At 40.8% G+C, this 121,896-nt stretch overlaps 1 protein-coding gene and 2 long non-coding RNA genes across 5 annotated transcripts; 1 reads left to right on the forward strand and 2 right to left on the reverse strand.

Moving 5' to 3' along the window:
* Window positions 1-28,720: 28,720 nt before the first annotated feature.
* On the reverse strand, window positions 28,721-78,788 carry CA8 (carbonic anhydrase 8). 2 transcript variants are annotated; one of them, XM_075085089.1, is made up of 9 exons: window positions 78,467-78,788; window positions 77,916-78,107; window positions 73,863-73,987; window positions 54,848-54,943; window positions 52,334-52,396; window positions 50,905-50,953; window positions 48,134-48,246; window positions 41,538-41,710; window positions 28,721-29,376 (listed from the first exon to the last, which is right to left on the reverse strand). In XM_075085089.1, exons 1-8 carry the CDS (start codon window positions 78,543-78,545, stop codon window positions 41,576-41,578), a joined length of 852 nt encoding a protein of 283 aa, XP_074941190.1. In that variant the 5' UTR covers window positions 78,546-78,788; the 3' UTR covers window positions 28,721-29,376; window positions 41,538-41,575. The 2 variants fall into 2 exon arrangements, with proteins under 2 accessions (XP_074941190.1, XP_074941188.1); XM_075085087.1 differs by lacking the exon at window positions 28,721-29,376 and adding an exon at window positions 40,832-40,850 and having other exon boundaries at window positions 78,467-78,632.
* An 8,992-nt stretch (window positions 78,789-87,780) lies between these two features.
* On the forward strand, window positions 87,781-98,991 carry LOC142053436 (uncharacterized). Of its 2 annotated transcripts, none has more exons than XR_012659218.1 (3): window positions 87,781-87,932; window positions 94,766-95,296; window positions 97,149-98,991. It is a non-coding gene; the product is annotated as an uncharacterized LOC142053436 (long non-coding RNA). The 2 variants fall into 2 exon arrangements; XR_012659219.1 differs by having other exon boundaries at window positions 94,766-94,810.
* A 2,488-nt stretch (window positions 98,992-101,479) lies between these two features.
* LOC142053439 (uncharacterized) lies at window positions 101,480-108,030 on the reverse strand. The gene is made up of 3 exons (XR_012659221.1): window positions 107,970-108,030; window positions 101,878-101,964; window positions 101,480-101,773 (listed from the first exon to the last, which is right to left on the reverse strand). It is a non-coding gene; the product is annotated as an uncharacterized LOC142053439 (long non-coding RNA).
* Window positions 108,031-121,896: the final 13,866 nt, after the last annotated feature.

Here is a 121,896-nt window from a genome sequence, read left to right on the forward strand (position 1 = left end):
GAAGCAAGCTATCCTATACACTGGAGTTATGCTATTACAGGAATTAGATTATATCCAAGGATCATTGTTCAGTACTTATTTTTCAAGAAATATCACTTTCCAGATGCTAAGCTTGCACAGGCGTTTACTACTGTTAGGAAACCTTCCGTTACAAAACCGCCCTGCCCTTCAAACTATCCTTTAAAATACCTCCAACTTTTCTTTTCCTGTTTTGGACCATAGAAAATCCTTCGCACTGGATCCTTAGCTCCTATGAACAGAAATAAAATGTTATTTCAGGTCTCTTTCACTGAGCAGAGAATCTAGTCTTCAGAACTGCTGTAGGACTAATTCAAAGTAACTGAGATTTTCATTTAGTATAAGCCATCTGAACACGCCGTCCTAGCATAAAATGGTTCTGTGAATCACTATAGCCAATCTGTCTGAGGTTTGTTCTCATTCGTAAATACTTTGTCACTGATGTAATGCATGCTGTTGTCAAATTCCCTTATGTATAAAGTACAAATATTGGTAGTTGTTCAGTATGAATGGATATCTAATAGATAGTAAAGAAAGCAGCTCTGGTGAGAAAGTGGGCTTTTTCAAAGCCCGCTATAACTTTGCAATAAGGGGCTTTTTTACTTTTTTCCTTTATTTTCTGAGATTAAAAAAGAATCTGTTCTATTTACTGCATTGCCATTTACATGCTGGCTTTGGATTTTCAAGAATACAAAAAGTCTGTTTCCATTAGCACTAAAACCAAAGAGAGGCTTTCACCCTAGAAATGTCAGGCACCATTACTTTCTGTAGAGTCTGAAAGCACTGCATCTGTTGATGTCAGAAATGGGCAATATGTCTATCCATAGAAAAGCAATGAGGCCTGTGAAAAGAATTTGTAAAAAGCCAGGCAAAATTGTTTTCATAGATGGCATGTATCAGTACTGGTAAGAAAAATACCAAATTTCCCTTCCTAAGGAAGAAATACATGACCAAAAGAAGCACTTGAGCTGAGTTATTTATTTTGGGGGAAGGAAAAGTAAATGCTTTGTATGATCGAAGTGATGTGATTTCCGAAGTCTGTAAGACACTTCAGATGCAATAGATGAACACAGTATTGGCATGTGATATTCCAGTTCAAGCAGAACTTCAAATAACTAGTGTTGACTTGAGCTAAATACAGCTAAATACTAAATACAGAGCTAAATACAGTTGTTGTATACTCCAAAATACATTTTGTCAGAAAGATATTATGCTTGAGACAGATATTAAATGTTTATGAGAAAGTACCAAATGAATAAAATACCTGAATTGTTAGCATGTGAAATTAACAATTTTTTTACTATTTAGGCGATTCTCATTCACGTAATGGACTCACCTAAACTTGGATAGAGGTATTAATGTATCTAACCCTTTGCAAAAGTATTCCACATGCATTTTCAACCTGTAGTCGACCAAAGAACTATGGATGCATCCTTGTGTTCTCTTTCATCTGACCTGGACACTCAGGAGTAGCTGTTATGTACTTCAATTTTTAACTGAGACCATGTTACTCTCAATACTAAGATGTCTTAAATTCATGAGTTTTTATAGACTCTGTGTCTGAAAATAGGCCAGTGTTGACTAATCAGGTCAAAATTTATGTGGTCCAACAACATATACCCTCAGATCTGCCCCGCTATTTAAACATCTTTTAAAACATAGGATATATCAACATAATAGCATTTTCATGTATTTGGGTTTGTGCTGATTTTGGCAGGGATAGAGGTAATTTTCTTCCAAGTAGCTAGCATGGGGCTATGATTAGGATTTCTGCTGGAAACAATGTTGATAACATAGGGACATTTTCGTTATTGCTGAGCAGCGCTTACACAGAGTCAAGGCCTTTCTGCTTCTCACCCCACCCCACCAGTGAGTGGGCTGGGGGTGCACAAAATGTGGGGAGTGACACAGCCGGGGCAGCTGACCCCAGCTGACCCAAGGGATATTCCATACCATATGACATCATGCTCAACATATAAAGCTGGTGGAAGAAGATAGGACTTCCAGAGTGATAGCGTTTGTCTTCCCAAGTAACCGTTAAGCATGACGGAGCCCTGCTTTCCTGGAGGTGGTTGAACACCCATGGGGAGTAGTGAATGAATTCCTTGTTTTGCTTTGCATGTGTGTGTGGCTTTTGTTTTATCTATTAAACTGTCTTTATCTCAGCCCACAGGTTTTCTGACTTTTACCCTTCCTATTCTCTCCCCCATCCCACCATGGGGGAGTGAGCGAGCGACTGTGTGGTGGTTAGTTGCCAGCTGGGGTTAAACTATGACAGGGTTAAAAACATTAAAAACCCACAGATGTAGACGGGAAGGCTGGTATTTTTCACAGCTATTGATTATTATTATCAATTTTGTTTATTCAGCAAGCTAAACTGACAGTGATTTTAGGTATATACCCATATTTGTTGCAAGTACATCTGATGACTGTAATTGCCATCATGGACATGAGTCATATCAAAAAGGGATTTTTTTCAAACGTGTGAAATTCATTCTCTTCAACTGAATAATAGATACTTCATTTTAAACATAGGCTTTGCTTGGAATATTCTTGTAACACAGCTCTGACCACCCACTCAATAGTTTTTATTAGTTTTGATCTTAAAATAAACACAGTAAGATGAAATTCAGAAATTAGTAAAATGAAAGGGGAATGCTGAAAGACAAGATTCCCATGAGAGTTGAAATAAAGACCTAACCTAATCATTTTTTTGCAGTCATTAAAGATAGTGTGATATAGGACACAAGACCACAGCCCTCCTAATCCGGTTGTTGAGACAAAGAATTAAAATACCATTATCAAGTGTGCAAAGGACTCTGGATTGTGCCAGGAACATTCCTTGATTGTCCCAGATGTCTTAGCATCTCTCTTTATAGTCTACTGAGGAAAGAGAATCAGATTATGTAGATATTGGACCCACTACCTATATAGTAAAAGTTGCATTTACTTTACAAGGCCTGGATTTCACTCACTGTGTCTAAAACCACTAGTAAAAGCTACTCAGGGCCTTGGGTAAAGATTGCTTAAAATTATGGAACCTCTTTGTAGGGTCATTTAAAAAAAACATGTCACGAATTCACAAGTGCACTCTGTGTTGAAAGTATTATGGTAATTGAACTGTCATCACAGTGTTGTCAGTGTGCATCTGTGTCTAATTGAAAATACATTTCATTGCAGTTTTAGCCATAAACAACATATGAAAAGCCTTTCTTGGAGGACTGGGGGAGGGGTTCTGCAGCTTTTGGTACTTTTTTTGGTTTTGGTGTGAACTGTAACCAGGAATACCAGAAATGAGAAAGCAGAAAAATTAAATTAGTAAAATTAGCCAGATACTTATGAATTTCAAGAAACTTTGGATTTAGCTGAATCTTAAACTGATTTTTCTGTCACTGATACTAGGATTGACCTGAGCAGGAAAAATTTATTAACAGTTTTCCATTGTAGATCATTTTAAAAGAGTTATGTACTTTAGGCCTGAATACCACGTGCAATAATTCATAACAGAGCAATCCATATGCTACACATCTCTGTTAATCTGTCAGGTGAAAATGCTAAACCAGGAGCAGATGAGAAGAATAGATTTATTGTGACAATATATTTTAGATTCCTTCTTTGCTTTCCTCACCTAAAAACTTCTACATGCTAGATATTATTCTTAGGCAAATACTTATTCATGACTTTATGGCCTTTCCTGGAGAGAATTTGTCTGCTCTCACCAAGACTCTCAGCAGAGACTGCCCAAATCACCACTCAGCATTCATTAAGGTCATCCTGTAAGTAATGCAATTTTTATGGCTAACCCTAAAGAAACAGAAATTAATTGAGTAGGTGGTAAATACAAACATAAGTCTGCAGGGGAATAGAACAGAAAGTGTTGTGGGTATTGCTTTAAACTCTTGTTACAAAGTAACTTACAGAAAGCTGACAAAACACTATAAGAAATTTTTGGCTTAGTCATACCGCCAAAATTACTTAACTTTTAAATCTGAATAAAATCATAAGTATTGAAGGATTTGCATCAGTGGCTGTGTCTGGCAGAAGTCAGAAAGGCACACATGCAGGTGGGTCTCAGCCTGGGGGCCTAACCAGAGCATGGGCTGCTGGTAGTCCATGTGCCCTTGCCTCCATCTTTGCTGACTTAGCTGAATTTAGGACACAGCCTAGGTCCACACACTTGTCCACGAGTCTGCAAACAGTCCTGGTTTCCCCAGCTTAGGCCCAGATCGTGTGAATGTCAAACACCTAGTCATGATCACAAGACAGCCAGTGTGGTCAAAATTCCTGTTTTATGAAGCCCATTCGTGGTTATAATATTAAAAAAAAAAAAACCAAAACAACCCCAAACCAAAAATGCTATTATTTTATCATCAGGCAGCTTCCTGTTCTCAGGAAAGTTAATCTTGCTACAGCCAATGTGAAACAAGAAGGGTGTGTGCCCTCCTTGCAGCAGTTAGCCAAGAAGTCTGCTCTTGCCTATCAGAAACCTGTGGAATCCTGTGCTTCTTTCTCTCATGTTACCAACGTATGGCTTACCCATTTCTGTTAAAAAAAAGTTTTGCTTATCATTTTCAGATTAGTCTCTAGTTAAGGAGATAGGAACATTCTAACTGAAGAGATGAACAGGGTCTTCAATGACAGTCTTTCTCAATTTCATGTAACCAAGCAATGAAATGCACAAGGCATATGTTGACCGTTTTGATTCATCACTCAGCATTTCACTAAGCCACTCACTTATCATGTACTGATATGCCTGATTAAGACCAATTGCTGTTGCTGCAATGACTTTCAGACATACCTTCACTCTTCCATCCATCCAGAGAGCGAAACTGTACTTCTGCGATCACCACTTAGTTCCTTATCAGTCAGTCATGACTGTGGGCTTTATTAATGCAAAATAATTCTCTCATCCTCTTGTCTCCTGACATCACTTTTCCCTCTAGTTTAATGGTAGAAACCAATGAAGAAGTAGTATAGATACAGCATGTGTCAGATAATCGTGGTAGCTACCAGGCAGCCAGATCATCAGACCTTTCAGAGAAGGAAATAGAATTACTGATACAAGAAGGCTGATATGAGATGAAGATTCTTTGTCTGGGAGTATCAAAATGAGCTTTTACAGGTTAAGAAGAAAGATAGCTGATGAAAATATACACAAGAGAGCATCCATACGCCTACTGAGGAATATAAATAAACAACAAACAAATAATGAAACCAGATGTCAAGATTTATACATAAATTGTTAGCAGCTCTGTGAAGCCTACATGTGTGGTGATATTGGAATATTGCTGTATTTCTACCCCACCATCTATTTCTTTGACTTTTTTTTTTTTTTGATAGATAAAAACTTTTTTCTAACTCTTAGCATCAAAAGCATACTTAAATATTGGCCGTTATTGGAGAGAGAGATTTCTGGGTAAACATAAGACAATGGAATACTAAGTTCCTTATTTAGGGGCTCAGAAAATTCTGAAATGAAGATTACGACTTAGGTAGTGGTCCTAAGTCCATTAATTACAATTAACTACTTAAGTACATAATATTCAGTTTAAAAGCATTGGGTTTAGTGTGCATGATGTAGACACGAATTATAAGCAAAATACCTCTTCTGCTATTCAACCATATTTTAAGTTTCTGAATGAGTTTGGTGTAGAGAATAACCATATTTTTGTGACTATTACAACTTTGATATTTTCATGGATATTTCAAAATCAAGGTCCCTTAGTAAGCATGTTATATCTTGCACTACTTTATTCATCCCTCATTTTTATGACATGCAGCTTTAAGTACTATAATGGTTTACAGTACACGGTGCAAAGTGGAGCAGAATTATTTTAGTATGGCCAAGATTTTACTTAGCATAAAAAATGTAATAAGATCTAAGAGGCAGGTTTTTCTCCATAAGTTCTTTGGAAATGTATTATTGAAGAGGCTAATAAATGATCTAATAGTTGCTAAAGTTTCTTAAGAAAAGGTTGTCCCACTGCAGCACATGGAAGACCACAGTGGAGCGAATATCTTCCCCTGCAGCCTGTGGTGAAGACCATAGTGACCCCCATGGAGAACCCCACACTGGAGCAGATGGATGTGCCCTAAAGGAAGATGGAGCCCACGGAGATCCCGTGACAGAGCAGGCTTCTGGCAGAAGACACAGCCTGTGAAGACAAGCCCACACAGGAGCAGGTTTTCTGGCAGGACCTGTTACTCCATGGGGGACCCACACTGGAGCAAGTCTGTTCCTGAAGGACTGTACCCTGTGGAAAGGACTCATGCTGGAGCAGTTCTTGAATGACAGTAGCCCGTGGGATGAACCCACATTGGAGCAGTTGGTGAAGGACTGTATCCCATTGGTGAAGGACTGTATCCCATGGGAGGAACCCCACAATGGAGCAGGGAAAGAGTGTGAGGAGGAAGGAGCAGCAGAGAAGATTTATGAACTGACTGCAACTCCCATTCTCCATCCTCCTGTGCCACTTGGCAGGGAAGAGATAGAAGAGTTGGGAGTAAAGCTGAGCCTGGGAAGATGGTGAGGGAAGGAGGAGGGCATGGTCAGAAGGTGGGCTTAGGGTTTTTTTTTTAATTTTCCACTATCCTACTCTGTTGTTAATTGGCAATAAATCAAATTCTTTCCCCAAGTCAAGTATGTTTTGCCTAAGACAGTAAATGTGGAGTGGTCTCCCTGTCCTTATCTCAACCCTTGGGTTTTTTCATCATATTTTCTCCCCCTGTTCTGCTGAGGAGGGGGAAGTGATTGAGCAGCTTGGCTGGCACCTGGCGGCCAGCCAAGGTCAGCCCAAAAGTATATACAAAACATCAATTAACTCTCACTCTGAGAGGCCATTTTTGTTATACTCTAGAGAAATATGGATATGAATTGAGGCTAAGGCGATTCTGAAAAACTAGCTCAGCTTCAGACGTCTTCAGAGGAAAATGTGAGGTGGCGTTAGTGAAGTATCTATCCCACTAAATGTTACTGTGAAATGAAACTTGATGAGCTGCTTGTGGTTGCTCAATAAACCAAACTAGGAGACTACTATTTAAGTGAAAAGGGAACACATAAGAAGAAGAATGTATTAACTTATTGTATAAACCTATAGGTCCAATGAATAAACAAATCATCTGTTGTGACACCAGTTAGACACTGTTAATGTAATTAAGGCAAAACTGGAAATCACCACTGTTCTGGAAATCACCACTGTTTCCAGCAAAACTCCAAAACATAGCCCCATACTAGCTACTATGAATAAATTTAATTCTATCCCAGCTGAAACCAGGACAACATCTTAGAATCCATTCACTTAGAGGGAATTATTAATTAGTTTGTGCTTAGGAATTGTTTGATTTAATTTGTTGGGAAGAAATTTTAATCAAACTTATTTACTTTTTGCAAGAAACTTTTCCGCCAACAAAAAAAAAAACCCAAGAAAGCCCACAAGTCTATTTTCTTTTTCACACTAGCTCTCACGTATGTAAGAACATAATAAATAGGTTAAAAACTGGTCAGGTTATACACCCGAGCACAAATAGGCAACTCTGAAAGAATGACACATTGTCTATAAATTAACTTGATAGAAGTAACAAATCTGAAATCTTCTGTAAAGATCCTACAAATTACACAAGTAAGCTTCACTAAGTAAAAAGACTACCTCCTACATTCAGATTGGATCTATTCCTCCTTCTGAGGAGGACAATAAACATCCACTGCTTTCAGAGCCCAAGGAAAACTATCTCCTCTAACAAAGAAGCAGAACTCTCCTCTCACACGTGTGTACAAGCAGGCATCCACACGTTTCAGTAACCCAAAGGCATAAGAAGCTTTGGTTGGTTGTGATCTCACAGAATCACTCAGTCCCTGGGACGCAAGCTCCACAGATACCAAATGCAGACAATGACACTCGTCCTTGCAATCTCACTACTATGAGGGCAGATGCATAAGTAACTATAAGGCTTTTAGTTACTGCTGTGAATCAGGCCAAAAATACCAGGCTGTTATTCCCAGTTCCTGCTTTCTTAGTCTATTTCTCACTTGACAGATAGCAAAATATCAAATCCCCGCCTTCACAGAAACACTAAGGTGCATTGGGTGCCCTGGGCTCATCTGCAGGGAACACCTGCCGGTGATCTATCTGCCAAGGGTGACAAGCAGAAGTAGTGCACAAGTGTCATCAGCTCCATATGCCCCATTGCTGTACACAAACTCGTGCCAGCTCCTCAGAGAGCCACAAGCCCAGGGATCAGTAGATTGTTGCCCAGAATAAAAGGGCAACAGATTGTTGCAAACGGGTCAATAGATCTAACTAGCCTTGATAATCTTCTTTCTAATTTGGTGAGTTTCAGTAACAGATTTCATAGAATTCATAGATTTCATTGAGTCCAACTCCTCTCCCTGCACAGGACAACCCCAAAATTCACACCATGTGTCTGAGGGCATTGTCCAAGCACTTCTCGGCTACGCCAGGATTTGCACCTTGACTGCCTCCCTGGGGAGCCTGTTCCAGCGCTCCACCACCCTCTGGGTGAGGAACCTGCTCCTAATATCCAGCCTAAACCTCCCCTGCAACATCTTCCTGACATTTCCTCGGTTCTTATCATTGGTAACCAGAGAGAAGAGATCGGCACCTGGCCCTCCTCCTCCCCTTGTGAGGAAGCTGCAGACCACGATGAGGTCTCCCCTCAGACTCCTTTTCTCCAGGCTGAACAAACCGAGTGACTTTAGCCACTCCTCATAGAGCTCCCCCTCTAAACCCTTCACCAGCTTTGTGGCCCTCCTCTGGACACTCGCCAGTAGCTTTATATCCTTGATGTACTGTGGTGCCCAAACCTGCACACAGCACTCGAGGTGAGGCTGCACCAGAGCAGAGCGGGACAATCCTCTCCCTTGACCAGCGGCAATGCAGGGCTTGATGCACCCCAGGGCACGGTTGGCCTCTTGGCTGCCAGGGCACACTGTTGGCTCATGCTCAGCTTGCTGTGGACCAGAACCCCCAGGTCCCTTTCTGCAGAGCTGCTCTGCAGCCTCTCGTTCCCCAGTCTGTATGTACAGATTCCCCAGCCTATATGTACAGATTCCCCAGCCTGTATGTAGAGATTTCTTTTATCTATTTTTTGCCTGCTGACATCAGACACACAAAAACATATTTATGTTTCTACACTTGAACTAATGAGATCACCTAAAAAGATTACCTCCATGGCCAGCTTGGAGGGATCAGCTGAAGAGATCTGTGTCAGGTCACAGGGTCTTGGGCTACAACATGAGACAAATGATATCAGGCTGGGTAAACATCCCTTAGGAATGGTTTAGGTATAGTTGATCCTGCTGAGGAGGTGGGCAGATGAACTCTGGAGGTTATTTTTAGCAGTGTTTTCTAAGATTTTGGGAAATCTAGTGATAACATCCATTTCTCACTAATAATGGATATTTGGGTTGTAGAAGGGAAGTGAACAGCCTAAAAGTGAAGGTATTATCACTGGTGAATGATACGCCTACTGAAAATCCAAACTGTAGACAGTCTCTAACATTTTTATTTAATTTTAGTGACATTTTATTTTTAAAACTCAACTCACTCACAGTTAAGAAGCTCGTATTCTAGGTTTGTAAATAGTTCGTCTGGTAAATGCAGGAGCGATGCTGGCAGCAAGCACTCACCTTCAATGTTTTGATTAGTTCTGCTTGGCTTCTATCGTGGGTTGACTGAATGTATGATTGTGCACATTAAATAGAGTAATGTCTTTATGGTGACTTGGCAATTATTTAACCACTATGTTGTACCCCAAACTCCATCTTTCCCAGATAAATAAAACAAATCCATCATTATCCATCCAAAGTAAGATGGAATTATTTTCACATACATATAATTCATAGAAAGACATAATAACACACTTTTAATATGCTTCCAGTTGAACTTGAAAATGCACATCCTGCTGTGGAAAGAACTCCACACAGACTTTTTATGCTGGTTTTCAGGAGGTATTGCTGTTCAAAAGCACTGAAAGTCTGTTGGAACTGTAGATATTCTGAGGCTCCAAATCAGGCCCCATTTACTGTGATATCACACAGAGGAGAGGAGAGGAGAGGAGAGGAGAGGAGAGGAGAGGAGAGGAGAGGAGAGGAGAGGAGAGGAGAGGAGAGGAGAGGAGAGGAGAGGAGAGGAGAGGAGAGGAGAGGAGAGGAGAGGAGAGGAGAGGAGAGGAGAGGAGAGGAGAGGAGAGGAGAGGAGAGGAGAGGAGGGGAGGGGATATGCAAAAGACAAGGCAAGGAAAATGAAAGGGAAAGGCAAGGCAAGGCAAGACAAGGCAAGGCAAAAGTAAAGAAGGAAAGAAGGAAAGAAGGAAAGGAAAGGATGAATTCTCTAAGTTTCACTGCAAAGGGTGCAGGGGTATTCAGTTATTGGTAAAATGTTGGGGTTTTTTTCAAGTGGTGGACAGACTAGTTCCTCAGGATGGCAGGGCAGAGGGAGACGGACCATGACTTGTGGTATGTCGCAGCAATCAGAACATGACTTTTAGTGTTTCTCTGTGCTGAAATAATGTACAAAAAATAAAACATGGGTAAAATACGATATCTTAATGACACTTACCAATCTGTGGCAGGGGGGTTGGACTAGATGATCTTTAAAGGTCCCTTCCAACACAAACCATTCTGTGATTCTATGATTTCTGAAGTATCTTTACAATTTTTCTGAACTCCTTTGCAGATAAACCCTCAGCTTGAGCCTTGTAGGTGTGCTGGTTCTAGGAAACCGGGCATGCAGGAATAGTGACACTGTGTCACTGAGCCACCTGATCTGTACCTGAGCTGCAGTGCTCATCTCTAAGCTCTCTGATCACTAAATTAAGAGAGGGAGGAAGCCTCTCCAAAACCAGATTAATTTGGTGTCTGGGGACACTGGCATCTTAAATTCAATGAATAAGTAAGGTAGTGTGTTTGGTCCTGTCTCTCTTTTGCTTTCCTTCATCTTTGCTTGCATTCTCAGGCCATAATTAAAGCATTGGTTGAAATAACTTGGGGTTTCATAGAGTGTTGGTCCAAATGTAGAAAGTGTTTCCATGAGCTATGTTGACTGTTAATTCAAAAGAACTGAGTGCTGAAAGGACTATTCATTTTCTACATCAGGCTAAACTTATCTGGTTCATCTTTCATCTGCCTACTGAGTGTATTAGGATTTCATAATAACTGAAAAAGAGTTTATTAAATTAATTTTATTAGAATTGTCAACAAAAGTGTTTAAAACTTTCTTACACATCCTTTTGAACCATCTGTCAAAATAAAAAAGATCAGTACTACAAAAATGTATCCGCAATTTTTTAATAATCTGTTAAATGATAGTGTGCTTTAGAAAATCTTTGAAGTAGGTACAGTACCTACTGTTACGCAATTACTTTGTGTAGGTGGGCTCCCAGGCCATGCACAGGCTTGCTGAAGACAAGCAGATGGTACCTGTGCTTTACAATTCTGCTTGTGTGTATTTGCCTGCAGGATTGGCGCTCTGTCTCATGTCTTTGAGAAATGTGACTGTTCCAGGAAAGGTATATTTCCAGTTTATCACTGTTGCTTTAAAACTTCAGAATCTGACAGCAATATGAAAAAAATATTTCACTCTTTGTCAGTGTTCATTTCAATGCTTTTTTGGAGATGTGGCAGCAATTTGCAATCAGACAGCTCACTGCAGTTGGAAATATTTAATTTCCAGAAAGTGGAAGTTCTGGGCTCCTGTGGAGTCCTAAAGCCTGAAGCTAATATATAGGCCCCAACCTTGCTCTCATTTAAGTCATTGGCAAAACTCCCATTGACTTCAAGTGAAGCAGGATTGGCCCAGTTTCAAAGAAAGAGTCTTATTAAGTTTAACATTTGAAACCCACAAACATAAGGAGCAGACTTAACATTATTGTGATTGAGCATTTTATTTTCAAATGCATTTGACAGTATATTCAAACAAAGAAATGTGGCCTATCTTTTAAACTTTCAAATTGCTGGGTTGAGCAAAATGGGAGCTGCTTTCAATTAAATAATGCAATGAAAAGTATTGAGACAGAATTGCATTTGGCAGAAGAAAATACTGTATTTATCTCATTGTAATCCAGTCATTGGTTTATGGCTGCAGAGTCCTCAAGCAAATATCATAAATCCACATGATGTCCTTGCAGGTTCTAGAAAATTTTGCATTTGGGTACCAGAGTTAGCTGAAAGATGTGTTAAAAGTCATGTAACCAGGCAGCTGCCTGTCAGCCACCCATCTGAGAAGCCTCAGAAGTGCTAGTGATTACAGTTATGTTTTGGATGAAGCTATGCACCAGAAATTGGCTCCAGATATGTCCAGTACAGAGACGACCACGTGACGTACAACTGAAATTTCCCACAACAAGCTAAGCTAACCAAAAGCACTTTGGAGATTTCTGACATCACAGTTGTGAAAGAAATTCTGTTTTGGGGGCATGTATGTAAACCCTGGAGCTAAAAGTGTTACAAAAATGAAAGGCTGCACTAACCAGCTCTGACTGGCACTGTTGACATGAGTGATGGAGATTCTTAGGCATTGTCCTACCTATTGTGTCCTGTGGCGGGGTTGCCTAAACTTCGGCTGCACAAGTGACACCACCTCCTTGCGACAACGTGCTAATGAAATGGCAAAGAAAGAGGTGTGCCAGGTGCTCCTTAGGACAATGAATTGGATCCTGGTTTGGGCATAGATATGGTTCAGCAGGAGAGAGGCGGGGGCTGCAGGCTTCCTGAGCCCTGCTTGAAGGCTCCTGTGGAGGTTGTGCTCCTCTGAGGGTTAGGTGGAGACTCAAGAGGCACGGAAGTGTGGGCTGGGTCCATGGTGGCAGCAAACACCAACAACTTTATTGCAAGGAATGGCTGGACTAGACCAGACGTGCCTGGCTCCCAACAGAAAAATACTAATATTTGAACTGTGTTCTTCCTCTATGCTTTAGATGTTGATTCAGTTTTGCTTGCTCAGTTGTGTATACATATGTATAAGACTCCTATGATGTGTTTGATTTCCTTTTGCATTATTCAAATAAAGGAAACAGGGAAGATTCAAAGACAGACAAGAGTAGGGAAGTTAAATCCTAACTTCTCAGAGCTAAAGGATTTCCAAGAACATACCGTGAGAAGCCTGTGAACTGCATGGGCCAAAGTGTGAGCAGGGACTTGTGCTTCCAAGGGCTCCAAGTTCCCTCTCTATCCGGTTTCACAGGGACAGAGGGTGAAGAGTGACTTCCTACTTTCAGAGGAAGCTATCAAGGCATGTGGTGTGTTACACATCTGCCAGGGGCTCCAGCAGTCATGGACAGAAGCTTAACACTGGCCATGAGAAGACAAGAGTATCAAAAATTACTCAGGATTTGCTTGTTTGCCATTAGGAAGAAGCAACAAAAATACTCATTTTATAATTGGCTGCTCAATAAACAAATTTACTGCAACATTCAAGCTTCCTGCCACTTGCATGCTGAGATCAATCTGACAGGATTAAGTGGCTAGTGATAGTACCAATAACTGAAAAAGTGTATGATTGGTTAAAAAATGAACCCTAGTACGCTGCCAGCTGTAAGAACCTGACTGTATTTACAATACAGAAGATGAATCTGTTCATCCACTGCTTTCTACTACAGCAATTGCAGATGTTGCGAGCCCTGTAACTAAAGGGAAAATATTCTGCTAATTTTTATACTGACAAGCCCATTCAAATAAATAATAACTGCAATTTACTATAGATCCAGAACCACTCTTCTCTGCAGACTTCAACATAGACCAGTAAGTCTTTCCTTAATCCATCTGATTTCATGTTTGTTTATCATAATACAGAGAGGACATGTACTGAGTAAACAGGTTGGTTTAGAAAGCTAATAACTCCTGAGTTATTAGATGAGACTTTGTGCTTAAGCAAACACAGAGACATAAATGAGTTAACTAGTCATAGTCAGTTCTAGGAAGGAATCACAAGAGCATAATGCAGTTTATCCATGGAAGATAAAACTCCTGTAAAGAGTAATTTTCATTTCAGGGTGTGATGACAAATAATTCATTTAAAAATGTATTTTTAAAGGCTTGATCCTGTTTGACCGATTGGGGTGGTTTGCCACTGAACCAGACACTGAATCGTCAGAGTCAGACCATTAATGCAGTCTGAAAATACTTAGTGCAGAATGTGTATTCCTGAATATTTCGCTATATTAAACACTTTCAGAATGTACATTTTTAAGTATACCTGTGAATTCCTAGAAATATTCAGTGCCTTTAATAAGGGGAAAAAATGCTGGGAGAAAATTGATTAGTTTTTTCAGTTAAAAATGTTTTCTTTCTTGTTGATACAGGATGTAACCGCTTAAGTAATCTTTGACATTTTCTTTGAGATTACAGATCTTTCCCTAAAACACCAATTTTAAATGCTGTCATGTTATCTACAGTTGATGGCCCTACCATTCTTTTTATAGCAACCATTTTTCAATTGGCTTTTGAGTCAGTGCCTCAGTTTAGTAGCCATTGTCTCTTTGAACACTCTTTATTCTGCCCAGTGCCTAAATTGTTGACTACCCCAGATTTAGAGGATAAATTACTGCAATGAAAAATATTCAACCATCAAAATGGCTGCTGCCTTTGCAAGAAACTACATTAAAGACTGGAAGTGGCCTAGCCTAGATTTTCCCAGTATTACCAATGTATTAAAGAAATCAGAAATGCATTTACCGTTAATATGTTAAAGATTCAAGAGCTGCTAGGATAGACGCATCAGAAAATACAGTGAGTAACTTTCTTGCCTCTCTCTATGTATTCTCTTTTTCATGAACTGTTGTTTACACTGAAATTTCCTGTCTCTATACAGAAGTTATGCTACCTCTGCTGGTAAATCTGGCTGTTATAATCTGTTTATGTGTTGATCCAGCAAAAATGTGCTTGGTACCTCCTCTGGTGGCAACATTTGGAAACATCAGTTGGGTGCGCAAAGAACAGACTCTCCAGTTTCTGTCTTCATGTATTAGAGCTGCCTTTTCCCTGCTTAGGCAGAGACCTGGTGGGCAAGAGTGTCCAGAAGGAGCCATCGGGGAGCAGAAGACCACCTCCGTCCCAGGCTGGGATGCCGCGGGACATGCTGCCATCCACAGGGTTGTCCACTGCACAAGTTCAGAGGACTGATGGCACAATCACACCACAGCTTTCTGTTTGCGCCATCCTCCCACCTCAAACTATTACATTTTTATGGAACAGAGCAAAGTTGTGTAAGTCTTAGTTGTGGTTCATTTTCCCTGGAGTGCCCCTCAGGCCCAAGGAAACCACAGCAGCCCTTTGTGAAGCACTGGCACTTGGGGCAGGCATAGGTGGCAAAACCTTACGACAGGGAGGGAGATAATACAGGTGAGAACATACTCCTGGCTCTCTGTATTTAATGCAAACAGGACAAAGTAAGGATTATTGAAGCAGGTTTCCACTAGGATGGACAAGCCTGACTGAGCAGAAGGTGACAGCCTGGCCATTGAGAAGCAGCACTGTGAGGTCACCTCACCTCTCCCTGCTTCTTATTCCCAGGTAGCCCAGGCACTGCTCCTCTTCATCGCTGCCAGCCAGAGAGCAGGGTGGTGTCACTTACAGATTAATAATGTGCACAAGGAATAAAGAAATATGTGTGAAATTATATTAATTTAAAATTGGCTAGCATGCAATGGTCTGCACAGCATGTGTAAACAGCTCCTTTTCTGATCAGGAGATCTTCTGTTTTACCCAAAACATAGTTATTTGCTTTTCTTCTTTTACATCCCCTTAACTTCAGGAGATGGCCAACATACAAAATGGTTTACTATACTACTTTTCACTCTAACAGTGAAGGGGGAGTAGTTACTACTTAATCAGCTGCTTTCTTCCCAATACACATTGACGAGGCCCATGAAATTAAGCCATGCAGGTTTCTCTGTCCCAGGAAGTGAATTGTGCTGAAGGCAAATTTCTGTCCTCAGGGATGAGCCCTGGGAGGGAGACAGAGAGGACAGGAAAGTGAGAAATCAGGAACCACGAGGGGGTGGTACCAGCTGGCATGGGTAGCATCTGGTCATCACTTGCACCACAGTCTTCAGGTGAGGCGGTGGCTTCTCTGTACCACATTGATCACAGACTAAACAAAATGAAGAAAAGTGCCCAGTGTAGAAAATAGCAGAGGTGGGCATCAGGCTTTCTTCGGAGGAGAGGACTGTTGGCAGATGAGATCACAGCTCTGAGGTGGGTAACAGGCTGCCAGGAACAGGACAAATTTCTGGGTCTCTGCCTGAGGGCATTGCCAGGCCTGTCCCTGGGGGGTGCCTGATGCTGGGACAGGGGCTACCCCCATGCCCCTGGCTGCTCCTGCCTGAGGTGGTGGGACAGGATGGGCTGCCAGGCCCTGCCACCCTGGGGATCCACCAGTCCTCATGGTACGCTGCTGCACTACCTTGTCCATACCCTGAAGGACCCAAAGGAGATGGGGGCAAGGTAGTGGGACATGGTTACTAAAGCTGAGTGTAGTTAGCCCAGAGGAAAAGCTTTCTAAGGAGCCAGGGAAGGCTCACATGGGAAGGCAAATACCCATCAGTTACTCTTTCTTCAGTGCTGGGATAGCACTAGACAGTGCAGCTCATCGTCCCTCTGTTTTTACAGCAGCAACAGGGTCACGTACAGCAAGGGGAAACCTCCTCTGGGAGAAAATGCTCCTGTCAAGCCTGCTTGAGGGTGCCCCACTGAACTTCACCCAAGTAGGGCACATAAGAGCAAGGATGAAACATTATTTTGGCTACCCCTTTACAAGCCTCCTTCAGTGATCCCGGAAGGATCAAGGACTTCCATTACATCCTTCCAGAAGTGAAACTTCAGACCTCCAAAATGCCCCCAGGGCCACTGGGGCAGTTCTGCCCTTCTCTCCCAAAGCAAAGGTGATCTCACTGCAGGTACCACGGAGCCCATCATTTCCAGCCATACCACCAAAACCTTTTTCAAGAGGCAGAACCAATGCCATTTGGTAGTAATTTGCTGTGAACAATCAATAAGTAGTGCCTGCAACCCTAATATTTAATTATTTGAGCATTTAAGTATTTGAACAAATATTTATTCAAACTGCACTATGAGAAGGACGAACTATTAGATCCTCTGGGTACTAGAATGTCTTACTACAGTTCTGGCAAAAGGAAAACTTGTGCAAGTCTATAGCAAACATGATAAGCAGACAATAGCTTCCAGGCCACCTGCTATTGCTCAGAGATAGTTTGCCTGAGGTACTATGTAAGAGACAGGTACTGAACAGAGCTTTGAAGAAGTGAAGGTTTTGGACCATCCCTACTGATTCTCCAGTACCTGGAAAACAGGAAATAAAGAGATATTTCTTGTTTAAAACCACATATTCTGGAGATCTGTGAGTCAGAAAAAGAGAACAGACCCATTCATCCGGCAGCCAGAGCTGAAGGACTAACAGGAGTGAGATAGAGTGGAAACTTATTCCTATCAGGGGATGCCTGAATGTGCACAGAGGTAGACTATTTACTAGATTACAAAGGTGACTTAGTCACTTTTGGAGAAAAGTGTTACACTTTGGCCAAACCTAATCGTTACACTACCAGATCAAGGGGTCTTATGCACTGAAGTGGGTAGAAAGGGATAAAAACTTTTCCTAAGAAGTGCATAAACTCTTTTATATGTCATTAATCACCCACTTATCATTTTATTGAAAACTTTTAAGAGTAAAAAGGTTTTGTCACTCCTGGTACATCCACAGAAAGATTCCTGTGTCCCTGTCAGAAGTCGTCAGCACCCTTTTTTGGCTCTTTGCTTAAGACCCATCACCTGATTGCAGTGACGGGAAAGATTCTGGATTTGCTTTGATTGATTTATGTCCTGTGTCTTTTCCTTTAACTGTCCCCTTAATTGTACACCTAATCTGCAGTTATACAAGTGAGCAGAGACCATTTTTATCTCATAAAGTTCAGAGTTCAGCATCAGTTCTGGCTTTCCCCTGGCAGGGCTGGAGGGGCTATTCCTTAGTTTGCTCTCCTTTGAAGTCTCCAGGGCCAGCAGTGCTCTCTTAGACTGCATCTCCATCTTGTGTCTGGCTGAAGCACAAGCCCTGGATGTGCCAAGCCTGCTCACCCCTTGCAAGAGTGGTCTGCCTCCAATGGCCAAATGCAGATCTCAGCTGGCAAGCAGCAGGCAATGGCGTTACCCAGTGTGGCAACCATCAGCCACAGCTGCTTCTTGTCCAGAGCCGGTACCTTACCCTAAGCTACAGACACCAGCCAGATGTGGGAGGCAGCACTGGCAGCCCGTCTCCCAGCCAGGCTGACGGTGGCAGCCACACCGCTCAGCTTGTAACAGCAATGGCATAGGAGTGCTTTCGCAGATGGGCTGAGCGTGGGCAGCCACTGATGCCTGCCTCTTCCTGATAAGACCAGTGCTTGCCTAAGTTCCTCTTTCTATTCTGCTGATGGCTATTTGGCTGCCAGCATCAGGGGAGCAGAGGGCTGCTGAGACAAGCCAAGCAGCACACTCGCTCTCTGCCCCATCTCTGCTGGTAGAAGGGAACAGGCAGTACTGTCTCCTGATGAGGTCCAGATGAGCGACTTCTCCTCCTCAGTCCATAGGAATGTGCTCACACCCCTGTCTCCTAGAAAGCAGTTTCCCAGAAGGAAAAGAGCCGCAGAGTCTCTCATACCATGCTCCAGGGATGAGTTGCAAGTAGCAACTGAAAGGCAGCTGGGAGAAATGTCCTAGGGCAAATGTGTCTCACCAGCCTCTCCCTATAGCACAGTATAGATCAGCATGCTGGGGTAAATATCCTCTGTAAGGAGGGGGCTCAGGGAGTGCCAAGACGTAGGTTGAGGATGGCTGTTTCTAAGCAAAGAGGTTTGCCAAGGTGCAGAGTGAGAGAGTAACTTGAGGTACAAATCCCAGACACGTGCTGCCTAAATGATATGTTGACTGTATTGGCCAAACAACATTGTATTACTGGATGCTTCATGTATTTTCTATCATGTGGCCTTGATATTAAAAAACAACAGGAGGTTACTGAACATGATGTGGATTAATGAAGAAAATTCTACTCTTTGGGTCATTCAGGGATCAGGTGAAATTACCCGAAGGATTCTTACTGGTCTTAATATCAGGAAGTTGATTACTTTGCTGACATTGGTGTTACTGAGGCTGTAGTTAGACAAGATGGTAAACCTGTTTTAAGATGCTTATTACAAGTTCAAAAACCCTGTGGCCATATGACACAAAATACTAAAACAACTTCAGTCTGTCAGTTCAAATTTGTTCCAAATATTTTGAATTCTTAGTACAACTTCAATCTGTCTTGACAGATCAGTTTTTAGCTCATCCTGCCCACTCTAATTTTATGCTGAATACACATCATCTGTTTACCCATAGTTGGGATAAAGCCTGGCATATAACCATACCCTGTACTCTGGCTAATTTATCAGAAATATGCCCGTGCCTCATTCAGATCAGATTTGTACCATGGGATGATGCAGGAGCACACAGATCTTATGCTGTGGAAGCACACCCCGTGTGCGCCCTGTTGACAGAAATGGTATGTGACAGAAAGAATCTAGGAAGAAAGTAAAAAGTATAAAAGCTGGAGGAAAGTTGATGAGCAAAGAAGAATGAGATCTGACTTAAAAAGAAAAAAAAAAGGCATGAGAAACAAAAGATGTGAAAACTATGCACAAAACTCTATGTAATTCAAATATGGTTACACATAGTACCAGATGTAATGCATTGAGAATATGGATTAAAGGTAATTCAAGACTAGGCTGAAGGTCAATGCAAGCTTCTCAAGTTGATGAAGGAATTACTCGGTGAAAATCTGTAGTCTATTTTATGAAGACCAGGCCAAATAAAGTGAAGCTTTCTGCTTTAATGTTGGTAGATCGTGAGTAACTGCAAGTCACTTTGGTGAAGCAGTCTGGATTGCACATATGGACTTGAATATATTTTTACTGCAGCTCTGAATGTAAGGCTGTACATCTGGAAACAAATAGGAAGAATGCACCAATAAAATGGGAGGACTTTATCTGGAGGAGATGAAGAAAATCTCATTAAAATCTAATGAAAGACAATTTAAGAGACTAAGGAGATAAAAATACCACATGATCTCATTAAATTAGTAATTGAAAAACTCTTGAGAGCAGATTTAGGCTTGGCAGATTTCTATCTCCTTTCCTTCCTCTAGCCAAATATCCTCCTCTTACAGGTGCAACTGCTTTGTTTTGGGTGACAACAGCTCTACCCCTGCATGTAGATGCCTATCACAGATAAAACGTCAGCTGGAATCCATTGCTGGGAAGGAGACCATGTTTTGATTTTTTTCTCCCTCTTCTGGCTGCTAGGGAAAGGGACAGACATAAGGAAAGTGAGGGAACAGGAGTATCTCATCACCTGGTCTCTTGTTGCCTAATGAGCTTACCAAAATTCAAGATATTTGGGTTCTTCCTTCTTAGAAATTGGTGGGAAAGCAACATTATTAAAAAGCTGTAAAAGCAATCTCATCTATGTGTAGCCAGATGTCTTTCTATATTAAAAGATTACCAAAGTAATACCAGACTGCTGTTTCCTAACTGGCTAATCAGTAAGAGGAGGGGTGTATTTAAGATCACAATGTCTCTTCTGTTTAGACACAGTAATGTAACCACACATGATCACTCTCTTCATTTACAGGACAACGGCCAGATACTTTCTCAAGAAGCATTCTTTTTTTTCTCTCTCTTTCACTTTGAGAAATAAAACCAATTACTTAACAAAACAAAGGTAGAATGAAGGTTGGTCTAGAAAGGAGCTGGAGGCTAAATGAAAAGAGGAATTTAGCTGATATGACAAAAGCCCTATAGAGTAGGACTAAAAATGGTTGAAATTTGACATCTCAATAATTTAGGGTATTCTGACATAATTAAAATTTCATTCTGGTTCAGAAAAATACTAGAAATGTTTCCTTGCAGTTAAAACAAAGACCCATATTCCAAGGGGTTCACTGGCTCCTTACTTTTGAGACCCCAAGATTACGCACACTGTAGGCTCTTCTCTCAAAACAAATCATCCAGCCAAAGTAATTTCAGGGTTTTTTTGCGAATTATAGAAAAAGGTGTTACTGTGCAGAAATACAATGAATGACACAGTTTAGCACTCACATAAATGGACAAGGGTTTCTGCTCTAATTCAGAAAAGAAGTGGCAACAGCAGCCTACTGGTTGCATGTCCACTTCTTAAAGACGGAAAAATGCCCTCATCACTTTGTCCCTCAGCTTCACAAATTCGACACTCACTGTTATGGACAGTGAAAGAAAGTTTCTGCAGCTCATAACTGCAAGACACCAATAGTATCTTCCTCCTCTGCGTTTACCAAATGAAAAGGGTGTGAAATGAGCTTGTTAGCCTTTTAGTGATTAAAAACAAAGTAAATTGTGATGGAACACTAACCACAATTATGGTAATCAACCCTAAAATGAGAATGAATCCTTAATATTTGATTCAATTTTGTTAATGAGAAACTGGATTTAAGAACTGTTACTTGATTAACTAACCAAGAGATGTAAAGAAGCAGGGAAATCCTGAACATAATACACCACTCAAATCCTTTTGGGAAAGGGTAAATACTATAATACCAAGCAGCGCATAAAAAACAGCTGTGCTCTGCAGCCACCCACTACTAAATGCATTTGGGAAAGAACCCACATGGCAAGGGAAGGAGTCTGATCAGAAGCAAGAGGAGGTTGTGTCTTGGAGCAAGCAAACAAAAGCAACACGATACAGGTGTCATGATACCTTGTAGGGAGGAGGCAGAGTTCAAATTTAAGGTTACAGGACATGGTAAATGATCCATTAATCTACCTCTGCAGTGATGCTCATTTAAGGTACTGCAGCTACTGCCTTTGCATAAACCAGTAATTTTCACAAATCCTCACAAACTTCGTTTATTCCCAAACTGTGAACACAAATAATAGGGACCTCGGAATCTGGGTGTCTGAACTCAAGCGATTCTCACTTTCCAGGTGGTGGCAAAATCCTTGAAAACAGAGGATTTTTCTTCCCTATCCCATTCTCAGCGCTTCAGCACAGCAAGCACCTAAGGAAGGGCTGCCCATCATTGTGCCTTGGGGAAGTCCTGTGAGAAAAGTGTTTATGCCAAACAGGTATGTCAACATCTGCTCATGCAGCGCACGCTTAGGCTGGGCTGTCCAATTGTTCGGGAAAGATGTGTGCATTGCTTTAACGTAATAAATTATTACCTTACCTTTATTATTATGGAGGAAGCCCTTGGAGACTATACTTGGGCTCACGGTGCTCGCAGCTCTCAGCTTTGCGTTTCCTAACAGCACCGACTGCATTAAAATCAAAAAGATGAGCTCCATTTTGCAAGTAAGAAGCAGAAAAAAACAGTGGGACTTCCTGAAGAGTTGGAGGCAAACCAGCACCAGAACTCACAGTGCTCCTCAAAGCCACTGGTGACTCCACTGCTGCCAGCCCCAACACCGTGAAGATCTCCCATGCAACTGCAGCGCTGCCAGGAGAGCTGTGCCCTGAGCCACAGATGAACCGAGCACCCGTGGGGGCCGCAGGACTGACTTCAGAGCCACCCGTGCTCCCGGGAACATCGCTACCACAGCCTGACTTGCAGCTCTCTTTGTTGAGGGTCACTGTTGCTTTGTGGCCCACATAACCCGCTTAACTGGAATTTGTGATGACTTACAGAGTGGCGATTTGGATTTGATTTCCAGCCTTTATTTGTGAATTTTATCTGAGTAGATGTGATCTCAACAAATGGCTTCATCTAGTTTTCTTTCCATTTCTAATAGAAACCAGCCTCAATTTTCATACATGTAATTTTTCTTGCAGAGTACCTTTTTGCCCACAGATCCTTCCTTGAAAAAAGGGCATAGGTCAGAAAAAAACAGCTGCCAAATTATGATGCAGAGAGATACACATACATACACAGATACGAATTTTCTTTGTTTGCCTTTTATGCTGGAGAACAAACCCTGCCTGAAGCTCTATGGTATGCAGACATCTAGTGGCTGGATAATATAGTGCAATTAAACCTCTTTACAGGACATCTTTAAAAATTTTGCAGTCACATCACCATCTGAAGGCCAGCTACCTTGGGTCCCGTTGAAAACAGATTCTTTGCCTCTGCAAGTCCTTTTTTCGTTCATTATGGCCATAGCCACGGTATTTTGAGATGCTCTGGCCTTTTGTGTTTGTAGGATTTCATTTTAAATTGTGTGGAACTGGGGTGGTCAAAACATAAATGCCAAGAAATCAGGAAGGTTCAAAATGCTGCAGCACATCTGCTAAATCGCAGCCTATAATTTCACACTGAGACTCATGCACTTGATAATCATTACTGGCTTTCCTGCCAAGAGCACACAGCTCTCAGGGTTTTTTGTGTTTGTTTTTGATTTGTCTCTTGAGTAAACATCTCCTTATCTATGTGAATTACTACATGTTTCTAAGCCATGAATAAATCTTTCCGCTACCTTTGGTTTGTATTTTTTTCTTCTTGCTCAGCCACACATACGATTATCCAACTAAAGAGACCAAGATTTTTCCTAATTATGATTCAAGATAATGAAATTCACTTCCAACTGACCTATAGTGCATAAAAAAAGACCTGGTATCTTCACAACATGAGGTTAAACACACATGTTCCAGAATTGCATTATACCTCCTATTTAAAATACTGCTGACATAGTGTATCACATGCAGTTGTGTGTGTTTCACGGACTTGTCATAGCTTTCATCTCTTTCATGCTCACCACAGTCAGATATTTACATGGAAGGCACTTGAGAAAGCACTGTTTGCAGTGTATATTTGATTTAAAGCCTAAGGGATGCATGGAGTTTATGTCTATGTAAGATCAAGATGTTTTTATCTCCATCTCAGACACAGACATCACCCTAAATAATAAGCATGAGAGTTGCTTATGCGCTTGAAGCTCCAGTCTTCTCAAGTGCTTCACTTTTAAAAAGAATGGCGTTTGTTTTATGACCTTATTTCTTTAATTACTTCCAGGGATGGAGGGGTAACCCAACACAGGGAACATAGTGAACAGTCAGGGACTAGGATAAGGATTGGTGTGTGCTGCCCAAGGAGGAGCAGCCAACTCCCTCGCACTGGTGGGAGAGGGGCAGGAGAGCAGCAGACTCAGGAACAAGGCTTGCCAGACATGATTTTCTGATCTCTGATTTGGGAGCTGGCTGTGAGTTAGTCAGCTGGTTTTACCCAACCCAGAAAGGACCACTTCCAACATAACCAAGTTGAGATGCAAATAGAGGAGGAACATTTCCAACCACATTCCTGCTAGAGAAAAAAAAAAAACCTTTTCTTCATCCTGTTTTTGCTTCATGCTATCTTTATGCTTTCTTTTTTCTTTGTTATTTAAAACTTAAACAGCTCATTGTGTACTTCATAGGGCAAGTTATTTTCAGGTTTATCTAATATTCTCAGCCCCATCTTCAGTTGTTTGCCTAGTATCTGGGGAGGAGAAGGGCATCTTTGGATCAGCATGGGGTCAGGCTTTGGGGAAGACCAAGCAGTAATGAAGAGCTGCCACCACCTCTGTCCACAGCATGGTAAGAACACCGGTGAGAAGGATGTGAAGATACTGGACAGAAGGGTCACAAAAAATGACCCAGCAAGGAAAAACAAACCTTGCAATAGAACAAATAATCTTATCAATTTTATCAGGGAGAAGACTTGAACCGGTGACCTGACTACTGAGTCAATGCTGGGTTTTTAACTTTGCAGATAAAGTCATAACAAGTTCTCCTGGACAAGGACCACATGCGTTGCCGTGCAATATGAAGAGTCTCTCTCTAAAATGTCTGACTGGTGAATCTTTTTCTTATTCCTGGCATCATACAGATAGTCAGTCTATGATCAGATGGAAATATCCCTCAGGTGATACAGGGGAGAAGGCAATTGAAAAGCAAGAGTAAAGATAAGTTCATTAATACATCTGAAGCATTCAAATGAGTACTGTAAGAGAGAAAGCCCCATGAGAAAATGAATTATTATGTCTTCAGAGCAAATCTTGAACAGCATTCAGAATAAAGGACCTGGGTCTGAATAATGAATAATGGGGGAAAAGAGAAGGGAACAGGACTTTAACACATGTTCACTAAGCAAAGGGAAAAATATCCAATCATACACATACCAACAGTATATGTATAGTGCTGGTGAACTGATGCTAGGCACACAGACTTCATACTGGAATTTCCTAGCTTTAATTAGAAGTTCTAAAATTAATTTTAAATTGCCCTTCTTTTAAAAATAGTTTTTCTATGTATAGCATTCTAAAGATACAAATATACACACAGAATTGTGCTTACAATGACAGCTACAATTTAATAAATAAATGTGCACACAAACATTCCCAAACACGTCCTGCGTGGTCCAGCCTCAGGAGGTGTGGTGGGCAGTTCTCCAGCTGCCTGATATTTCAGCAGGCAGCACTGATGTATAAAGGTAGAACACATCTCAAAGTTTGACTCCATGGCTGATGATGCCACTGTGAAACCCAGCCAAGGAGGAAAAGCTCTTTCAGAGTCCTCAACCCTAAAAGAGTTTTTCCCTCTTCCTCTGCAGCCATCATTCACCATGGGGTCCCCCATTTCTACAGGGAAGGAAGCTTCTCCTCATTCTCACTGGACTTGATGGGACACCATGAGAGGATTAACTTGCACAAGGCCATTACTGCACCAGTGCTGTGCCCACCAGTCAAACTCAACGGAGGCAAGTCTGAGCGTAAGGCAGCTGCACCCTGGCAGGTTCTGGAGAACACTGATTTGCATGACTTCTTATGAAGCTGCCTGTGCATGGATCTCCCCCTCATTGCTTCTGCAGTCTCAGCAAAATTCAACTGGAATGTCTCAGTAAATTTTTTTCTTTATGTTGCCTTGTTTTTAAGCACTTTTAACTCGTGAGCAAAGGTAGCCTTCAGTTACCCTCTGGGATTCAGGAAAACCAATGAATCAACCTTTAAGAGACAGACAGGGATGCTGGCCAGGGACCACCCTTACTTCCTCTTAGTGTCCTAGTTCACACCTGTGTCTATACTCAGCTACCATACCATGCTTGGCACTGTAATGTCTGGGATCAAGCTGATCCTTCAGTCCACACCAATATATGCCTGGTCACCTCACAGGTGTATTTTAGGAACAGACCTAGTGTTCATTATTGCTCCACCTAAGCCTTGATGTTCATGCAAAGGACCTGTGAGAGCTAGGGCAGAAGGCAGCCGTTAGGGAGGCATGGTGCTAAGAGGCTCCTCTGATCTGAACAGGCAGGAGCCCAGGATCACAGCCCCGGGTGCAAAGTACATCGCACCATAGTCTGAAGTCAAGCTAAGAGCTTAAAGCCTCTGAGCTTTCCAGGGAGATCCAGAAAACTCCAGAGGAACCCAAAGAATGTGTCACCTGCAGCAGGGAGGTCATCAACTGCAGACATCCTGCCCCAACTCACCTGCCTTCTCCTAAGGGCTGGATTTCTTCTCATTCCCAATATCTTCCTAAAGTTTACTAGAGGGCTGCAGAGCCAGTTTTTACCTCATGAGACACATAGCTGCTTTTAACTATTATGTCATAAATTTCTTGATCAACAAGTGTGTAACTGCTCAACACCTCTTGGAAACTTCTAATTCACATTTCAAATAAACCTTTAAAATAATGTGGAGCATCACACACATTAATACTTACCTTTAAATATACTTCCAGTGCAGACAGCAATCTGATTCAGAAGAATTTTAGTGGCTGTAGGCTTGAAGAGGAAATTATTAATTTAGGGTCTTACACTACCCACCTTTATCAGTTTTTATGATTTCTTAAAAATGTTAATTCAAAGGCAGGCATACAGAATTCCAACTGGAGAGTAGCAGAGCCTCGCCACACTCAATAAAACCTCTCATGAGTGCAGCATAACTGAAGTAATACACAGAGAGCCCTTCCTGCAAATTCCTCCCTGCAGATTCCTACCGAAACCAGAAAGACTAATTTAACTTTTTCCAACATACCACGAATGTGGGTTGACCAATCTGTAATTAGCATGGGTGTGTTTTATGAATGAATTTGTTGTTATGATTAGATCTGCTTCTAAAGACAAAATACAGTTATAAATATTTTTAATAGTGGGTTGTTTTTTTTTCTTTCAAAGCCAAGCCTAGAAAAAAGTCTGACAAATGTTGAGACAAATTTTCTAACCTCAATTCCTCAGTAGCAGTATTTATACGACTAGAAGTTCACTGCACAAGGCAATGCAAGAAAGAACAGCAAACACAGGAAGGGAGCACAGGAAAGGGAAATAATGGACTTCAATTTTTTGGTGGAGACATTACATCATTTGCTTTGCAAATGTATCTGTATTTCACAGCCAGAATAATATCAACCAGCTAAAAGGAACACATTTATTTAGAGAATAAATCTAGTTCAGATTTCATCATAATGTCAATATTTGCCGTATTAATACTAGAGTTCCTCTCAGTTAACACTCAGTAGTTAATAATATGTTGTGTGCAAAGGGAAAAGATCTTCCAAATGAACTGTGCATATAACCTGGGAATTGCCAGCTTCAGAATATAGTTAACTCCACTTTTGGAGGGTTCATTCATTGCTGGGTGCAAGGAAATAGAAATAGGTCTTCAACTGGTGGAAACCAGTTGAATTCCACCTCACAGGGCTTTGTTTTGCGTTTGGGTTTTTTCCCCCCCCCAGGATTTTAGTACCAAACCTGACAACTAGGACAAATTATCCAGCTCCTGTCAAACACTGGAGAGCCCAGCCTAGCCGTTGCCAGCCATTGCAGCAGACTTTATGAAGACTCCTCCCTGCCCATGGCAAGATGTGGACCCGTGGGAGGCCAGGCTCTGGTGACCAGCGTGTTGGGGTTGGGCTGTGGCTGAAGCTGCCTGGGGAATCATTGCTGAAGGTAGAGGGACAGCAGCTGGTGAAGCTGCTGCATGGATATTATGGAAGTGCTGGGGACATTGCAGATGGAATGTGTGGTTTTGGCCAGCACTGAGATCTTGAACTCCTTGACTAGATAATGGGGTTATGCTTCATTAGATTTGTGTAGAAGGTGGAGAGGGTCTTCCTTAAACATCATCCTAAGAAATAAAAGTTTCTAAAGGCCCAAGGAGGCATTTGCCAATTGCTACTCTGCTTAGCCCAAAATAAACAGATGACTTCATGGTGGGCTGCTTGCTGTATATTTTCTATGCATATACTGCAATATGTGCTGTCAAGGGCAGCTGTGTGGCTCTCGAAACGAAGCACATTTCTGCAGTACACACACTTATGAACACATGAAGCAATCAGCAGTATCTGCATAAAACTGCCCTCCTCATGCTAGTAAACTGGACCTCATCAATAGCTATGGGAATCAAAGCTACTTCCCACCACATTATTGACTCTGTCCTTCAGATCTTGGTGTTTTGCAGGAATCAGAAGCTATGACTAGCTGGCTTCGACTACTGTTCTATCATCTGTTCAGTCAGATGTGTCATGTGTGGCCCAGCGTGGCAATCCCCATGCTGTGCGGTGAGCTCAGGACACGCAGAGCAGGTCCCCAAACCACCAACCTCAGTAATGTACAGAAGCAAACAGAACTGCCATAACTCACAGGAGAACAAAGAATGATCATTTTCTGCCTGAATCGAACATTTCTTTGCAAAGTTCCATGACTGACCAAGTAGAAAATAATCCAGATGATTCTGTTTATTGTTACATAGGTTAATTTTCCTTATTTCAAAATGGTCCTTTATTTCATTAAGTTTCCTAGTAACGCAAAGTCATTCAGCTTTATTCAGATTAACCATGGTAAGTGCATAGGTTTAGCAGAGGAGCATTCCTTTCTGCCCAAAAAATAATTCTGAATCTGTATAGTACTTTCTCTGAACAAGCAATGTTTTTCTTAGCTTTATAGAATGCACCACCCCTCTACAGAAAAGATGGTTACTGATGGCACAAGAGATGATACAGAATAAAATTAAATCTAACTTTCAAAACAATAATAAGATTTTCTGCATATTAACATTAATATCAAGCTTAAAACTAGTACTATTTGGACCACAGACCACTATTGAATGCTATGGCAAGGAAATTATCTAAGCAATGATAATTACCATTTAAAAATAGTTAACAGTGTGAACTGGAAGATTTAATGTGTTTTCTTCTTTTAATGTACAGCCCCATTCCCAGAATCTCACTGGACTCTGCGGACAGACCAACTGTCAAAGCTGTCTATCAAGGCTGAATTAGATGAAGACAAACAATACAGGCTTTGTGGTTCAACTGAAGCGCTTCAGAAGTTTCCATTTGTCATCCGAGGGCACTGTGGGAGCATTGTCTTCCCCCCTCTGAAAAGAGAATGGAACAATTATGTTACTGAAATTCCTCCGTAGTGGGTCTGAAAGACTTTATGTCCAGCCAGGGAGACAGGGAAAACTAAAAACAGGGATTTCATGACAGCAGGTGGGGGCAGTTTCAGGGTATATACTTCAGTGACATAATGGTCCTGATTCTTCTCTTTCAGGGTAAAGCCAGTGCTGGAAGATTTACTAGCAATGGAGGAAATGGCAATAAAAACGCAAAGTTAAATGCAGCAGTAAAATTATTAACTTAAAACAAGGCTTTCCAATTGGCTTTCTGAAATAATCAGGTAACTGATTTTAATGTGGAGAGCATGGCAGTAAACTAGAAAGGAAAACATACTAGTCACAGAGAATTTTTTACTGTTTGCCATTTTAGGGACCCTACCAAGTGAAGTGCTGAGTATGCAACTCTCATGGGAGTCAGGTGGGCTCAGGAGATAGAAAGCAATCACCCAAATTGTCCCTCCTAATAGCAGTAATACTCTTATTCATTAGCAGCAGAGAAAAATCAATACTTAGTTTCCTGCAAACACACATTCATGTGCTTCAGCACAACCTTAGGAAATCAGCTGCTCAGGTTGCCCCAGTGCTCTCAGTTCAGAAGCAGTAGGTATGAGAATGCCAAATCATTTCATTCTGTTGTACTAATAATCTCACTTTTTCCTGAGGTTATTTTAGTGCCAACTATAGCTCAGTACATACACACAAAAAATCAGCAGGTGCTTGGGTGCAAATGGTCACCCAGGCCTACAACTGCTTGCAGGGTCAACACACCTCTAGAGAGTTCCCACTCTTTTTCTTAAAAAGGAAGGGAGTTTAGAGGCTGTCAGTCACGAGCAGCACTGCTAAGAAGTCAGTGTCTACCCACGAGACAATCTGTGCCATGATTTCCATGTGCTCCCTGGTTATCATCCAATACCCCCCAAAATTAAGGTGTCTGGCAGCAGGACCATTTGATGGTCAACTTGAAGAACTTTCTACCAGCTGTCTTCTAAGGGAGGGTGTAAGCTCTTCACAAAGCAGCACGTCTTAGTTACAGTGCAGCTGGTTTCAGCCACAGTTACACTTTGTAATAGGACAGAGCATTCTCAGTTCTACCTGGGGTTTGGTATGAAGGTATAACACAAAAAAACCCACCATGTAATAATAATAATTTATTCTCTGTCTCTGGAAAAAACTCTTGGCACGTTTTTCAGTGGGTTATGGGTATGAGGATGCAAGCGCCTCCCTGAAGTGAACAGAAAGGTTCCTCGTGTGGACGGAAGATACTGGATCTGGGAATTAGACTGAAAAATCTGACTGAGTAAGATCAAAAGAGACCCAAAACTTTGTGATCTTAAGTTTCCAAATAAGCAAACTAACATTGTGACACAGTGACACTTTCTCAATCTCAATTAGTGCTAAACTAATTAACAAAACTGTTTTATACACTGCAGTGAGTAGTATCTCTCTTCTTTCTTGGATAATCCCTAGTGTGATGTAAGGGTGATTGAGTATCTAATTACACCTTAATTGAATGCACATTTTGTACATTTTTCACTAGTTCAAGCTCAATGCTTTTGGTCCAAAAATCAAAGTCAGTGAAATTAAGTTGAACTGGGATTTGGCAGCTATTGTATAAATGGATTACTTTTGGAAAGGAGCCTAATTATGAGCCAGTCTGAAGATTTCAGTTGTGTTTGTTATAGAAATACTTAACATATTGTCTGACAAAAGACTGATTATATATATTGGTAGTGTTGGTACCCATGTTCACCCTTTATTCCTGTTTAAGAGTAATTTTTCTACCATGCTAAATTAATAGCACTGTTCCATAATATATGTGGTCAAGCAACACACTGCAGGCTAAAGGTTTATGTAGATACCTGCTTCTCTTACTCTTCTGGAAAGTTTTTGGAAATGTAATAATTGAGCTAAAATTGTACAAATGGGCATGTGTATTTTAATCAGAAAATTGCCTAGATGCCTTGCTTGTCTATACATTATATTTCTGCCTCTGAAATTTCCTTTGCTTGGGTTGAGTCCTATATATACACACAGAGTCCAACAGCTTCTGGTGGCGTCCTCTACAGATCAGGCAACCATTCCCAAAGAAAAGCTTTCAGGATCAATGCCATAAAGTGTAAATACCTGGGAAAGATGAGACCTACTATCACAACACCCATGGTTTAAAAAAAAAGAAATATTAACAGGGTCATTCAAAATTCAGAAATCATTCTCATAATGTAAAAAAATCATTATGTTTCCAAGAATACTTATTTTTAATTCTTTCATATAACAACTTTGTGTACTTTGATTCCTCAGGGAGAATAAATTTTTTTGTACAAAACTGGGATAAATGCAAGTCTGTAACTTTATCTCAGAAACAAGGAGCAGCAGCATGAGCAAAGATAGGGCCAAGCTGGTATATTTTTAAGAACCAAAGGTCCAAATGTTCCCATAGTAATAGACAGAACATATTTAAAAGAGAAGATATAAGAAAACTTCAGTGAAAAGGATTATTTTTCAAAGCCTTCCAAAAGTGTTGAGAAAGTGCAAATAAATAGACTATGGAGATATGAAATAGGATGGCCACGATAATATGACTTTCCATCTGATAGGGAGGAAATAAGATACTCCACGGCAGCAGCCTTAAGTCAAGACCACTACACAAGATCAAAAGCTTTCTTTGGCTACTTAAAAGTAGTCAATCTGCTTTCTGAAGAGCTTTTCCACCTCTTTTCTCTTACCATATTCCTTACCATTATTGTCTCACACAACATCTCGATTTTTTTCTTTTCAGAAGCATCTTGCCTTCTCCTCCTTAACACTAGGTTAAACCAAAAAGTTTAAGAGTTTAAAAAATATCAAAGGCAAAAACCACTTTAACACTAACTACACATTACCATTATCCTATACCTTCCTAAAAACAGCACCTGAAAGTATGGTCAGGCATGGATTCAGAGTGTCTCAGAAAAAAGAACTACCTTATGAATCCTTATCTTTCCTGAAACACTTTGCATTCCTTCCATGAAAAGGTCACAATTTATTGAGTCTACATTTAGTTCTGTGGGCATTTAACAATGTCTAGCTAACTAAAGCGCACCTTTGTTTCCCTTGAGCTCTGGGGATGCATAAAAATCTTTTAAAAATTACAGTAAGTTTTGCTTTGTAGCACTGCTCTGTCATAAACTGTGGTGTTAGTCATAAAACGTTGCTAACAACAATCACTGCTGGCATTCTCTTCCTTGAGTGAAAATTACCAGTTGCAAAAACATTTTCAGTAACCCAAATAACTTGGTCGGTTTTGTTTGCTATTTGTTTTCAAAACATTGCTGTCTGCTTAGGAAGAGTTTGTTTGCATACTTTGATTACATTGTTTTCATCTAGATGAAATAATTAGAATTACAAATTCCAATAAGAGTAAGGACCTGTGACTACCTGGATCTTCAGTTTCAATGGAGTAATGATGTTCTGCTTAAAACTCCCCGTGTGATTTCATCTGGGTAAAACGGAGTGCACTCCTACTGCCTAACATGTATAACGTTGCTGAAGGAGGAATGCATATTGTAGGCTTTCTTCTCTGTCTGTGGTCCAACACATGTACCTGTATGCCTTTCTAATATCCTTGACATTTGAGAGCTGTTACATTACTGTATTTCACATGTACTAATCTGGAGTCTATATTTTAAAAAACAGGTGTAATTTTATCGAAGTTGATTTAAGCTTCCTACCATTTTGCCTCACCACAAATTTGCAGCATTTTCCCAGTAAATGAAAATAACATGGCAGAGTTTCAGTGTGTATTCAGACTCTAGCTTTTGTGTTGAAATTGCCAATATACATGCTGTGAGCATGTTTTTTATGACAGGCACTCCTGGCTACATTATCACTTCCCAAGTAGCAGCATACAAACCATACATGGTTTATGGTAAGGCAGCTGGAAATTATACCCTCAAAATGCTTTTCACAAAAAAGCTGATGACAAAAGTGCATTGTAGCTAGCAAAGAATGTGTGATGCTGATAGAGAGTCACAGATCAAGAAATTCAGGAGCCCTTGTCAGCGTGACGTACCTTATTTGAAGCATAAGAAGGGGTCTGATTCCTAGGCTACCTTATGATTTTTTAGCTTTGAAAAGAAAGCACAGTATTTTGTTTCTTCTTTGCTGCTCCTTTACACGCTAAGGGATTTCAGCTGTCTTCCATTCCTCCACCAATATTTGTGTATTTCTAAGAGCTCAGTAAAGGATTGAATAAGGACAATTCCAATATGGTACTCATTTTAGAAACAGAACTCAAAATGGTTTTCTTCCTCATTTAGGGCTTGACCACTCCCTATAGTGATGCTCTGGCCTGGACACAACAAACTCCTACTACAGCAGTGCCCAGCCTATGACTCTTGGGCTGCCTGTGGCTACCAAATCCCTAAACGGTGGCAGTCAGTGACAGTGGTATGTCACACGAGCAACAAAAGTGGTTTGCTACTCACTAATTTGAATCATCAGCCATGGGAAAACAGTCAGGCTGACATTACAGGGTTCATTTCCAATCTCAGTGCATACCCCATTCCCTGCTATTACAACGGAGCATTGAGAAGCAACCTGAAAAGGCACCATCTTTCAGCCATTCCTGAAGCTCTTGGTCCTCTGAACACTCCAAAAGTTTTGGTATGTTTCCAGTAGGTCTCCGATTATGGTGTGTGGCTCACAAGCCAAAGGTCTTTGTCCCTCTGTTCTACAGTCACGCACTCAAATGTAAGCACATTCTCAAGTACTCTGAAGTGGCAGCAGAGCGTTAAGCACTATACATAAGCTCTTAAAAACAGGAGAACAACAGTTGGTTTTGTTGACAACATAAAGCTGAGTTTCTTTCAAAGACAGAAACTTAACAATTAAACCAACCACATTTTAAGCACAAAACCTAAATTCATGGAGACACACAATGACTGATGAAAAATCACTTGCTGAGAAGCAGCATAAAGACTCGTATTTCATCAAATCTAGGAAGTTGGTGTTTGTATTTCTAAAGAACTAGCGTTGATAATCTTTGTGTTCTTTTTTTTTTAAACCAGGAAAAAGAGAAGAATGGTCAGAGTAGTCTAATGATGCATGGCTGCTGAAAGATCACTCCAGCTCTGGGTCTACACAACTGGAAAGCGTAAAATCCCCAAGTGTTGGAACTTCCGCGGAACAACTTGTTTGTGAACTTCAGGAACTACAAAGGCTACTAGTAAACTGAGAGTAAAGACAAATATTGATTGGTAATTTAAACCTCCATTCAAATGCAAAGTTCACTGAGATCTGCTTAGGCAAAGAAATACAGACCATAGCACCATGCCACTCTTACCTCCATTTCTCAAAGGCAAGGCGCAGCTCCACAGCTCACTCTGTATTTGAATGCCCTTTCATATTCTGTAATCTACTGTTACCATACAATGTGCAGTGCCACGAAGAGGCGAGTGCACCACTACCTGTTTAGCACTAGCTCAGTCCCACTGGCAACACTGATCCCCTGTTTAATGCTCTTGTGACAGCAGAACTATGCCGCTCAGCAGCTTCGAAAGCAAGTAATTTGCACTACCCACTCACTAAACACACAGGATACAGTCACCACATTGCTCTCTCTCCTTACTGTGAAACTAATGCTGTGCCAACTTCTGCTTGTCTGCTCAGACCTCTCAATATCATGCAGACAGTCTCTGCAGAATCAGGTATGCAGTCGCTGTTCCTCCCACCCTAAATTATTCCTTCCTGTTCCTCAGGCCTAGCACAACCTTGATATTTTAATGATGTCATTTATTTTTTTACCTCTAATCTTGAATGTACAGCTAGGAAAATGGTAATTATAATAAGGATGGAGTTTAATCTAAATTAATTTCTGTTATCATAATTTACAGGACAATGGACAAACTTATAGCTACTGACAATCTGAGGTCTACCAAAGATGTATGTGTATGTCTGAATGTATACATGCATTTGTGTATATAAAAATAGATGATTTTTCAGGAATTTCTGAATCAGTCACAAAAGAAATTCTTAGGAGAACTGGAGTAATGTAGATAGGTAGATAGAGTGTATATATATAGATTAAACATATTATTATTAACGTGTAACTATTATAGTAAATAGATTAAGTTGTGTCTGGGATGCACACTTTTGAGACAACACATTGAAGACCGAATTCTTTAGTTTGTTGGTTATGCTCAGTGGAAAGTAAATGTAAGCTTATCACTTTCAAAAGAAAATACTCCTTCAATATAACTTCAGCAAGTTATTTTTTAGAACAAGGTCTTACTATCCTATATTAAAAGCATCTCATTGATTTCAATGACTTCTGTACCAGGCACTTATTTAACCTCTGTCATGGTTTTAGCTGGGATAGAGTTAATTTTCTTCACTGCAGCTGGCATAGTGCTGTGCTTTGGACTTAATATGAAAACAATGTTGATAACACACCGATGTTTTAGTTGTTGCTGGGTAGGGCTGATACTAGTCAAGGACTTTTCCAGCTTCCCGTGCTCTGCTGGGTGCACAAGAAGCCGGGAGGGGAGGGGGCACAGCTAAGAGAGCGGATTCAAACTGGCCAAAGGGATATTCCATATCATGTAACATCATGCCCAGTATGTTAACTGGGAGGAGCTGGCGGGAGAAGGGAGGCAGCAATCACAGCTCGGGGACAGGCAGCATCAGTCAGCAGGTGGTGAGCAGTTGTATCGTTTCTGTTTCTGGTTTTTTTTTTCCTTTTTTCCTTTTCCTTTTTATTATAATTATTGTTATTGCTATAATAATCATCATTATTAACACTATTATTTTATTGTAATTATTAAACCGTTTTTATCTCAACCCACAAGTTTTTTTTCCTTTTGCTTTTGCTCTTCCGATTCTCTCCCCCAACCCACAGGTTTTTTTTCCTTTTGCTTTTGCTCTTCCGATTCTCTCCCCCAACCCACAGGGGTGAGGGGAGTGAGCGAGCAGCTGCGTGGTGTTTAGTTGCCGACTGGGGCTGAACCACTACAACCTCTTCCTAGTAAATGAGAGCAATGCCATTTAACTATCCTATGCATGGAATCATGCTTCTACACTCTGATTTATAAAGGGATGAAGACATGTAGGCATGCTATACTAATTCAGTATTATTACCAATTCAAGTTGATATTCTAGTGTTTGAAATCAGACATCTTGCTCATTCACAGATAAAGCTGTTCCACTGATGTAATAGAGGAGAAAGGCGTGTCTATCAAATCAATTACATGTAAAGCAACAAGGATTAAAGAGAGGGTAATAAATCCATTAGAAACCACAAATGATCCTGTCTTCAGTGAAGAATACACTACTGAAAAAGAACTTATCCATTAGGCAAGGCGGCAAGCCCCATAATAAAATAGCCTGCTGGTATAATCACAATTCACATGTTTAAAAATAGTGAGTCAGGACTGAAATTACCAAAAAACTAGCCTTTAATAAAATGGAAGATTTAAGGTTTTTCTTATTTGATTTCTAAGAGTGGTAGCATTTGATGTCCCCATTGTTAAGCTTTGCTGTATAACAATAAGAATTACAAATCTTTTTCCAAGATCACCCGAGACTATCAAGAAAAACCCTGGTGCCCATAGGAAGGGCTCTGAGTCAAGTATGAAGTATCAAAAAAACTAGTGGTTAACACTAAGGAAGTCACAATGTCATTCTTTTTCTCTTTTCTTTCAGAAAAGGATCTGGACATCCTGGTAAACAAGCTGAACATCAGCTAATAATGCACCTATGCAACAAAGTATGCCAAGGGCCTCCTGGGCTGGGAAAAGGATTGCCAGAAGGTGGAGGGAGAAGATCCTTCACTCCTACTCAGCACTGATGAAACATCTGGAGCACTGGGTCCAGTTCTGGGTTTCCCAGTTCAAAACAAACATGGACATACTAGTGTGAGTCCAGCAACAGGTCACAAAGACAAGGGATTGGAGCACCTGTCATAGAAGGATAGGCTGAGAGCAGGGACTGTTCAGCCTCAAGAAGAGATGTTTCAAGAGGTATCTTATCAATATGTATGAATACTTTACAGGAACAAGTACAGAAGATGGTACCAGACTCTTCAGTGGTATCCAGTGGAAGGACAAGAGGCAATGGTACAAATTTAAATGCATGAAATTTCATTTATAATTAAGAAAAATCTTTTCCCCTGCAAAGGTGGTCAAACACAGGTACAGGTTGCTCAAAGAGGTTGTGGAGTCTTCATCCTTATGATATTCAAAACCCAGCTGGACATGGCCCTGAGCAACCCGCTGTAGTTAATGCTACTTTGAGAAGAGGATTGGACTAGTAGATCTCCAGAGGTACCTTCCAACAACAACTATTCTGTGATTCTATTGTTCTTCACTGTCCAAAACTGAACTCAATTTTTTCACCATCCATGTCTGAAAGCGAATCTGTACTGAGCTTTCCCTCCAAATTCCTTAACACCTGACCAGTTCTATCACTACTGGATATGACCTCATGAGGTTAGAAATAAGAAAAAATATAGCTTTTTCAAAAGAAACGTGAAAACTTTGGCAACTGCAGGAGAAAGGATGTAAAGGCTGTTCTCTGAGGGATGTATTTAAAAAACACACACATAACAGAGTCCAAAGACTCATTAACCCCAGGTTATAGGAGAGAGATGCATCTTTAGGAGAAAAGCAGAGTCAAAAGAGGCCAACTAGATAGAAAATTTATTCTAAGTTACAGAAAGCAGCAAAGCTACAAAGTTGTACATGTTTTGTCCTCCCAAAGGCTCCCTTTAGAGACTAGCCAAACTTTGTTCTAGAACTGAAGGCAGGTATTTAGAGATCTGGGCTTTCCCATGATGGAGGAACATTTTAAAAAAAAAAAGTTTTTTACCTGAGATTACACACCATGATGTATCATGTCACCTCTGCCTTCAGTTTGACAAACTACCACAAATTGCATCAAAGATCAACATATGCCATTTGATCAAAAGCCACAAAGGGCTCAGTTCTGTCAAGGTTTCAATCAAGGCTGAAGAGCAGACATCCTGAAGATTTGTCAGCATTGCATGCATAGAGCTTGCATTCTCATGCAGTTAAAACTGATGAGACCTTTCAAGCAACCTCTTTCTACTCCTGTGTATGCAACACTTACGGAAACATTTGTCTCTTCCTTTCCCTGACAGAGGGGTGAGGTCATGGAAAACTAATGTTCCTCAAGGTTCTTCAAGTGGCTGCACGACACTGGCTTGGAATAAAAGAAAATATTGAAAACTCCACTGACAGGTGTTCCAGCAGCCTTGACAGAGGGGCATCACGTCAGAAAAGAAGTCCACCAGTGTGCTTGTAATCGTAATATTGAAGACATACCAGAGCTTTAAAACAAAAGATAATCTCCTCTTTGAAAGGAATAAATGCTCCCCTTAGATCACTATGTAGATGCCACCCTGCAAACTCTTATACCCCAATCTACTACTGAGTCTTCATAGCAATATTCAGCTGATGTCAGCAGACCCAGCTTAAGGACCATTACGTCTTTCCTATGAACGAGGGAAGGTGTCTTTTCTGAGGATGTCAAGGTCTGTGTGAGGAACTACTGTTCCTCAACACTTTCCTACTGGAGAGAACTGTGCGACGACATCACTACAAAGTAGGTATGATTGTTTTCTTCCCTTTCTCCCTTTCTGCATAGAAGAAAGGTGATCAAAGCCACATGATTTCTTTTTACGCTTCATCTATCTAGTTTCCAGCTCCCTAGAGACAAACTCAATAGCAAGAATATATTGGTTCAGTGCTATTTGGACTGATGCATCCAAGACTAAAAATGAATTTCTGATAAATAATTCAATCAGGTGTAAAGAGCCAAGTGTCATTTCTTCCGTAGGCTACACAATGCCAGGAGTCACAGTTCTTTCTCAGTGCTTGAGAGTCCATAATTAGCATAGCCCTACAGTGAGGACTATAATTTTACATTAAAAATTCCATCATTTGGGAATTAAAACTGCAGATCATTTTGTGAGGCATGGCCAAGATAAATTTTATTATTTAAAACAAATCTTTATAAGTATTGACAAATGTAATAAAATTTCAAACATGAAAGCGAAAGGGAAATTTTTACTTTTCAATTCCAGCATTGTAAAGGAAACTCTTTCATGCTTAAAATTCAAACTCAGCGTGTCAAGTAATTTCACTGTTACAGACTTGAATTACCTGCACTGCCCTCAGGGCCTTATTCACCCTCTGAGAAAAATTGTACTTTAATATTGCTATGATTTTCCCAAGTAATTTTTATGCAGAAGACAGGATGAATTTGAAACATCTATTTCAAGATTAAAGTGACAACATTTGGTGGCTGCAGAGAACCATGTAATTGAGAATTGGGCTTAGGGATGTGCCCAAAATTAAATATGGGAACGAGAAAACAATACTAATACAAGCACCAACGTTTTGCTTTCTTTGTTTAATTTCTGAGATGTGGATATAAAATAGGGTTATAAAATACAAATAAACCCTTACTTCAAAAATGTTTAGATGTATACACTGTATTGAATGCTTATGCTATATGGAAGGACCATAAAATTGCTGGCCACTGTCCCAGCCCATTTAATAATTTCTGTCACATGCAGGAGGAAAGATAATCTCCTCACTCAGTTTTAATGGATCCATTTTTGGAAGCACTGAATTATTAATCTCTTTTAGGCTGCCTGATCATTTGTTAACTTCCTATGAAGTTGGGGGCTGGACCCAGAGCATGCTCTGAAGAGGCTTAATTCCACAACAGGGCCTGAAGTGAACTAAGTTGTTCCATCATTGACCTAGATAGGGCAAGAATTTAATGTACAAATAAATGTCCTTACCCAAAAGTGTGTATCAAACACCTTTCAGCAGCATGCTTTGAAAGAACAAACATATGGCTTTGAAGAAACGTGCAGACAGAAAAAAGAGATGCTTTTATATAATGGATTCTACCAGTAAAATAGAGTAATGCAGAGTACCCACTGTTGTTGTTATTTAAATAAAGTTTACCATAGGATAGTAGATGAAAAACTTTACTATGTTAAAAGTAGTAGGACTTATTAAAGGAAGCAAGTGAACAGATTCATTATTTGCTTGAAGACTTCCCAGATTAGCTGTCTTACTATTTGTATCAAGGTAGGGCCACTTCATTACAAAATCAACCACAAATGTTGGTGTCTTGACTCGCTACTTCCAAGGTAACTAGTTGTCTTGATAGCGAATTTTCTTCAACTCTCTAAGAAACTCATTACAAGGTTTTTCATTACAGTAAAACATTGATTAACTAAGTATAAAGAGGTATAGGAGTAACTGTTGAGCATTGAGGAAATTTATCTTGTAACTGATAGAGACTAGGGGAACATGACATGGGAGGTTTTAACAACTGAAGCAGGGATAATTCAGGTTCACATGTGTATCAGCTCTTACGCATCGAATCCAATGTCATCCTTGAATTCTTATTCTGTGAGCCAACAAAGGTTGAAAAGATCACTGAGGACAAGGAGAAACAACTACTTTGATGAATGAAATACGAAAAATTAGCCATGATGTAAGTTAATTAGTTTCATCTTGTGCCTGCACTGATTTTGCCCAAGATTCAGTCTTGTAGGGAAAGAATAGCACTGTAAAGCAGGGAAAAAGGATCAAAAAAAATAAAAAAAAGGTCGTCTTTGAGAATTAAAGGACTCCTTCCAGAACTACTACCCTGGTTTTTAAAAGATAACACTAGGAAGATTCACCAATGACTGGTCTTCAAAAAACACGGTAAGAAATCAGCCAGTGAACCTCAGTAAGTGGGGAAATCTACCACATAACCTAGGCATACTGTGTTGTTGCTCACTGCAGTGGGAGAAATTTAAAGCTACAAGTAAGTGGGATCTAACTCTGCGTGATCCACTGCCTACTGAAGTTAATAAAATATTTCAATTCACTAAATCACATATTAAGATTCCAGCCACTAAAGAACCTCATAATACCCAAACTATTCCAGACACTAAAGAATTTATAGTAACCAGCCTATTATACCACAGGAGAAAATAAAACAGTACAGTGCCAAAATTTACAATTATGACAATATAACATTAGCTGAAATTAACTCGGTGCGTTTTCTCCTTTAGCCAAATCTCCCCTATGAAAATTATTCCAATGTTTTGATTTTTCTGCTAAGCTTTTACTTACCTGAATAAAGATTTATTTTTGTTGTTCTCCCTCTTCTGCTACTGAAATGCAGCCCTGATGACTCTATCACTAAGTGGCTGAGTTGGTCTGAAGTTATCTCCTAGGATTCCATCACAGCCCTCTAAAAGTTCTGCACCTTTAACGTGTGTCCTCAGTCTACGAAATTCCTCTATCTGAAAGGCAGAAAAACAGACATGAAGAAGCTGAGATAAGTTCTTCACTGTGGGACTAATGACCAAAATCAGCCTTGTCTGGCCACTTCTGCAGCTTTGAAACTTGGGAGTGTTCAGGTACCAAGGTACCAAGGTACTAAGGCCAATATACACCATTAATAACATTTTAAAATAGTTGTCAGCACTCTCAAAATATTTAACATATAGAGAAAAATAAGAACTTTTATGCACATGGTTTGGCAGACTTATCCTTTGCTTTTTCGTAACTTCTTTTGGGATCTATAACCTTGTTAACCATTATAGATTACACCCTATCAATCCACCTCACAGACGTGACATGAGAGTGATCATTCTGGTCTTCTTCAAAGTGCACTTCAGGAATAACTTCATTGACTATAAGTTGTTCTGAATTTTTTCCAGTGATTTATTTATTGCCTGAAATTGTTCTTCATTTAAATAAAAATTATTTTCTAAACCAGGAAAATTCTGAACAGACCCTCCGCTTTAGAGGAAGTCTGTTGTCATTCTATATGGAAAAACATGTTTTTTCACATCAAAACCAAACACCACTTCAAAATTTCTGTAGAAGTGCTAAGTGTACTTAGAAAATCAAATACAGTCAAAAAATGTAAAGCATTTCAATTGGTCCAAAATAAATATGTTTCCAGCTTATAGACTCTCTTCAGATTTTTCTAAATCTAATCCGGTGTAGGGAGGAATGTGAGCAGCTTCCATCTCCATCCCTGGTATCATCACCAAGCTCTGTGTAATGAAAAACTGAGAAAATCAATGCATCTCAGCAACATTATACCTTATTGTTCAACAGTGCTGTTTTTAAGAGTCCGGTATTTATTTTAAATACGTAGTGACAACTACTAAAAAAGAACACGTTTGGTTTTGGTATTGACATATTGACAAGCTATCTTAGCTGGATACAGCAAACCTACTCAAAGGCTGACTCCCCTAGTCTGAGCCTTTGTACTTGTACTGACCCTGTGATGCCTTACTATCCAGCTCAGCTCTAACTTGAAACTGGAGCTGCACAGAAAGCAAAATGCAGCTTGAAGTATTTAATCACTTTATCTTCTAAGAAATAATAAAAAGTGAATTTCTCCATGAAAAACACCCTATGAGCGATTACATGGCAAATGCAAGTGTGATTCCAGAATTAAAATAAATGAGGTACTAAACAGCAGGTAATTGCATTTTTATTCTTACACTGCCTGCAGAGAATACTTTCTTACTGCAACCTTGAAGACAACTGCCTTCATTGTTGTTTTCCACTCCACAGCAGAATTGACACAGACTTATTTACTTGATTTAGAGGCTAGCTCTGCTCTGCTGTATTTTCCTCAAAAAACAGTGTGCTTAGAAATCAACACTCAGTCACCTTAGCTGAGATATAAGGCAACAGCTTAGACTGAAAAGATGAAAAGCAGAACAAACTGTAAAGCTCCTTGAAGGTGCTTTTAGAGGCAGAACTCTTTTTTTGGAAGATTTATTTATTTATTTATTTAAAGGAACCTGAAAACAAACCCACTACAGGCTTGGGACTGAAAAAGTCTTCAGGATTGAAGTGCTGGTAAATCACTGAATGGGTTTTGTAAAGGTATCCTCTTTCATGACCTGAATCAACTCTGGAAAGTCTGAAATAATTGTAGTTTAGGAAGGAGCGTTTTACAAGAATGTGGCTTTTGTTTGATCTTTTGAGAATGAGAATCTTCAAACAAACAGATGAAGGAGAGGGAAGAACAGACTCTCTGCAAAGCTGGCATTTGTGAGCTGTCTCCTACAATAACTACAAATGCTCTGCCCCAATCCCTACAGTGAAATTTTTCTCCAGGAAGTACTCCTCACAAAGCAGCTTCCAGTTTCTTCAGTCAGGAAAGTAGGACTGACTTGACCCCTGTGCCTGCTCTTTAGCCTTCAGGGATGTCAAGAATTACAGCCCTACCCTGAAGAGGAATTGCTTCAGAGATCACCAGCCTCCTTGTTCAGTTTTTCATATCATGGTTCAGACCCCCGTGACAGAGTCCCTCTATATACATGGTGGTCTGCCTCACTCTTGAGTAGCTGTCAGAAAAGGACACTAGCTGTGCTGATGCTACTTTTCATATTAAATTTCCATGTGATAAGGCAACAGTACGTGTGCCCCACTTAATCTGCCTCCTCTAATAGAGAACCATTCACTATCTCCTCCCAACTCCTCCTCCCAGGTCACTGCTGTGAAGTACACCCTGTAGGTCTGTCGAGGAAATACATATTCTAGAGGCATACAGCTAAGCACCCTAGGATATTCACACACTTTCAACACAAATAGTCATTTATAAAAGATTTTCTCATGCCCAGAAGATACTAAGGATGACCCAGGCCTGTTCACACCAGAATTTGGGATCCAGTTCTAACCAGTGAAAGGGTAAATACGTAATGTTAGCATATCTTCCGAGTAAAAACAAAGTTAGTTTATATTTTGCATAATTTTGCAAGAATGTTTTCCCCACTTCTCTGTATCCAGATCCTGATTATTGCTTTCTTCTGTTTCTCTTACAAATTTGCTGAAGAACAGAACACACAAAACATGTTTTCTCTACAAGTATTTCTTCTATACGAGGAACAGAAGTATTATCCTTATATTTGAAAATTTCACATGCCTCCATGACACCTTCCAAGAACACAGACCTGTTTCCCAGTGAAGAGAATACCGCGAACCTCTCAGAGTGCTTTATTTGACAAACTACATAAATTTTGCACAGTTCCCCCTCCAGCTCCATATGCTCATTACTGTTCCTGTCCTTTAGGAGGTCTTGATTTTGAATGAGGTAGACAAAAGGACTAGAGACCTCACTGCTCAATACAAAACCAGTTAACTCCGACAATGAGTACAGAAGAATGACAGCTCTTTGCTGCATCATTGTTTAAAATCCCTACTCTGAGTGGCTTAGACAATGTCCTTATTCTGGGCTTCAGTGAACCACAAAGCACATTATTCACAAATGTCCAATTTTTAAAAAATATAGTGGAGAGAAGCATGAGCAAGTCTTTTTCAATTATTTCCTGCTCTTTACAGGCCTAATAGGAGGGATTTTTCTATTTTCTCCCATTGCATTTCAGCAGCATACAGGCATGGGCAAGGTGTCTCACAAAAGCTGTCAACACAGTTCTTTCTGGGCTGTATATTTCAACGTAACACAAGCTAGGATGATAAAAACCACAAAAGGAGGGCAGGAATATGCAAAAAGAGCACTGTGCGGTGCAGCCTTCCAGACAAGCTCCTTTCCACTGAGGTCAGTAATAAAACTCCCAAGAATCAGATTTGCAAAGCCCAGGGGAGAAGAGTCGCCTGCCCACTTTATCCAGACCTCACCAAATCACCCATGAAGGAAATGGCTCTCTGACGGAAGTGAGGCCTCATGTCAGAGAAAATTATTTCCAGTGAGGAAACAGCATTGGACTCCAGTAAAACACATCCTGATGCTGCAGTCCTGGCTCGCTCTTTTGCTATTCATATAATCAACATGCTCAGATCAAAGCTGCTGAAGTAAGGTGCATATGGAGATGGATCTCCTTTCACTTAGCGTTGACTTAGATCAGTAGCAAATCAACTCATCAGTTGAACTTTATTATCTATAAATGTCTTTGAGAGAAACAGAAAAAAGTTCTCTGCTTTGCAGTGGCCAGCCTATTATGCCTATGCCAGAATAGTTATTTCTCTTTTTGTTGTTCCAAATAAGTAAATGTGAAAGCATATAGATGTGACCATGAACTAGAATTGCAACTTTATTCTTTTTTACCCTTATGACCCACAGTTTGTTAAGCTAATCAATATTGCTGTGTTAATTACAGAAAATGAGAATGTGATTTAGTATCTTGTCTCCAATACATTAACTAGCTTCATCAGAGGAACGCAATAAAACCTATTCCACATCAGACAGTGTCGTTCTTTATTGTTACTTCTTATTGACACTCAGAAGTTGATAATTTTATGGCCTGAAAAATGAAAATAGAAAGTCTTGAATCTGTTTCTTACTGGCTATAACCACAGATGCTACTAGTATTTATATAAATCACTTGAAGTTTCATAAGCTGTGTTCATTAGTATCCCACAGAAGAAAGTTCTACAAGTTAATGACACATGTAAAAATAATGTATTTAAATCCATTAGAAATGCATTTTCACTGATATCTATGCTTTAATACTACAAGCAGGCTTAATAAAATTAAATGCCTTTACCAGCCTTCCATGGATGATTCAGAATGGTATATGCCATATTACATCCTCTTATTTTCCACAGACAAAAGCCCTTGCTTGCATTTCTAATCTCTCCTTAAATGGAATCTCTCATAGCCACTCATGACCACATGCGCAAAAGAGGCCAGATACTTAATTGCAGCCAAAATGCTAACTGCAAGTTAAAATCTTGGATGTTGAGGCTACAGCAAAATATTCTGGCACCCCAAAATCTTATTTTGGGCATCCTGGAGAACTCTCCATCTCTTTTGACTTTAGAATCCCAGAATCACCGTCTCTCACTTACTTGTCCCCGTATTTATTTTCAACTGACATCTAAAAGCAGTATCTGATGCAAGTAAAATTTTTATCCCACCTTGGCAAAAGTCATTCATGTTCTTAATTAGTCTTTTCTGCACAACCTTGACTTTAATGCTGCTGCTTTCATAACTAGCAGTGAGGATATTTTTCTGATCAATGTTGATCTACAATGAGTACAAAGTTTTGTAGTTCATCTTGGCATAAGCCTGCTCCAATCTCTCACTCTGCTCTAGTGCCACGTCTCACCTGCACACCATGTCAGTGGCAAGGAAAAAGCCCCTCCATGACTTGTATGCCCTTCATCACTGCAATGGTCTTGTTGGATCGGGTTTACACCAATCAAAAGAATGCAGCAACACAAACCAGCCAACCCTCACCTAAGGAAGGCCGTGGTTTTGAATCACACTCTTTTCCCCAGGCTCTATGGGGCACTCTTTTCCCCAGGCGCAATATTCTCTTCTGGAGATTCATCCCCTTCACACCACATTCCAACATCTTGTTTTCTTGTAGTAAATAAGCACATAATAACAATAACTGAAGTTGCATTTCTCTGCTTAATTCCTCTTTCATTCAACCCCTTGCCATCTCCCACAGGTGGATGGCTTGCGCTCTGCCCTCCTCTGTGCATTGACTGAATTAAAAGGGAATACAGGCTACAAAATCTGCAACTAGCATGGAATAGCATATCAGATGATGTCTCAGTGTAATAGCTAGGTTCTTTATACTTCCGATTAAGTCCTCTTATTTATCCATACCATATCTGGACAACTGGCTGCCAAGTTACAAAAAGCACTCTGTCTTTAAAAGTTATTCTGAATCTAATAATGCCAACAGAGTTCTCTTTCCATTTACTCAGTAGTAAGCAGCCATAAGACTTATCCTTTCATAAGCACATAAACACCAGATTCATGATGGGATACATTTAAGTTGCAGCTACCATACAAATAAGCTTATTGGGAGCTATTGCCTTTATTCTATGATTAGAACTAGAATTCAGTTTTCATATAGAAAGAAACACTGCCAATTTCAATTTGTTAAAAAATGTTAAAATATTGTGCTGGGATTCCTCGTAAAATTGTAATTATTAAAGCTGAAATAATTTAAATGTGAATTTATCACCTTTTATTCTTTTTTCTCTTCTGTTTGCACACACTTCAGAGCAGGCAATGAAAATTAATGCATTCAGCTTCAGGGATTCTAGATACTTTCACTTAAGTTAAACCCACATTCCTCCAGTTAGGATTCACAGACTGTGGGAGAATATTCATCATGAGTTTTCATTGTTTTTACTGGGATTATTTGTAGACAGACTTTAAATTATTTCTACAGAAAGGCTCACATGACTGTTAGATATCATTTTTAAAAAAAACTTTTAAATGCATATGTGTGAAATCAAATTTAAATAGGTAGTTTCTATTTGACATTTATTATAAAAGAGAATTAAGAAAGAGCAAGATAAGTTAAATATAGTTCAATGCAATATAGCTAGCCTGTACTAGGTTAACATTTTTCATTTTCCAGGACATAGTGTCTCCCTATGCTTTTTTGTTCCGTTAACATCAAAAAGCGGTGATATTTGAAAGCTTACAATTACAAAGAATTGAATTGCTTTTGCTCATTGATTTCTTTCTTTCTTTTTTCTTCCACTTAAAGAATTATTTTAAATGCAGATGACAAATGATAACAAGGTTTTCCATCTCTGACCTTTGCATTGCTTTCAGTGACTCAGAAGGCTTAACCTTTACTTGAAAAGCCATGTACTGATCTAATGGGATCTTCAAGGAGAACAGATATAATGCCCTGATACATATATTTGCACGCTATAACCTTTAGCTCATAACCATATTCCAAGGTCACTTTAAGCACAGCTGTTACCTGCACTTGGGACACAGTCAAAGGATAGCGAAATAATATCCAGGTGACGCCTTCACTGCAGGGTGGAACAGTTAGAGAGCCCTCATACACCCAGTAGTCACGCAGTAGAGGATCTGAAATTAAAGGAAACATGGAATTTTAATGACCTTAAGGAAGATAATTGTGTCTTTCCAGTTATGAAAGCTTATGATAGCCATGAGCTTGCTCATATGATGAAGTTAGTACGCAGTAAGTTAAGGTGTGAATTTATAACCTGTCAAGCATTGTCCACTACTTCCTCAGGAGAACGTACATGAGCTTGTGGTCATTGTATTACAGTAACTTCCCCTTGCAGGTGAGCATTTTAAAGACGAAAATGCCACTTTATAGATGTGAAAAATAGTGTGTGCGTAACTCCTTAAAGTTATGCAGCAATTAAATAACATGGTGGGAAATAACTCCTGTTGGCATCAAAAGCTAGAAGAGACATCCCATTTTGCAGGCAGAGGGGCTGTGGTGACGAAATTTTAACTGACTTCTACATTGAGGATAAGTCTCAAGGATTAGTTTATTTCATTTTTTAGAAAAATTCAGTGAAATCAGCTCAAGCCAAACTTTTCAGTTCACAATTCTGGTGACATATTTTTTGAGATGCACTGGTGTCTCCCAGCTTTGGGAAAGCCAGTTGAACTTCACAGGCAAAAAAATCAAAGGCTTATTTAAGAGTAAACTTATTTCAGTAAGTTTATGGATTTATTAATAGGCTTAAAAATAACTGTTAGAATAAACAGTTGTCTCTCAAGAAAACATACAATGGTTTGTCCAGAGCTTAAAGTCTACATACATGTTTGATGTTAATTATTTTCATTTTAATTCCCCAAGATTCCAGTCACACGGCGCTTCATATGTGAGACTACACAGGGCTGCCCTTTGCTGCTGTAGGCCATACTCACAAATGACTCCCTGGCACAGCTTAAGAAGTACGTATAGGAAACTGCCTCACTGTAAAAGAGGGGACAAGAAACAAACCTTGAGAGGAACTGGAGCCAAAGGTGGATGAATCATGCCATGGAGAGCTAGGGGGAAGGTTGTGACTAGTTTGACAAGGACAGGATGGGAGGTTGGAAACTGGAATAAACTTGGTTGGTTGATCTAATTTTGTTACTGCCATTTCACTCCTAGCTCAGAGGAGTATCAGTAGAATTAAATCTTGCTAATGAAGCCTGTGATTGTCAGTGAACGGATTGTGTTTTGTTGGTGTAATTTTCTTTCTCAGTTAGGGAATTACATAGCGAATCCATTGAAAGTAAGTTGCATTGTCAAACACTCAAAAGTTAAGAACTGCAAGAATTAATTCAGCCCATCCTGTGCATGCATTGTGACACCGACTTGTTACATGATCACATATGTCTTTTCTAGAGAATCTTTCATCATTTACTTGCGAAGATGGATGATTTTCTTTTGAAAAGCATCATCTAATAACGTTTCAATTTCTCAGTACAATATGTGGTCCTTGATCTTCTTTTTTCCCATGCTATTCAAATCCTGCTTGTTAGAAGGACCACATTTTCTCATTTTTCGTATTTCTAATGCACTCATTTTTTCAGTGTCTGAGTGCTTCACAAACATGAATTAATTTATCCTTCCAACACCCCAATGTGGTGAGGAAAGACAGATTACACCCAACACTTAAAAGCTGGGGAACTAAGGCACAGAGAAATTAAGGTTAAATGCATCTATTCATTTGAGGTGTTCAATACGAGGTGCTTAGAACCTGATTTCTCAGAGTAGTTAACTTTCTATAGCACTTAATGCAGTCAGAGCACTGCTCCCATTGACTTCAGTTGGAGGTGTAAACACTCAGCACTTCTGCAAACCAGACCCCATGATCTCAAGTCGGGCACCTAGAAAATGAGGAACACATAGTTAGAGATGATTTATGAAAATTTTGGTTTATGTGACTTGATCAGCATCAAACAGGAACTGTGAGGCACGGGTCCTGTAAAAATAACTTATGGTCACGCAATTAAAAGATGTTTCGTAATGCATCTGCATGAAGGGGCACAGGCAGCCTTAATTCCTGCAATTCCTAATTGCTGAGCACATGACTTTGCAACCTAAACGATATTCTTTTGATATAATTAATATAGTTTAATGTAGACCTGGATTACTTTGGAAAATTAAAGATCTTGCCACTATGGCATGGAATTTAGCTCAGGAGGATTCCTTGCAGAAACATTCATCTTGTAGAAATGCATTCTTTTAAAAGTCACTTTTTTTTTTTCAGCACAAGGTAGAGGAAGTGTTTCTTTCTTAACTGTTACTCTTTAATTCTAGCTATATGACTTTGAATTTGCCTCCCATTGCCACTACTCCTTGCATGCTATACAACTGTCACTGCATTATGGCATGGTCTTTTGATGCTGCTGAAAAGCTACCCTGGTAAGCAGGTAAACTTACACTTCCTATTTTATGCTGAAATAGAGAAAGGAGTACACACATCTACCCCTCTAGGTGGGATGATAAATCATCAAGAAAGCTAGCCACAGTGTTGCCAGCAATGCATGGACTACAGAATCACATCCCACTCACACAACAAAGGTGCGCATTTATTATAGGTTCCAAAGGGACTTCATCCCTATCCCTGTTAGCACCACTAGGTGCAAAATGCATTACCACCTTATGGGACACACTCTTAGGCTTGCAGTTAGGCTATGCTTTAGATCAAGATTGTCTCAGCCTCTGCAATTAGCTAGTAATCCACCCACACAAAAGTAAGCAAAGGCACCTACCTGGCAATAAAGAGTTGGGATTAAAACAGGGTATTGTTTTGGACTTTCCCTGAAAAAATGAATACAAATCAATCTCATCTCTAGTTTCTTATTAAAATGATGATGAATGGAGAGGTAAAACACACTGTGTGTTCTTATAACATTAAGTCTTGAATTCCTGTGCAAAGCAACCTCATTAATAGCCCCATTTAATCCTCATTGCATCTGTCCTTGCAGCTACACAAACACATTTTTTTATTCTATTTTATATTCTAAGGTTCTCTTCTAAGGTAATCTCAGCAATATGTTACCTTTCTGCCTTTAGTACCTGGGCTCTTTCCAGGTCCTAGCCTTAAAATTCTCTGCATCAAATTCAGGGGTTCTATACAATATGAGTTTGAAAAACAGGGGCCTAAGTGAGCTTCTCTTTGACTGACATGGATAACACTTAATAAAATAAAGCTGGTTCCACATATTTAATGTAATAAAATTTTACATATGCCAAAAGTATGTTTGATGCTGACCCTCTGAAAGTCATTAGTATAACATGTTCACAATGAAAAGGCCTTTCATGACCTTCCTCTACTTGGCTGTCCTTTCAGTAATGAAACTACAGAGTTCCATACACTACTGTTTTCTCTGACACCTTCATAAACAGTGAGTTTGCACTATTAAACATCATGACTGAAGTTTACCATATATTATTTGACTAAAAGAAGATTTCCAACTCCCACCTAATAATAGCTTCTGATTTTTCTATTCACTGAAGTGAATGGCTAATCTCTCCAGACCAATACAGAACATCTTATTAATGCATCTCAAAATCCTTTAAAATCAAAGGTAAGTATGTCTATTTCTATGTTACAGAGACCATGAAGCAGAGAGATGGAAGTAACTTGCCCAAGGTCATTTAAGATAGCATCAACATTCTGGAGAGCAATCCTATCTCCTCAGCCCTGCTAGGTTTCTTACCTGTCCTTCAGGATCCCCACACATAATCCACCTGACAAGACAGCATTGTGTTTTTGCTGATCTCCCACTGCAAGTTAATATGGGTGCTCAGCTCATCTATTCTTTTCCTCTACAAATTAAAATCAGATAAGTTTGGAGATGATGCTGCTGGTGGTGGTGTTCACTAAGCATGTTGCAGTGCTTACGCTGACTTCACAACAATCACTGAGAAGGGAGTACTTACAATCAGTTACTGGTATAGAAGATCAAACCTTGTTGCCATCAGAAGAGGATGTAACTATAAAGACTCTGTATTATCTGAAAATACTGTAAAATCCTGAGCTTCTGATGGAGGACACCAAACTATGGCTTTCACACATGCTTTTACTACAGATGCATCTGAAAGTCTTCACTTGGCTTCAGTGTTTCATATATACCCTTCAGTCTCTCACTCTCCCTCTGGTCAGTAAAAGAAGCATTTCTTCAGGCAATGCCTTACCTTGTACTGGATGTCCTGGAGAATTTCAGTTACAGCCTTTAGGCCTACATGCTCTTTTCCTATCTGAAATACAGCAAGCAAAGATGAGTTTCGGTATTTTGCTGTTTCTGAAACTGAGAGGCAAGACAGAGGTCAACCAGAACACTAAGTTCTGCAGTTGTTTTCAGTTAAGCTACGCAACTTTGTGTTAACCAAATACGGTGATACATGTCAACTCCAAACAATTAAATCAGGATAAAGTCACCAGCCAAAAGTAAACAAGGTGTAAATAACTTTAGAGCAGAGACAGAAACTCATAGAACAAGAGAAGGAGTCACAGTTAAGACTGGTAAGTTTTGACTAACCCTGTTTCACAGCATATACTGCATGTGGTGTCAAAATCGTGCAGCATTATGGCATATAAATGCCAAGGATGCAGTTTGTCCTTACCAATTTTTGTCAGAAAAGTACACAGAAAGGAACAGAGAGAACACCACAATACACACTTTTTGAATTTGTTCCCACAGCACTGCAAATTTGGCCCAAGGTATCTCTGAAGCTTCGGGGAGTTTTTTCCTGCCTGCAGAGAACAGAATGGCAGATCCCCTCCCTCACAGCATCTCTGGGATCCTGCTCCCAGCACCCTACAGCACTGCCTTTACTAAACGTCTTTAAGGCACAGAAGATGGGACTCTAAAAAGAAACCCATTCTTGAAATAAGATATTCTTATTTTGTATGAACATTGTTCAACCTGTATGCTGATTTCAGCTGCTTCTGATCTAAATCACCCATCCTAGGACCCTAGCTTTAACCTTCAGAACAACATTGGCAAAATAGGAAGACTCAGAATGTCCTTCCATTTGATTTCTTTGCCAATGTGTGCACATATGAGGTGAGGAATGAAGCAGGCATGAGTGAGAACAGGACAGCTGGACCCTGAAAAATTTGTTTGCTTTTTTGTTTCTCTTGCAATAGAGTGCCACAGTAGTCACTGGAAGGAAACCACTGAATGTCAGCAATAGGTAGTTTGTCATTTCTAGGAATTTAAGAGGATTTTCTTTTGTTTCAGAACGCGATTTCCATTTAAAATCTTCGAAGTGGGTAAAAGATATTGAAATCACTTCAAAGATGCTGTTTCTAAATTAATAATCACCAAGGGCTGTCAACTTATATGGTGAAAATATTTTCATTGACCTTAAAGCAATGTGTTTGAAAACGGTGGTGCAAAACTATTATATTTCCATGCCTTTAACAGGAAAAATGGTCACCAAACTTCCTGTCTGTGTTCCTTTAATAAACAGCATAAAAACTATTTTTCCTCGGTCAACTGTAATTATATGATGCCTTTCTTGGCTAATGAAAAAGCCCTTTGGAATGCTTAAGAACTATGATGAGGGTGAGAGACCAGAAATGGAAAATGTATCATTGCAGTTTCAGATTTATTTAAGAACTTATATATAACTTTCTAACTAACTTGAAGGTTACCTCTGCTGGAATTAGAAGGTGACTTACATAAGCAATTATCATACAGCCCTGTAGGATACAAAACTCAAGACTTTCTGAGTTCCATTTTTAGCAGTTCTATCTGACTGTTGGAGATGTAACCAACGTACCTTTAAATTCAAACAGAGGCAAAGCTCAAAGGCATTCATAAACTCATTGTGGAATACGAAAAATTAATAATACCACTGTGAAAGAAAATCCATTTGATCTAAGCACGAACTCTAAACCTCTTCCTCCAAGCCCATTTAAATAAAACAGTTTGCCGTTTCTCATGAGGAGGATGAGAATCTAGTGCTTGAGGACTAAAACTGAAAATCTTTTTTATAGAGTGCAACCCTTGAAAAACCTTCAACAGCTGTTAGATTATGGGGCTAACTTCCCAGCTTGGATCACACCTTCTCCCCAGCAAGCTTTAGGCCTCCTCATTGCAGGTTTTCTGAGGGTCTGTAGTTTTCTGAGGGTCTGTAGCAAGACTCTTTACACTTTCAGTCTGGTATCTCTGAAGAAGTAATATGACTCCACCTCATATTTGTCCTGTGTGAAGAAACACACTTGCCACTGTGTTCAGAAAACACAATGCTACTACCAGTTTTCGGCTATGCTCGTTAGTAGTGTTTTTTCCCTCTTTCCTCCTCTCCTCTGTGTATTTCCTCAATCCCCGAACAGCAGGCCTGGCCAGGAATGGAGAAAAACACATTACAGAGGTAGTGAAGCACCTGTACCTCCTGACAGCCCTCATTCTGCCCTCAGATGAATGGCGTGTGGATGTCTGCTTATAGCCAGAGTCACAGAAAGACATGGCCAACTAGGTATTACCCATTCTTTAACTAACATACTTTCATTATCCTGTTGAAACAATTACTTATTTAGCACATACACAGAAGATATGAATGAGAAGTATCTTTTGAATAGACACCGGCAGTCATACATTGTTTTATTTTATGAAATCATTAAAAATGAAAGAAAATGGAAAGGAACTATGGAAAGGAAAATGATAGTGCATGATAACAAATGCAACACAGGAAACTTACCTGCACAAACAAAGCAATAATAGCTATGCCATGCTTCTTCCCTACTGCCTCATCAATGCTGCTGTACAGTGTGGAGTTCCAGTGCATCAGATGAAGCTAAAACAAAGCGGTGCAAATAGACAAATAGAGAAATATGTTTTGTAATAAAAACCCACCAGTAGTTAATGTCAATTAACAAAGCCTCAGCATGTGTGTGTGCATGCGGGAATATCCATATGTGCATGCCTATGGCTGTGCATGTAGGTGTAAGTGGATTCCTATTATAAACATCAGGAATACCCACCACCACCCCCTCCGAAAAGGAGGTAAGCTGCAGAGAAAGTGATAGCCAGTTACCAAATATCTACAACAAAGGTGTAAATAACTATGCTACTGATGCTAATGATGATTTACCAACTCCCTCACTCTGAATACTGAAGTAATGTCAGCTATAAAACCCAACAGAGTTGCTTCTCAGCCAGCCAGCTCTTTTCCAAGGCAGAAGCAGGATTATGGACATAGGCTGTCCAGACACACATTTGACTGGCTGACTGTACTATCTTAATGTCACTTGTCTCACATATCACCTCCCAAGACGAGTCACTCAAATGTCAGTAGTAAAAGTAGGAGAAGTGATTTCAGGAAATGTTAAACAGAGAGAAAGTCAAGCAGAGAAAAATGGCTGGAGGACCACCTTAGGGACAGAAGTGAAAGGGATGCTAAAGAGTAAAACAAGCCCCCAGCTGCCACCTTCTACAAGGTAACGGGGCCTGTAGGAGGTAATGCATGAATACATGTCAGGCAGCAGGCACCAGATGGTAAACACAAGGTCTGTTCTGGTGAGCTGTCACAGCAGGACTTGGGAAGTGGTGTTTGAGAAAAGTGCTGGAAGACAGACTAGCAGATGGTTGGAAAGGGAGGAAGGAAGGGAGGGAGGAGGACGGGAAGGGAGATGGGGAGAAGAGGGAACAGAGAAAAATTCTGGAAAACAGACTGACAGCTGGAAAGGGAGGGAGGGAGGGAGGGAGGGAGGGAGGAAGGAAGGAAGGAAGGAAGGAAGGAAGGAAGGAAGGAAGGAAGGAAGGAAGGAAGGAAGGAAGGAAGGAAGGAAGGAAGGAAGGAAGGAAGGAAGGAAGGAAGGAAGGAAGGAAGGAAGGGAGGAAGGGAGGAAGGGAGGAAGGGAGGAAGGGAGGAAGGGAGGAAGGGAGGGAGGGAGGAAGGGAGGAAGGGAGGGAGGGAGGGAGGGAGGAAGGGAGGAAGGGAGGGAGGGAGGGAGGGAGGGAGGGAGGGAGGAATCTACTGAAAGGTAATATGCATTTCAAACACAAGTTTTTCCAGCACTAATGCTAAAATGTAATCTCTGTGGCTGGGTCTGATAACATTGCAGAGCTTCAACATCCTAAGCACAGCTGCTTTGAAGTTTATCTCCCAACAGCTTTTGCAGACTCCACATAGATAAAACAGCTAAAAAAATACACTCTTAGATTTAATCCCTGTTGTAAAATTGTGATCAATGTTTTGCTCAGCCATGTGTCTAAGAAGTTAAAATGTCACCCTGTTATCTAACATTGTTTCTACCTTCAGAAAAATTAGTTTTTAAAACAGATAGTGTGTCTTCCTGTTTTGTGCTTCATTTCTGCCCAGTAACAGCCTCTGTGAAATGCTTACTGCCCCTTACACAGCAGGAGTTCACTCAGGCATCTCAGCATTTCAGAAGACCATTTCCTCAAGTGATTGCTTTCCCTTTATTTAATCTCCGATGAGAATTTTCGGTGCTACCCTTGCTGATTTTCATTTCAAAAGTCAATACAAAATTTTAAATGAACAAATTGTATATCAAATTAAATTCCAAACTATCGTACAAATAATTCTATGCATGCTGATCAAAGGCATCTGGTGTGGTAAAAACATGAAACCTTTTTCTTAAAAAATTTAATAACTCATTTGCACATGAGAACACTAATAAAACGTACTTGCCCACAGCTACAGAACTTCTAGACATATAAATGCTCCCTGTTAGAACTAAGCTATCTCACTGTCACCAACGGTGCCACGTATTTTATCATCCACAAAAAGCTTTGTTACACATTTGGTTTGCCTTTGGCTTTTAAAGTAACAAATCCACAGAATCAAATAATGATATTTCAGTCTCCAACGCTCAGTTTAGCAGACACGGAACTACCACCACCCAAGAAGATAAAGCATTGCATTTTCTGAGACGAGACCGGAGTTTGCATCAGCTACCCACTAGAGGGGGCTCACGGAGTCCCACGGTCCTCACCAACATCCTTACGTTAAGGAGGAAACGCGAAAGAACGAGGTTAGGGTGACTGCAGTAAGGAAGGCAATGTCCTTGGTGCAGCAAGAACAGTGCTGCATGGCACCGCGACTCAGCTGGTTGGAAATGTCAAAGCAAGCTTGTCCTTTGGTGGCTGGAACAATAGCGCTGAGGGCAATCACCAAACGTAGAGACCATGACTTTGGCTGTGTCAACAGGCGTGTCTTGGCTAAAGCTGCGTGGCATTCAGCGTGTTACACTCCTTTGGAGGTGAAGTCTAATCTGACGTTTGTCTGCATTCTGACAACAGTGGGGCTTTTCTGAAGACCTGGAAGGAAAATGCTGAGCTCCAGCAAGAGGAAAATGAACAGGCGCTTCAAACCATACCAGCAATGATCCCAGTTTATCCAGAAACAGACTGTTGTCCTGTCTTAGGCAGCAAGCTCATCAGGGCAGAGACTTTCCTATGGTAAGGCTATATGTCAGCTAGAAAAATTACACCAAAACCTCTGTGTAATAATATAAATCATTAAGACATATAGAATTAATCTGTGCAGCAGCAGCATAAGCAGCATGACAGGAAGACGTGCTGCAAAATACACTTCGCTGCTGCATGAAAGGGGGACCACAGTGCAGAAAGCTCTGCAGCTGGAACTGCTTTGCAAGGAGCATACCTACTGGCCAGCACCTCTTCCCACATCTCCAGGGAACATAGGGAGAGTAAGCTAAGTTTTAGCTATGCATTTTAAGAGTATCTTTAGGCCTCTGCATCCCCTCCAGGCTTCCTTCCTTTCCACCAGCTCAGTAGAGGTCTACTAAAAAAAAAAAACAAATATAACACAGAGACCAAAAAGGGATGTATTTAAGGCTAATGTAGACACTCCTAGCTGGGTTCAGGTTTAGTAATCAACATTACTAAAGGTACTGAAAATGGTACTGAAAAGGTACTGGGTGGACCACTGCCCGAGCCAGCAGTGTATTTATTATGTTCCCATGTTCTGAATCAAGGTGATATTCAGAACAGCTATTAACAAAAAAGTTCTGTCATTAGGGATTTACAAACTGAAATTAGACAAGGAACCTAATGGAAAATAATAATAAATACCGTAATATTTCCTAACAACAGGCCAACAGGCCTCACATCTTTTGCTCTAACTCTGATAAGCCCATGAATGCATATTTAAATAAATAAATGGATGTCTACATGCACTTAAACAAATGAAAGTCAAATCTAATGGATTCTTCTACAGAGCAGCAAAAACATAGCTCAGATTGGAGTTGGGTAAGTAAATGAAAACGTGATTCAGAAAGGGAAATATTAGCAAGGAAGTAGTAAGGCCTGAGTGTTCATAGCAAGGTGTTCCTTTCAAATCATGGTTTATCCTGTGTGTTCATGTGGTTCTCTGAAGCTGTTCTGCCTGTTGTTTGCTCTTTTTATTTGTAATATGACATCAGATGAAAACATAAAATAACAGTTAAAAAAAAACGATGGCAAAAAGTCTACAAACATTACAAAATTTGAACTCTAGAGAGTACAGTCCACAAATCTTGAAATTGTCGATATAATATAATGCCCATGCACACTGACAACTTCATACCCGTGCATCTGTATCTTACAAGTAGCAATAGCCAGAGAGGCTTATTTATTAACAGTCTGTACTCTGGTAACCTTCAGTTTTACATCAATTTGAGACAGCTAAACAAAAAGTGCATTCTCACAAGGGGTGCCAGTCTCCAATATGTACATAATCACGTGGGGTTTTTTTAAAATAATCAGCTGCAGTGTATTGGCAGCTTACCATTGTGTGGTTTTCATTTGGAGTACAAACAAGCTGCACATGCCATTATGGCAGGAGAGGGTCTGCTCAACTTGCTAGCTAATGTTTTGATAATCAGTAGTTATGATTGTTCTATACAAGCAAAATGAGCCAGCCATGCTGTTACCGATTATCAGTGTGCCAGACAGTATATTTTCACAAAATAATCAGAAAGCTCTGAGAAACTCCTTAGCACTCAAAAATTACATTTTTCTCTTAGAAAAAACATAATTTGAAGCCTTTTAACATTCCAGCTGTAAATCAAAGAATGGTAGCAGTGACTTCCTTAAAATCAGATAAACTTAAAACTCATGAAGGCAAACGATAATAAAGGCAAATAATAATAAAGTGCTGATAAAGTTGATTTGTTCTGTGGACAGCTGGAGAGATTCTCTTTCACAGGAAAGATTAAGAAATTATTCCAGGTTGCAGAGCAAAGCAAACCCCACAAAAGGATTATTCTGTATGGAACAAATTCTGAGAATCTTCTCAATTTTCGTCCAGTCCCTACTCAACCAAAAGACTACCAATCCCAGTCCTAATGTCCTTGCTTAGGAAAAGCTGACACTGACAGGAACAAGGGGCCTGTCTCAAATCAAGACTTTCTCAAAACTGAGTAAGGACCTGAGATTCTGGCTTTAAAATCAACAAACAAATGAAAACCCTACACTTAAATCCATTCTGCCCTCTACTACAGAAGTATTTTATGTCAATATGAAAAGAAAAAGCCTGGGATAGTAGATTCTTACACAGAGCCACTGGGATAACAGATTCTGGCAGGAATCAGAGTCACTGTATATGACCTAGCACATTTATCAGTTCTGGAAGCCAGTTTCCCCCAATAAAAAAAACACAGTTACAAAAACACGTACATTTTCCCCATCTGGGGCACTGGCTGCTCTGTGGAAGTCTGCAGGGTCCTAAGCTCACTGAGAACAAAAATGATCTAAAAGCTGTTGCTGACCTTACTTTATTCCCAGCTCACACATAAAAACATAGAATGACAGGATAATTTATGTTGGAAGTGGCCTCAGAAGTTCAACCGCCTCCTTCCCCCATTCATAGCAGCACCAACTTCAAAGCTAGCTACTAATTCAAAGTCAGATCAGGTTGCTTAGGGCCTTGTCCAGCTAAGTTTTGCATATCTCCAGCAATGGAGATCCCACAACCTCTCTGGGTAACCTGTTCTGTGTTTGACCTCCTCCATAGTGAAGAATTTTTTCTCCTTGTATCTAACCAGAATCTCTCTTGCTGCAACCTGTGTCCCTTGCCTCTCACCCTTTCACACTCCCCAGGAGTCCCTGTTCAGGAGCCCAGGCACGAATTGCCCATGACTGCCAGAGCTGACACCTCTTGACTGACTCCTGAATGGCGCCTCTTTCTCGAGCCCTCTCAGCCATCCACCAATGTGAATGACCATGTTTCACCTAAGCTTGCTTTCACCTAAGCTTACCCAACTCTTGCAATGTCAGGAAAGTTCCTCCTAGCTCTGTCCCTCATCGCGGCATGCTGGTGTGCATCTGTCACCCAAGTGCCAGACCAAACATGAGGCAGGCTCATTCCTTATAGGAAAATACACCCTGAAATAAATCACAGCTCATCTTTTGCTATGAAATACCTGGTTAATGGTAAGGAGAGAAGAAGGACTCGAAGGACTCTCTACAATGTTTCTGCCCTCTTAACGTTACAAATCTCCATGTTCTTCATGATCATGATCTGCATGATCTTAATGTTACAAATTTGCTATAAACATGCAAAATCTGGAATGACTTGCTACCATGAAAAGGAGTCCATGTACTATAACTGCTTTCTTTATGAGTACTTACTGCTAAACTACTGAAACCCTAATCTGTTGTTGGGATGCCTATAAAACACTGTTCAATGTGCAGTGTTTCAACTGATTAAGCCAGGCAGTTTGGAACAAAGCACCAAGCCCACACCCTACTGGAGTCAACAGGAAATATGTCAACAGCAAAACTCCTTCTGACCTCTCTGGCACCAGAACCAGGCCCTACAGAGGACTTATGCCTGATAAAACCACCAGCAGATGAGGCAGCAGGAGGCAACATGAAACACCTGCCCAGCCTGGGTGTAGGTCTTGCCTCAACCTAATCGGCAACCATAGCCCATACTGCAAGAGACTGTGACATGGGGGATCCTTCTGTTTAACAGGCTCCTGTCTGTGCTCTACACACACTAGGAGACCATAATTTTTAAATAATTCCTCTTCAGATCTGCACGTTAAACTATTAGAATATCAGATTGTGACACTATCATCACTACACTTGCTTGAATCCATGCTGCTGTTGCAATCAACCATTGTACTTTTTCCACTCTCTACACTCTTACTCTTTACTAAGGAGCTAATTATTACAAAAGCTTCTTCAAGACATGCTGCATCATGTGTTTTGGAAAGCTTTGTTCCTTGGTCAGAACCAGGTTACACTGCTACTTCTTGTTAGCTGTGCAACTAGCAATTACAAGCTCCAGAAAAGTCTGCTTAGTCTAGTAATATTACAGGACAAGAAGTCATCTAAGGATGAGAGATATGTTATTGCTCTCATATCTTCCCAAATCTTATTTCAATTCATATAGGCTGTACCGCAAAAGACTAATAGGTTAATACTGCATCACCACATCTTAACCAGAGTTGCATCTAAAACATCTTAGTCTAGAAATTTTGAGCATATTGCTTTTTGTCATATTCCTGTCACTGCTGAGAAAACTCTGTTTTGATTCCACATAATACATCTCAGGGATGAATCTATATCCCTAAGGTAAATCAAGGCAGCTTTAGAGCTGCTCTGCTAAACACTGTAGAGCTAAGAACTGTTCTCCTGGTCTCACCCAAGTTTGCCAGAGATCAGTATATTCCAGTTTCATTCACAGCATGCCATAAAAGCTGAGGAGGGAGCAGTACAAATGTGAAACTCTGGCTACATAACTAGGGCCAGCATAAAGTCTTTTTCCTGGTTTAAGAGGGATGAAATGGAGCTGAGGATTTCAGCTAGTAATAACAGAAGGCAACACAGCCCAGTCTTACAACAATGATATGCAATTTCAACAACACAAATATTGCATAAACAACATCATAGGAGGAGAAAATGTGGAAAAATTGTGTCTTGCTATTATACATGTGCACAAGAATTTATGAGTTGATACTTGACTTGGCACTGAACTGTTTCAGGAAGCAATTGACTAAGCTGCTGGCAGTGACCATAACATACAGTAATTAAGTTCCAACTCCTCACAAGGGGACCGAACTAAGGATATGACCAGGGCACACAGCTTCAAGAAAAGCGATTAAAAAAGTAGAAAGTTAGTTATTAACAGCCTGAAGGAGAGGTTTAGGAAATTAAAGTTAATGTAATCGATACAGAAACTGTTTGAAAATGTCTTAGGAGAAGCAGGAGTATGTGTACATACTCCACGCCACAGAAAAAGAAACAAAACCCATAAAGTAACTAAGCCTGCACGGTTAAACATTATAGTTTAACCTATAGTTTAAATTATAGTCGAGGTAAATATGCTTCCTTTGAAAATGCAAATGCGGGTAAAAGCAAATGACCAGATCATGAACTCCGGCCAAAATAAAGAAGAAGAGGAGGACACGGAAGTAGCCAAGGGAGTTAGGTTATTAATCAGTGTAGCTGGTTTATGCTTTTAGACTTGAATTTTTTAGTGTTTCCATTGTGGATAGATGCCAAAATGCCACTGAATTTCAGTAGAAATCAGATCGTCTTTAAAATTTCATACATAGATCACTGTCATAAAAAAAGGACACAAAGGGAACTCTGTGCCTATCTTTGAAAGCAATGCTAATTTGAGAACTAAGAGAGACAAGCTGAAAGCAGTGCCAAGAAACACAGATGACAACACTGTTAGTTTTTAAAACCTCCTGATTAATACAATGTGGGCGAAGGGAAAGCACAGCTTCTGCTGAACTTCTGCTTGTGTTCAAGATCTGGCAGGTCTAGTCTGTGGATTAACCGTCAGGCTCCAGGTATGTACAGAACAATATGACATTCCCTGAACAAAGAAGTCTGTAATCTAAAATCAGAGAAATTAGGTGCAAACAAATCAAGTTGGAGCAGAGTACAAGGTATCCTGGAGGTACTGTTTAAACAACTTTGCAGTCACAGTGTGAGATACTGTATGGCTCAGGTCGAAAGCTAAATTCATAGCTAAAACTTGCAGAATAAATGCTTGACTGGGACATGGGTAGTCCAGAACCCTTGCTGACTGGTTCTTTCCTCTCCATGAACATCTTTGAATGACAGCGGAACTGTAACATGGCTGTAGATAAACTTACTTTAGTTAGATCATAAAAGGGTGGGCTGCGAAGACACCTTCCAAAATCTATCTCCAAAAAACCAGCTAAGCAACAGCAAAAGTGGTCTAGGCAATTATGTGGCATACCTTCAGGTGTGTGTGCCACTGAAACGGTAAGGAACACTGGGACTACTGAAATATTTGAAGCATCTCAGGCAACACTCTCACAGTTGCTGTAGGTAATCACTTACGCTAAAGAAGTATCTACATTGGTAAGCCACAGTGAAAAATAACAACGAAACGTTGCACCATCTAACATTAACCACGGTCCCGTGTTCCCTTTGAACAGTATAATCATATGCAGTAGCCTCATTTCAGACAAAGAACTGTTGGTCCATTGAAGAAATTAAATTAACAGCAGGAAGTACTGATGTATATGGAGGGATTCAAAAGACTACAGTTACGAACAGTAAGCTAAAAAGAAAAGTAATGGGAACCGTAAAATATCCAACCAAGTGCTCTTCTTTCTGTTCTGGCAAAAGAAGCTAAAAGGCTAAAAAAAGAAAATTAATTTATACTTAACTATAAAGGGAAAAATGGATCTTGTGTCCCTCTTTTAAACACAGATGGACTAACTCTTCAGAGAAGGGCTTCATTTCCACTGTATACAAGGTTAGGAAACAGGAAGGGCATGCAATGAGGCTGACACACAGCCTAATGACACTGCAGTTCTCTTAGCGGTCCAAGGGAGGCAAGGCATAGGGCATGAACAACCATAACACCAACGTCTCTACCTGTCTTAGTTTTTGTGAAGGACATCAGTCCACACAAAGCTCTGCAAACCCTACCTAGACTTCTTTTGTCCAGGCCTTGAACTGAAGATCAAATTACCTCATTCGCTCACAGAGGCTGCTGACGTGACATTAGCTATCTGTTCCTTAGGAAAACCATTGGCAAAACATCGAAGGGTCTAGGGGAAACAGAGGATGCTGTAACTTGTAATTTCTGTGTATTTAGTTTTTCTTCCCATGTGAAAGCACAAGCACTGCTTATTTCTACTGGCACACACAGGAGATGAAAATAAAACAGGAATTAATCAAGAATGAACGTTTTTCCAACTGTTATAAAATTAAACAGTCTAAGGAATGAAAAAGACAAAACACCCTTGATTCCAGATTGCTGACTTTCAGTATCAATACTACCAGTCAGAAAATTAAAAGCTACGAAGTTATATTACTGTCAGATTCATAGGTCAGGCTCTTTCTTCACTGTGCCAGGTTTCTGCTCAGTATGTGAAGCAAGGAGAACCATGCAGCAGGTTGTTGTTCCCTGATACCATGTCTAGCCCCAACAAAAATGTAGGCTGAGATGCCCTGGGTCTGCCCCCACCTGTGTAACAGGAACAAATACACATTCAAGCCTTTATTCTTCCTTCCCTTGAACTATGAAGGCCAGGAAGGAAAATGCAAGGATTTTAGTGCATCCTGCTTTTACTTTGGATTCTTGCCAACCTGAGTGGGTGTATGTGTGTGTCTGCATGTGTTTTATAGCTCCACAGTTAGAAAGACTGAAGCTTGGGAAAAGGACTGGCTCTCAATAAACAGTTGATTATATTACAGGCTGGCAATGCCATCAAGAAGACAGAAAACACAAAGTGCTATGGGTTAAGCATTTAGTTCTGGAAGTGTTATTTATATGACTAAGCATTTAATATAACCATGTCCAATTCCACAGTGTTGGCTGCAATCTGTTGCCCTGGATTTAAAACCAGACTGCTTGTATGTAGAAGGATTTAAATCACTGATTTACTTTTTAACAATATGAAGGCAGAATAAAATATACTTATTCACCACTAATTTATTAAGTCTTATTAATAACTGATTTGAATTCCACAGACCTCTGTGTTTCAAAGCTAAGGGTCTCTCTAAATAGGTGAGAATCAGCAGCTGCACATTATCTTCTTAAGTCATAATCTTGACTGTTCTCCAGTGAGCAGTTGCTCTTCTACTACACTCCTCTAGGAAACTCATGTCAGGGTTTTTTTTCTGTAATGTTGGCTAAGCTTCCATTGAAATAATAAAGTACATTATGCATCTCCAACAGTTTTCTCTTGAACTGCAAGTTTGCAGATTGCATAATGCATGATTTTCTGCTCTCCTGAAGTTCCATAAACTTCCCAAATTTTGTTAAACTTTAACTGTTCCCCAGTCCAGTTCATTATGTGGCTTAATGCTGGCACAGTGAGAAAGCAGGAATGACCAGTGAGACTATCTCAGTGGCAACGGTGTGGTCTGTGGACGAGGGCATAAGATAGCCTTGCAGTTAAATTGCTGAGCTGGTATTTACAACCTAAAGTAGGTATTTTGGTACTACGGTGTCTGCAAGTCTTACTAGAAGTCAAGCACCTAGGTATCATGAGTCAGTTCTCTGTCAGTTCTGAAAAAGGCATCATGTATTACCATGGCTAAATAATTTAATCCCTTTGAACTTGTTTTCCACCAGTTCATTGACAATAGCGGAATTTGTCTCTGTCACACTGATGTTTTAACAATTACATTATTTGTGCTTGTGATGCACTCAGGCATGACAGCAAGTACCTGTGGAAGCCTCCAAAGGTTTTCAGCTCTTAGATGATCTGTAAGTTATGACCTGTAAAATGGACAGAGCCATGGCTGCACCATTAGCACAAAAAAAAAAAAACCACAAAATTTGAGGTTTAGCATCAGAAATCTATTATCTCCCTCTTAGAGTACTCACTTATGCACTGGGGCCAACCTAGGAAATGGCCCTGACACAATCATACAGTGTGAAAAGGGAGGAAATAAGGAATCTCGTTTTCCAGCTTGTTCCACAAATGACCGATCTTAGATAGAAAAACAGTTAGGCCTAGTGGTTAGGGCAAAGTGCAGAGGAAAACCAAACAGGAAAACCAAGGTACCAGGAAACTGAGGCAAGATGCAAGCAGAGTGCCAGCAACAATCATGGCAGAAATTATAAAATTATGTACAACTGAAGCAAATAACGTCAAGGGCACATAGCCAAAAAAAACCATCAAGGAAGAAACTTGAACAGCCGTCTTCTTGTGCTCAAACTTGGGCTTAAATCCTCCACAGAAGTCCCATCTTCTAAGTAACTACACAAGCTCTTCCACCCCAGCAGAGCGGAAACACAAGTAACCATCTTGTTAGAGTTGGGAATGGGGTTTGCAATAGGGGAGGTCATGATAGCAGCCTCTATATCCATGTCACCAAGACACTCCTGTGAGAAAGTAGAGTAACGAGAAAGCAAAGCTATAATTCCGCTCAAGGAGTGGAAAAGATTCACATCTTTTAAAAAAGTATCAGAGACTATATTGTTTCCACCGAAGGCAGGGATTGCTAAGAGCTATTTTGTTCAAGGTTATTTGCCAGCCTCCGTGAGGATGCAGCACCACCAAACCTGTTAGTAAAGGCTGTGACAGAACCTTGCATTTTAGCCCAGAACAACTGGAAGAAAATTTGGCGCAAAATGTCTATTACAGGTGAAGTGTAAAGACTGTCCTCAGCTCTTGGCAGAACTAAACCAATAAGCTGAGGTAAGATGGAACAGGGAGCCCAAAGAAAGGCTCCCTTCTTGAGTCAGTCCTCATTTTCTTCTCATTCTCGTTTCCTTTACCCAACTTCTCTCCATCTGTCACATTTCTCCTTAGAAGAGTTTTTCCTAATCTGCTCAGTTATTTGTAGTTTGGACCATTTATTTCTTAGAAGAATACTGAAATTCTCCATCCTGGTAGAAGTTATAAATCACAGGCTATCACAACTGCCACCTCAGAAGAGTTTAGGTGCATATGAGCCACAAAGCTTCTCCACACAAGACTGGCTGTAAATAAGACAACTCTTAAAAGAGAGACAAAAGGATAAAGAAGCTTCAGTGTAGACTGCCAAGGCCACTCTTGTTTGACCTGGGGTCTGGCAGCTTGTATGTCATCCATAATTCAAAAAATAAATTGCAGATTTTGCACAGAAGGGAAATCACATTTGCTACCTCTGAAGCCATGTACGGTTCTTCCACAGAGCTTAGCTAAGCATTTCTCAGGCACTAGCCAAGCTAAAAGCACGTTTGTGTTAGCACGTCAGCCTATTTTTGCACTTGCTTTCTTCATGAATCCACAATATAAAGCACACAGATGTATTCTCTGAAAAATTCAAACTGTATGTGTCTGAGTAAAACAAGGGCCAATCCAAGCTCATATCGACAAATTACCTAGAAACAAAGTATACTTCAGAGACTGCAGTGCCTATTTAGGTCAAATTAACCCTCAACCATAATAAAAATATAATACTAAAAGAGCTTAGCAACTAGCAAGCTCAAGAGTCATAAGCTGCTCATGTTTGCTTTTACAATGATGGTAATTTGTTTTTTATCTTGTTGTTGGCTTTCTGCTTCCCAGTATACTGGGAGGGGATGGAAACCTCCCAGCTCTGTATCACTACAAAAAAATCCAAACAGAAGTTACATCGATTAGGAGACCACAGAGTGTACAGTACATAGTAAAACACAGAAAAATACTTAAACACCTGCACATATGGGGCTAGGATCCCACGTAATACAATTCACTGACAGCCCTAGAATTGGTGCTAGGACCAATTTTGCCCATGGAGTGCTGTGTAAAGCTAAGTATTATTGTTATGTTCATAAATGGCATCTATATAATGTATAAAAGATTGTTTCTGTATAAATCATTGCAGATTTGGGAAACAAAACTGAAAACATCTGCTTAGATATTGGCCTGATTTTCCTGTGTTTTTCCATAAGTCTGTCCTGAAAAATTAGATGATGTCCAATGGGCATATCTACTTTAAACTATTATTAATCTGTTTTTCATAACTTGTCAAGGATACAGCTATTACATTAATGTCATCATCCTCTTACAAGACACACTGTTTTAATCAGAGCTCACAGTATTCATCCACAATGATTCCAAAATTTAGAAAATCATCCAAGCCTTTGAGTAACAAGTTAATTTTCCGCCAGAAAACTTGGATCATTTCTGAGCAGACTTCCAGACCTCAGCACAAAGCTACATAAACCCTTCTGGAATCTATTCTTTTTGCCTCATGTCAAGTTCACGGCTGCCTGAGCAAGATATTCTTCATTCATAGGTCTTGTGCTGCCAAAGTGAGCTGAATTAATTAATTTTTTTTCACAAGCAGGTAATCAGTGCAATCAGCTAAGACAACAGGATCTAATCCTTGGTTGAAAACCTTTTCCTTTAGGGTTTATGACTGGGATCATAGTCCCATTAAAGCTACTACAAAAAATCCACAGATATCAGAACTGAGCTCACACAGTAGAAACTCCTGTCATTATGGATTAAATCCTGCTTGCCATTCACACTGACCCAGTCCCACTGCAGCTTCTAAGTCTCTGAGTAAAGAGGGAGACACACACTTGCATTCACACTGTCTCCCAGGCCTTCTACTACAGTTACAAATACTGTTTGTGGGGGTATTTTAACCCAAATAATTTCCTAACAAGCTAATAAGAAACTGATTAAAACAGACAGCAAGACTAAATAGTGTTGGCAAAGAATAAATTTCCATGTTGAAAGCAGGACACCTCCTCTCAAGAAATGCCATAAAGGAGGTGCACAGCGTGCAGGTATCTGATTTCAGAGCTGGGCACAGAGAAACCCCCACACTGAAGACTCTTAAAGTCTTGAGTAGATAGGCATAATGTTAACAGCCCAACCTGAAGCCCTAAATCTGTAACTCTGATGAGATCTGTATGCCGGCACCATTTCACATGAACAAAGGAAAACTTAATGGTTTAAATCAGATCAAGGGTAGGATGTTTTCTGCATTATATTTAACTTCATTGCAGCAGGTATTTCAGTAAGTCTAAGAGAGTCTAGAGAATTAATTAGTCTGCTCTTCATCATACAACAGAAAGGAACCTTTTTCTCCTGTACAGAACTGATTCTGGTCCTTCTGGCAACTGGATTTTCTTCTGTCCTACTGAACAACTGCAGGACAGACAGTAATACAGTTTTTCATCTTCCTGCACATCTTGGAAACACTTTGAAAATTACTTTCTGCCAATCCTCTTCTCCTGAGAGTTTCACATGATTCACAGCTAATATAATCCTACATTTCAAAGAGGATGGATTACAGAGAATTATCCTCCTGGTCATATTACAAGGGGTGAAAGGAAACTTTTTATTTTCTCAGATACAGTTTTATTTCAGAGCAGCAACCTGGAATCACCTGTTCCCTTACAGTCAGATTGCACCTTTGGTCACAGCACCACTTGAGTTACTAAGAGGAAGAAACACCTTTAAGGCATAGTTTTCCTTGTTCCCCTCCACTTCAAAAGCAGTGAATACTTTTTTTTCTTCTATAAAACATCACTGATGCCATCATATAGTTCACTTTTTGCTGCTGTCTTTCCTGTCTTTTTTTGCCTGTAAGTTGATTCAGCCTGGCACTATAGTGTGCTGTGTTTATACAGAGATTGAGTACAGTGGGACTCCATTTTTAGCTGCCCTTATTTTAACTTTGTTAATAACAAAAATAAATAGCAGCAATTTGCTATTCCTGTCCCACTCTATCTCCCTCTTATACATCAAAGGAAAGGGAGACAGTCAGAGCTTTATTAGTTCTTCATTTGCTCTTCCTCCTTCTCCAATCCATGCTCTTGGCATGAAGGAGAGGAATAGAGATGTCAAATAGTTCCTCCCTTTCTTACACCTAAATCATGTTCAGGTAACTCAGATGTGGGTATAAGTGTGGATTTTACCGCTCTGTGGAAATACGTACTGTAAAGCACGATCTAATCTTTGGTACCTTGTTCCATTTGCTGGCAAAAAACAGTCTCTCTATGTCAAGACCATTACTAAATATTTAGCACAGGCAGTGGCCAAAGTAACTTCGGCCAAAAGGCAAAGCAACACTGCTTATGTGCAGTACAAGTAATTGGTGAGAAAGATTTCTGGAGGAAGTTGCGCAAGTGTCCCCTTCCAATTTCTGTCCAAAAGGCAAGAATGGCCTTCATGCTCTTGTTTTCATGGAACAGAGAGAGGAGTGTTGTACCAATATGTACAGCCCTCTGCTTTTCCTTTGACAACTATTTATTGTTTTATCCTGCTTTCCTGACTGACTGCAAACACAGATGTTTCAGCGAAAATTATAACACTGGCATATTACCGTCAACATTCTGGTTTCTTCAGTCAAGGAAGGTGGAAAACACATCTTTGCTGAATGTCATATAATAATAAAAATAACAATGAACAGCCTCTAAGCCACGTGTATGTTTTCAACAGTGTGAATTATTTCAAGAAGCTGTTCCAGAGGTTACATAAGCTTAATAGTCTAACTCATTTCACCGTGAACCTATACATCCTAACCACATGCAAAGGCCCCAGCTGTCTAGTAAGAAATAATAGATTTTTACACCAAGACATGAGATATTACCCAATTAACACAGGATATTGGCTAATTTCTATAAAAGCAGTTATGGCATCAAAGGTGAAAGAGACTAAGGAAGCAACTGATGTCTGCTCTTCCAAACTTTGAAAAATAACACTCTGTTTTTAAAGTCATCCTTTACAAAGATCATGACAATCTGAAGCTGTTCCACAACTATTTGGTCCAATGTAATAAAATAAAATAAAGCCTTACAGTCTTCAGTCCTAAAAAAACTGACTGCTGCTCCAGTCAATACATAGTCTTAGCTAGTCATCTCAGGTAGATAACTTCAAACTCAAAGCTGGTTTCTGTAGAACTGCTCAGGTTTTATAATAGTGTAATGGAGTACATAATCTGCGCTTAGTCTGTTGTGCTGTTAATGTACCCACTTAAACCAAGCACTTATGTTTTCATACTACTGCTTATCCCCTTGACTTGTCTTCCTCACACAAAGAGAGGAGAATTTAAAATCCTTACCATTTGCTTTGCAAATCATTTCTAGTTTCTTAGGAAAATGTCCTTCTAGAGTGGCTCCACTGGCAGAAGATCCAAACTTATGCACTTGGTGCTCAACATATTTCTAGGCATGCATTTGTGCACAAACAACTGCCAGCTTATTTTGTATGTAGTACAGGATGAAAGCATAAACTATGTCAGACTGCTTGTATATAGCCAAAATAGGCACCCATTACTGTTTGTGTCCAGTAACTAACAAACCTGGCGAAGATCAAGCCCTATATACATTCAGAATACAGTGATTTCCAACAACCATCTAACCCAATGCTAATGTTAAAAGTTAAGAAAATGAGATTTCCTGGACCCTTGATCAAAATGGTTGTTCTCCACAAGGAAAAAAAAATTAGATGGGGCAATCCCTGGAAAGGAAACTGAAAATCTTCCATTCTGGAGTCTCAGGTGTACTACTTCAGGAATATTTATAGTGGTCACAAGCACCTGTTTTATTATTGCTCAAGTATAATATTTGATTTGGACAGTTTGAGATGGATTTAGTATAGCAGCTCTTTGTGCATATAGCAGAAGGAAATGCAGCTCATCTGTCGAACAAACTGCTCTGTACTTTCTTGCAACATGGGGCAGAAGATGATGAACTGGCTCAGCCAGTACACCTGTGTACAACTGACCTTGGATACGACAAGCTATGCTGTCTTTTTCTGCCAGAAAAATTAATCTGCACAAGGATCTGTTTACAAAATTACACATCCACACTGTATTTAAGATGTATTACGAGTCCAATATTTTCTGCTACAGAATTTTTGCATCAGTAATTATTTCTTGGAGATGAGAGTTTGGTTGAAAGCTGCTTAGATGCAAGAGGCAGGATAACACCAGCTTGCTCGCCTCCAGGTGATGTTCTTCAACTGTGCCAGAATTCTGCTTGTGCAGCTGCCATGCTGCTTTTAAAGTAGGTGAAGAATGAAATTCCTTCTGATTAAGTTTGTTGTTTGGCATCTCTGGGTCAAGTATCTTTTTCTCTAGACTGATCTGGAGTAGAGAATTCTGGGGTTTCTGCAGATTATCAATAGACTGTTCTCACATACCACCAACACTGTTTGTGAAGTCGCAGAGGAGACAGGAGACCCTGATACATTCCCAAGTACAGTTCTTGACAGTTCACGTCAATATTTCTTGATCATCACATTCTGGATCAGCCTTGAGGAAAAGCAGTAAGCAGAGCTGTTTCGTAATGAACAAGCCACTTCCTGCCTCAGGGGAACACTGCAGTGTCCTAAAGGTCTTACTGCCCATATAAATCACATTGTATATATTATGCCAGGTAACCAGGACACTGAGGCGATTCCTCTGCTTTCCCTTTGCTTGATGAGTATTCCCCATTCAAGCAATTCTCCTGCATTGCCAGAATCTGCCTGAAATCAACCTGCAAAGAGGATCTATGCATAGATGTGGTGCTCAGGGACATGGTTTAGTGATGGACTTGGCAGTCTCAAGTTTACAGTTGGACTCGATGATCTTAAAAGTCTTTTCTAACCTAAATGATTCTATGATTCGCCTCAACTTAACCTGCAAAGCCCCTGTGAGTGACTTTCTATACAGGGTGTTTTGATGGACCGGTGCAAAATAGCGAACAGCAGAGACCAAAATCGGACCCACAACTCTTGAAGAAAGTACTTGAACAACCCTACAAATTAGATTGATGGTGTAAGTCCACAAGCTTTTCACACTTAGCTCTGCAGTAGTTGCTCTAATATATTTTATACCCTTTCTGCAAAGCAGTTCTACTCTAGCATTCTGGCACTCAGGTATATAATGCTACAGTAACAAATTTCCTAGCACTGACCAACCCAGAGAAAAAGGAAACAGAGTTTCAGGTTCGTGAGGGATTATGATGGACAAATAAGGCAAAAATTACTCAAAGAACTCTGAAAAAAACTTGAATTTCTTTAAAGCCAATAGTGCACAACAAATGAAATAAAAGATGCAAGGCCAAAGTCACCAACCATCAGGGTTGGTACCTGTTAAAACTAGTCTTGCAGCCCAGGGCCTAAGGGATAGTCCAAGCCACTCCTTGACAAGTGTAAGCAATGGGACAGTGGGAAGTGAAGTATTATGATGAACAGCTGCTGGAGGGCAGGAGAAATAGGTTCTAGCATCTGGGTTGCCTAGGAGCCCAAACTGACACCTCATGAACAGCTGAAATTTTTCAGACTGCATTATCACTTTGCTTCTGTTTCAAAATTTTGTAATTCATTGAGATATTACAGAACATTCCCAAGAATATCACATAATCTTCAGTTTTCATGTATGTAAAGTTATTTCATGAACAAATGGCTCTAAACTTACTCCAGATTTGCCTAAGTTGCTATTATTCACCATGGAAATATTTCCAGTGGCTAGTTCTCCCCATGTATAGCTATTAGTCAAGGTGACATAGGAAGTGTTGAAACGGCAGATCTTGTTAGAACACTAATATTATTAAGACAAAGTTAATAATTCTGTAAGTTAACTTTATGGCCAATTAATCACACAATGTGATGAGTGCTGGAGGCATTCTATTCCAGATGCATATCCTAATTTACCTGCACTAAAGCACAGCTCAGCAAGATACCTTTGTGGCTGAAATATAAAGCAATAAAATGCTGAGCTAAAAAAAACTCTCTTTTGAACTACCAGGAATTCAGGCTATGAAATACAACTTTTTTGCATTTAGCAGGTGTTATGCAATGCAGTGTCAGTGTCACTCTTACCTCCATGGGAAAGGCCTTAAAATTAACTGTGTGTTCAGAACCACGCTGGTTTTCTCTCCCCCAGTGGAATCGGACATCATGTAGTTCAAACTCATGTCCTCGAGGTAATGGTCCCCCTATTAACACTGGGAAAGAAGACAAATTGTAAGGAACTTGGCTTTTGAAGCAGACAAGCCACTATATATATTCTCCAAATACAATTGGAAGATTCTTGCAAGCTTCTTTATTATCAGCAGTACTAAAGAGGAGAAAACTAAAGTTGGCAGACTTAACATCTTTACTTTTAAAGTACTGTGCAGGAACAGAATGAGAATTTAGGCAGTTACGAACAACAGTGAAATTGCTGTCATGCTGCACTCCTTGTTTTATGAGGCAGAACAGCTGGTGATAATGCAAAAAAAAAAAAGGTACCTTTATCAGTCAGAAGAGTGAATATGTTTATTGCTGTTATCAAGAGAGTAGCTGTGTACTCTAAACAGATGGCAGGGGTTCTGAACTGAACTGGTAACTACCTCCAGCTTGTCCAAATGCTTAATCTCCTTCACCTATGTTTGTTACGAGTCACAGAAACTAATAGAAAACTTCTGATTGCCAATATTTTGCTAGGTAAAGGTGTTAAGTCATACACCACCTGTCAGGCTTCCAAGATACAGAATGCCTCCATATCCAAATATAATCAAACCTACACAAAGGACTAACAACATACCTCATTTACTTAAAATCAGCTTCTAGGCAGCTTTCTTTTACTTCAGTTTTTTAAACAGCTGGAATTTCTTAAAAGCGTCTGTCCACAATCACAACACATACACAAAAAATGCATATAGTAGCTCAATACTTTCGCATTAATAAGGACTTCCACCACGCGTAGTAAAAGCAAGCAATTGTACCTTGTGAGGCCTAATCTACTTTGGAATTAATTAATGGAAACATTTTGCCCAGGGATTTCTGAATCTGCTTCAGATCAAATATTACTCCACAAGCTGTACATAAGTTCCCACCAAAATAATTGAGTACTAGCGTCTAGGCAGGGCTGGATTTTACTTAGAGGCATTCATAGGCTTCCCCAGAATCCATTAAATTTGAGCTTACATTTCACAGACTTCGAATTAATCTTTTAAAGTCTCCAATAATTGATAAGGATTAGTTAATTGTATAACCTACAGCTTTAGGGAATTAGAGTTCCATAATATAAAGTTATTTTGACACACAAACTAAAGGGCCTTAGTTTGGAACTCAAGACATAGTATAATACCAAAACATAATTTAACAATTGAATCATATTGCAACTGGACAAGCACAAAAACAAAAGTTCAGAACTATAAAAAACCTGGAAGAAAACTGATCAGTAATGGTTCTCATAAGCAACCACACTGGAGGAAAACGTAAAATATTCCAATTTTCCTTTAATAATTATTCATAACTAATCTAACAACCATTAGATTTTCTAAAATGAAATGTGCTAAATGTAGTCATAGATTCAGAATTGCCTCTTAAACTTTCTTCATCTGTATCTGTCTATACCTATATCCTATAGGGAAAATCTGCTTTATCTGTATTCTGTCTATACCTATAACCAATAGGGAAAATCTGGTGAACATTGAAGTATTTAGGGAAATCTGGACAAATAAAAAGAAACATGATACTCAGTTAATGCTATTTCTTAGGAAAATGGAGCATTTTCTACGTTCTAAAATATTGTTCCTCTAGAAAGTGTGACTAGAACAAATATTCTCTGTATGATGTAGTTCTGGATCTCCAGGAGCTTCAGAGAGTTTACTTCTGAGGCTTCAGTTGTAACGTTGATCCCATGATGAAAGTATTTCAATGCATGAAGCATTGAAGCATGTTTATCTTTTGCCTTTCATCAAATCTTGATCCTTGTCAATGCATGAAACAAGTTTAACTTTGCTTTGCCTTTCAGGAATTTTTGATCCTGATTAAAAAATGTTTCTGAAACCATCACCCACTGTGCAATCCACTTCTGGCTTAAGAGAAGTCTCTCTGTTAGTAGGAAATCCTCTAAAGCATTTTTCAGTATACAATTCCATTACACAGTTGGTCATGCTTCTTCCACCTAACGCATAACACATGTCCAACTGGAAGCAGCCTGTGAAAATGTTTGCAATTAAATAATGGGCAGGATTTGGGAATTCCAGATGGACTGCATGTCCTGAATTAAAGGATAAAATCAATCACCAGTAATGACAAATTGATTTTTAATATGTATCTTAATTAGTTTATTTTTTCCACAAATAAGTTTTTCTTTGACTGTTAACGTTACAGTAGATGAGGATCTCTTGCACATTAATTGGACAGAGTTTCAAAAGCATTTAGTGCTCAACAGTTCCCATTAAAATAATCTGGCTAAATGGATTTGTCATCAGAGATCCCCTGTGAGGAAAAGAAGCTGCAGGAGTTTCTGCAATCCCTGAAAATTGGCCAGAATACTAGGTCAAACACAGCTTATTAACTCTTTTCTCCTCTAGGTAGGGATAACTAACATTGCCTTCCCCCTCCCAAAAATGGAAAAAATTATGCCCAGTTTAAAAATGGAGAATGGGACATTATGTAACTTTAAATCTAAGGAAAAGCTGAAACTAAAACATGATTTCCTAAATCATAATTCCATAACTCAGTCATAAACTTTTATTGTATTTCAGATTTTCTTGTATCTCAAGGCTCATCAGTCTGGCATCACACACCGCATTCAAGTTTAAAAAGAAGTCCTTCTTTCTCCTAAGTCTCCAATGGTTTTTGCACCATGCATTTAGGTGTGTTGGTCCCATCTTATTAGTTATTGCTACTGAGTTACAAACTGCCCTTGGGAAAAGGTAGAGTTGAAGGAGTTGCATTTTGGCATGCAAGAAATGCTGTCATTTCCAGTCACTCTCACTTCCTCCACAGGAGAATTCAAGAACCATCCTGATCCTGCAGAGGGAACCTTACTCCTTGGGAAAAAAGCTCTGCTTCTGATGAAGGCAGTAAAACTGACTGGAAGTATAAAGTTTCTGTTCTATTGCAAATCTGCAAAATTCTGTGAAATAAATGTTCTGTGTTGCAATAATACATGGAATTTATCATGGAAAGGAAATTAGAGAGGAAAGCATCATTATTAAAATAACAAACCTTTCCTTTCTAAAAAATGTAGTGACTCCCTCACTCTCAGCACAGCTGTAGCTCCCAGGACTACTGAGATCTCAGAAGGAAACAAAAGTTGGAATGTCTCATAGTTTGACAATGTTCAGCTGTTTAAATGCCCCCAAAAGGGTGTGTTACTAGCTAAGATTGGTTAGAGTAACTTGGATGCTTTTCCAAACACAGGGTAGGAAGTACCACAGTGCTGGGAAGCACAACGGACTTTTCTTCTCCCTTTCTTGACAGTTGTCTCCTTCACACAGAACAGTTTACTCAGGTGAAAAGTCTGAATAAGATACTGATATTTCACTTAAGTTAGAATTGTTTCTTTTATTATTTGCTTCTAATTCTTATTTGGTGAATGACATCAAAAAACCCTTTAAGAAATGAGGACTGCTTTGCTACCTGCTCTTCATCAATTATTTTAAGTATGTGTAACTGGAGTATCTACTTTAAGCTGCCCAATTCTGTAGTTAGTCTTCAGAACCCACTCAAACGGAAAAAGCTCTTTTAACTTACATGGTCTTCAGACCAAGGACAAATTTTGCCAGCTGCGCAAAATAGTTTGGCATCACACAGTCTTAGCGATAGTCTGGACTGCTTCTGAATGCAGCCAGCTGCTAATGGCAGTGACTTAGATGACCCCACCAACGCAAGAAGAAATTCTGATCATGCTCTGAAGCAACCTGACTGACCATCCAGTTTGCCGTTTAAACCTGCAGCTCCCGTGGCAAAGCTTGCTCCTGTTCCTACTGAAGTCAACAGCAACACTCTGAGCGGCCGCCGTCGGTGCCGACGGAGCACAACCGGCCGCTGCTGGGAGCGGCTGCTGCTCCCGTCCTCCAGGAGACGCGAACAGCGAGCCTTAAGGCAACACCAGCTTTAGCGGGGATAGCAAAGGCCCGTGTTTCAGCATACCTGATTTTGACTTCAGGGCGATCTGAATCGAATGCCCGTCGTTGATCACTTCACAGTCACGACACACTACGTAGTTGGGCGACAAACGCACTTCCAGGAGCGAGGGGTCGTATTTGGCTTCTCTCGAGTTCAAGTTAATAGGCGACTGGTACTCCCCGTTAGCATCGGGAAAAATCAGCCCCCACTCCACTCCTGAGACACAAGGGAACGCCGTTACGGGGGGTCCCGGCACCCCGCGCTGCACGACGGCTTCCCGGGCCAGCCAGACCATCCCTTCCCGCCCTCACCGACCCCCTCAGCGGCGCGGGAGCGGGGCCGGGGCTGCCCCGCGGCACCTCGGCCCGCCGGACCCGGCCACCGCCGCCGGGGGGCACCGCGCTGTTCCCCCCGGCCGCCCCGGGCGACCGACCCGCCGCACGCTGCGAGCCGTCGCTGCCCGGGGCTCGGGGCGGCCGATTGTCCCTCCGCTCCGACACTGATATACTCCCACCTCCTCCTCACCCGGCCGCGGGGAAAGTTTCTCCCCGCCGCAGCCGCTGCCCGCTCCTCACCTTCCTCGTAGCCCCACTCCGGAGCCTCCTCCCGGCGCGGGAAGGGCTCGGCGCCCTCGTTCGGGCTCCCGTCAGCCATGGGCGGGCGCCCTGCGAGCGGCCCCGGCTCCCGCCGGCCGGGCGGTGTGTGTGTGTGAGGGTGAGTGTGAGTGTGAGGGAGCGTGCGGCGTGTGTGAGGGGGCGAGGCGGGCTGCCGCCGCGCCGCGCCCCGGCCCTCCCTCCGCCCGCCCGCCCCCGGCGGCGGCTGTCGCCGTGTGACGGGGCAGGGGCGGGGGGCGCGCCGCCGGGGGGAAGGTGGCGGAGCGGGCAGAGGGGACCGGGCGGCCGCGGGAGCTTCCCTCGGCTCCCTGCGTCCTCCTCGCCTTCCCCTGCAGGCTGCTCCCTTCGCCTGCCTGCCTGCGTGGGTGGGTGGGTGTCCCCGCAGCTCCCGCGGCCCCGCGAGCTGGGCACAAGCGGTCTGTGCGCCTCGGGACGCCCGGGGAGAGCAGCTTCAGCAAGGGGAAGGACAAATCTCTGCCCCTGGGGAGGAACAACCCAGGCAGTGGTACAGGCCAGGCGCCAGCGGGCTGTAACGCAGCTTGGCAGAAAAGGACCTGTGGGTGGTGGTGGGCACCAGGTTGGGCATGAGCCAGCAATGTGCCCTTGCCGCAAAGAAGGTGAATGATACCTTGGGCTGCATTAGGCAAAGCAACGACAGCAGGTGGAGGGAGGTTATCCTGCCACCCTACTCAGTACTGGTGAGGCCGCACCTAGGGTGCTGGGTCCAGGTCTGGGCTCCCCAGTACAAGAAATACATGGGCGTACTGGAGAGACTCCAGCGAAGGGTCACAAAGATGATTAAGGGGCTGGAGCATATCTCTCCTATGAGGAAAGGCTGAGAGAGCTGGGACTGTTCAGCCTGGAGAAAAGCAGGCTCAGGGGAATCTCATCGATGTGTGGAAATACCTGAAGGGAAGAAGCAAGGAGGGCAGAGTCAGACTCTTTTCAGTGGTGCCCAGTGACAGGACCAGAGGCAATGGCCACACACTGAAACATGAGAGGTTCCCTCTGAACATCAGGAAACACTTTTTATTGTAATAGTGACCAAGCCCTGGCACAGGTTTACCAGGGAGGTCGTAGAGTCTTCATCCCTGGAAAAAGTCATCTGAACACGGCCCTGGGGAACTTGCTCTGGGTGGCCCTGCTTGAGCAGGGGATTTGGTCAAGGTCATCTCCAGAAGTCCCTTCCAATCTCAGCCATTGTGTGATTTTGTGGTTCCTCCTCACCCCACAGCACTGTGCCCCTCCTATGGAGGGATGGAGGCCCTCAGTGAGGATAAGGGAGCCACTGAACAAGCAAGGGAGCCCAGCTCTCTGCCTTCTCTTCTGAAGGAGGGTTGAGGCCTCCATAGTCTTTACAGTGACCCCTTCACTTAGGCCACATCCAGGAGTGTGGCCTCAACAACTCCTGCAGAATATACAGGATGTGGGGTTTGAGGAAAGTCTCTCCCCAAAACAAGCATGCCTCAATTCAAGGATATGAAAGGACCTATAGAATGCTCATTCTGTCAGGGGGGGAAAGGACAGAAGGGGCCTCTGTAATAGAGATCTCCCCTAGGCAGTGGCCCAAACACTTGCATCAGTGACAGCAAGAGGACTGGGAACCCAGCGCTGACAGACCGCAATCCCTGGCAGCAACCAGGAAAGGTAACAGAGGCAGTCAAACAGAGTTGCTAAAATGGCAAGTGGAAGTGCCCTTTGCTCACCATACCTGGCCATTTAAAGACAGTGACCAGAACTCGCTGCATTCTGGTATCCCAAGAGGATAACATCCTGATCCTGTGCTGTTGATCCACAAGGTTTGATCTAGGTGTGGACCTCATTGTGCTTCAGTGTTCCCCAACTCAGCGGTAGTACCTGTGATTCCTGTGCAGGGCTAACATGGGAGCAGAAATAATCATCATTGTGAAAGTGAGATGGAAGGAGGAGGACTGAGCTGGAACTTCATTAATGAAACAAGAGCTGTGTGCAAGGTGAAAAGAATATAGGACAAGAGAAGTAGAATGTACTGGATTGGGGATTTTTTCAAGACCAGAACAAAAACACAAGTTTCCTTCTGCAGGATCATTAGTTACTATCTTCACTATTGATGGTTGAAAGGAATATATACTACCCAAACAAACTACAACTGTGGTGCAGCTTATTGAGGCAAAAAAGCACATAGATGTTTTTCCTCATATAGTGAGCACCTGGCATCAGTACAAACAGAAAACTTGGATTTTTTTAACATGAATTTTTGTCACATGACATATCATGTTGTATATGCATACCCAACTCCCATACCAAACTGGCTTTATTGGTTGTTAAGTTCCATCCCTTAATAACTTCTTTAACACACCCTAGTTTTTTGTATTGATGTCAGCGCCTTTGAATCACTGCTCAGCGACATGGCGAAAAAACAAACACTCCCCTAAACCATCACTGATTCTGGTCAATCTGACTGGAATTTCATTTTCCTGTTCAAACAGAGTCTCAGATTTTGAAAAAAACAGTCCTAGGAGGCTGGGTTCATTCCCTTGCTCTCTGAAGCACAGTACTTCATTCATGCCCTCTTTTAAGTCCTTTCCTGCAGTAGCTTGCCTGTGGGACGTCTGTTCTAGAATTCCACACTTATGAGGGGCAACATTATCAGACCTGCGAGTTCCTGTTTTGCAATAAATACTTTTCATGGCTTTCCATAGTTTTCATGGCTTCCATTCATAACTGAACTTAAGAACTACTTATATTTGTTGCCCTTCCTTTTAACCTTTCTGTTCTTTCCATATCTCTCTGCAAAATTGGGCCCATCAGGTAAAACCTTACTGAATAGTTAGCATTTCTTTATTGCCATATGTCTGCTGAGCTGATTTCTGTGTGAATATCCTATTTCTTCCATAGTATCTGTCAGACAGAGCATGATCTAATCAGCAGATTAGATTCCACTGAAGATTCCTACAACTTCTTTAATGGTGAAGTGTGTAAGTAGCAAAGGAGTTCAAGGGTATGCCTCCACAATGAAATGGAGTACAGGACAGCAAATGCGATATCGACCTGACCAATCTCTGCAGAGACGAACTCATTCATTTATGGACTCAGCTTCAAGTAAAAGGATTGAGACAATCAGATTGAGATAGTGGCATGATCTAAGCCTTGTTCAAGATGAGTGGGATTTGGTGTCCTTTAATGATGTGGGCACTCTTGAAATTGTTGTGCCCTGTCAGTCCTTTCTTGTTCCTATGTATATTATACTGACAGTGTCCTATGCACTGCCCTTTGCCACATACTGATCTACTATGATATCTAGAAAATATCTATGATATCTAGAAAAACTCACTGTTGTAGTGTTATGCTATCTGATACGGTTGTCCCAAGGCCTCCTCTTCCACTATACAGTTCTTTCCTCTCTAATTAAGTGTGGTCTTTGTCTGGATCCCATGGTACATGCCAGCCATCTGTGTTCCATCTCTCTTTTAAACTGATCTTATATCAATCTTCAGAAACTTTATTATTACTAGGAATCTAAAGGTTTAAGTTTGTGTAGAAACTCCCAATAGTTGACTTTACTATGAGATGTTAAATATATAACTATAATACACATAAATACACTCTTTATGCTGTAAAAATGCACTGCTTGTAGCATTTGCTACATTGGCTCAGCATACTGAAAAATCTGTAGGGAGGCATAGTTATGGCCTAAAACTAGTATCGAATTAATGGGCAAAAAGTAGAAGCCCAGCCAACGTGACCTTCGTAAGTGACACAGCACCTCTTCAGCAGGAGCAGGGCACCCCTCTCCTGAATCCCGGTTCAGCCTTTGATTCTGTGGAACATGCTGACTTCTTGTTTAACTGGCATTAATGATGACACCCTTTGATGATACCATGAAAAAAAAGCTCAGACACAGATGCAGAGCTTAACAGCTCCTCTTTGAACTCAGAGGACAGTAGTTCAGAAGCATCAGAGTCTCTGACATTCCCTTTGTCAAATGAGAAACAGCATTTTGAAATGTTTGGTGTAATACTTAATCCTGGTGAGATTGCAGACAACTGTTCTTGTATTTCCTGTATCTAGATATACTTATAACTATGTTATACAGTTACTGATTTTTTTTCAAAAGACAATATACCTTCCCTAAACACCCTAAAATATACTGAGAAACCAGGCCTGAACCAAAATCCTGCATCCAAACACTGTGAAATTTGTATGTGTAAATTGTCATTAATGACTAGCAACATTTTTTTAAGAGGTTACATTTCAACAACTGTAATTGCTTTCACCACTCCAAAAGGGGGGAATCCAATGCAGAGAACTGTATAGGTTACTGAGAAATCTGCAGGAAAAAGAAAAGCAGAATTACATACAAGTTATTTTAAACTATACATTCCTATCTGCAGGATTCTTTGCAGGCCACAGAACTGGCAGGTATTTTTCTGATTTGAGGGGTGACAAATTCAGACTGTGAGATGATATTTCCTTTATTATTCTCTTTTTTCTTTATTACCTTGCTGCCAGCATAGAGTAGTTGAGGACATGCAGGACTTAATATTATGACAAGGACAGAAATGTTTTGGGGGATATTAAAGTATTCCATTTGGGGCAATTTAGTCCATTTATGCCTCTCTAAGCCAGATCTCAGTTCTTTCCAAGGAGTCCTGAAATAAAAGGCACTGTCCATACAGCAACATAGGCATCTGAAGGGATCAGGAGCATCTAGCTTTTTCCTGTGTTGGACTGAGGTTGGCCAGCAATCATCTCTTGTGGTCTTGTTTCTATCTTTACTTCTTGCCAGGTTACTCTCTCAAGTTAAGTTTGATTCTTTTCCAAATTTAGAAGTATAAGCAGAAAGTTTCTGCATTTGACCATTAAAGCACAAGCTTATATATAACAAAATTGAAAATCTCTCTGCACATTTTAAAAGGAATTAGTTCATTACAAGGAATAATATTCCAGTATTCCTGGAATTATGTTATTTGCCTATCATTTTTTACTGCAGCTGAAGTAATGTGTTACAAAAAGGAAAAGGATTGTCGAGCAGTATAAATAGTCCAAGATGAAAAGGTAGAGAGAGACTATTTTCAATTAAGGGACCATTTATAGCAAAGAGAAACCATTTACAGTGAAAGACTCCATTTGCAAGTCAGGTTTACATTGGCAAATGCTGTCCTGCAAACATTGCAAAATATGTTAGCTGGATCCCAATTTCCCCTTGCATCCACACCAAAGGGTGGTTTCAGTGGCCTTGCATGTTTTATGGTCTGTAAGTGTAAATTTGTACTTCTTGGCTTTGTCAACTAATAGCGTAGCGGGCTGGTCCTGAGCATACTTCACACATTTCACTTTACAATATACTTGGTTTTTGGGGGAATTAAAAGATCAACACATCGATCTTAAAGTGCATACACAAGTTCTTCTACCGTACAGGTGTATAACTCTTACAAGCGAAACTGCATCTGCAAAAGTGTACAAGAGATGAAGGGAAAAAGGGAACAGGCAAATATTTCTAAACGACTGGGCATAGCTGGCATGTATTCTCCCAGTGTTCAAATGTGTAAAACAGGACTATTTTGGCTGCCCATGAGAATTCACACGTACTGCTAGAGGACACTGAAACTACAACAGGATAGTTTTAAGTTCTTTAAAGAAAACCCAAGGAATAGGAAGCCATTTCTAAGCACTAAAAATACCACAGTCAAAAAGGAAGTGAAGAAATAATAAAAAATACAGTGTAATTAAGGGCACACTAAGAAAATAAGAGAATTATCTGTTGTAGTCTCCTGGAGATTTTCTTTTCCCTAACAGGGACTAGCCCTGGAAAAAAAAACTGTAAAGATTTATTAAAAAAAGGGGCAAAGACAAATCAGGAATTGCTGATGTAGTAAAATAAGTACAAAAGAAAAGTGAAATCCTGCAGACAATAGAAGAGTAGAAGGGAAGTGAGATTTTTTTCCCCCTAGTAGGCTAAAGGGAAATGGGAGATAAAGGATGAAATAGGATGTCTCTGAAATACAGAATGCAAGTGATAATCAAGGGCCCTGACATGGCAAAACTCCTATGTAAATAGTTCTTTATTTCTTTAGGAAGGAAGCAGAACTAAAGATACACCCAGGCCCAAATTCAAGGAAGAAGATGGGAAGCTCAGAGGAAAAATCTGCAATAAGGAGATGATAAATGTTTATTTACCTAACTGTAATAGTTTCAGGTCTTTAACGTTAGATGAGATTCCTGAAGGATTATGAGTTTCATCTAATACCTATTGAAATGAAGTGGCTTTTTGTCAGTAGAACTGATATATGTTAAATCCGCTACTTGCAAATTAAATGTTTAAAAAAGAAGTGCTGAATCAGGGAAAGATATAATATATTCTACTGTTTAAATTAAAAGGAGAGAATGAGCTAAATAATGAGCCTGAGCAGTTTTTCACTAGAAGAGCACAAGGAGGTGTTGGCTTACAGGTGCTGGCTTTTCATCTGGGAAGCTTCTGAGAACGGGGACGCACTGATCCGGATCAAGTGGCAAGGGAATAACAACGTATTTGAGTCTGTAAAACGATGGTGAAAGGAGAGTCAGTTCTTCATTCATTCTACTAAATTTTGCTTATCAATATGTAAGCATCCATAGATGACGAAGTGGTCACATGCCCCATTCTGGTAAAGCTATGAAATCGTACATTCAGAGTGCGATCTGCCTTCCTGTATCACAAGCTGTTACGTTTCACACAGTTACTCACGTATTAAGTTAATTATTTGGCTATCAATAAATAATAACTTGTGTTTTGCCCCAGCACATTTTCCAGAAAAGCATGACCTGAAGACATCAAGAAATGAAGAATTCATTACTTTGACAGTTTGTTCCAGTGGCTAATCCCCTTCAGTGCTAACTAATAGGTACCCAATTCTAATTTAAATTTATCTGGCTTTAACTTCCAGCCACTGTTTCACATTATGCTTTTTTGTCTTGATGGAAGAACCTTTATTGCTTTGTGTTTTCTCTCTAATGTACTCACACACTTTAGCCTGGTCACCTCTGTGTGGTCTAAACAAGAGGAGCTCAGTAACACCTACTAGCAGGTTAAGACCAGGATATCTTGGTTTTAGCTTTTTTTATGCACATTTTCCTGTTTTCCACACTAAAAACACAGGCACCTCTCTGTTCTCATTAATTTCTTTTTATCTGCACATTGACAATTCACATTAGTCTATTTTAGGGGGTTTTTTTTGCTGTGGAATCAGACATTGGAGCTCTTGTTTTGCTGCTGTTTAGTACAAACATTAAATCCTCTTTCTGAGTCAGTCTCTGAGACAGACTCTTTCTGAGTCAGTGAGTATCCAGGAGCCAGTCTACAGAATGTGGACACAGTCTGCATTTTCATTTTACATTTAGTTGACCTAAAATGCCATTCATTTGAATGAGTCCTAGTGCTTATTTTTAATCAGAATCTTGTACACTAGTAAACCGTATGCCTCATAAAAATATGTAATCTCTTTATTTATGTTTGTTTGACAAGGCATACTTTCAGTAAAACTATTGTCACTAGCATTAATTATATTCCTCTCCATCAAGCTTTTATGACTGCAGTCCCATATCAATGTTATTCATCTCTCTCCTGGAACTGTTGTCAGGCTAACCAGACAGTAATTACCTAGATTATCTCGCTTCTCTTCTTTTTCTTTGATATTTACATAATGTTAAAATCCTTTAAGTCTTGTGACATTTTCCTGGATTTGTGAAAAATTTACAGAAAAGAATTAAGATCTGTACAGTCAATATTTGTAGGACTCCAGGGTGTGGGTACATAGATTTAAATCAGATTTAAAAATTCTAAGTTTTCTGATATTGTATAATACCACTTAGCTATTAATAAACTGCAAAATGATGTAAACAGATCAGGCTTCTCTCCAAACACGGAACCCCAAAAATATTTATGAATATTTTATTTCTTTATCATCACTAACAAATGCGCAGTCTCAGCCACTAATTGACTTTGGGTTTCTCTTCTTACTAATGTAGTTAGAAAATTGTTACTTGTTTGTGTGAAACATAGTTATGGATTTTTCCCTGAAGTCTTCATCAATATTTTTATACTGCACAATTTCTATCTCATACCAATATTTGTTTACTCCTTTTTCCACTTACTACGGTTTTTATTTCTAATTATTTTTTCTATTCACCACTGAGTCAGCACCAGGCTCTAAGTACAGCTGCTCTTTTTTTTTTTTGAGTTGCAGAGTTGTGACACTTTGTCTCATTTTATAGCAATTAAAGAGCTCCCTGTTTTCATTCCATTTTTTTCTACCTTTTTCTCAAGTCACGTCCTGTAATCTTAACGATAGAAAATAAACTATGATTTCAAAGTATATACAGCAGGAAGCAAAAGATATAGAAAACAGTTTGCAATTTCAAAGTCCAGTGGTCAGCTGCAGACAATAATTATGAAGGAACAAGTATTTAAAAGGAGACCAGGCAGTAGGTGGTAGAGGACAGTGTGAGATAACGCTGCAACACAGCCAGAAAGACTCTTAGCTCACATCCTCATTTTTGCAATTCAAAATGGTTCAACAGGAACCTAGGAACAGAAAATGTTTCCATTCAGATTTAGATTTTACCTTTCATTAATGATGTTTCAATGTAAATAGCTAGGAAGAAGGAACTGATTTCATTCTAATTTAAATGTTTGGGGTACAAACACTGAACACTGATTTCTTGAATTAGTATTCTTCCAGGGTGATAATATTATAAAAAATAATGGGGTAATACCTACCTTGGATTAGACGTGTTATAAAAAGAATGACTAAAGGGATTTATCTTTGCATCCCAACCTCAAAAAACTCTCTTACATAAACACAGAAATGTTCATATTCAGAAGTGCAAAGGGACTGCTAACGTTCCAAGCCACTGATCAACTTCAAACAGCTCCATTAAAAATAAAAATCCTTTCACACACTGACTATGAAATCTTTGCCCCAAACGCCCCAGTTTTCCATGCAGTAAGTTATCCAGTGGCTCTAGTATTTTATCAGTGTTCTGCAATACATCCATATACAGCAGTTTTATATGAAAAAAAGGTGGGGGGGGGGAGGGAAGGCATGGGAAGGCATCAGAGAAGACTTCTTCGCTAAAAATTAGAGTTTGATATAAGCCTGCTTTTATTTTTTCCCATAAGATTTTGTATTTCACAGTCTCCACCCTCCTGTTTAAGAAACTGTAAACAGGCATTTTCTGGGTTACACTGAAACATGGGAGTCTTAAATATCTCTTCAGCTGCTTCCTAATGTTTGTTCCACAGGAAGGGAGTTAGTTCGTAGCATAGTGTGCTTTGTTGTACCTGCATCAGCAAAGCAGATAAGCTCAGCCTCTCTTCATCTGGAAAAGGGGCAGAGGAAGAGAACCAGGAGACAGTGCGGTACTTAAGGATTATTGTGAAGATTTCAGGGAACAAGACAACAGTCAGGTAAGCAGAAAGGGCCGTCTACTAGTCATGTTCCTGTGCTGCTTCCCAAACTGCTCAACTGTGTGTAAGTACTTTCTCCAAAATAGCTTTTTTTTGGCTCCCAGCTGTGGGTTGGTATTTCTCACAGCAAACTGAAATTCTCCTAAATTCTTTTATTATCGTTCCTGCTTAGCTATTAAAATCTCATTTTGGCACTGAAAAGCTCTGTCTTGGGTATGTTAACATACATTCAAGCCCTGGGTATTCCCTTCATGCAGAAGATGGCCCATCTCCAGCAGTTCTACCTGACAGCGCTTGGGCTGGTGTCATACTGAAGGAGCCAGCAGGGCTTTTTGCTGAAAACCTGGCTACCTATATACTTTGATTAAACAACAGTTCATTCCAGAGAGACCTCATCATATGGAAGGGCAGGCTCCTCCTGAGACCCTGTGTGTTTTTGGCTTTGGCAGATTCCTCTTTGGAATTCAGGGAGACAGAAGATACTTTTCAGATTGAAAGACATAATTTATAGGGTTTGGGGACTTTTCCTGGACTGCCTGCATTAGCAATAAGTAGAAGGCCTGCAGCTATAAGACTGATGGCACTAAATCAAAGCACCCACAAAGCTTCTAAAAGTACAATTCTTCTGTGAGCTTCCCGTGAGCACTTTCTCCCCTACCCTCAAGCTTCTTTCAGCATCTCTGTTTGGGGCTGAGCTTTTGGCACAGTTATTGACACACAGCTGTGTCAAGTTGCAAATTGTGAACTAAAACTGTGGAAATACAAAATTAAAAGCTTGTTTATTACAGAGCTTCTTTGCTAGCATAGGGCATTGAAGCAAGTTGTCCTGTGACAGGAGAGCTAGTGCTTTTTCAGCGTCACTGGGAAAGTGAAATCCATGCCAAGCAACACAGTGCATCAAGCCCAGGAAGCTGCAGAAAAACTTCTCCTTTCATAGTTAAAATCCCAAACACTCTACAAAATCCCTGTGGCGTGTTGTTTTAAATGAGGTACTGCAAGAGTAGCAAAGAAAAGTGGGCATGCTCTACTAATGAGGGCAAATCGTGCCAGCCCTTTACAAAGAATAGCGTGTTTCCACCCACATCAAACCAGCTTTGCTTGATAGATGTGGAAAGAGAGGGAAGAAAGGCTACAGCACTCTGTGCTGGTTTTGGCTGCAATAGAGTTAAATTTCTTCATAGTAGCTAGTCTGGGGCTACATTTTGGATTTATGCTGGAAAGTGCTGATAACACAGGGATGTTTTAGCTACTGCTGAGCAGCGCTTACACAGAGCCAAGGCCTTTTCTGCCCCTCACCCCACCCCACCAGCGAGCGGGCTGGGGGTGCACAAGAGGCTGGGAGGGGACACAGCTGGGACAGCTGACCCCAACTGACCAAAGGGATATTCCACACCATATGACGTCATGCTCTGTATATAAACTGTGGGGAGTTGGCCAGGGGGCAGCGATCACTGCATGGGGACTGGCTGGGTGTCGGTCAGCAAGTGGTGAGCGGTTGCACCACTTGTTTTCCTGGGTTTTGTTTCTCTCTCTCTCATTGTTTTCCTTTTCATTACTATTTATTATTATTATTGTCGTTGCTGCTGCTGCTGCTGTTGTTGTTGTTATTTTATTTCAATTATTAAACTGTTCTTATCTCAATCCACTAGTTTTCTTATTTTTGCTCCTCAGATTCTCTCCCCCTCTCCACCAGGGGAGGATGAGTGAGCGGCTGTGTGGTGCTTGGTTGCCGGCTGCGGTTAAACCATGACACACTGTTTATGCCTTTCTACTCACCTCGGACTGGCATCTTGTAGAGGCTGTGGATCATACTGGGTCTGTTCTTGCCCTCATTGAAAAACGACAATGTTTTGTGTGAGAGTTGGATTGCCTAGGGGTAAAATGGCAGTGTTCAGATTTTCTCCACACATAACATGGTCTTAGTTTACATCGCGGTTCACTTTAACAGCAACATGATTAGCAACAATAACGTTGTTCATTAGGTTCAGGAGTTAAGAAACCCTTTGTTGTGAATGATAATATTTTAGAATTACTATTTCGGGATATTTATATGCAGATTCAGACAGTGCTGCAGTCTGAATGGAGAGCATCCATTTGGCGGATTCCAGCTTATCAGTAGTTTTGTGACTCTAATAGCATTCAATTAAAGCAGAATTTTTTTCTAGTATTAGGCCTTTTTTCATAAGTACTTCCTCTGGTAATTTAATAAATCATTCCTTATATCCTTGTGTTTATATTCCCATATAAACTGCATCCATCAGAGTTGATGATAGTGCAACAGTGCATGCTGTAACTTCCAAAGAGCTGGCATCTCACACCCTGATTAGCAGAAATGTATCTAGAAGTTATAAGTGCCTTTCTAAAGATATGTACAACATCTTCCTGTGACTTATTCACTTCCTGTTTTCCTTCAAAAGCAGCTGAAAGAGGCACTCTGCACCTGCTTTCTCCTTGTACTGACATCTGTTTCTAAATGAGAAAGGAGGCAATGAATGTTAAGCTGAAGGGACTTATTTTATTTATGATTGCAAAGATTCTTGGCTTGAAAAATCAGTTCAGTTCCAGTGCCTTTCACCTTCCATGCTAAGCAGGGAGACAAAGAGAGCATTCACAGAAACAACACATGTGACATGGGGTAGTCTAATGGCATTAGAACAGTTCAGTGAAGCATTAATTAATTTACAGTGATGACAGCACAACAGTGCTAGGATCTAATCTGCTCTGTGGTAAGTGGTTTTCATAAGAAACCTCAAACACAAATAGCCAGTCAGGACTCTTAACTAAAATCTTCTGTTTTCTGACAAAACATGATCAACTATTTTTCTTTTGAAACCAGTAGACGTTCCCTTGCTTGCAGCATCGCTGGTGTTTCTCCAGTCCATGTCATCTCTCAGGCAGTTCTCACCAAGCTCAGATGAGACTTCAGCATCTGATATTTCAAATACATTTTTGCCAATAATCTCCTGTGCTTCATGACGCTAGCCTCAGCAGCTTGGAACTGAGGTCCAGAAAAAAGCCCTGCACAGAGAATTAGGTAGTATGATCTTGTCCATAATCCATACCTGTAATCAAACTTTATATTCATATCCTTTCCTTCACCATCATACCTCCTTGCTGTCACTCTTCTGTGCCTACTGTGTTTGGGTGAGGTGGACATATAAGGTGTTAAATCAGATATCAGCAAGGATCTTGAGACGAGGAAAGATGTGAGCACTGGTTGTTTACACAAGATCTTATCCTGCCTCACTGACATCAAAAAGGTTATTACCATTGACTTAAATGTGCATGGTGATGGAAACAGCAACCTCTGCTGGACTGCCCATTTCCAGAATCCTAGAGAGGAAGGTGTTGGCATTGAGGAGATAAATATGTGGGGGAGCTTCTCTTCACATTCTGCCAGGAAGGGTGGTTACACATTCGTATCCACAAAATTATTCACAGGGTTTGTAATTTCATTGTAGACATTCCCCCATAAGCAGAACTAGGAGTTCTGTACTTGAAGTAAAGTGAAGCAAAGTAAAAGTACTTCCAGTATTTCTTAAATGACTGTGTTCTTAAATATATCCCATGACATTGCCCTGAAGAAATAGGTGTTCTTCCAAATGCTACAAAGATACATATTCTAAATCACATTCTCACTTCCCAGGAAAATGGGAAATGAAACTATACTGGAAACAGGCAAGGAGACCAAAGAGGAGGAAAAGTGCCCATCTCTGTAAGTTTTCGGGGATCTGCCAAATCTCACTGAAAATGGATTTCAGTTACTTAGATGAAGGCAGGCTGGAGTGGGAAAAGATGACAGTACGTGGAGAAACACTGCAGTCTGTGGTGCTCCTACATCATGGATAAATAAAATGAAGCTTGCCTTACTTTAATTTTCTCCAGTACTAATACCACTGAAACCAAGCAGTGTGCGTGCAGTGCAGACCAGCTAATTGCAGAAACACCCAAAGGTCTGGGAAGACTGATATAGCACAGCAAAAGCCTTTGTGATCAGTACCCAAGTCAGCAAGGCCAAAGGTAAGTTTCATAGCAGCTAGAGTTTAGTAGTACACCAGTAAGATGTATGACTGTGCTCCAGATGCACTGTAGCAGTTTTCTTACTAAAACAAAAAAAAAAGTGGCTCTAAGGACATTGTCATGAGAGAGGAACTACAGAAGCAAAGCAGAACAGAAGCGCATCCACAGAGCTTTTATTTACTCCCCAGACTGCTTGTCAATTGATTTCAGTGGGCCTTGTCATGTAAGCAGGGATTGCTGGGAGAAGACAAATCTGTCCTTTTTCTATCAGAAATGCTTTGAGAATCAGATTTACCAAAAAAAAAACCAAAAAAGATTATATAGGATCAATTGCCTTCATTATCTGTATTTTAGTAATATTATTAGCTCTAAATCAGAGGACAGTTTCATATGGAACTACATTCTTATTAATATCACAACATCCTCATCCCCTCACCAGTTATCATGTTCATTCATCATATGCTGGAAATTGTAATAAAATTATCTAACTGGAGACTAATGGCATGGCTGAATCTTTCACTTTTTTGTATGTTCTGTTAGCTCATTTTTATCTTCCTTTGTTTTTTAAAATTTTTTGTCGTCAAATTGTATTGCAGAGCACAGAATGTTTTTCTGGTCTTTACCATGTCTCATACATTAAAAATGCATTAGGGAAGATATCAACTACCTCGATGTTCTCTTTCCCTCATAGCCACTGTAAATAAGACTCAGTAATGCATTAGTCCTAAACAGAGTAAGTGGTGGTTCCTCATTTATTAAAAATTAAGGCCAAAACTTACTATTAAAAGGATAATGTAGAAAAAAAGTATTGTTTGCTCCATATGCTTGATGTTCAAAATAATTCTTGATGATAGTAGTCATAACAGTAATAGGAAGCTGAAGGAAAAAATAAAATGACCTTGTCTAATTCAAACCTGGGAAGAAAATGAGTTTTCCTGAACAACCAAAAACTGCTTTCAGAAGTGTTTTTATCTCTGTGGAATTGGTGCAAAAGTCATGCTGTTACATATTCCTTCTGTTCAGTACCTAAAATGCTGGGGGAGATATTTTTTCACACATATTCCCAGCCCTGCTCTATTCCCTTTGTGCTTTGTGGGATCAGCACAAAAGGTCTAGAAAGTAGGCTGGAAAAATCAGCTGTGGGTTCTCCTTGAGAGAAGGGCTCTCCAGCTGCTGCAGTGCCAGCACAGCCAGCTGTCCCCACCAGCAGCTCGCTCCTCCTGTCCAGCACACTGGGCGGACCAAGGTCATGATGCTCACTGTGCTCCTTACCTGGGGATGGGACAACCCAGCCCCTAAGGACTGCAGCTGGTGAGGAGTGGCAAAGTGTCCACCATCTTCCCCAGATCAGGTGCCAAAAGGTCCCTTCTGTCTCCCTGTTTGGATGTCAGGATGCTGCATGCACCTACATCCCACAGGTTTATAGAGCAATTCTTTCCAACAGAACTTATTAACAGCAGCCGAGAATGACTAACCATGCCTGTAGCATGGGGCTTCCTACAGAGAAGGAAGCTTTTAATTATATAATTTTTAGAATTACAAAAGCAATTATTTCACAGAATGGCTGAGGTTGAAAAGCACCTCTAGAGAAGATCTAGTCCAAATGCCCTGCTCAGTGCAGGGTCTTTACCTGACCTTGCTCAGGATTGCTCAAGGCCATGTCCCATTAGGTTTTGAGTATCTCCAAGGATGGAGACTCTCTGGGCAACCTGTGCCAGTATTTAACCACCTCCAGAGTAGAAAAGGTTTTTTTTCTAATGTGTAAGTGGAATTTCCTGTATTTGAATTGCCCTATTGCCTCTTGTCCTTTCACAGGGCACCACTGAAAAGAGCATGGCTCCATCCTCTCTACTCTCCTCTGGTATTTATTCACATTGATGAGATCCTCCTGAGCCTTCTCTTCTGGCTGAACAGTCCTAGCTCTCAACCTTTCCTCATAGGAGGGACGCTCTAGTCTCTTAATCATCTTCATGTCCCTATGCTGGACTCTATCCAGTATGTCTACGTCTCTCATGTACTGGGGAGCCCAGAACTGGACACTACTCCCGGTGTGGCCTCACTAGTACTGAGCAGAGGGACAGGATCATCTCTCTTAGCCTGCTGAAAACAATCCTCCTAATGCAGCCCTGGGGCTGTTGGCTTTCTTCATTTCTGGCCCGTGTTTAGCCTGGTGTTCACTAGGACCCCCAGGTCCTTTTTGTTAAAGATGCTCTCCAGCTGGTTGAACCCACCACTTGGTACCTGGCGTTGTTCTTCTCCAGGGGCAGACCTTAGCATTTCCCTCTGTTGAATTTCACGAGGTTCCTGTCAGCCATTTCTCCAGCCTGTTGAAGTCCCTCTGGATGGCAGCAGAAACATCTGGTGAAGCAGCCACTCCTCCCTGTTTTGTATCATCTGCAAATCTACTGAGGGTGTACCCTGTCCCACCAACATACCATAAAGCAACTTATGAAGATGTTAAACAGTGTTGGTCCCAGTGTCAACCCCCTGTGTACACCTCTGGTGTTTGGCCTCCAGATGGACTTTTTATGGCTCATCACAATCCTTTCAGCCCAGCAGTTCAGCCAGTTTTCAGTCCAGCTCACTGTCCTTTTACCCAGACTGTACTTTGTCAGTTTTCCAGTGAAGATGTTAAGGCAGACAGTGTCAAAAACCTTGCTAAACTCAAGATAAACTACATCTACTGCTCTCCCCTTATGCACCATGCAAGTCATCTTGTCATTGAAGGCTACCAGACTGGTCAAGAATGATTTTCCCTTCCTAGACCCATGCTGACTACTCCTAATAACCTCTTGTACTTCATGTGTTTGCAGGTGGCAGCCAGGATTAGTTGCTCCATCTCCTCCCCAAGGACTGAGGTAAGACTGACCTGCCTGTAGTCCCTTCTTGAAGAAAGGAGCAGCATTTGCATTCTTCTAGTCCTCAGGAAACTTCCCTGATTGCCATGGCCTTTCAAAGATTATTGAGAGTGGATTTGCAGTGACATAGGCCAGCTCCCTCAGCCCTTGTGGTTGCATCCCATCAGGTCCCATGGACTTGCGTGTGTCCAAGTTGTTTAAGTGTTCCCTAACCTGGTCCTCCTCCAACAATAGTAATTCTTCCTTGTTTCAGATATTCCTGTAGGTCTCAGGGGCCTGGGATTCCCAAAGTTCAGTTTTGACAGTAATGACCAATGAGAAAAGGGTATTGAGAGGCTGTGGAGTCTCCTTTTCTGGATATATTCAAAACCCACCTGGATGTGTTCCTGTGTACCCTGCTCTAGGTGTGCCTGCACAAGCAAGGAGGTTGGATGTGGTCTCCAGAGGTCCCTTCCAACCCCTACCATTCTGTCATTCTGTGATTCTGTGAGTACATTGGCCTTTTCTGTGTCCTCTGTCACCAGGTGCCCTGACTCATTTAACAGTGGGCACACATTTTCCCTAGTCTCTCTTTTGCTGTTGATGTACCTATAGAAACCTCTCTCTTGTCTTTCACATCCCTCACCAGATTCAACTCCAGGCAGGCTTTGGCTTTCCTAAGTGGATCCCTGCATCCTTGGCCAGTGTCTCTATATTTCTCTATATCACCTAACCCTACTTCCACCTCTCAAATGTCTCTTTTTCTATCTTTGAGTTTTGTCAAAAGCTTCTTGTTCATCCATGCAGGCCTCCTGCCACCTTTGCTTGACTTCTGGCATGTGGGGATGGACTACTCTTGGGTCTGGAGGAGGTGATCCTTGAAAATCAGCCAGCTCTCCTCCTCTCTTCTTCAGAATGGTCTCACATGGGATTCTTCCAAGCAGGCCCCTGAACAGGCCAAAGTTTGCTTTCCTGATATCCAGGGTTGTTAACCTGCTGTTTGCGTTCTCTCAGTATCCTGAGCTCAACTTCCCATGGTCAAGGTGGCCAGGGATGTCCCTGACCTTCACATTTCCAACCAGTTCTTCTTTGTTTGTAAAAATCAGGTCCTACAGAGCATCTCCCTTCTTCATTTCCTCAACCCCCTTTGTCAGAAAATTGTCATCAGTGCACTCCAGACACCTCCTGGATTGCTTTTGCCCTGCTGTGTTGCCCCACCAAAAGATATCAGGGTTGATAAAGGCTTGTGTGAAGACCTGGGCCAGAGAACATGAAATTTCTTCCAGTTGTCTGAAGGAGGCCTGATCTGCTTATTCTACCTGATCAGGCAGACTGAAGCAGACACCCACACCAATGTCATCCATGTTGGTCTGCCAGCCAGCCCAGACCGATAAGCTCTCAGCTGGCTCATGGCAGAGCTCCATGCATCCCTGCTTCTCTCCAAAATACTGGGCACCTCTCCCTCCTCACCATCCCATCCTGTCCTTCCCAAAGAGTCTGTATCCAGCCATTGCAGCACTCCAATTGTATGAGTGGGATTTGCCCATTAATCAGAGATTTCTAAATTGTAGGCTCCATCTACTGAAGAATTCAAAGGTGGGAGTTTTTCATTTTTATTTCTTTTCCAAACAATTGGCAACAAACAGAAAGTCCATTTCTCAGTACCATTGCAAAGTGCACGTGTTATGGTCAAATATTTCCTATGCTGCTGTCACTTTTGTAACAAATAAATATTTCTATCAAATGGTTCGTATCAACAAAATTAAACAGAAATAATAAATGGCTTGCTAATATTTTTCTGTGAGCCAGTTTTTAAATGGGTCACATTGTTCTTCTCTTTACTAGCAACCTAAAATAGAAGTTATTATAACAACAGTGGTTTGCACATAATAGAATATTATGTGAAATTGAGTTTGGTAATGTTTTTCCTTGAAAATTAAGGCTATAGTAGTTTAGTTACTGAAAATTATCATAGTTTGCCTTTTATTTTTCTATCTAAAAGCAATATTCTTGATAGTAAAAATTGCAGTTGGAGTTCTGAGTAGAGAAAATTATATCTTGGTTCAGGCAATAAGGAAAATGAATGTTTAGGTTGAGAGCATAGTATTATTGAGGCATCTTTTCCCTTCATGGGCCAAATTCTCTGCTGGAATATTTGATGCAGTTCCACAGACCTTGGTGGGACTGCACCAATTTGTGTTACAGCAAATACAGGACTTTTTTGTTGTTGTTAAAACTGAACTAAGTTATAAAAGTAAGGATAGAATTTAAGAAAAAAGCATTGACAGCTTTTTATTTCACAAAACTTGGATTTGAGAAGCTATTTACAAAAATCAAACTGTGATCCATTTCTTCCTAGAGTGTCTTGCAGATGTGCGGTTGCAGCTCTTCAATACCAAGGCAAATATGAGCTACCCACAAACACCAGCGAAAAGTCAGGCACATGCAGCCCACCCAAGGCACACGGGGCCATCCAAGAGTCACCAGCACCTCCGAGGGAGGGGTTTTTTACACACATTGTGAAACACGCTGGGAAAATGGAAATTCAAATGTGCACATGGTACAAGTCATTCTGCCCAGCTCAGATTTGTGCATTATTGCACTGTTGGTGAGGATTGTGTTCAGGCAATGCCAAATAGGGCTGTACAGAATTCCTCCTCAGAAAACAGATTTCCCCTCTATCATGTAAGCGGCTTCTGCTCCCACTCAGCTCTCAGTTCAGGATTAAAGGGCATCTCAGGGCTCCATTTTGGTGGCTCTAAGTTAAAGTAGGGCTAGGATGGTCAAAATAATTTGCAACCCTTAAAAATATAATAAGAGAAAATAAAGAGGTCTTTCCACCACCTGCCGAGGAGATTGGAAGTGCAGGAGAGAACAGACCCAAGTACAAGGTCCTGACTATGCCAGGCACCATGTGTTAGACTCTTCAGGGATTTCTTCAGAGAGGTGAACTTCACTTGCACTGAGATCAATGAAAACCTGCACATTGAATCTGTTTCTCATAAAAAAAATACCTCTGAGTCTCTCCAGTGTGCAAGCCAGTACTGTCTGAAAGTCACAGGGAAATGAAGGGCTGAAAGGCTAAGAATTTCATGCTTCTTTTTCTTTTTATATACTCTTTATTCACACAGATCCTATGGGAAGCATAGGGCTTCAGCACAGGGACAGCCAGAAAGATTCAGGGCTGTTAATTTAGTAGCTTGTTTAAATCCCAAGGTAAACCAGTTGTGCTAAATTAATCTATGAACCCTCACGTCAGATCTAGAGCCTCTGAGCAGTACAGATATTTTGAGATGAACTAATTGTGGTTGAGAGACAGGAAAGTATGAGCACAAGCTATACTGTGTGCTGCAGTGGGGTTAGCGCACAGCGCAGTGCAAAAAGCTGACACGGGCAACACAGCCAGAACACCAGAGATCAAAGACATCCAGGCATTTCTAAAAATTAGTTGCTGGAATAATCACAGGTTTGAAATGCTTGCTAGGAAACTGAGGAAGATGTGCAGTGCAAAAACGGGAGTTTCTGGAAGTGGTGGAGATTGGAAAGAGCAGGGGAGACTACTGCTGACAGTTAATAGATTAATAAAGAGCTGTCTCTCATGGGAGTTTTTTCAGCTCTTAAGCAGGAATCAGAGGCACCCCAGCTAGTTTGTTTTCTAAACTCAGGCAGGACCGGTTAACAGTACTTCCTCTCACCGAAGTGAATTAGAGAATACAGGTACTGCCATCATTAGCATCATATTGGAAAGCAGGGGACAGGTCTTGACAAATCGCAGGTGAAGGCTGCACCGTGGAGCCGAGCGAGAGCAGTGTTTGGGGTAACCCAAGGCTTCTTCTGGACAATGCTCTTCTGTGAGCCCAGCGCTGGCAGATGCTGTGAGATGGATGCACTACGTCCATCCCCACCCCACATCTAGCCTAACATCAGTGCTATGAAAGCACATACAAATTGTCATGGTATTGTCAATTTAATTGCTACAACCAAACAAGAAGGGAATAAAGAAGACTTCCAATGTGCTGCTGGTAAATGTGGAATTTGTAGTATGTTGGTATATCCACCTTCATTGGGTGGATGACATTTATGAACTGAAATTGACTTTTTTTTATAAATTAATGAGATTGCACTTTTGGTTTTACCCCTCTGCATGAATGGTGGAAAATACTTTTTAAATACTATGCTGCAGACAGAAAATAAAATTAATAAGCATTTTGCGGTTTGTGACTCCTTCAAGATGTGATTGATTGTTGTCCCATTGTTGGAGGTCAACCTCTGCCATAGAAGCCTCCAAATAATCTTCAGCTGCATTTCCTAAACCATTAATAGGATGGACAAGGCTAAGATAACAATGCACTATTTATTTCCCAAAAGCAGCTGACAGGAGGAAATGGATACCAAATGAATTAACTCATTAGAACTGCACAGCACATTTGGAAATTCAAAACAGACTGCCTGGAATGATTTAAATCTAGCACGAGGTTAATGTCAGTCCCTTCCTTAGGTGTGTCAGTGTTGTAATCTAGTGCTCCAGTTTTAGACAAGTTGATGGGTGCACCCCATGGGACTTGCGTGTTAGGGTGAGCCTGGACTTAATTAATTACATGACTAGAATACCACCTATCACGGCCACACACACAGGTTGTACAAGGGCTACATTCGCGTGCGTGGACACACACATGCAACACACAGGCATACCAACACTTTCTAATACAAACAAAAGTTTCTATTATTTGCTTGTTGAGAGGAATTGTTTAAAATAGCAGGTATCTTATAGGCTGTAAATACATTCTGTCTTTAGGAAGCTGCATCTAGATCCAGGGTTAAAACTTGGCAATCATGTCAAGGGAGCAGGGTTTCTCTCATACCTGATACATAATCAACAGAGAATTTCTCAGAAATCGGGTTTTACTATTTGTCAGCCACAAGCTGTCAACCAAGCCTGTTGTCTCCTGGTAAACTTCCACCTGTGTCTCTTTCAAAGTTACAGGAGTATGTTTTTAGAAAATTGTGGAGCTTTATTCAGCATACCAGACTCCATTACAGCAAAATACGTACATTTATAGCTGTCATTAATAGGGTATATTTAAGAGCTTTAGTTGCTCTTTATCCTTCATGGTGTAATAAGCCATAATTAAAGGAGTCAGGGACTGTATTACAGAAACATTTGCCACCACATATGTAGCACAAAGGTTACTGTACAAAGAGACAACTGGCAGCCAAAGCAGTTCAGAATATTTCTTCACATATACATGGCAAAGGCATGATAGCACTTTTCATTAAAAAAAAAAAAAGTCTAACACGAGACCGTGATAAATCACTGTATCTGAAAATGGCTCAAACTTGATTAGTGCGTGCAGATAACGGGGAGTAGGCGACACCATAAAAATGGTTTTGTTGATGGATATCCAAGGAGTCCACATACACGGTCTGTGACCAGCAGCTGTAAAAAGATTTTTTGGTGCAGAAATCACTTGGAACAAGGGTCACCCCAAAACAAAAGCAATTCAAGCAGCCTATCTGAGAGGGAGATAAGGAAGAAAGGAGGAAGGCTTATTTCATCTTCTGCACTGCCCATCATTTTTATATCATACCAGATTGTGAAATATGCCATAGCAGGGATGGTGAAGCATTGGTAGATCAGGAAAGGGCCATCTTCATTAGCACTGTCTGCTGCACGATGTGTGCTCTTGGATGTCTGAGGTGGAAAGATCACAGCCACAGACTTCACAGCGTCTCTATCCGGCTTCAGACTACACCCACCCTTGATTATCCAGGGTTATGAGGAAGAGAGGTTAAATGCTTTCATATGAAGTCTGTGTTTATCCTGATGGCATATAAAGAATCCAGTTAAAACCACATTAAGTAGATCCCTCATAAGAATGACATTGTTACTGTGCAGTACAGATTAAATTAGAATTCCATGAATTAGTGATCTGATTTCATTTTGCGATGATGTTTTACAATGTGTAGTGTCCAACAACATATAATTATTATTCTATTATTTATATAATTATTATATTATTATAATATATATAATATATTATATATTATATAATAATTATTATATATAATTATTATTTATATAATATATTATATTATTATTTAGAATTATTATTCTAAAGAGAGCACATGAAGATTTACAATATATAATGATGTGTTATGTCTTTGGTGCTCAAACTCTTGTTCCTTAGTTTGCATGTAAACCATGGTGATACAAACTGGCTTGGTATAAGGCACAAGACTTTTTCTCATCTCAAAAAAAAATCAGCTGTGCTTGAGTGAGGTAAAATTACAAAGGTAAGGGCACAATTACTTTAGTTCAAGGGACTGTGTCATATGGTCACAACCCTTCTTCTCCTTGAGTAACTGGACTTATTGTGACTTATTGTAACTGGACTTATTGTGATATTCCAATAATCTTCAGAGAACTATTGAAAATCCCTTTTTTAAACTGTATTGGTCTCCCTCCTGTAACTGAATTCACACACACACACATAGGCACGCACACTTTTAACCTTTTTCATTATGCACCAAAGGCTTTAGCAGAGCCCCAGGTCACAGCAGTTCTGAAATCAAACATGTTGGTGTTTTGCATAAGCTATCTTGCAAATTCTTGCAGAACAGGTGTGCAATCCCAATTCAAGGCAGGCTCCATGCAACCTGCCAGCTCTGCATACAAATTGAGAGCCCAGATCAGATACAATCCTCTTCCTTTATTTTGTTCTGGCTTAAAAAAGCTTTCTGAGATCAACCTCATCCATGCAAATGTCCCAAAGAGAAATGCTAGATTTAGCTGACAGATGCATAAAAACTCATGTTGTCACAGAATTCCCCAGTGTCTACTCAGCACCAGATGTCAAAGAATGCAAATCTGCAGCTGGGTCTGGTGTTCATTTGTGCTCCAAATTCCCTCCTTCACAGCTGTTGTTTTCCACTTCCATCTACAGAGAGCCAAATTTTCAGAAGCAGGAGACAGACCATGGCTCCCTATATTGATGTGAAAATAAATGTTTCTTTATTTGCCTGGAAAACACCTGTTTGATTTGAATAATAGGGTATTTGTGAGGGCATATTTGAGTACATTCACCCACCAGTATTGAAAACAACCTTGCTCATCTTCCAAACACAATCTCTTTTCAACAAGAGTTCTCTGGAACCAGCATTGTCTTTCCAAATACCTGTATGGAAGGACAGAATAGGATTTTCATCCTTGCTTAGGCTGCCTGAGCACCGCAGAAATAATAATCATAACCACAGTAATACAAAACAGAAGACAAAATCACGAGGAAATGCAGAGCAGTGTTTCTCCAATTATCGGCGGGAGGGGGCTTTGCTGGCCATCCTATGTACCCCTCAGGAAAGGAAGCTTTAGCCTGGCACTATAATGACTGTTTTAAACTTTTTTGCGCCCTTGTGTAGATATTACCAGCCTGCACAGCTTTTGCAATGTAGCTGGTGAGTGCCATTAAAATACTATGTCTGCAAGAGCTGAATTTATGTGACTTTTCCCTTTTTTTTTCTATCAAAATGGGTGGAAAATCTGAAACAACAGGTAAGGGTGACTACAACAGTCCATATTCATTTTCCTGAGCTACCTTTAAATCAATTCAGACTTCCATGGTTCACCTGCAGTGGCCTGAAGTGTAGTATAGACTTCATTTTCTTAAATGAAGAGAAAATGCGTATGGAGCTGTTTTCTTTCCCCTACTTATGTCATGATCTTCAATTCACAGAGTCCTCAGTTTTACAGATAGTTGTCATAATCTAACCAAATATCTGTTTCCTCACACCTCTGATTTTCAGCCAAATGTGAGAAAGTTGGCTTCACCTAAGGCTGAGACACATTACTGTGTTTAAAAGGGATGTCTTACGTGATGGGAGAAGAAAGTACTCAAAACACATGTTCAAATTTCAATAAAAAGTCCAAATTGGACAATTGCATATAAATACCTGATTTTTAAGGAAAGCATAACATGCACTTTACCATTGCAACATGCCTTCTACCAGCCTCCATTAGTTTCCCAGAGTGTTTGTCTTTTCCCAAATTGTGTTTATTGCCTTCAGCTAGATGGGGATATTTTTGTCTTGGTTTTATGCCCCTGAATGTTTCAATGCCTGTGCCAAGTGCAATTCGCCTAACACCGTCTCCCCAGCTTCACTGAGACCTAAGGTGGTAAACCCATGCTATGAATAGCTGTGGTGTACAGATTTCTCATCCAGTGCCTGTAAATGGTATAAACCAGCCTCACTAGAATTACCATACAATTCTTTAAGCCCTGACCTGGCTTGCGTGCAGCTACCCCAGTTCTTTCTACAGCCTTGCTACCTGGTACCTCCAGCTCTGGCCCTCGGGCAAGCAGAGCCAGGTCGGGTACCTCCATCTGCCATATGAATCTTCACATTGCCAGCAAGAATGAATCAGATGATAAACAAATCTGGCCACAAATTACTGAAAGTCTGACTCCTTCTAATGTTGCATACATTAATGCCAGAGACCTGTTTCTGTCATGAAACGTTTTAACATAACTTGAATGATAGCTATGAAATATGGAAGTGGAACAGAGGTGTAGTGAGAGTCCCCGGCTATTTCTGCATTTACTAACTGTGGCCATAGGACAGAGCAATGGTAATGAAAAAGTTAAGTATTGAAGGCACTTTTGGGCAGTCTAGCAGTGTTTATCACTACTATTATTACATACATATCCACAATATCCATTTTTCAAAGCAGACAATAGTAACAATTTAGGAAAGCAGTGACTTAAGATAAAAGTGGTGTTTGCTGGTTTTACAGCAAGCAATAGCAGAGCTACTCACCTATCAGATAAGAAGAAAGGAGGGAGAAGAGTTTAAAATACTTTGTTTGAAGTGATATGACCTGGCACAAATAGCCTTGGTGACATTTTAAGATCAAATAGTCCAAGCATCAAGTACATGTACTTCAATACATAAGGGGAAGTCATGAAAGTTCAGCCTGATCTGTCCAAGCAAAGGATCTAGTGCCCAGGGTGACAGAGACTTTTATTTAATTCTGAGTTCCTGAAGTTAATCCTGCATATTTTTACAAGTATCACCAGGTTGTATTTACTTATCTATTTGACTTCAAGTATTTTCTAGTGATAATATTCTATTGAAGTGTTTCATACAGTAATTAAAAATTCATTTACCAAGCTTCATTTTTAGATTAGTGACTGTTTTCCTGAAAGAATGGAAGGCAATTGCTACCAAGGCAAAAGTAAGTATTTCTGAAATTGATAAAGAGATACATGCTCAGAAATTTTTTAAAAAATAACTATACTTAAATGTGATAGTCAGTAAAAGGAACATTAAAAATGTTGAACAAATACTAAAGAAAGAGAAAGCACTGAGAAAGGTAGGGAAGTCAGGGAGATTATCAAGTGGCCTACACCATCAAAAATACATTCAATCAGACACTACAAGACGTTGAGACCCAAGCTCAATCACCAATGATGCAGAAAAGGCAGAGGTCCTCAACATCTTCTTCACCTCTGTCTTTACCAGCACTGTAGGGTCCCAAGCTTTGGGAACAAAATTGCTGATTGAACCAAACACTGACCCACCATCAGTGAAGGAAGAGTTAGTATATGAATTACTACAGGAGCTTGACCCCCACAAATCAATGGGCCCTGACGCCATCCACCCGAGGGTGTTGAGAGAGCTGGCTGACATCATCGCAAGGGCGCTCTCCATAATCTTCGAGAAGTTGTGGAGAACAGGGGATGTCCCAGAGGACTGGAGGAAGGCAAATGTTACCCCTATCTACAAGAAGGCTCAAGGGAGGATCCGGGTAACTATAGGCCCATCAGCCTTACTTCAATCCCCGGGAAATTTATGGAAGAAATCCTCCTGGGGGCCACCACAAGTCAAATGAAGCACCTGATTGGGAAAAGCCAGCATGGCTTCACTAAAGGCAGATCGTGCTTGACTAACCTGGTGGCCTTCTATGACAAACTGACTTGCCTGGTTGACGTGGGGTGGGCAGTGGACACTGTTTACCTGGACTTCTCCAAGGCCTTTGATACCGTCCCCCACAGTCTCCTCCTGGAGAAATTGATGTGTTATGGCCTAGACAAGTGGTCTGTGCAGTGAGTGGGGAACTGGCTGACAGGCTGCACCCAACAGGTGGTGGTAAATAGCTCTTTCTCAAACTGGCAACCTGTCGCTAGTGGAGTCCCCCAGGGATCGATATTGGGCCCAATGTTATTCAACATCTTTATAAGTGATCTGGATAATGGCATCAAGTGTAGCCTGATGAAGTTTGCTGATGACACGAAGTTGAGTGGGGAAGTAGACACTCCAGAAGGGAGAGCTGCTCTGCAGGGAGACCTGGATAGGCTGGAAGAGTGGGCCGGCAAGAACCTTATGAAGTTCAACAAAGAGAAGTGTAAGATCATGCACCTGGGAAAACATAATCCAGGAGTGCAGCACAGCCTGGGATCCACCTGGCTGGAGAGCAGCTCTGTCGAAAGGAACCTGGGGGTCCTGGTGGACAGAAAGCTCAACATGAGTGAACAGTGTGCTGCTGCGGCCAGGAAGGCCAACAGGATGCTGGGTTGCATCAAAAAGGGCATCGCCAGCAGAGATAAAGAAGTCATTATCCCGCTCTGCTCAGCGCTTGCCAGGCCACACCTGGAGTACTGTGTACAGTTCTGGTCCCCTCTATACAAAAAGGATGTGGACAGGCTGGCAGGGGTCCAGAGAAGGGCCACCAAGATGATCAAAGGCCTGGGAAGCCTGCCGTACGAGGATAGGCTGGGAGAACTGGGTTTGTTCAGCCTTGAGAAAAGGAGGCTCAGAGGGGATCTCATCACCATGTACCAGTACTTAAGGGGCAGCTACAAAGAAGACGGAGACTCCCTTTTTACGTGGAGTCACTTGGAGAGGACAAGGGGGAATGGACACAAATTGCTCTTGGGGAGATTCCGATTAGACATCAGAGGGAAATTTTTCACATTGAGGACAGTCACCATTGGAATAATCTCCCCAGGGAAGTGGTTGACTCGGCCACATTGGACACTTTTAAGAGTCGTCTGGACAGGGTGCTGGGCCATCTTGTCTAGGCTGTGCTCTTCCCAGAAAGGTTGGACTAGATGATCCCTGAGGTCCCTTCCAACCTGTGATTCTGTGATTCTGTGAAGCTGTGAGAAGTCAGCAGGAAAACAAAGTGCTAACTTTGCCTACAGTAAAGCACAAGAGGTGCGTGAGGAGGGGATTTAAAATCTTGCCTGCGGTTGTGTTTTGGGGAAGCGTCATTCTGAGGCAAACGGGCAGGTGGGCAGCTGTTGCATAAAAAGTAACTGTGGGGAAAAGCAATGTCACCTATAAAAATCATTGGAAAAGAGGGTTAGAAGTTTCTTCCATTGCAAAGGCTTTCATTCAGAAGAAACAAATAAAGGACATTTTTGCAGCACAAAGCAGTCTGTCAAAGCCTGCCCCCTACCCCCCATGCAACAAATATCACTTCTGTTAGAAAGGAAATGTATATTTTCAGCCAGCATCGCTCTCTGGGAGTCAATGCGGTGCCAGAGATGGCCACCTCTGCAGAGCACACCGAGCCCCAGCAGGACCTGCATGAGAAACAGGGCTTGAGCATGACAGCCAGTCTGTGGAGAATCTGGCCACAAGGAACAACCATCACTGCTCATTCAACGCTCACTGTATAAAAGCAGATACCTTTGGATTAATTATATTGTATGCCTGCTTTATGTTGATTATCATAGAAATCTATCTTGGAAGCAATGTCTTCTGCCTGGAAAATAAATGTCTCTACTTTGCTTCATTGCCTAATAGCTGGAGGAGTCCATTATCGTGGGAAAACATTTTTTCCATTTACACTGACTCTTAAATATTTTATGATCATTTTCCTTTCTAGATTTCACAGTAAATAAAACAAATACATGACAGACACAAGATGTTAAATAGTCACCAATGTGTATAATTTAGTGTATACATTGAATCCTCACCTATTTCATCCTGACTTTCGATAAATTGTACTGTACACTATACTGCTTCCTTCAACTATTTTAATTTACTGTAGACTGCCAGTGCTTAGTTCAAATACCATTCAGTCTCTGTGTTATAAGTGCTTCATAGTGGGCTTCAGGTGGTACAGCTTTTAAATGATGTAGCTCTGGGACTTGGATCCTAGTGTTGGAAAGACATTTAATTATTACTTCTCTTCTGTGAGGATTGCTGCAGTGACATTTCAGTGCAGTACCTCTGCTGTTAACTCACTTTCAGTTAGTTTAGAACCAAACATTATTTTTATCAGTCTGAAAAAGATGGTAAAAGACTTTTTTATAATAATCAAATGTGATACATTCTGTAATTCTGCACATACAGCCAAAATAGCTTGTGTAATCCAGCTACGCTGGTTGAAAGCAGAGAGGAGGCGGGGACTCAAAGGCATCTTAGGGATGCACTGATTGAAAATATCCCTGAAAACTTATTTCTATAGCACTGTTTTTTTTGTCTCCTCTCTGTTTTCAGGAATCCTGATGAAAGAAGAATGGCAGGAGGATCATCAGCTGCATGGAAATGTCCAGGTAAGTACAGGGAAACTGAGCCAAGACCTCCTTAAGATGAGAGCAGGCTCTGCTTTCTATGCTGAACTGCTCCAGACTGGGTTATAGGTAACAGGCAGAGTCTTTGTTGCATATAGAAAGCACAGTGTGCATGCTTGAGCCGTACAAGTAAAGGGATGATCATTATAATAATAACAACTGAATGTTGAACTTTCAATTAAACCAAACCAAAATTTTGTAACATTGTAGGAAAAATATATCTAGGCTTATCATGGTCTATAAAATCTTGTTGTAAAATCTGGCTTGGTTTTTTCAGTCTCAAGTTGCAAACACTTAGAAAAGACATGCTTCTTACTTGCTGAAATGGAAAAAATAAAGTAGGCCCCTTTCATAAGTTTTATCTTGACTACTAAAGCAAAAAAAAAAAATTATTCTCTGTGGAAAACCTCATCTTTTCCATAAAGTGTCTCTCTCCATTTTTCTGGTGCAAAACACACATTGATATTGAACAAAATGTTTCAGGAATTCCTCCAACCTTTGTGAAACAGTTACATTTACTATTTGCAGGATATATATGACATCAATTTTCAAAGGTCAAGATATGAAATATTACATTATTACAACATATTAACTGTACCCACCGACTATCACCATCTGTACACCACTGACTAGGCATCACAGCATTAACATTTTTTTTTCTGAAAAGAAAAAAAAAAAAACAAGTCTTGAGAATACAGTCTTTTACCAAACTACCTTCTCCAAATCTTGCAAGCTTTAGAAATTTGATCTGTTTCCAAGGAGTGGTTACAAAAGAGGTGAGATTTAAGGCTGGCATCAGAGCTGGGCAAATAAGCTTTTGTGAAAAGTAAATGAACTCGGGGGGGACTGGGACTAGGGAACTTTGGATAAAATCAGCTAATAAATTCAGGCAGAAACAGGGACTGACTGGGGAGAATAAAAAGGTTGCAATATTTTAGTTTCACATTTTCCTTATTAATGAAATTCTTTATTTTGAAAGCATTAAATATTTTGTTAGGATAGCTTTTAAACAAAACATTTTACATCATGTTTTTAAGCACCACTTTTAATTACTATTTTTTTATTTGAATAAGTTAATCAAAAAGTCTTAGCCCAAAACCTTAAAAGAGCATTTTGATCTTTTGAAAAAAAAACCCAAAGTTTGGTAGGTTCCAAAATGGGCTTCCCAAAAGCCTCAGAATATATATATTTTTCCCATTCATTTAGTTTTTCCTCTGAACAAAAATGTTTGCTCTTCAGATTACTTTCTTATAGTGAAGCATAGAGTGTGTAATCTGCAGAGCTGTAGCTCGCGCTACAGTTGAATTTACTTTTTAGAACATTTTCTGAAATGTGCTTTATAGGTATATTCATTTGACCTAAATTTTACCTAAGTCCCTGAGCCTGTTGTCTGCTATTGGCCCACCCTAGGCCTTCAGAGAAGCCTTGTCAAAGGGGAGCATTAATGCTCAAAAATTTAACTGGAGTTTAAGCTGTCTGAAAGTGGTCCTAGATTTATTGTAATTCCTTACAATGAACTTTCAAAAGTATATATAATATCTAATACAATACATGACATGGGGGGGGGGGGTTGGCTGTTTATATGGTTCATTACTGTCTTCGCTAAATGAATAATAATATTTACAGGAATATTTTCTGAGACTGTTTACTAAACCATCATACTGGGGAACTGTACATCATGAACGCACTTATTTCTTGAGTCATACAGAGAGGCATGACAGTGATGCTATTTTGAAGAGGAACAGAACATATCCAAAATACATATTCAGCAATTCAGGGTGAGGCAGTAGCATTGGCCATAACTTCACTGAAACATCAGTGAAGGAAATATCCTCGAAGAAGTGTAATTTCCTTTCAAATATTTATTTCAGTGTATATCTTTTGTTCTTATTTATAGAAATAGATATGAATCCGGTCTATCACTTTAGATATCCAAAGCAACATATTCCTTAACATTGCCTTCATCCCATGCCCAGTAATCATCACACAAAGACCAGCCCATACTTCATTCCTGCTTTCCAGCCCTACCTTCAACCACTGAAAAGGGGTAAAGGAGAAGAGAGACTTTCCAGCATACCTTGAGGGAGAAAATAATCCAGGATTAAGGTCAGGAGCAATTTCTAAAGTTGAGGAGGGCACATGAAAAACCATTTTCCTCTAATCCCAAAATTTGGATAGGTATAACTGCAATTTCAATTCTTCCACAGATGGGCACTGAGGTACAGTGCTCTGAGTGCTGAGTAAGCTAAACCAGCTTATTTCTTCAGGCCAAATGTTTCTTTAGGAGTCCTGTTTGTTTAGATTGTCCAAATCATCTGATTAATTGGAGTTCTCTGATACTTCTGTTTCTCACCAGGCTAAGAAATATGAAAACTGTAACGGAAGACATATAATAAACTTAATATTACTTACTTGCATTATTCATTTGTACCCTATTGCTGTTTGTTGTTTTTATAACTTCAGCCTAATGCAAAAAGTACTTTTCAGATAGTATCCGTGCAAGCAAAATCCCTCTGTCTCATCCAGGTTTTGCTTGAATAAAAGCAAAGGAACAAGTCTTTCTCCTCTTAACTTGAATTCCTCCATCTTTGCAACATACCCTCAGAAGGTATATGACAAACTGCTATTGTAATCAGAAAAAACTACCTACTGATAGCAAAAATGATGCAAGCTTAGAATATTGGATTTGTCATGCTGAAACTTAGCCCCAATGTATTTCAACTACTCTCTGACAGAGGCCTCCTCAAGATGTCCCTGCAGAAAGCAATATCATCACTCTCAGTGCCTACAAAAACTCTCCAAAGTGCATCTGATCAGTGTTTATTCTCATAGAGTGCTTGGGATGGAGACACATGAGTGACTCTAACCAGAAGCGCGTGAACAACAAGAATATCATCTGCCAGTTTTCCTTTCTCTTTACATGGTTTTGTTTTCCCGAATCTCATAGCTGGTATCTGCTTAGAAGGATAAATACAGTTGTTAGGGATTTACGGGAAATGTCTGAACAGTGTATGGCATCACTTGAACGTATCAATTCTCTCGACATTTTTCAAAAAGGTAGAAACTTAGTTTTACCCAGCACTAGAGATGGCCTTCAGCTTTTGCAAGCCCTATTTGAGTGTCTGTGTCATATGTGAGTCCCCAGAGAGCACTTTCTCTTCTTTCATCCTCTGACTTCCAGCTGGTATTCACTGCAATTTAGCTTCTAGGAATCCCATATATAAGAGTGAAATGGCTACACTGAGAATTTTAACTGGTTTCTCTACCTACACAACCCAGCTGACAAATCTCTGTTTTATGAAAACACAAATGCACGAAACAAAGTATGTGTGTTCAACATTGACCTTTATTTTCTGTGACTATGTTTCACTGTAAATTTAGGATCTAAAACCTCAGTTTGAATCCAGGCAGAGGCATGCACTTACACATTTTTTATTATGGCAAAAATAATTCCGTTACAGCTTGATCCACTTACTAATCTTACAAAGTCTTTTTATGTAAAAGGTATTTATTTTTAAGCTAGATTTCATCCATTTAACATGTAATGATTTATCATAAACACTTATGATAAATCTTACATAGCTTAAGGTAACTGGCAAAGAAAATCATACTTCCCTCCCTCTCAGAAATGTAAAAATAAATCAGCAATGTATGTTGGCCTGCACTAATATCGGAGCACTTCCATCATTCCTCACTGCCTAGTGCCTCTTCCTTGACAGGATCTTTTCCCTACCTCTGCTGCCTTCCAGTGGCTCTATTGCATTTCAGCTGTAACCTACTCTCAACAAGAAAACCCAACTCTGTAGGTTTGTCTCTTCCCGATACTTGTGTGAATGACTGTCCTCTTTCAGACTGCAGGTAAGAAAACTTCTCAGAGGGCAAATGGGAAGTTTTTTACTAACAAAAGTGTCAAGAAGGGCAAGAAGGAGGACCTGGAAAATTATAAACCAGTCATTCTCACCTCCATCCCCGGAAAAGTGATGGAACAGTTTGTTCTGGAGGTCATCTCCAGGCATGTAGAGGACAAGAAGGTTATCAGAAGTAGTCAACAAGGTTTCACCTTGACCAACCTGATAGCCTTCTATGATAGCATGACTGGCTGTGGAGATGAAGGGAGAACAGCAGTGGATGTTTACCTCAACTTCAGCAAGGCTTTTGACACTGTCTCCCATAATATCCACATAGACAAGCCAAGGAAGTGTGGGTGAGATGAGTGGACAGTGAGGTGGATTGAGAACTGGCTGAACAGCAGAGCTCAGAGGGTTGTGATCAACAGGGCAGAGTCTGGTTGGAGGCCTGTCACTAGCGGTGTTCCCCAGGGGTCTGTGCTGGGTCCAGTCCTGTTCAATGTATTCATCAATGACCTGGGCGAAGGGACAGAGTGTGCCCTCAGCAAGTTCGCTGATGATACAAAACTGGGAGGAGCGGCTGATATACCAGAAGGCTGTGCTGCCATCCAGTGAGACCTGGACAGGCTGGAGAGCTGGGCCGAGGGGAACCGCATGAAATTCAACCAAAGCAAGTTTAAGGTCCTGCACCTGGGGAGGAACAACCCCATGCACCAGTACAGGTTGGGTGCTGACCTGCTGGAAAGCAGCTCTGCTAAGCAGGACCTGGGAGAGCTCGTGGACAACAAGCTGACCATGAGCCAGCACTGTGCCCTTTTGGCCAAGGCAGCCAAGGGTATCCTGAGGTGCATTAAAAGGAGTGTGGCCAGCAGGTCGAGGGAGGTTATCCTCCCCCTCTACTCTGCCCTGGTGAGGCCACATCAGGAGTACTGCATCCATTTCTGGGCTCCCCAGTTCAACAAAGATAGGGAACAACTGGAGAGAGTCCAGCAGAGAGCTACGGAGACGATCAGGGAACTGAAGCATCTCCCTTATGAGGAAAGGCTGAGCGATCAGCATTTGTTTAGCCCGGAGAAGACTGAGGGGGGATCTTATCAACGCTTATAAATATCTAAAGGGAGGGTGTCACGAGGATGGGGCCAGACCCTTTTCAGTGGTGCCCAACAACAGGACAAGGGGCAATGGGCACAAGTTGGAACACAGGAAGTTCCACCTGGCTATGAGGAAAACTTCTTTCCTGTGAGGGTGACAGAGCAGTGGAACAGACTGCCCAGGGAGGTTGTGGAGTCTCCTTCCCTGGAGACATTCAAAACCCGCCTGGATGCGTTCCTGTGCCCCCTGCTCTGGGTGTCCCTGCTCAAGCAGGGGGAAAGATGATCTCCAGAGGTCTCTTTGAACCCCTACCATTCTGTGATTCTGTGATTCTGTATGAACAGTGCAACTCTCCTCATGAAGCTCAGACAGGGTTCATTTCGCAGACAATACAAGCTATTAGTGCAGAAAAACAAAATTAGCTCTTATGTCATTCAACTTTGCCTGTGCCAAAACAAGAAGTAAATCACTGACACTGTGTATTATGCATGAGATATACAACATTGTTGAAAACTGATTTTTTTTTCTAAATGATAAAAGGGAATTTGCACAGGAGTGAGATGTGATTTTAAATTCTTAGCCTAATATCATTGCTAATTTTAACTGCTATTGGAACAACCTTGTTTTCCTCTAAAGCATTATATGAAGAATCATTCTAGCCCAAATATGCATGGGAAATGTTTAGGGGCCATTACAGAACAAACAATGACTACGAGAGCAACAGCAGTAAACTAGCAAATATCCCTAGCTATGATGCCAGGACTTGGCTGTTTAGCTATCAAGCAGACGTTAACAGATGACAGATAAGTAATTATTCAACAAAGTTGGATGAAAAACGCTTAAATGCATCCAAACAATAATGCCAAATAAAATCTAAAATTTGATGAATGGGGAAAATTACACATAACATAACAACATAATTTCTATGTAATATTCTTAATTATGAAATATTAACATTTCAGTATGCAAGGTTTTAGCAGCAGTTTGGACTCCCATTTATGAAACCGAGTCCCACACATTTACATATAATTGGATACGTGCAAAAAATTCCAGTTTGTGCTGAGAACAGACTTTGGCACACAGTGCCTTGTGGGGGAAACAGCACAAGGGCCACTGCATCCTATACCTCGCCTAGACACTTTTCTGCTCAGAAGCAGAGCTGTCCTGTATAACAAGAGCAACGGACAGAAGCTCTTATCACCTTACAGGAGGTGACCTTCGTAGGAAGGCAGAAAGGCTCTTTAAAGGCACACCCTTTTCCTCTTCTGACCTCAGGAAAGCCCCGCTCGTTGCTGAATGGAGAGAAGTGACATTGGGGAAGGACAATGCATGGGATCCCAAAAATAGTGCCTGCAAAAACTCGGCAGTTCTAGGTTAATGGTTGGACTTGATGATCTTAAAGTCTTTTCCAACCTAAATGATTCTATGATTCTGTGCAAGAGATACTAGCAGGGAGATAAAATGGAGTGCTTTGCAATGGTTGGGGATTTTAACACATCTAACTAAAACACATGAAATTACAGTGAAAAAGGAAATCTTATATTTAAGTAGCGTACAAGTAAGTGTGATTCAATGACAAAAAAGTATTACACAGCAAAACTAGAGCTGGCTGAACATTCACCTAGAAACAGTGGAGGGATGCAAGCAGACAGATATTTATTAGTGTTGTTGAAGATGTAAGCAGATGCTGTGTTCATGAAAAAAAATAAAAAAACCCCAAGTAACAGAAATCAAAAATATTTTTAATCGAATTTTCTAAGCAAGTGTAGCTTTTCCATAAGGATGGGAATTGGAATAAACCAGTGCATGTAACCAAATCCAGCATAAAAATCTTGATCATTGTGACAGCACAGACTCAAATGCCGCCTTCGTAAGTATCTCCTGTAAAGTGTATTACGAAATGAGGGAATAAGGAAGCAGGAGAAAAAGAATACAACTCAGAGTCCAGCTCATTAGCTGAGGCATTCTCTAATAAAGGACCACATTTGTGCTAGTCTGCAATATAAACTCTGAGAACTATCCAAAGTAGACAGATTCTAGGGTAATTTGTAAATCAATTACTTACTTGTTAACACTGTTGTGAAGAGCACTTTGGACATTACACAGACATTTGCCCAAAACAACAACCAATTTGGGTTTAATAGGAGAGAAGTGCCTGTAGCCAAACAAACATGCAGGCCATATGTAGAACAATTTCACAAAACTAATAACTATATTGAGTCAATTCATAATCAGTTAATTTGAAGAAAAACTATAGTTTAAAATATCCCATGAGACATGTAGTTGCTAGAATTTTTCCTGTATGCTCTGTGTTCTCACTGGCAGGAACAAATTGGTCATAACAATTACATTTTAATGAGTAACAAAACAAGGAGGTAATGTAAAAGACATAATGACAAGTAAAAACAACAAATTCTGGCACTATAGTCTGAAAAGGAACAAATAGAAACCATAAAGTATTAGTCATAGTAGTCACAACACTTAGTTTTGATATATTTGAGGGAGTGAGAACAAAACTGCATATTGGCATAAGCATTTTTTCCTGATCGAGCAACACAAATATTTTTGTGGATAAAAAGATGGAAAAATATTTAGACTGAGTTGCATTAAACACAATATTCTCAGGTCATAAAAACATCTGATTTATGTTTTTTGTCATAAAATGCTATTTGTGTATAAATACAGACTGGCTGGAAAAGAAGTCTGTATGCTAACTCATTAATTGCTTATCACACATTAACTTGGAATTGTAGTTAACTATTTCAGAATTTTTCTAATGAAAGGTTACTTACATTGTTTGACATGGATATGCATATTTTCTGCCATTCTTCATTGCTCAGTGCTTTGCATATTTCATAGGAATATAAGACTGGAAGCCCTCCCCTGCCCTTTAGTCACTAAATACATTCCCTGCCGACAAAGACAACCATGTGAATAGTTTGCTATCATTCAGTTATTATTAGATACATTAGACAGCTTCCTTTTTCTTTTTTCAATAATATTGTCCAGGGAAGCTCTGTGAGTCTCATTATGTTAGGTTCACTGCCAATGCTCATGAACAAAGGGGAAAGACATACAACAAAAACAAAACCAGTTATCTTTTAACCACATGTGAATTTCTGGCATGACTGAAGTCAAGGGGTGTCTTGCCGTTTGTGCGGCATTTCGCCCTGCAATTATAGAAAGGGGGTGTTCTCACTCTTAAGGGCTTTTCTCATTTAGCAATCAGAAGCATGAGAGCAAGGATGGGAATATAAAGCTAGATTCATAAAAAGATTAAGGTCAAGGATTTATGCACTGAATCTAAAACTCACCTACCTGAAGCCCTCACTTGGCAGCTCCTTGCTTGAGGAAGGCTTAAAGTTTCCAGATACCTAAATTTTGCCAATAAAATGTCTGGGACACACCCAGAATTACTCATGTCCTCAGAGGGAATTCCCAAATTATAGAAGTGCCATTGCCTTTCTCCCTTGTGAGTCCATATGCGACTCATATTTAAAAAAAAAAACCTGTTTCTTCTACAAAATTAAGAAAAAGTACTGTATCTTTTGTCCTCAGCTTTTAATGTCCTAATCATTTATTAAAAATTTAGAAGACAACTTGAACTACATCCCCCGCTTCCCAGGGGAATATATTATCACTGTTTCTCAAAAATTTTCTCAATTAGTCCTCTTAAACTGTCTCCACTTTGCATATAGCAATTTGATAGGAGTTCAAAGACTGGAGAGATCTGAACAGTCAAAGTCCATTCAACTACTTCATACAGTATGCAAAAGTTTTATCACAAGAAACTATAAAACCCACACTCGACTCTGCCCTCACTGCCACATCCAAAGACAGAACAAGTCTGAATACGGCAGTGAGTGTTTCACAACACTGAATAAACTGCATTGGATCTGCCTCTCACCTGCCTTAGCGATTTCTGAGAAAGGACACCTAACTTCAGGAGAGAGTTACTGAAGATGGAAAGCCTTAGCTTTTTATCGAGTGAGGCTTATGCTCAATTGGGGTTTCTTGTTATCATTGCATGCCAACAAGTGACCTCCCATAGACCCCACCCTTGCACACCTAACTCTCCATATATATAGTATGATTGCTTAACTGTTGATTTCTCCATATTGAAAAGATGATCCCTGAAAAATCTTTAACTGAGGCATAGAGAATAAAAGAAAATACAATTTCTTCCTGTCACTCTTTATCTCTAAATTACTAAACTTACTGATCAAAGGTGATATAATAACACCAGTGTGAAACTGGACTGTTAAAATATTTTCCTGGGGAAGTAATACTTCTGGGACTTGCATAAATGTTCTTGTATTCATGGAAACATGGAGTTAATGAAGTACTTTTGGACTGAAAATCAGTATTTCCCTTACACAGAACAAGTCATGCAGACTCCTTTAACCAGTTGTGAAATAAGCAAAAAATGTCAGCTTGAAAACATGTTTGAACTGATGGGCTAAGGTGAAAGATACTTGCATTTGCTGTCTTCTGAACACAAAACAAGGCTTTCACTTTCCAGCAAACAGTGATTTTTTCTTATACATTTCATTGTGTTGTGCATTGGTATTGCCGAGGTCGCTTTTACACAGCTGCTTTTGGCGAGAGGAAGGAGTTCACAACCTTCCTTCTTGTGAGCTTTCACTTGTTCTACAGTCACACTTTAAAAGAAAAATCTCCATCATTGCACCTGAACTTTGTGTCCCACGATTTTATCTCTGACTGTGGACATCTTGGCTCTTAATCTCTTGTTTCTACCTTAATTAAGTAGAAAACAATTGCTCAGACTATCCAGCTATCTGGAATATTTCCATACAGAGATTTGAAAACAGGAGTTTTTTCCTCAGTCTGGCTCTCACTTCTGTTGCTTTGAAGCGCAACCAATATAAATTATTTTCTGGTCTCTGTCCATCATAAAATATTTGAGAGTGTGTCAACCTCCTGTAGCATTACCTGTATGGTTACAATGCTTAAAAGGGCTGGCACAGCAAAACTTAAGGTGAAGAATAGTCAAGAATAGTCAAGAATACTCTTACACATGGCACATAATGCTTGAAAATGGACCAAACAATTCTCAGCATAGCAGAGACATTAATTAACTCTCCCTACCTGTGTTGAAATCAGAGGATTTTTTGCTTTCCTGATCAATTAATCCTTTCCAAAGCTGTACCATAAAAAAAAAAAAAAAAAAAAAAAAGGCAATTGCTAGCTACTTTTCATTAAATAACTCTAGATAGACCATCCCTTCAAAAAACAGTTAAAGAGGTGGAGGTGATTTGTAAGATATGAATACAATAGCACTCGTTATGACTACCATGCTAATTTGGTACACCGACATGCACCTTATTTAAACACTTCTGAACACTTTTAAGCACTTATGAAAACAAACAGGATATGTTTTCTTAGAGAGCAAAAAGGAAAAAGTGAAAGACTGAAGTTCATTATTGCCAAACCAGGAAGTGCAAAACTGGTACAATGCAGAAGTCAGAAGAGTTGCTGTGATCTAGGTTTCTGAGAAGTAATCTGCATTTGTCAGATCTTGGGATGGGTTCAACTAGCTCTTTTTTCTGTACTGATGAAGACCCCCAAAAGACTTTTAAATTCAGAGAAGTCAGTTTTCCTTAGCAAACTGAATTATTTGCTTTTTATACCCAGGAAACTCAAAGTGATTCAACCAGGCAAAACAGAAATTTTAAAGTTTACAAACAACCCTCTGTTTGCCTTCCATGCCCTACAGAGGCCTTCTTGTGTCCAGGCTTTGTGACAGCCAGCTCAGTGGCCTTCTGGACCAAAGAAAACTGCACAGTCTCCTGTGGATCCCAGGAAATTTCTCTTTTCTTACTCATGGACACTCCCTGTCTCTCTTGGAAGTCTCTTAGCCTGAGCAGCAGCTCCTAGCTCATGCTTTAAACTGACTCCTGCTCTTCTCCCACTGGTTCCAGTCACTAAAAAGTGTATTAAATGGCTGGAGATATCCATTCATTAATCTGCCAAAGGACATAGATGTCTGCTCTCTGCAATTTTTGCAGGATCTTTTATGCTATGAGCATTGCAGGTCAAGTGAAGGCTGTCATACAGCATATGCATTAAGCTCTGCACTTGCACCAATCCTGTTTATCTACAGTTTTAATGGTTTCTTGTAACAACAGTGAAGCCTTTGGCCAGAAGCCTCTGCTGTGTCTGTACCATCACTGTGGATCCACCAGCAGGAGAACTTTGACCACCAGCGCAATCAGAGCAGACGGACCTTTTTCTAAGTCATTCCTTATGTTCATTACCATTTAGCACTGTTGAGCCTGCATCTCAAAGAACCATAGAATGATAGAATTGTTAAGGTTGGAAAAGACCCTTAAGATCATTGAGTCCAACAGCTAACCTATCACTGCCAAGTCCACCACTCAACCATATCCTCAAGCACCACATCTACCCTTCTTTTAAATGCCTCCAGGGATGGAGACTCAACCACCTATCTGGGCAGCCTGTTCCAATGTTTGACAACCCTTTCAGTGAAGACATTTTTCCTAGTATCCAATGTAACCTTCCCCTGGTGCAGTTGAGGCCATTTCCTCTCATCCTATCGCTTGTTACAAGGGAGAAGAGACCAACCCCCATCTCGCTACAACCTCCTTTCAGGTAGTTGTAGAGAGCAATAAGGTCTCCCCTCAGCCTCCTCTTCTCCAGATTAAACCACACCAGCTCACTCAGCCACTCCTCATAAGACTTGTTCTCTAGACCCTTCACCAACTTCATTGCCCTTCTCTGGACACGCTCCAGCACCTCAGTGCCTTTCTTGTAGTGAGGGGCCCAAAACTGCACACAGCACTCAAAGTGCGGCTTCACCAGTGCTGAGTACAGGGGCACGATCACCTCCCTGATCCTGCTCGCCACACTATTCCTGATACAAGCCAGGATGCCATTGGACTTCTCGGCCGCCTGAGCACACTGCCGGCTCATTTCAGGCAGCTGTCAACCAACCCCCCAGGTCCTTTTCCTCCAGGCAGCTCTCCAGCCACTCCTCCCCAAGCCTGTAGAGTTGCATGGGGTTGTTGTGACCCAAGTGCAGGACCTGGCGCTTGGCCTTGTTGAATCTCATACCGTTGGCTCCGGCCCAACAATCCAGCCTGTCCAGGTCCCTCTGTAGGGCCTTCCTGCCCTCCAGAAGATTGACACTTCCACCCAGCTTGGTGTCACCTGCAAACTTACTGAGGGTGCACTCAGTCCCCTCATCCAGATCATCAGTGAAGATATTGAACAGGACCGGCCCCAACACTCAGCTCTGGGGAACACCACTCATGACCAGCCGCCAACTGGATTTGACTCCATTCACCATCACTCTCTGGCCTTGGCCGTCCAACCAGTTTTTAACCCAGCGCACAGTGCACTTGTCCAAGCTGTGAGCAGCCAGCTTCTCCAGGAGAATGCTGTGGGAGACAGTGTCAAAGGCCTTACTAAAGTCCAAGTAGACAACATCCACAGCCTTCCCCTCATCCACTAAGCGGGTCACCTTATCATAGAAGGAGACCAGGTTAGTGAGGCAGGACCTCCCTTTCATAAACCCATGCTGGCTGAGCCCGATCCCCGGGGTGTCCCACACGTGCTGCTTAATGGCATTCAAGATGATCTGCTCCATGACCTTTCCCAGCACTGAGGTCAGGCCAACAGGCCTGTAGTTCCCCGGGTCCTCCTTCCGACCCTTCTTGTAGAGCGGTGTCACATTTGCTACCTTCCAGTCATCTGGGACCTCCCCAGTTGACCAGGACTGCTGATAAATGATGGAGAGTGGCTTGGCAAGCTCCTCTGCCAGCTCCCTCAGTATCCTCGGGTGGATCCCATCTGGCCCCATGGACTTGTGAACATCCAGGTGAAGGAGCAGGTCGGTGACTGCCACCTCTTCAACAACTGGGACTTCATTCTGCATACTATCTCCATCTCCCAGCACAGGGGCCCGACCACCCCGGGATGACCAGTCTGACTATTTGCCAGACTGAGGCAAAGAAAGCATTAAGTACCTCAGCCTTCTCCTCATCTTTTGTGGCAAGGTTACCTTCCGCATCCAACAAAGGAGGGAGATTCTCCTTGGCCCTCCTTTGGTCACTGATGTAGTTATAAAAACTTTTTTTGTTATCTTTAATGGCGGTGGCCAGTTCAAGTTCCAGCTGGGCCTTTTCCTTCCTAATCTTTTCCCTGCATAACCTCACAACATCCTTGTAGTCCTCCTGAGTCACCTGCCCCTTCTTCCAAAGGTGGTAAGCTCTCCTTTTTTTCTTTCTCATTTGGACCAATTGTGCTGTCACTCTGTCCATGAACATAATTCCTGTATTTGCAGTTTTTTTCAGTCTAAAGCGTACTCACTGGCCACCAGTGTAATACTAGTGCTATGCAGTCTGTCCTAGACAGCTATACGATGGGATTTTGTGATACAAGCAGGTGTTGGATACATGTCCAGACAAAGTCAGATTCAGTGCAGCCCTCTGCCAAACTGTATGGGAGTTACCCTAAAACAAATTACCAGCCGGGCCTGGATTTACATTTGGGTGAAATAATTGCCAGCTTCTGATGGGAGGCAGGTATGATGGCTCTTCAAGGAAAATGAGGCCCAGAAACAGAAACAAGGAATGACCAAAACAGTGTGAGAATACCTTCACATTCCCCAACACTAATGCAGGCCTTCATTGTGCTCATGAGGCAAATTCACACACTACAAGAAAACCTAAGTCTTAACTACTGCTGTCACATGTCTTCCATCTCTCATCAGTTCCTGCATCGCTCCTAGAGGATGACAAAACCCCAGGGCACCCCCCTGTCAGACTGTCCCATTCCATCTCACCCCATACAGGAGCAGCTGGGGGGCAGCAGGGCAGCCCCAGCCCCGGGCATTGTGCACCTCCCTGGAGACAGGCAGTGCCTTCAGGCAGGGACAGAAAGGAGACCCCTAATCTAAGCTTTAGCTTCATAGAACCATTACTTCAGCCTCAGCCCTACCTTTGGCTGTGGCCAGGGAATAAATTCTTACTGTAAAAGTGAACACAAGCACTATGAATAAAGACAAAAATGAATTCACCAGCATCTCTTTGACAACAGGGCAGCCCTCACTGATCACCAGAGACTGGCAAGCTTTGATGCCCAACCTGAAACAACGTCCTGCCTTTAGTGCTGGGCAGCTGACAAATTCAGGAAATGAATACCACAATCACCCACTGCTGACACTGATGCCCTTCCTAAATTCAGAGCATTAGGTAAAAATCAGCTGTAACTTGAGCCCTCAAGGGTTTCAATTCCCAGACCCTAACCCTAGCCATACCCTTATCCCTAATCATAATTATACCGGTGAGACCATCGCTTACAATAACAGAAACAGAGCTTCAATGCTTCTTCTAATGCTTTGGGCAACATAAACACCAGCAATAAATTGGGGTCTTAAGGCTATCAAACCCTCACCCTGACTCTGACTTTAATTCCCAGCAGGGGTTCCGTTTCATCAGTGAAAAGTAATGCATTGCCTCCTAATGATCAATTCCCCTTTCTACCCCAGAGGGCCCTAAAAAATGCCGTAACAAACTCAACTCTTCAAATATTGGTTTTCCAAATG

The sequence above is a fragment of the Phalacrocorax aristotelis genome, chromosome 2 (genome assembly GCF_949628215.1).
Source record: "Phalacrocorax aristotelis chromosome 2, bGulAri2.1, whole genome shotgun sequence".
NCBI lineage: Eukaryota > Metazoa > Chordata > Aves > Suliformes > Phalacrocoracidae > Phalacrocorax > Phalacrocorax aristotelis.

Bases quoted from the DNA above. Each gene is read 5' to 3' on its own strand.
- CA8 (XM_075085089.1), bottom strand. From the start codon at position 78,545: ATGGCTGACGGGAGCCCGAACGAGGGCGCCGAGCCCTTCCCGCGCCGG. The intron at 54,944-73,862 runs GTAAGAGTGACA...GCTTTGTTTTAG, and splicing joins TTAAGGCCTTTCCCATGGAG to CTTCATCTGATGCACTGGAA. The intron at 52,397-54,847 runs GTAAGTTTCCTG...GCTGTATTTCAG, and splicing joins TTATTGCTTTGTTTGTGCAG to ATAGGAAAAGAGCATGTAGG.